Source organism: Lineus longissimus, chromosome 3 (assembly GCF_910592395.1).
Source record: "Lineus longissimus chromosome 3, tnLinLong1.2, whole genome shotgun sequence".
Classification (NCBI taxonomy): Eukaryota; Metazoa; Nemertea; class Pilidiophora; order Heteronemertea; family Lineidae; genus Lineus; species Lineus longissimus.
Window position 1 is genome coordinate 22,425,248 of NC_088310.1, and position 140,637 is coordinate 22,565,884.

A 140,637-nucleotide genomic window follows, 5' to 3' on the forward strand; every position below is an offset into this window, starting at 1 on the left:
AGTATTAATTACGGCGTCGCGCTGCCTTGATGATGAACTGCCGGCTCTATTCGACTCCCAGCAGATTCTTCCGAGTCAAATATAGTCATCTTTCGTCCATTAACTGATTCTCAAGGGCATGCAAGAGGGCAAGAGCCATACATCCCCAGGCATATAAATTCTTACTTTAATATGACTGTAAAGAGTGTAGGCCTATAAAGAAATGGGAGGGCAGGAACTTGGCCGCAATCAGCAGTATGCATATCCAGAGACTCGCCTCCTTCATATAAAAGATGCCCCATATGAAGAAAAAAAGCTGCAGTTATTGTTGGACAATGAAGCTCGACAATACAGAATATTTTATGATAAGAGATATCATTGGCCTGATATATTACTTGTCACCATTGGAACAATGTCACCAATGCTATAGTTAACCAAGGGTTTGTTATGAAGAGCTATAAGAGCAACTACTTTCATATTTCATAGTATTGTAATGAAGTAAGTACACGTATATGTACAAATGTCTCATAATAAATGAATGAGAAACGAGTGTGGGAATTGTTAGGTTTCGCAAGTATGGCCACCAGACTACCCGGCAACGCGTAAACAAAATGCCAACCTCGACAGCATGGGTCATGACATGCACATAATAGTTTATAACATAAAGAAACTATACTTTGTGTGCATACAATCTAAGCCCCCATGTCTTCGACACAAAGTGTGCTAACATATTTTGGCTAACTGTTATTGCTCAAGGCATAACAATAATTCGAATGAATGAAACCCTAAATTCCTTCGCTTAAATGATAAGCCTTAGTAACAAAGCCTGACAACTTGCCGAAAATAGCATAGAGTGATATTATTGTGTAGACGAGAGCGGAAATCAAAAATCGAAATCATGGACGAGGGTAAGTGAAACGTCTTTTTTTTCTAAGTGAGTTCCAACAAACGAAGTATCGGCGACCATCCAGCCCGGCGGACCTCTATATTCATAGCTTGGACGTTGATTAGAGTTATATAAAGTTGATAGGCCAGTATAATCAGTTCTTACTGCATTCTGATATGAGATTGAGAAGTCCGGGCGTAACGTAATGGCACCCATGGCTCCAGATGGCAACGACCCGTCTTCAATATCTTTGAAGTCCCACCTGGACCATACTGACAATATCAGACAATTTCACTCGATACATACTTACTCCCTCGGAAACATGCGTAAGGAGAAGTGGTATTGTAGGCCCTGTTTGCAAAAAGATGTACCTGGACTTGCTGTGGTCATATTATCTTGGTTTTAAGTTTATATCAGCTCATTCTAAAGATGAGGAGCCTTGGTGAAAAGGATGGGGTAAGATGATTGGACATTCTCGTCCTGCGTCCTGCTGATCACTAAACCAGAATTCTGTAGTGTTCAAAATTCCTATCATCCCAACACGGACTGTTGAGGACAAAATTTCACTTACGGAATAAGTTCACTTACATATAAAGAATTGGTTGTTCCTTGACTTCTTGATATGAACAGGGCTCGTTGTTCGAATTAGGTCGTGTCACTAACACTGTCATTAACTCATCTTTTAGTTTATGGACTTAATAATAAACAAACGAGATACATTTACATTGTAACGCACGCCACGTTCAACGTCAGTGGTAAAACATGTTCTGAACAACTAAACCTGACACCTCACATAACTCTTTTAAAGATATCAACGCCCAGTCGTCTCCGCGGAAGGGAACACGGAGAAAACACCGACATTCAAAGACGTTTCCAACTAATGAGAGGCAAACTGAAACTTTAAAGTTGGGACCAGTCACAGGGCATAAGGAAGATACACTTGTGCCGTACGACAATGAAGGTTACTCGCCAAGACCGATGGTGAAATGTCCAGAGCAGGCTGTGACGGTTGAACCTCTTTCGGGGATGAGGACTTTGTCTCGCCGAAAATCCATGTTTAGTGGTCCAGACAATGATGACTTTGACACAGAGTTGCGGATGGTCGGAGGAACGGAGGTAAGGGTTTTACATAAGAGTTCATTAGTCCTTGTTCAATGTTTGAAAAACCTCAACTCAATTCAACGAAATCATATATATGTAGAAGTGAACTCTTGAAAAAACACGCTCAGGCCTTTGGTGTTACATTAATGTTGTAATACCTCTTTAAGGATATTTTGAAACTATGGTGGATCTTGACAGACGAACAACCGCAAGATAACGTGGCCTTTACGCTATACGGGGTGTTTTGAAAAAAGTGTCACACTTTTACAGTTGAATACCTTTGTTCAAAATGATTTGATGTCTAAAACTGTTGCTTCTTGCTGCCACTAGTGGACAATAGATTACATAATCCGCACCAATCTGCTCTGTCATGACAAGTACTTCTAATAATTACTTTCAATTCATATAAATGATTTTTATTCCCCAAAAAGTTTTGCAAGTAGGTTTCATTGCAAAACATTTTTGGAAAAATCATTCATTTACCGAAGCTATTCAACTTTAAAACTAGCAATGCTATTGAAAACACCCTATATACAATGATTTTAATCTCGTTACGCCACTTGGAGATTTGAAATATTTGTTTACTTTCCAAAGCAATGATATATGCTTGTCATTTATCGCAAACATGGCTTTACACAGTATATCCTAAAACTTTCTCAGTGTTCTTCTAAATCTGTTGGCGCGAGTTGGTTAAACGAAATGGAGCTTCTCAAAATTCGTGCTAACCGCGTGAACGATACTGTTGAGAAATTTAAACGCAAAAGACGTCATGGTCATCATATCTCTCCTCAGAATGCCACATCCAAGTACATCTCAGAGACATTCGTTCACCGGCGTTGTAAAAAATATGTCGAGGACAAGGATAACAAGTAAGTTTATCATCAGGTCAGCTTTCTTAAAAAAAACTCATAGCCATGTGTAACAGCTTTTAATGTCCTATGATATTGTGTCCCGGAGAGACAAAAGATTAATTTATCACGCGCATTTAATTCCTGGGGTATTGAAGGTCATGGGTCGACCAACTATCATGGGTCAAGGTCTGAGTATTGGCCTACCAGTATATATATATATATATACAGGGCCGTATTTAACTTTTTTGTCCATGGGGGGGGCAGTGGGATAGATCGCCGAAGGCGATCTGCATGCGCCGCAGGCGCATCCGAACGGGGGGGGGGGGTCTGGGGGCCCTCCCCCAGAAAAATTTGAAAATAAAAGGTCTGAAATGGCATTTTCCTGGCATTTGGAAGTGTGAATCAATAGTATTTTTACTCTAAAAAAGGACCACTTTTATGAAGTATTTTACGAAAATACCACATTTGGACAGAAAATGTTAATTTTCATAGATAATATCTGCTATCCATATGCTGCTATCATGCTGGTAAAGCTATGGCTAAGATTAGTTTATCTTTTTATTACTGTCTGAAAATTTTTTTTTCAACATTTATTGCACAGGGGGGGACAGCTGCCCCCCCTGCCCCCTCTAAATACGGCCCTGATATATATATGTATCATAAAACCCTTCTCTCAATCAGATGCAAGTGTGGATATGACAAAGCGGCGCATACGACCAAAGCCAAACGGATGGCCAAAGAGATTGAAGGAGAACGCTGGGCTCCTGAGACACACACCGAGACGATAGCACCCAATACATATGGAGAGATCGACTTTTACGGCTTTGGACGGGAATTGACCATTCCTGCGCCGGTGAGTGGTGATACTGTAGACGACTTATTGCATGGTCCCGAGACAACCTGATGTTTTGAAGAATGCATTGTAGCTAGTTGCTTATGAGTAAGGTAGTTATCATGGTGCTACGTTTGAATACGGACTCGCAACATAAGTTGGGAAAGAGGCAGATTGCGCCGGTAGCTGGCTACAAGACACTGAGAGGACGAGCCCATCATCGCTATGAGCAAACTCTTATAGTCAGTTGATGCCTCCTGTAAGTAAAGGTGGAAATCTTAAAACACGAATGTTTACCTCGCAATAACTTGTGCTATAGGTGCCCCAGTTTAATGTCCCATAGCCGACATCAAATGTCTTCTGTCTGCTACTACCCAGTCATAACAATATGCTGTTCTCCTCCAGTACGTGCGTATTGACCATGAAACAGACAATGAAAGTATCTGGAAGCTGCTAACGGAGTATTGGCATCTCCCCGTGCCCAACCTCATCATCTCAGTCACTGGAGGGAACAAGAACTTCCAGCTCAAGAAGAGGATGCTGGAGAGTGTCAAACGCGGTCTTATCAAAGCTGCTGCAAGCACAGGTACAATTGCCTATTTCATGTACACGTATAATTATTGTAAAGAGTTACAAACCATTTCCAAAATTATGAATTAACCCTTCATGAAGTTCCTTCTTGGTCGTCATGACTCTTCATTTTCAATACGAATATGGATCTCTCAAAGCATTTTCCATCGTCTCCGAATCACAACAATGTCGATTTTAACAAATTTTAACAAAATTAACAATTTAGAACAACTATGTCGATTTTTTCTTCTTTTTATCAAGGTGAAGGAAGAGATCACCTCTATTTGACTCAGTGTGTGCTATGTTACTTCGTCACTGACGAAACTCGCTTCTTATCTAAAGCATTTCTATTACAGGAGCGTGGATCGTAACCACTGGGATGAACTCTGGTGTCGTCAAGTATGTAGGCGAGGCTGTGAAGGATCATGTCATCACGACCAGCACTGCTGAACTCAACATCGTCTGCCTTGGGATATGCCCTTGGGGCTATATCGACAATAAAGAGACGCTCATTAGTAAAAACCCGGTAAGTGGTAATTATCAAATCCTTCATTTGCAGGGGTCCTCTCAGCCACTCCTGGATCCTGATGTCCTTGTCCTTGTTGCGATCTAAGAACCTAAACTGACCAAGGTTTAAGATGGTATTCCTTATATATCTCATTATCTTGAAAAGCGTGCGTTGAAAAAGGCTGGAATATTGATGAGTTATACATGTACGTCGGGTCTGTATTCTGCCTCATTCTCATGCAATGGAAATGATTATGTAGGCCTAAATCCGAGCTAAAATTATTGAAAATTTGCAATTTTAACAGTTACCATTAAGAATTGGTGCATATAATATGGATGAGTCGGAGGGTCAAAACTATATTGGGACAGGTCTGTCAAGTACTTTACAAGTTGAACATGTTAGGTTCCATTTCTCAGGGCCAGGGCATGTCACCGGCAGAATACAACATCAAGGACTGTGTACCCCACGCTAAGATCAATCTAAAAAAGAAGGCCCCTCTTGATCCCAACCATACCCATTTCCTCATGGTTGATAATGGCACCAATGAGGTTTATGGTGTGGAGAAGTATGTCCGGGCAAATCTGGAGCAGTATGTTGCAACGAAGATGGAGACGAATGTTGGAGAAAACCAGAGTAAGTTAATAATGCGATGACTTTATTTATTGTCCTTGTAAAATGCCGATATATTTCGTATGGTCATCTCACAAGGAGTATCTGTATTGATGAGAAATATCTTCGCGCTATTACTCTTTATCATACAAGATCCATCATGGAGAATTATATATATAATAAATTAAAATATTTCTTAATTTTTTTCTGACAAGAATATGAAAAGAGTAATATAATTTGATAAGAATTTCTGCCTATCGTACTAATCCCTGGGTATTGTAATGCGTCGTGTCAGGCTAAAGAGATGTGTACGACAGTCATGACAGTATATCAGCTGCATGTACCCGCAATGGACCTAAGTGTTTATACATCGTAGAATGAATGCATGATATTGTGCTGCAAATTGGCTTTCTTGCACCTTTCATTGAATCATTAATGATTCTTTCTTGTTTATTCGATCACGCAACAGTCAAGAGACGAAGTATATGGAAAGTACAAGGTTTAATATTGACATTGGCGTATGTAAGAATATTCAATCGAAAATCCGAGACATAATGATTTTATCCCAAAGCACTAGGTGTCTATGCATATAGCATAACCCGTTTAACAACATCACCTCTTAAACTTTCAGTCGAGGTTAAGTCAGAACAATCGCATAGTTTCACTTTTCTTACTTGTTCTCCCAGCTATAAATGTCCCCATCGTCCGCTTGGTGTTGGAGGGTGGCCTCAACACACTCGAGTCCACTGCCGAGGCCATCAGGAACAAAATACCTGTGGTGGTGTTCCAGGGGTCCGGTAGATCCGCAGATATAATAGCATATTGTTACAACATCACCAGATCGAAAACAAAGTAAGTCCACGCGGTTGTGTACGGTACCAGTTTTTCACATCGGTTGTTCATTGATTGGTACATTCGTCAGTCAAATCGGCCTAATGGTATACATGAATATGCTAAATCTACATATCTGCCTGTATATGTCCTGATTAATGGAAGTTTCATTATGCCCGGCTTCATAATAAATTTTATAGTTCACTGTTCACTGTTCAATGTACAGAGTTCGGATACCCTGATACATAGAGCTCTATTTTTGCAGTAATAGTTAATGTGCGCGTTGACCTTCCTTTAGCATTTGCCTGCAATTGAATTTTCATGAGCACTACCACTTCTCACTTCCAGCGAGGATTTGACTGTTTACAATGAAAGCATTGAAGAGATTTTAGAAGAAAAAGTGGTGCAATTTCTAGAATTGACAAAAGTAGAACCGACACGTGATAACATAGCCGAAAGTAAGGGATGGGTGAAGAATTGTCTGGAGGATAGACGATTAGTAAGTGTAAAAACGTCAGTGGTCAAATCGTGTCATAGTCAATGGTCAAAGACATGGTAGAAAAAGCAGCTACACGTTCGAAATTTGAAGACAGTCTGAAGCGGATAACTCGGTTGCTCCCTGCAACATCAGAAAGAGACCAGCACTCCGAAAAAACAAGTAAGGGCTGATACACGAAGTCCAAGAAAAATACTCTTATGTAAGGCTTAATGCTTGGGATAATTTCTCTACTGTTGACGCCATTTGATATTTTCTTCTTTCAGCTTTCCGTGTACGAGTTGGGAGATGCCGACCAAGACGAAGCCATTGAGAAAGCGATTCTGAATGCACTACTAAAAGGTACAATATCTGGAGAGGTTTTCATCTTTATTTGGTTTCTTTCATGCGTTATAATATCTCATCAAAGGGTATTTGCCGAGCATATCCATTGCCTAAATAATCTTGTACATGTACCAATCTCACCGCTACTATTTCAGTTAACAAGCATAATGCCAGCACTCAGTTAAGTCTTGCCTTATCCTGGGACAGGTGTGACATTGCAAGGCACGAGATATTTACACCAGAAAAGAGAGAGTTGTGGAAGGTAAGCCATATTTAAAGAACAACGAAAAATAAAGGTAACTAATTGGAGTAATGCATGGAGTAATGGTAAAACTCGGATTTTTTAGATAATGCCAACCCTCCCCAGCATCGACCTGTTCACCAGCGAGTAGTAGAGTCACACAAGTCCTGTGCCGAGTCAGGCCAACTTCAGGCACTTATCACAGATTGAAGTCACTATAGGCATTAAACCAGTAAATATAGACATTGGATGCGGTAACGAACTACGTGAAAGAAACTTGTTCTTACGAATGCTCCTGTTCATGTGATCCTTCTTAATTTTTTCAGGACATTCCGATATCTGACTATTTCTTCATCGCTCTTGTTGAGAATCGTGCAGACTTTGTCCAGTTACTTCTCGATGTTGGCGTGGAGCTGAAGAAGAGTTTGACGGTGCAACGATTACGTGATCTCTACGACAGGGTGCGTAAAGATATCTCGAGAACATGTCACTAAGGGTGTTGTGTATGAATTCGCTGCAAAAGCCAGGAACCTCCCTTTACCTTTACACGATATCGGGTCAGAAGCATTAAACTTCAAAATCTTTTCCTATTATGTCCTCATGACCTGCATGTACAAGTATCAAGTCGTATCAGCAGACATGGACCAGACTTTCTGCTAGCGGGCCTCCGCTCTTTTTTTATGTTTTCATTTTTCATATTCCAGTCTCTCCTAGAGAAGAATAGCAGCACGTATGTGTTGAAGACGCTCCTCAAGAAAGCAGAGGTAAGTACAGTTACTTGTACATATTCCCCTGAATGATACCAAGCCCTTACATGAAATCCAGGATTGTCAACTAAGCATTTAAGTCGCAGATTTCATATAACATGTATAACCAAGAATTAATAAGTCTTATGAATTCTCGTGGGGCTACATATGTAGCAAAGATATATATGGCGAAAGAAAGATTGTTGCTTTACTTCCACAATTCATGGGTTCAATGAGGTATTTTTGCAAAATAACTTTCGACCTCAAATACAGTGCCTGTTTGTGATCGAATGGGTTGCCTCTGATACTTTCCATTCTGTTTCGTTCCAGTCGTCATTGAAAAAGAATGGATGCGGACATGGTAGATGTTACAGTAGCGACGTGAGTCCCGACCAGTTTGATATTTTGTTACCAGCATGTGGAAAGGTCATATCGGACCTGGTTGGATTCCAATGCCCAAATTTCTATGGTGGTAAGTAAAGTTCGACTATTCACTCTGTCCGGCCTCAGCAAAGCCTCAATTATATGATATTCATTTATGGAGCTTGTGGTTTGACTAACTTCTAATGGGCAACCATAGGCTAATCGCAGGATAGAACGTATATCATTATTGCAGCGCAGCAAAATATGTTCTAGAATTGTATGGCGGATCAGGTGACTGTACTGCCTCTCGAAATCGCTCCTTAGAATGAATTTTTTTTTAGAGAACATGGCTGGACAGCTACATATGTATATACAAGCGTATACAAGCGCCATGTAAAATAGGGTAAAGGATAGCATCATCCTGATTTGAAGCTGAGCAATAACCATCTTAATTACAGCTGCTAAATATGAAGTTGAAATGTCCCCTGCCGATGGCATTCTCGATGAAAAGGGTAACACGAAAATGTGTGATTTTACTACATAATTTTGATTCATCCATGATCCTTTAAGTGTTATTCCTTTATTTTTCTCACTGCTTATTGATCGTTGCCTTTTTTTCACCATGTGTATTTCGTATGCACGATTATGATGTGTACATTGCCATAAAGCTTGCCATTCCTTTTGGTATCACAATTGTTCAGAGTGAATTGCTGAATGAGAAATAGGCCTATGACAGAACAAATTAGACACCTGGGCATTGGCGGGTATAGTTTTAAGGTAAAGCAGAGGAAGGCAGATGTGAAGTGATTATACAGTTTCACCATATTATCAATTATTCGGCTGCATTTTTAAAAACACAATTATGAAACCATGATTATATCTCTTGGTTCTCTTTCAGCCTGTGGCGAATACTTTGAGCATCCTGAACGCGAACTGTTCTTGTGGGCAATCATGTTAAACAGAAAAGAACTGGCATCGCTGTTCTGGAGGTCAGGCAAAGATCATATCGGTAGGTAACATGCCTTTGGACCAGCTATTAAAGAGTTCACCCCTCATGCATGTGCGAGGGACAGTGATTCCTTCGGTTGCACGGGACAATGGAAATGCCATGTATAAGTTTCTTTGAAACTTGATATGTTTAAACTAGAGGCAATGCCATCTAAGTATGAAACGACCACGATATGCTTTCAAATGACTGAACCTTATCCATAGTTTACCCATGCTCCTTAATGGACGAGTCTTCGACCTCTCGTGTGTTGCAGCCATGTATTTTGTCAGGTTTACTATTCGCTCATGAGATGTCTCTTGACTCCCGATTCGAAACTGATTTTATCGACCAACGTACAGTGAATAACGTCAAACAATTGTCAATTAATGAAGTTATAGATGTTACCATGACTCAGGTGTGCTGTTAAGATATTATGTGATTCGGAAGTGTGGAAGCAGCCTTTTCCCAAAATCGACATCTTGTCCGTTTCAGGTACCGCTCTGGTGGGGAGTTCCCTCCTCAAGTCCTTGATGAGCGTAGCGCAAAGCGTCGAGGAGATAGACTACTACAACACTCTCAATGAATTGGCAAGGTAAAAAGTTTTTGTTAACACGTTTCCCTATTGGTACCCTTCGACAAATTTGGAGAATAAATACATGAAATTCCGTTCATAATTGGACATTCTATGGGTGAATTGTATGTCTGTTACCTTATTGGGATAAGAAGATAAGACTGCCAGTTCCATCCGTCAAAAGTATGCCACAGACGGACAAAACTCAAATAAATTGTTTTCTCTGCGGAAAAACCGATTTAATGTCGTTACTTCAACCATGCACTCATCTGTCTGCAGAGACTTCGAAGAACGGGCCATTGGTGTGACGACCGAATGCTACAACAAGGACACCAAGATGTCCCAACTTGTCCTGACCCGCCAGCTCTGCGTTTGGGGCAATACCACATCATTGAATGTTGCGGCTGTTGCTGAGCACATGGACTTCATGGCGTGCTCAGCTCCCCAGACACTGCTGAACAAGATATGGAAAGGCAACATGGCGTTGTTCACGCCGTCCTGGTTGGTGAGTTCCTATTCATTATCTTTTAAAAATTAATTTGCCGCATATTATAGCTACATGTTCATTTTCTTTTTTAGTTTCGTCTTACTAAACTGCTCGACTTTGGAGTTGATATTCTCTATTATGTACATTTTAGATCTTCCTTGCGGCATTTATACCCTTGTTCATCCCTCTCATAAAATTCTCCAAGAAGGATGCAGCGATCTCAAAGCTACGGAACATGCAACACAGTGGCTTCAAGGGCCCGAGCAAGGGAACAGAGAAAAACGAAAAGAGGGGACACATCGACGAAAGAAATAATCTCAGCGTGTATAGCATGCATTTGCGTTCCGACCCAGATTCAGATCACGTGAGCTTATGGGAGGCCATCAAGTATTTTTATACCGCCCCTATTACCAAGTTTATCCACACCACTGTGAGTATAACACCTAACACTGATCGTCTTATTTCAAAAAGTCACCAGGAAAAGGAAAAATTTAAGTGTAACAGGATACTAAACGCTTCTTACGGCTTCCCTTTCGGTCCTAGTGGTGCTTCTCTCGGAACCAAGCTTTGTTACTTTCACACCAATTCCTGTGGACTTCTGTCGACACAACATCTGAGACAGTACCTATTGAGCTTCAAGCGATACTAATGAACAGTGTAAAATACGTAGGTCTACACAGCGTTCTTTTATAATGACGATCTTTGTACAGTATTTTAATGAGGAAGAGACGCTACCGCTGACGTATATCTGATATTTTACGAAAATTGGTGCCTTTAGCAACGAAAAAGACTTTCATAATCGGAAGCTAACGCTCATTATCCAAAATTCCTTTTTTAGGTCGCTTACCTTGTATTCTTGGGCTTGTTCAGCTATTACGTGCTGACAGACTTGCACCCTATTGGGACCGCCAACTCACCTAGTATCGTTGAAGCTATCGTGTGGGCCTGGGCTATCATCCTTATGTTGGAAGAGGCTAGGCAGGTAAGACTTGGGCTAACTAATTTCTTTAATGCCATAGTAAGAAAGTACCATCTATGTGAGAAGGGACCATCTATGAATCAGGCTACTACAACTTTTGATAAATTTACAAAGTTTACCTTGCCCAACTTTCCAATTCGTTCTTATTGACGGTCGGCACAATAATCAAGTAGCATACATGTAACTTGAAAATATGATACTCATACTATAGTATATGTAAATTACTTGACTTCTTTCGTTGATGACAGTCGTGCTACAAATACTGAACAAAGATTTCCTTTCCAGGTATTTTCAAATGATACGCGGACGACCACCTACAACATAAAGGACTGGTTCTCCAACACTTGGAATCGTTTCGATCTGATTATGTACATTCTTCTACTGCTGAGTGTGGTCCTCAGATGCAGTTTGATGGTTGACCAGTTCCACCACGCCAGAGGTTGCTATGCCCTGACCCTAGCTATGTTCTATATGAGGTTCATCCAACTGTTTTATGTGCATCCTAAGATTGGGCCAAAGGTTATCATGATAGAGAAAATGGTAAGCTGTTTGGTACATTAGTGCAGGCTACTGATGTCACTTGTGGCAGTCCTGATGACCAAGCCTTCCTGATGGTTGTCTTCACCTCTATCCGTCGTATCCGTCAGCTTGACCTATCCAGTAGAATGCGATCCTGGTACTTTCTGTTCAGCCCATTTATATACTACTTGGTTCCTCTCCTGGACGGGTGGCAGACTGGAGGGCCTACATTCAGTATTTGCAAGTTTCCACCTCACCAACGACTGTGGTATGTTTGTAGATACACGTGTGTTCTAAAGGCAAATGTTATTCGAACCAGGTTAAAGTTGCTGTTGTACACGACCTTGTCTAGTCTTTCGATAAGATAGGACATGACAAGCGGTAGAAACATAAATTTGTCGAAGTATTCAGTCCAGTAACAAACTGATATTTCATTTTAGATCATGGATTTGCTGTTCTTCATAGTGCTAGTGATCGTGTTCATCCTTAGTTATGGCGTGGCCACTCAAGCCCTGCTCTACCCAAATGCCAAAGCGGAATGGATTCTGGTCAAAAACGTCCTTTACGCACCATATTGGCAGATCTTCTCAGACGTAGATTTGGGTCTAGCTGAAGGTAATAATTCTCATTTTTAGAAGTTACACCGTATGAACCTAACCTTATCTAAATTCGAATGCTGAATAATTCTCCAGCACCTGCAGGAATTGATATCCTTCTAATTTGATAGCTTTGATACCTTTGGTTTGATAGTGAGGAAATGGTTGTACTGTAAGCTTATAAATTACCCGTACATCCCATTCTATCAAAATCTTCATAAAGACGAGTTGTGCACTTTCAGGTAATGCTCCGGACAGCGTGACGTGTTCCCATGACAGGTCGATCTGGTACTCTGACCCCAACACCGTGCAATGCCCGGAGACAAACTGGATGGTCCCAATCTTCCTCATCATCTACATCCTGCTCACCAATGTCTTGTTGCTCAACCTACTCATTGCCATGTTCAGGTAAGCAAGTCATCATAATATAAAAAACTCTGATATTCTGGTTTTCCGCGGTGTAATGGAACCTGTCCATAGCTTGCGTTTTCTTGGATTTAAGTTCGCCAAATTCCAGGAGATTTAGTGCAATTTTAATAAAAATGTGGAGGACATGATCATAAGAACTATGGATAGGCAGTTGCTTTGATACTGCAAATTCTGAAAGGACAAGCGTAGACTGTTGATGTATGGTTCTTATGATGGCTGGCAACACCGTCTATCTGCACTTGTCAGTAATTCATTTCTCTCTTCAAAATTTCACTTACATGTATGTCCTAGGTGCTCTAAAATGCTCTAGAGCTATTCTTCCAATTCTTTGGTCATAACGACATACCTTCGGTTTAGACGGGTTGGAAAAAATACACAAGTCACGTAATCAACATTTTCAAATTCCAGGGCTAACATACGAAATGCTTTATTTCTCCGATTTAACGCATTACTTGCCAAACTTCAGTTCATATCTCATCTTCTTTTTCCAGTTACACGTTTCAAATGGTCCAAGAAAACGCCGAGCTGGTGTGGCGCTTTAACCGATTTGCTTTAATTTTTGAATACTACGACAGACCCGAGTTGGCCCCACCATTTAGTTTCGTTTTAGTCATTTATAGGCTGATACGTTACACTGTAAGCAGATTTAATATGTCGGCACCTCCTTCAACAGACTTCAGTGAGTATACATATATATGCGTATAGTTGGTTTAATGAAATCTCCAGTGGTTCCATAATTGTTATCGATGAAGTAGCAAAACGCAATTATCGGACATGGATGTGAATCGGCAGCCTCTATACTTTACCTTTGTGCTGTACATGTACATGTACGTGTTATCCATGCCAAGGAAATTAGAATGACACTAACTGTACTTAAAGTTACATGTCGCACTGTACTTGTTTCGTCATACCTAGATTTCTCCCGTCACTTTGGGTCAGAACCATCATGTCTTATGCAGTGATCAGCTTATACCAAAATAATGGACTTGGAGATACCTGATCGATTATTGAACTGATTTTCAGGAGAAGTTCTCAACGCTGACGAAGATTTGAAAATCACAGCTTTCGTGAAGTACTGCATGGAGCGTTACCTCGTGTCGGAGAAGAAACGGACTTCAGAGCAGCTGGAGTCCAAAGTGACTGACACTGGAGATACGTAAGTTATTGAAGGCAGAAGAGTCTACGAGTCTTACAAGAACCGCATTCTTTTAAATGAGCTATACACTGGGTACCAGTTATACATGTATGTAATTATGAATTAAATATGAGAGTTAGAGTGACTTTATGTCTCATGAACAAGTAATCACTTTTCAGGTAAAGGCTTCATTCCTCAATTGTGTTACAGACAGATTCAAACGGATTAAACTAAGTCTTCCAAAAATTTCCATGTCATACATGACCACAATGTCATTTTTAGTAATAGTTAGTAGTATTCTTATCATCTTTATTTCAGTGTATGTGAAGTAAAGAGGAACATAGAAGAAATCCGCGAACACATGGTTGATGATACTCTAAAAGAAGACACCAATAAACCGTGAGTATCGATGCAAGAGTCTTTTAAGCATTGTCTTGATACCAGAGAGCGGCTACATTTTACTCTCTTGCGACAGCGCCATACGCTACCAAGGTGGGACGGGGGGGAGCATAGCTGTTTAATAAATGAATGAGGTATGGGGTCACAACTCGTATCGCTTCAGGAGCACAGAGTAAAAATCTGAGAGAAGTTAGTGTAATAAAATCAAGAACAGATCACCCTAAACGTTCGGCACTTATGGTGAATTTTTCTTAATTTGATCGGTATATACTAACTTCAGTTCTCACGTTTTCAATCATGATACGTTCCCCTGTGCGTTTATATCACATATCAACCACTGCAATTAACATGATCGCATTGAGCTCAATAACTTGATTACATGTACCATTTTTTCAGTGTTGACCATCAAAATGAACTTGCATTACTCAATGACCAGCTGAAATCCCTCAACGATCACGTGAATCGGAAGTTGATGTTCCAGGAGCTCCAGTTGTCCACCATGATGGATATACTCAAGAAACTGGCCAAGACAGATGAAACAGAAAAGATAACAGCTGTCGATGTTGCAACTTATTACATGCCTTAATACAATGTATGACACAAAATTGTTCTTAAAAAAATATACATGTATGTGCCAATTAAGCCAGACCTAGTTTCAATAGTCAGCTAGATGTGATGTAATGTTCACAACGGCTGTATGATAGCGTAAATCATGGGGCCACTTAAACTTGTTTTCTTTTTGTTGTGCATGTTTGGGTGTGACTGGGCCTGCGTTGTCCGAGTTTATTGGGTTCTTGTGGCTCAGGCGATTAGAAATAACTCATAATTAGTTATTCCGCACACGAATTCGCTGCAACTTGCCATTTATAGAATTTGTTTATCAATGACACAACAGATTTGTTAAAAAGAATCATACATGTACAACCTTTATCGCAGGAAATGAAATTGTTTCATGCAAATAGCTTCCTAACTGTGATAGCGATTAATTCTCATATAACAAAAATCTCTTTATTTCCCTATTATTTCCCTTGTTAGAAGTGAGTGTTTTTATTCAGTTATGACACTAGGTAACTAGTGTATTTTAAAACGGGTGTTTTTGTTATCTTATAGACTGGTATAGTTTTCCATTTCCATTTACGTGTATGTGTATCGAATGTTTTTGATTAACTGAAAGAAGATATCGTATATCTTGTATTCTTTTATTTCTCGGTAGAACACATATATATCGCACAGACAATCAAGTTAATTGGACAAACTAGAAACCAAATATCTGTGATACTGACACGCTAAATTTTTGTACAGTTTTAAAATAAAAAGTCATTATTCTTTTAAACGTGCTTGTTTATCTCCTTTTCAAATCAATTTGCTACTACGACACTATCAGTTTACACACAGAACGTATAGAAGTAGTGTAAATGCCTCCTTGCAGGTTAGAGAGATTTAACAGACGGCTAGAAATTATATCTATACATGTACTGCTTGGTGTTGAGAACAGTTCATTAGATAGATATAGGGATTGGAAAATGTTATGGTAAATCCCAAGAGTATTTGTTATCATCTGTTTTAGAAGAATTTGTTTAATGTGCTCCAGCCGCTTATGGTGAATTTTTCTTAATTTGATCGGTATATACTAACTTCAGTTCTCACGTTTTCAATCATGATACGTTCCCCTGTGCGTTTATATCACATATCAACCACTGCAATTAACATGATCGCATTGAGCTCAATAACTTGATTACATGTACCATTTTTTCAGTGTTGACCATCAAAATGAACTTGCATTACTCAATGACCAGCTGAAATCCCTCAACGATCACGTGAATCGGAAGTTGATGTTCCAGGAGCTCCAGTTGTCCACCATGATGGATATACTCAAGAAACTGGCCAAGACAGATGAAACAGAAAAGATAACAGCTGTTGATGTTGCAACTTATTACATGCCTTAATACAATGTATGACACAAAATTGTTCTTAAAAAAATATACATGTATGTGCCAATTAAGCCAGACCTAGTTTCAATAGTCAGCTAGATGTGATGTAATGTTCACAACGGCTGTATGATAGCGTAAATCATGGGGCCACTTAAACTTGTTTTCTTTTTGTTGTGCATGTTTGGGTGTGACTGGGCCTGCGTTGTCCGAGTTTATTGGGTTCTTGTGGCTCAGGCGATTAGAAATAACTCATAATTAGTTATTCCGCACACGAATTCGCTGCAACTTGCCATTTATAGAATTTGTTTATCAATGACACAACAGATTTGTTAAAAAGAATTATACATGTACAACCTTTATCGCAGGAAATGAAATTGTTTCATGCAAATAGCTTCCTAACTGTGATAGCGATTAATTCTCATATAACAAAAATCTCTTTATTTCCCTATTATTTCCCTTGTTAGAAGTGAGTGTTTTTATTCAGTTATGACACTAGGTAACTAGTGTATTTTAAAACGGGTGTTTTTGTTATCTTATAGACTGGTATAGTTTTCCATTTCCATTTACGTGTATGTGTATCGAATGTTTTTGATTAACTGAAAGAAGATATCGTATATCTTGTATTCTTTTATTTCTCGGTAGAACACATATATATCGCACAGACAATCAAGTTAATTGGACAAACTAGAAACCAAATATCTGTGATACTGACACGCTAAATTTTTGTACAGTTTTAAAATAAAAAGTCATTATTCTTTTAAACGTGCTTGTTTATCTCCTTTTCAAATCAATTTGCTACTACGACACTATCAGTTTACACACAGAACGTATAGAAGTAGTGTAAATGCCTCCTTGCAGGTTAGAGAGATTTAACAGACGGCTAGAAATTATATCTATACATGTACTGCTTGGTGTTGAGAACAGTTCATTAGATAGATATAGGGATTGGAAAATGTTATGGTAAATCCCAAGAGTATTTGTTATCATCTGTTTTAGAAGAATTTGTTTAATGTGCTCCAGCCGTCACACACTCGGAAGGTGGTAACAGGACGCAGTGAAACTTTTATGTAAGGGCTGTGTACACCAACCAAACTATGGTTTGGTAGGGTGCAGTCAAGCATAGAATAGCAGACAGTTTGGATGTGCGATGGCATGCTAACTCTTCTGTGGGACACAATGCCCCAAACCATCTGGTGACTATTCTCGTTGATATCGGCCAATGAAAATGATCGTGTCTGTGCACAGCATATATTTCTGGCCTATATCGTAACAGGCATAGGCCCTATGAACTGTATATCTTTAATCCCTGTCCGAATACGGCACAGAATAACAATCCTTTGCTTCAAGTGAAGGCCTACCTATACTATGCCTTCAATGAAATTTCTGTTCCGATATTCACGTGGTGGCCTGTATTTGATATGGATTATCCCTTGGCTCTTCTGGCTGAGTGGTGAGTATCCCTTCCAAACATCCCATCGAAATTGAAATCTCCAGGATTTGACATGTACCTCCGGTGAGTGGCCCGTCCCGAACGCCTGGAATCCGTGTAGTTCGGAACCACCATAATACAGTATTACAAACCAAACACAAGACTAACAGTTGGCGATATCTCAGTAGTTCTAATAATAAGCACTTTCAACACGGCATGTTTCTTACTGTATTGACTGTCATCTTATAAAAAAGCACTTTGGTATGGTGCTAGTGTCTGGAACTAGGCGATATCCTGGTGAACTCTGAACCAGAGATCGGCCAGGTCAAGACTACTTTAATCCATCCACAATCATCACCCCCACTGACATCCTGGCCTGCGACTTCCCTTGGCTTTCTGCTCAACGACCTCGGCGGTTATCACAGGCCAACCAATAAGCTAAGCAGCGTGCAAAAAGCAAAATTTATTTCTTTTTTTCCAGTGATACACCAACAAAATCCGCAGCAGAACCAAGAGGAGGTCATGTTTGCTGGGGGATTACGTAATCACAGGTAGATCTATATTTCAGTGTTTATCTTGTCATTGCTTTCCAAAAAGTTCAATTTTTGAATAAATGATGAAGAACAAGTAGGCCTAGATGAAATAATTTACTAAATTACTAAAGGCACAATCTGTTATTATCATAGTTATGTGTAACCATGGTTTTTTTTCGATAGATCGTTCTCAGACACGCGAAACCGTGAGAAAGTATTATGAGACTTGGTGGTGGTGGTGGTGCGGTGGGGGGGGGGGGGGGGGTATGCCATATGGTGTGTGTGTGGTGTGGCGAGGGTCAGACCTCCACTTCTAATCATTTTCGAGTAGCTCGAATGAAACAAATTTTGTATTCCAGATGGAAGGACGAGGAAAAAGGATATTTAGATATACCAACTATTTACGTGATCACCCCAACCTATAAAAGGGCACATCAAAAAGCCGAGCTCACTCGGTTAGCACAGACCTTACTTCATATCAGAAAGCTTCATTGGATTATTGTCGAAGACTCGAAATGGAAGACGCAGCTGGTCTCGAGATTCCTGATGATTTCTGGCCTCTCGTACATGCATCTACACATTTCTACCCCGCGAAAGTTCAGGCGAAAAAAAAATTTGTGGCAAACGCCACGTGGTACTGAACAGAGGAACCTGGGGATTCAATGGCTCCGGAAGAATCTGCAAGCAGACGATAGAGGGGTTGTTTACTTTGCAGATGATGACAATACGTACGATATACGTCTCTTTGACGAGGTACTTTACCTTTACAGTCATCAAAGTGTCTCTGGACCAGATATTTAAAATATAAAGATATTTTCTAGAAAAATAATCTAGAATGATGTCACTATTATCAAATATGAAACTGCAGCATTACAGGGGAACAGTAAGAGAAACACGAACAAATGATAAGTACACGTATTGACGACAGAAAACTGAATGAAAACACAACAGGACATTTCCTGCATATGCGCCTATGCCTATAGATGTTTTCCTCTCTTTCTTCAGTTAAGTTAACTCCTGAAAAAGTATCATATTGGTAAAGCACAAGAAGATACCCTTTATTATAAAGCTACGATTTGTTAGAATACAGCATGTAAAGAAAATTTAAGCTCGTATCCTCATTCTTTACTTCCAGATGAGAGACACCAATGGTGTTTCATGCTGGCCAGCAGGCCTTCATGGTAAAATTCTGTATGGAGGACCTATCTGTAGAGATGGCAAAGTAAGAAGCTTGGCCTGCATGTACTTTCGTTTTTGCGGTATAAGTACCTGGCTAAAAAATAAACTATAAATAATCTCAATATAGGTTCTGCATGAGTTATAACCATTATCAATAAAATTCCTTCCTGATGCTCTTCTTTCTTTGAGGTAATCGATTTCCGAGCTCATTGGAGAAGAGATCGTCCATTTCCAATGGATATGTGCTCCTTTGCTGTGAACGTCAAGTTGCTGTTGGAGAGCCCGGAAGCTAAATTCGATATCGAAGCCGAGGGAGGATTTCAAGAATCATCTTTATTGACCAAGATCACCACCGTTGATAAACTGGAACCCAGAGCTGCAAATTGTACTAAGGTACGACTAAACTAATAGATTGCAAGGCAGTTGTAAATTTATTAACGTTATGTTGAGCTTCTGAGCGTCTCGATATTTTGGAATACGTCCTCAATATTCTTCTGGCTCCATAATCATCAGTTCATTTTGAGATGCATCCTAATGATTTCTACTCACGCTTCCGGTGACCTGCGCCTCGTCCACATTTGCTGAATTGTACTATTAGATTACTCTCGTTGAAACTATATCTTCTCAGAAGACGTGTCAACCATCATACATAAGTCACTAGAAATAGATGTAGTGCGAGGCACGGAGCAAGAGCGGTAGCAAATTTCTTCTCACTATTTCATATATGTTGGTTTCAGATACTAGTGTGGCATACAAGAACTGAGTCACCAAGTCTAAAGGATGAGGAAAAGCTGCAGGAAGAGTTGAAACTAAAATATAACAACACTTTGAAAATCCCAGAGGTATGACGATTGCATTTAGAGCCAGATGGACAATAGACTACATGGGCAATATACTGATCGTTTCAAGTATTCTGTCGAGAGGTGCGGCGAATTAAACTGTCATCATCGTCATTAAAAAAAAAATCCGTTCAAACTCTTATGCCACAGATTATCATTGCGGAGTGTTTTGAGACAAAACCTAAGATTTTATTAGTTTCAAGCCATTACGGCTTAAAAACATAAAAACGTAATCGCATTGTGTACCATAATTGAACGTGCATAAATAAATGTCAAATAACACAAAAACATGCTATTGTTCTCCTTTCTTACTAATAACATACCAGGAAACTGAAAATGATAATCGTGGAAGAACATCCTACGGACATACTTAATACGCAGCTTTTCTGATAGTGCCATGATGAAGAAACGTAATATTGTACTGTCTGAATTTCATGTTTGAGTTTACTTTCGATGCTGATCTCATTCTCTGATTACATTTTAAATCCATACACTGCATATTAAATATTTAGTAAGTCTTTTGTAAACATAGTTAAGAGCAAGGGTGATGGACAGAAGTGGCATGAGTGCGACTGATGAGGTGCAGCAAAATGCTTAAAGGCCTACACCATTCGTTAAATATAAGAAATTCGTAATTGAATTCGAAAGGTTCACATTGTGCAAATATGTACGTACTGGATATAGATTCCACAATGTCATTGAAGAGACGGATATACAAAGTCTATATGTACCGCGTCTCAGCCAATTCTTTTGTATTCATTCATTGTGCATCTGCATATCTATTTTCCTGGACCACCAGTACCCTTTTAAACGTTAAACAAACGGCGTGCCCCTTTAAACGGTTTACGTACGATATTTATTGTATCCTTCTCTGATGACAGGTAGAAAATCATTAATGTACTAGTCTCCTACATCTCATTCGACCGGCGTTTGACATGATGCCCATGATTGCTGTTGATTATGAAAGACTGGTTTTTATTACAGCCATCGGATTGCAACATTTCCTGAACCTTTAGGAGCCTCGCAGCAACATTGGTGACGGAATAACAGACAAATAACAACACTCGCCATCAAACCAACCAACAAAACGTTATGATTTTATTTAGATTTGGTCAGGTTGTCCAGATCTGTGTTCTCCTCACATTACATAAAACAACTCTTAAACGACAGGATGCGAGGGTGATGATAGCACAGAGGTATTATCATATTTGGCTAACCCACTTGTCAAGTTCCATCGGCTATGATCCCAACCTCAACACATCTTATTGAGAAAAACATTTTTTTTCCAAAGGCGATATGACAAGTGAGGTCAGTCGTGAGGTTCGTTTTGATATTATGACGGCTGATTTGTGTTGATTGTTTTGAACTTCTGTCAGATCTTCCCCTGGTAACGATATAACTAGTCGGACACGAGTTGTCCAAACACAAGCGTCTCTCTATCGCTAGTCTTTAACGACACCTTTGGTAATGGAAACCAGCCTAATTTTCCAGTCACAGTCATGGAAGTACTTTCTTCGGGGAAACCGCCGTCCGTCTCAGAAATCCGAAATGCTATCAACTCTATACGTCAAATTGGAAGCTTCTTTTTATCATTTAGATGCTACTTCCAATGTTTATCTCATACTTCTCTCGGTCATTGAAATGCTGTTTACCACACTCACATGGTTTGTCCTCCGAATCATAGACTTCAATTCCGCCCTGAATTTTGTCCCAGTGAGACAATATAGGTAGAAGTTGATTCCGCTATTAGTGTAGACTAGCATTTGAGCAATACTATCGGCTAGAAATGCCCTTCCATCTTTTTCTATCATTCGTTTAACTTGGTCAGTCCCGGCGTAAAGGATGACAATGGGTGAAGTTAGTAAGAGAAAAGTCACATTCAAGGTCAAACTTGTTACTATACCACTAGATATACGTTTACGGGATGTGTGCTTCAATCTTGGCATTAGGCTGAGTTTGCAGAATATCAAGGCGGTACTGGTGATCATGATTGACGCAGGGATGAGCGAGAACAGCACAGTGTTCATCCAGGCCATGACTCCTTGATCGGCTACACAACTTTCATTCTCAAATCGGAACCGGTACACAGTTTGAAATGTGTAAAACGCAAGAAGAACGACGTAGATTATCCACAGGAAAATCGTACCTGAACGCGTGGTCAATCTTAGGTTCGACTGTATGGGGCACACGACAGACAGCGTCCTTTCAATAGAAACAGCAACCAATGTCCACGCGCTAAGGTTCGTCAACATTATGAGGCAGAACCACCAAATTTTGCAAGTGTAGGGGGATATGTTCATGAAGTGTTTCCCGGAGGAAATACTTACTGTGCCAGGGATACAGCAAAGGTACAACACGAGCAAGTCCACAATCGAAAGATAGCTAAGGTACACGCCAGTCACTGTCTTTTTCATGGCGGGTCGTCGCATTACTAAAAAGGAGAGAATGTTACCTATCGTTCCTGCAACCAGCAGGATAGCTGTCCACGCAACCGCGACGTAGATGGAAGCGGTGCTGAGATGAGGATATAATCCGGGTGGAACTGATATCCATTCCTTGGGCGGAGTGGTCGGAGTGTAATCCATATTGAGGTTTAGCATCCAACATACTGTTTTAGGCGTTTACCACTCCTCTACTGTCATAAATGCATAATCTCGCTTTATCCAAATAGCTATTTTGTATACCGACACAAACCCACCGTAAATGTCTACTCTCAACTTTATTTCAGTTCAGAACTCGAATTCAGTTAAATTTCTCAGTTCCTTTACCTGCCTGAGCAGTGGTTTATGACCGGTAATGCATCGCTTCCCTGATGTATAAATCCACTATGTGAGATTATGTTACGTTTGTCCCTCTTCGGGACAAACTCAATTATCTATCACTTTGCCGGTGTGCACACTTTCGCCACTGCTGTTGATTCTGGCTGTTGATTGCCATCATTAGCATGTCATTATATCAGCACTTCAGTTGAGACGTCAGTGATCCCGACATTGGTCCACTTCGCTCAATGGAGCACATTGATTTGTTCGATTAATGGCGATGGAAAAAAGGCGTTGATTGCGTGCGAGCTGGGACATAGGTGGCAATACGTATGATACGCAGTTTTTTACAAAAAATATTAAAAACGAAATGTAGTCTATTCATAGAAAACATGATCAGATAAAGCGTTCAGCAGAGTTTGTTAAAAATAACTGAAAATTAAGACTCAATGTCGGGACCTGAATCCTTGATATAACTTTAAACGCTCACAACCTTTACATGCCGGTGTCAATGATTGAGTGTGATTTCTTAACTGAATTCAGGTTGCGTGACGAACTACTATGTTATCGGTTAGTAGCAATATTCCTCAGTGTACTTCTGGTCAGCACCAGCATATATAGATGCTGCATGATATCTTGGTGACTATCTCGATAATGGCGGCACGACGCATCGCATCGATCAGATCAATGTTTCAATACAGTCTGTCATGTTGAGATCATCGGAGGTGCGACCATCCACCCAACGTTTAATTGTTAATGTGATCTTCAGAAGGGAGTAAGGTTTTACAGTCTAAAGTGGATGCATCGATCGGATGAACTGTTTTGCGTTGTCAGTTCGATGTAAATGATTTGTTATACATGTTGCTTTGAATTTCGATATCATGTGGCCGATCGAAGGATGTGTTGGTGTGACATGTAACTAGTAGGCTAAGTGGTGAAAGATGAACCTACTCATCGAATACTCGTGTCACAGATCACATATTGTTGTCGTCGATTCTAAAAAAACCAACCTCAACTGCTTGGACGGTCGAAAAAGTAACGTGCTACAAACAAGTCACGAGCGAGTCATCGACTGAAATAGGCCGGGTTTGGTCACCTTTGGTATAATAATCGATCATTCGAAGATCAAAATCAATGTCTCCTTAGTGTTCCTGGTTGACAAAGATGCTCGTCGAAAATAATCGGTAGAGACAAGTCGGGACACGCCGACTTTCGAAAAAAGCTTTCCCTACACACCACCATTACACACACCAATTAAAATATATTTAGATTGGCCAAGCCGTTTTCCTCCGAAAACCAATACAGGACGAACGGTCGGACGGACGGACAGAGACGGAAATCGCACCCTCTCTCTTCAACATGTACATGTACATATAGCCTATTTGAGCTGAGGGGTAAAAACTTTGTGGTACGGTCATCGTGGTCGATTTAAACAACTTTTGCTCCCCTGCACCAAAAATCCACACAGTCAGATGAGCAATTTTGAAAATGATTAACAAAGAAGTTTTTATTTCGAAAGAAAGTAGTTCTTTCTCGCTCCTCTGTAACCCGTTTCGAAATCATTCAAATGCCTCATGCATGAACATTTGGTGACACGATAAACCATTTCGATGCAAGCACTTTATCGATAGCAAATGGCATTACTATTTATTACAAAATGCGAACAACCTCATGCAAATGTGTTCTGGCTACATCATTCTATCACGACACGAATAATAACCAGCATCATTATTCCAAACAAATAATCCTCTTGTATTTATTTATTGCTGTAATTAACGAGAGGGCTTGATGATTGAAATCAGAGCAGGGCATTGACAGACACGCCTGTGGGGTGCGGTCAGCCCACATGTAACCATCTTGACCCAGCATCCTGATCCACTGTTAAACGTGAACTTTTATTTGGCGAACGTATAAGATGTTAAACAATTTCTGGACAATCTCATGTCGGACCTGCACACTACACTACATTTGATTACATCAAAGGTCAACATGGTTAATCAGCCAGTGTGATACATTAAATTTGACTGTTATAATGCATCTTATATTAGCCTCATAGCTTTTTCCCATCTTCTCGAAATGGAACAATGGCACCTTACAACCTTCTTGCACGAGCCTATTGAAAACGGTAATTCCAGAGGAGGCCTACAGTGCAGATATTGGGATATTATGCGGCCGCCGTGGTAAATCAGAAAACCAGTGCATGAATTGTACACAGTAAGTTGAAGAAGCTTGGTACATTACCGGTGGTACAATTGTCATACGACGACACTGCCTTATGCAGTGAAAATAAAAAAATTGGGTCAGAGAATTCCAATTTCCCGTGATAGACAGTACATACGCATATTCCTTCTTCTTTAACTTTTTATTTGTAATTACATGGATCTCTGATAAGATGGATGTTTAATCATTCCAAATTCGAGCAAAACGTCCTGGCCGCCTCAGTGATAAAAAAATCGATGGTCTGCTCAATTTTGCCGAATGTTATCAGCTGCTACTGTTTCACGTTTTTTCCTAGCTAAAACTGTTTGGCCTGGTCAGTCCTTGAAATACATGTACCCTGTTATTTAGAAGCTAGAATTGTCATCTTATGTGTGAGATTAGTAGACTCCAAAGAAATAGTTAAAATAAAGTATGATTTTCTGAATTATGTTTGTTCCAACCTGCCTACCCTTATCTTTACAATGTTTCGTCATATCCCAAAAGTCTGCAAAGTGTTCATAGACCTTCTTAGTTTTTAGTTTTGTCTCATTATGGAGTGCATCACAAAGGCCACAAAGCGATTCCCCCGTTTTTGTGATGGTGTAATTGATTTTCCACTCAAAATATTTGTTATAGAGATCATCATTTGAATTGAGCATTTTCAGATATGTGGCTAGTTCCTTTGGACTTTTGAAATCGTCCACGTGTATGAAGGACCCCGGTGGTGCCACCTTTATGTAGTCGCCTTTGTTTGCGCCCATGACGACAGGCAATGCTCCGTGAATAAGGGCGTTTTTCCAGAATTTTTCTGTTATATAATCCTTACACAAAGAATTTTCAAAAGCAAGGTAAAATTTGTACCCTAATTTTGTATCGTCGCATTTCCATCTTGGGCAAAGATCCTTCCCACACCTTCCTGATCCACTAATGACGTCTGCCTGAATGTACGTCTGTAACTCTTTGACGTAGTCTAGCCGTCGGCTGTAAACCTCACAGTGCCCTGTCAGCATGAACGCCATCCTGGACTTCCCCTTGGCGTAGTTGATCACTCTCCCATTACCGAGCGGTAAGGTGCGTCTGGTGGCTTTATAGTAGGGAATCACCACGTCCGAATCAGTTCGATATGTTAACGTCCAATTGAAATAACCATCAAGGAAAGAAGCGAGTCTGTCCTCTCTGGTCTCTGGTTCCAGACCAAAGTAAACCCAGATCTGCTTATGCCTGTTTGGATTTCGACGCATGCTGGTTGTCCAGATCCATGGATACATATCCACGTGGTAAAAGACAACTGCGTCAGCTGCGTCTATATCACTAGTTACGGTGCACTTTTTCGCACCAGTGCAATATCTCACGTCAGTGAATTGTGAGGGCCATTGTCTACCGAAGTATGGAGTGCCAAATGCAATAGACTTTACCCCCTTGACTGGTTTTAGCCGCTCGTCATTGCTCGTAAAAGATTTCGTGAAGAGGAGATTTAGGTGGTAGTGTCTGTACGAATGTGTTAATAGAACTATCATGCCAGTGATTAGGAGAAGGAGACAAACACACGCCTTTCGTCGGACTCGTCGACACACAAGATAGCCTGGAAAAGGAAAGAACAATTTAGAATATACGCCAAATACGAAATATAGGGTGCAGCGTGGAACGGGGTAGTGTGGAATCCTGGCATCAACATATTAGAGAGTACTCGGTGCAGAACTGCGGCTGACTGTCATCATGTTGTATGTTCCCGCGGCACTGGGAATATTTTAAGGGGTGGTGTTGGGTTTAGGGCTTTCTTTTCAGGCAGCAGGTAGGCAGCAGTTCCATAAAGCTATATGAACACTATACGGCCACACGGCACTGATAGGATGATTGCTTTTAGATCCTGACTTGAGACTGCCTGAAAAGAAAGCCCTAAACCCCACCCCACCCCTCAAAATATTGCCCCTACAGAGCCTTCGCAGTGCCGCGGGAACATACAACACGATGACAGTCAGCCGCAGTTCTGCACCGAGTACTCTCTAATATGTTGATGCCAGGATTCCACACTACCCCGTTCCACGCTTTCTTTTCAGACAGCAGGTAGGCAGCAGTTCCTGAGCTACATGAACACTATACGGCCATACGGCACTGATAGGATGATTGCTCTTAGATCCTGACTTGAGTGAGCACTTATGGTCGGTATATGGGTCTTGGTCGCCCCCTTGATTCCTCCATCGGGTCGCACCATCCAGAGTGGTTGAATACAGATCTGACGCCGGTCTGTGGGAGGAAACTTGCACTGGCAGGGATTACAACGGTTCCATGCCCGTCCATGCAGCGCAGGCCGAACACCCGAGGGCTACCTAACCTGCCACCGTCGGCACTGACCTTTCTCAGCCTAAACTAGTCGGACCTACCTTTCCAAATCATACTGATGATGGAACGAACGGACAGCATCATCCTCAGGAACACCACCTGCATGATGCACAGATCATCATCAAGCTGTACAGCTCGAGTCGCTATGTGTGTACCGTGTGTGATCAGTGTTTAGAGGCCGTGATGCACTACTAAATGTACTGATAACCCACTGTATAAGACCATTGTAACGGTGCACAATACGGGCTACACATTTCAGACGGCCATAGTTAATATCGATCTGTTGTATCTGGCATACACGGTATTGACGGAATACCAGCCGACAGGCGGTGCAGAACAATCGTCACACGCTGAACAGCGATATTCGGGGCCAAACGCCTACCTGATCTCCTGTCAGCGTTAACCTGCGGAGCGTACAAGTATAGCGTACTAGTGTAGAGTACTCGTATAACATACTCTAGTTTTACCGATCCAAGACTAGTTCTGAATAGATAGTTGGCGAAAATAAATTTCGGCTTTTTTGATTTGCCCTTTACACCGGCAACACCTAAGTTTACCATATACATTGTATGTGTATATACAGTATATATAAGCAAGTATAGATTAGAGAAAAAGTCACAATAGGCAAAATTAGTCAAGTATGTCTCCTAATGTACATGATTTTTGGAATGATTTTGGTGATTTGATTCAGAAATGACTTGTGCTTTTAATGGTAAACTCCAGTTGCTGCGAAAAGGGCAGTTGTCAGTCCATTTCTGATCGTACACAATTGAAAATATTTTATGTAGCACAGTGATGTGATTCGATACGTTCCGGCGAAATCATTGCTAAAGGCAAAGCGCAGTACCATCCATAATATTGCAATAGTTGCAGGTCTTAGGCGATTCGGACATAAAATGTACATTTGTTAACTTTCATATCGTCATTCGGTTGTTTTTCCAGAGATCATGTTCTGCCCGATATCAATAATGCAACACATGCTGTCTGATTTTATCGAAAATCTATTGAAATCACCACAGCGGTATGCACGTGCGTATCGATCTCGGTCCGGGCCAATCATTTGGGTGACATATGACGCTAGACGCAAGGGCCCAACGCGCCGCGTAGCGGCAAAAAAGCGAAGCTGGCGAAACATTTATAACGGGTCACCGTCACTTATTATTGGACTTATAGCGCATTTACGGGGTTGCAACTATTTTGCTTTATAGTGTCACCAGGAAAGAAAAGCATGCGACCTAACGCCGATCTATTTGTATAAAGTGATAATTGGAAGGTATATAGTAGGAAATATCAATAAAATAATCATTCCATTTCGTCTTTTGAGGGCATTTTTGATTGTAAAAAATATATGTGTACGTCACCGTAGTCTCTGCAATGATAATTTTATCAGAGCAGTCTCGCGCAAGTAGAAGTTCTTTACCTATTAGTTCTTCACTTATTAGTCTCAACGTCTGGCGCAAAGCCAGACGTTTTCCATTACGATTTCACTACGATGTTTGACAAGAAGGAGCAGTGCGCGAGATATGCTAATGAGCAGACTTCCCTCGCTTGAGTTTCTGAAGAATGTTCCATATCGCGCTAAGCTCATCACTACTGATTATGACAGGCGTGCAACGGTAGGTATCTGCTCCCCAACTTCCACCCTAATACGGTACAATAAGTTACCATTTGATGGGAATGGGACAATGCCCTCACTGTGTATGGAGTCATAGGGATAAGAAGACATTATTCATTAGTGTTGGTACAAGTGATTTTGCCCAAAAAGCATGCGCATTCAAAAAACAAAATATGCAAGGTATCACGTACATGACCATGACGACGTGCAGAAAGTGCACTGGCCAGTGCATACCCTATGGCTATGTACTAGTAAACATGGTAAACATGAACAACATCATTATTCATCGGCAGTTCATTTTACTCCGAGCTTTTCCTGAAACATATAGCCATGATAATTAGGCCTACCATGTACCATGACCAATATCAGCACTAGATCATGTAGATGTCAACAAGTTCACATGAACCGTATAATCCCATGTGGGGCATGCGTCTAAACCAAAGCCCCAAAATCACTTGTTTTGGTCTATTTCAGTTTCACTTGTGTTTCCCCCGTCTCCCAGTCCATAATACATTTACAGTTTACAATCCCCGATCATGGCCCAACAAAAGGTCATCGGTTGACTAAAGGAACACAACTGTTCAATGTATTTATAGTTGAATGCGATCAAACTACGTCTTTTCAATCGTGGATTGTAAATTTAACCCCATGGGCCTAGGGAAGGCCCTATAACAATACTTTCGACACAGTTATTATCTCCGCTGCCTCCACCATGTTACACACAGTGCTCACTGCTGAATCTAAAATGCGCCACCTAGTCAAAACAGGACATATGTTCTTCTAGGAATAGATCTCTTTCCAATATTTCGTCATTCCACTATCGTCATCACCTCATCATACTTTCATTGACATTACAGGCACACATCCACAGAGCACTCTTCAAATCATCTACACAGTGGTTATCCAACTAGGATTATAAAGGTAATTTCTTAGCCCCGCACAGTGGGTTTCAGTCTTGATAAAGGGGCACTATCCAAGATAAAGTTACAAGAAGTAGTCAATAGGGGTCTCTCACCTCTCACTGTATGTCCACACTATTCACGCTTGTACGAGGAATACATTCAATGCTGAATCTAACAACACCCAGTGCCCTTACTCTGTATATTAGTCACTGGAAGATGGCCCATTTCACTCCTTCCTTCTACTTCACCTATAGTCTCATTGCAAACGCCTCAGTTCTATGATATCACATTCACTTTCAGCTGTCATGCAACGCAACAACTGTGCTATCTGCCATCGCACATCAACGAAGAAGTGCAGCCGCCCACATTCCACCTCACGTCTGTCCGACCAGCTGCAATCCTCGAGGACGCCCCACTGCACCACGATTTCACTACGATGTTTGACAAGAAGGAGCAGTGCGCGAGATAGGCTAATGAGCAGACTTCCTTCGCTTGAGTTTCGGAAGAATGTTCCATATCGCGCTAAGCTGACCACTGCTGACCATGACAGGCGTGCATTGGACTGGTACAGGTTGGAACTGAACATTGAATATGCTGGTGGTGACGCTTTCTGATGAGAAGTTGGTCGTGACTGATGCAGTATCCTTGGACTTGTCCACAGCATCGTTCAATCATTGCTCTCTGAGCTGCCTTGATTCTGTACTTACCCAAATACTAAGACCAAATGCCTGTTGACTGTGCTTTAAGAGAGACTAGCGCCATGCCTAGAGATATGACTGACCCCTATTGGCCAATGTATGACTTTATCTTGCCTACCTAGCTGCTGCCTATAGTCTCCCTTTAACTGCGGAACACTTCAAAGTCGATAAAATGCCATGTTCCACCTTTTAATGTGTTCAGACCGCCATTTTCAAAATAATCAAGTCAGGACACTGCCTTCTAGTCTCATAATAAATTTTGCTTTCCTCAATAATAACATTTCTTCTTCTTCAATGCTTTCATCATTCCAAACTTCTCCTCCTCTGACTTTTACAGGGGTACAGTCATGGCAATCAAAACCCAAATACTGAGACCAAATGCCTGTTGACTGTGCTTTAAGAGAGACTGGCCCCATGCCTAGTCTCTCTTAAAGCACAGTCAACAGACACCAACCCCCTCAGACTCAGAAACCACAAACGCCCAACCCTTCCTGCTACCTTAATACTTCTGGGTTCTGGGACAACACATTGATCTCATCTGTAGGTATACCGATTGATACGTGAAAATTTACAATGCACTGGGACGGAGACCTACATATATGATATTGTTTAAAACGTGGCACGACGGGACTGTTGGCTCTCTACGACGTGGTGTCTGTGAGGAGTGGTGCTATTTATCGAAAATGCACAACTGAATATTCATGTCCTTGTGATAGGTGGCTAAAGTAAGCAACCAATGGATTACGTGATGGTGTGATAGCGATCAGTGATTTCTCTTCCATTAAATAAATACGTCCTATTTTTGGTGTCCCCAACAGACAATCACCATCTCTACTAGCTGATCACAGTTATCCACTTGCGAAGTACAGTTCATGATGACAGTCAAACCTATACTGATGAATTTGGCCCGTGCACTAACGTGGACACTGTCCTTGTTTCTAATGGTGAATGGTAACTTTGCTTACGGTGTGACCGGAGCAGCGCTGAGTGTTATGGTAGAGGACAACGCCAAGCAATGCTTCTACCAAGATGTCGAGGCTCCTGTGAGGTATAAAGTAGACTGGAGAGTGACGAGGGGTGGTCACAACGATATAGATATCAGCATAGAAAAACCAAATGGAGAAAAAGAACTCGAACTTTTAAAGAGTAACCACGGGACTCATGTTTTCGATGCGATGCCTGGATTATACGTCATGTGTTTTAGTAACGAATTTTCAACATTTGCTCACAAACAAGTATTCTTTAGCTTCCGTCCTGAGAATGTGGAGAGTCTTGCTGAAGAGGCTGGTCAAAAGGTTTTCCCAAAAGCACAAACTGCTCTTGAGATGTCGTTTGAGAATTTGCATAGTCATCTCACTAGTGTCTCCAGTGTTCAGCTAGATTACCGGAACAAGGCTTCCTTAGGTCACAATGTGGCTGACCATTTGAACTTCTGTGTCCAGCTTATGTCCTTGGCTTTAGCTGTTGTCATCTTTGTGGTGGGTGCAGGACAAGTTATGGTGCTTCGATTATTCTTTACGGACACGTATTCCAGTGTGCAAGAGACTTTGAAAAAGGCAGCACATACAGAATTTATTGATCCGATGGGCGCACCAATGTAGGTCATATGTACAAAGCAATGTGGTGAAAAGACGGTGGACAAAATTTCGGAATCTTCGGTTAAGTTTTAGGGCAACAATTTTGATACTACATGTATATATGGTGATGGTCTGAAAAAATACAAGTGGTGTGAACAAAATATATGTTACATAGGTGGATACCCGGACTGGATAGCCAGTAAATGTATGCCATTGTATTGCACTTCGTATTGTAGTTTTTTCTATGCAATTCACTGTACATTGTTGACTTTTTAATATGCATTTAGTGGTATTTTGATGTGATGATGGGGTTAGACATCCATCAAACTGTTGCTGAAAGACGAACTAAGAATGTAAAATACATTTTGTGTGACAAATAAAATAAACTCCGTGAATGGCTAAGTGACTGTCTTCATTAGATTGTGTGACGTCTGCTTCTTAGTTAACATACAAGTGCTCTGGAGTATAATGAAATTGAAAATCCCAACAAAGTACTCCAATTTTGAAGGAACTACATAGTTTAGCCATTTCCCTGGCTTGTCTTTCACCAGATTGTCATTGAATGAAGGCGTCTGGGAAGTCTTGACCAGGTAACGCCAATTCGAAGAAATCCATGGGAGATGCCCCCGGATGACAGCAATCTCGTGATCATTTGATTGGTCTAACAAAAATGCCTTGTCTCCTGTTGCCTCAAGGACCACTTATGTTTATGTTGGCCTACAATCAATTAAATATGGATCAAGATATGATAATTTGAACGTGCTAAAAGTAATCGCCGAATGGGCTCTTATGTCATTACATGCCTTTTATTTGCCTAGATACATGTATCTACATGTTAAGTTTGTGAAAAAAATCCTGCCCGACCAAGAATGGTCACCCTTCGATGTCGGCCAAGTTAATATGCATCAGTCAGTGGTAAATTAGAGTCAATTTCATCATCGAATTATTGAAATACCCAATTGAAATACCCAATATCAATGCATTTATTAATTTCACGTGAGCCTAGTCTATCAATGGAAAGTCCCATACCTAACAACTTCCTGGTCTTTGGAAAATAATAACAGCCCGGTTAAATTCTTAGTGAGATAAAAATTGACCGTGACAGTAGTTCCAAAGGTCGTTGACAAATCATTGATGATATTTTTTGATACCAGTAACATGATTATTTTTCTGAGAATCAAGAACTTAACACGTCATTTCTAATACAGCATTGGACGCTTACTAGAATTGTTCAACCACGTTCTTTGCGTACCGCTGAGCTCATCTGGTGAGTCACGCCATTTTGAGAAAAACCCAGACCCTCCAAAACGTCCCAAAAGGCACCTACTCTTGTGAAATTCGCATTAAAATACATATAACTTTGTCACATCGGTGTCCTGCACACCAGACTTTACCGTGATCCGTGCCGATGAAATGTTACATGTACATGTAGTTTCAGAGGAAATACCTGTACCAAGGACAGATTGCCGCCCGAATCTACTATATTGCATGCAGTGCTCACTGATGTCTTAAACTGGTGACATTGCATGTAAGCACGTATGGAAATTGCCAAAACGTTATTTTTGATACCAATATTAAAAGAGAAGTACATGTAGTCAGTTTGTAAGAAAGGCTTGCTGATTAATATTGAATCAGTAATTCCATCTAAAAATCAAAATTCAATCCTGAGAAATGCTTCCAAAGTGGCATTACCAACATAGTGGTATTCCGAGGAAATCAACGTGGCCTCCTTTACACAGCGGTGCGGATTGAATGGACAGGGCTGGACAAGAGACTGGACTGAGATCGAGTTACTAACTGGGGCAAATGGTATACTGGTATCAAAAACTATCATCTATAACACTTAGTAGACCTTTATCGTCATATCAAAAGAACACTTTGAGTTTGGTTTTTTAATCACTGTACTCATCTTCAGTGGTGACATGAAGTCGAAAGCAACTTGAGATGTGATGGTTCCAAAGTGAGTCTATACAAATATCGCCGACAAGATTCTGGTGTTCCTCAGTTTTGGACCACAAAACATGATGCGAGAAGAAATGCCATTGTTATCATTTTTCGTTCCCGCCGTCACAAGTTCAAATAGCGGAGCGGAAGTTGTAATTACGTAATGGTGTTGATTATTCATTACCACTTGACATGAACCCAGTAAAGACTAAATTACAAAAACTTGGTTTGACCAATTGCACAACATGCGGCTCGTGACTAGTTCATATTAACAGCGATGTGTGGGAATACTACTTTTAGTTTCCGGACATTTTGACCTACACGCATGCAGACCTTTAAAATAATAAATCAGCTCATGACAATCATGTCTTTGCCTTTACTACCTCACTGGCGTTCGACATGGATCACTAGATTGCGATAGTCACATATCGTACAAATCGCATAGACATATAGCAATGTGAGGCTATTGAGGAATCTTCATAAAATCTTCATTGAAGAAGTAGATATATACTTTAGAAATACCATACAGTACGTATCAAAAGATTCAGAATAATCAAGTTCAGTAATTAATCGAACTATTACTTTCTTACAATAAAATCAATGAGTCACTTTGTTTGCATCGAAACATCATTAAATATAACAAGGAAGTTGATTGGCCAAGAATAGCTAGACAGTTTGGTTTGCCCGGGATTCCCATCCAATCACATGATCACGTGATCGCAACCAAACCCTTTATAAACCGCGGTTACCAAGCGTTGAAAACATTTTACACTTTCCTTTTGATTTTGACTTGTGGGCCTTTGGAGCAAGCAGTGTTGAAGAAAGGGAGTTCGTTGGTAAGTTCGAATGGTGTCGCAATTTTCTTAATTTAGATAATCTTTACACAGGTTATGCATACTGTGTATACGCTTTTTAGCCGGTAAAATGACGCCTGTACAACGGCCTCTGTGAAACAGACGCCCCAAAACTGGCTAAATAGCGTCTTCTGACGGTATATTGCGATCGTTATTGCTTGTCACTACCCGGAGTCACTGTTGGTCTAACGGGATATTGTTCGTTCGTTTTACAGGAGACATGGCTGAACCACCATACATGCATCTACCATTTTTGCACATTGTCAATGATGCAAAGATCAGACTTCAAGCCTTAAAGGGTAAGTTTAAGATAAAGGTAATCTAAACTGCCGTGAAGTAAACGCCATCGCAAAGTTGACTATTTTTTCAAATAAAAAAATACATGTACATGTACCAATGTCAAGACCAGGTTAGTAAGAGTCTTTAATCTAATGTATTGTCGATGTCCATATCCATCAAAAAATAAAAATAAAGCACCACTATTAATGTTATCTGCAAATATCTCCATCACTAAATTTATTTTGCCAGAAAAGATCGCTTATCCTAAAATGAAAAATCCATAATTACCATTAAATTCCAGGAGAAAAAATTGATCCAGTTCAGCAGGATGACGTCTACAAGAAGTTTTTCATGAACATCGCTCAGTTCGGACTCGATTATGAGTACAAAAAGATGATCGGGGGGTCGGCCGTACACCACACCAAGACGAAGTACGCGAAGGAAGTCCTCGTGCTTGGTGCAGGAGCGTCGGGCTTGGTGGCGGCCTATGAGTTGGCACAAGCTGGACACAAGGTAGGAACAAGCATCGCTTTAAAATGAAGATGGACTGAGACGCTGCGGCGCACGTATTGTTTTCTAGTGTTTCTGTGTCTGTCTATTTTCGCCTCCTTGAATAGAGAATGCGAGAAATCAAGATTAACATGCATGCTTCTAAAAAAAGGCCATGGCTATCTATTTACGGAAACAGTGAGACATGGGAACATCAGATAACTTTACACGGGAACCCCAATGTGACTCACAGAACACTGGTCAAGCCTCTGAACTAGTGGCTGTTGTCACAGTCCTTGCACATCTCGACGTCATCATGATTGACAGTATTACTATGTAGGACACTCAATCTGGTTTATTAACGATAACATCGTATTTAGAATACCGGGTAAAGGATGGGTTTCAGTGTTCAGAATGACCCAGTTTTTAACGAATGCGTAAAAAAACGACTGAGTTATCTTCAACAAGTTTACGGTGAGTGTCAAGATAAGAATATCGAACGCATTACCCAACTTCTCACAAAGTAGAAACGAATTTTGCGACAGACGACATCTCAGAAGAATGTCCTGACCTTCTGAATTGAAGTCCTCTGTCATAATATATTAGTTTGGACAATTAAAGCCATTAATCTGTATCTATGCATGTATGTGTAATATCACAAAACATTTTGGTCTTTAGCGTGAACTGTTTCTTGTGTGTTGAGCGGAATTTGGATCCTTGTAGTTTTGTCGAAGGCACTTGAAAAAAACTGACTTAATAGAAAACGTATTTTTCACTAAAAAGCCCCACCTATTTGCCACTTGAACTTAGTAAGGTACAATTTTAAGTGATTTTTGTCACTAAGTTTGTAATCAGCATCCGAGAAAATGGGAAATGACCGTTGGTTTCAGTTCGGAAATGCCCAGAAACGGTTAGATTTCACTTGCAAATGTAGTACTATATAAAGTTCGTATCAGTCAGCGACCCTGAAGATGGGTGACGCGTATATTTTCATCTTGAAGTTTTACTCATTTTTCAATTCTTAAAGGTAACACTGATTGAGAGACAGGAGCGACCTGGTGGAAGAATTAAGACAATCAGGACACCCTTTGCCGAAGGCCTTCATGTAGATGGTAAGTCAACTCCGCGTCCACGGTGTGATTTCTCAATAATGGTCTCAAGGCGTTAATTTTGCCCTTGCCGATTTAGGTCTATCGACACCTCTGAAAGTTGTTTCGTGGGGGTAGATGATATCAAGGTTTGCCCTCATAACCCTTTGATAAGCCAGCAGAACAATGGGAGTTTAGTTCGAGGTGCGAGCGGGCCTAGTTTAAGGAACTGTCTATTCTAAAACATCTCAAATTAGATAACGAATAACGTGGTTTTAAATGCATTTGGACTGCTTCCATATTTTGCATCAACCCAATCAGTTATGGTTGCCTAACCATAACCGCTGAATTCAAAACGTGGCACCTTAGGCACATAGTGTATTTACACTGTAGCCTGATGTTTTAGAATTAAATACAATATACCTTGTATTGGGCTAGGCCTGAATTCTTTTAACTGCAGGATGCATGTATTAAGGGGCAAATAACGTTCTGCTTGCTGCATGAATTTGCGATCCAAATTCTCATACTTCAACCTCAAACATGGCGTCATCGACAAATGATTTCAAAAGTGAAGAAGAGGAGTTGATGCGATCATGATGATATCCCGAAATCTCATTACTAGTCCTTATCTGTTTCAGTTGGGGCCATGCGACTTCCTGGGGATGGTTCAGACGCACCTGGCATGCCCAGTCATTGGCTGACCGACTTCTATATAAAACTCTTCAAGATTCCGTGCAAACCTTTCTTCACATCGAACGAGAAATGCTACTTCAACCTTTACGGTCACACGGTCAGAATGGAAGGTGAGTTGGGAATCTGATAAACCTGTCTTATGGAAAAATATGTTCGATAATTTGATGACATATTTTCCCTTTTTCCTCCTTTTAATAACAGCGTACAGCCCACTTTGTGTCTTACCAACCTATTAGCTTTATTCATCAGGCTATATCATCTAAGTCCTTCAGGTCATTTCGTGGGCGATAGACGGACCATTTCTGCCGAAATTAACTTGCTCGGAACCGGACTTATATCATAATTGAGAGACCAAGTTTTTGTGGCAATGCAACTTCCTTAAAAATACTTCAATGATTTGTGTTACGTTTTACAGAATGGAGTAAAGATAAAAACTATTGGTGCACGAAGTTCTGGCCAGGTTGGGACAAGCATCTCACTACTGAGGCAAAAAAAGAAATCAAGGGCCTAGGTAAGTGTTCGGCATACCTTGTTTCTGTGAAAAACTACGACATGTACGCAGTAACTTCTCGAACTATGTGTTGCCACTCACCATGGGGTACCTTCAACTTGGTAAAAAAATGTGTTACCTGGAGATTAGACGAGTGGAATGAAACTCTTTTGTAAAATACAATGTATATCAAAGTTTTCCCTTGTGATTGAATAATGCAAGATACTGCAACCTGAACATTTTTCTCTCTTTCTAGATGAGCTGTTTCAGGAGACGATGAAACCAGTGACGGAGGAACTGATGAATGACCATTCCGAGGAAGGCTGGAAGAGATGGGTGAAGAAATGGAGCGTGATTTCCCTGGCGGAGTTCCTCCGGTCAGACCAATACCCGGAGGTGAATCCCCTAATGCTGCGCCCGTGGCCAGAACCAGCCATCACCGGGTACACTGTGTCTCAGTACGGCAAGCTCCTGAACGCATCGCTGGTGGAAGTCTTGCGTGACTTGATCGGTGATTGGTGGCATGATCCAGAGCATACTCCAGTAGATGGAATGGACACACTTCCGAAAGCATTTGTCAAACCAAATCTTCACGGTTGGAACCATGATGTCCACTTGGATGACAACATCCACTATGGACTTGAGGTCAACACCGTTGACCATTCCGAGAAAAACATTGTAAAGGTTAGGGCCCGTAACACAGCCACGGGACACACTAAAGAATTTTGCGGGGATGCTGTCATTGTTACTTTCCCCCTGACTATCCTCAGACAGATCAAATTCCACCCTAGTCTCACCCTCGACAAACAAAAGGCCATCGCTGATATAACTTATCTGGCGTCCACAAAAATTGCCCTTCAATGTAAAACCAAATTTTGGCAAAATGAAAAGTATGGAATCAAAGGTGGACATTCCATCACCAACCTCCCAGTAGGTCAGGTATTCTATTCTGATTACCCTGGTGCCAAGGATGACCCGAACCACAGGGGCCTCCTGCTCACTTACAACTGGACTCAGGACGGCTTGATCCTTGGGTCACAGCCAGAGAAAGAAGCCGTGGCCAGTGCGGTCGAACAAATAAAAAAGATCCACCCAGAAATTGAGACGGAGTTTGAAGTGGGCATGTCACAATCGTGGTACTCTGATCCCACTGCTCAGGGTTGCTGCGCACAGTTAAAACCAAATGAGTACAACAACAACATGGCAATTCTGTTCAAACCTGAGCATCCGGTTTATTTAGCTGGGGAGGCCATTTCCTGGTCGAATGGTTGGATCCAGGGTGCCCTTGAATCCGGGCACCGAGCTGCCTATCAGTTCTACTCCTACAATGAACTCGAGGCTTTGAGAGAACATGCTGGCGAAGGTCCAGAACCATAAACACCCGCGAATACTTCGGTCATCAAATAAGAGTAACAACGGGTTGGTTACTCTTACACACAGTTATCTCAAATTGCGAAATGGGTACCGAGGCAATGAGGCTCAGAAAGATTGAGGTCCCAAAGACGCTATGTATGCAGTTTGTTAGGCCACTTGTCAACAGACTGCTGATATGATAAAAGTCCCAGTTTTCCTCTAGAGAGATTCTTCATCCACTGACACATACCGTAGTGCTTTTAGTCCGAGGGCGGTGGAAAAACAAGATCCTATAGTACAAGGACACGTGTATGTAAAATACTTCCAATTTAAAGGCGATTTTACCAAGCTAAGTCACTGGACCAGCAGATCTGTGTAAATATATTGGCGTAATTTCCATGTATTTTAAGATTATTTTAACGAAATCAAGGTCAAATACGTCAGTTCCTCTTGGCGAATCAAACTGAATTCGCAATCATCAGCGTTATCTGAAGTAGTTCTGGTTTGGGACAAAGCCAACCTCACAGTAAATTGGTGCTCTACTGTTCTTAATTTTACTACTGCAATAAAATGTTTGATCGCTTCTTCTGTAAAATTTATTCCGCAATGTTGATAATAAATGCATGTTACTAGATAACAATTTTAATTTTATTTTCTTTTTTGCCGATGTGATCTTGCGAATGGAATTTGGTGGCAGACTGGTTAAGACTAGTGTCTTACTCTGACTCTTGGGTTCGCACCCGCCACACCTTCAGGAGGTGGCCCTCTCAACTACTAAGCATGAAATAAGGCCCATCAGTCCGATAGGCCTACCTTCCCCGAGAGAAAATTGAGAAGTTAGGGGCTAAATTTTTCCGGGCTGCAAAAAACAGGCTTTAAAAAAATACTTTGAAGCGGATGACCTCCTCGGCTTTTATGAGGCGGGGGGGGGGAGGGGAGGTGAGGAGGTCCACCATCATTTGACGACAAAAACCACGATAGAAATAAGCCATTCATGAACTAAGGGAGACCAACCCAGATCCTTATCTAAATGATAACTCATTGATACACGCAGGAGCGTGAAATAAAGTCAACACTCGCATCGACTTAAAGAAATGCTCGTATGAACTTGTGCTCTCAGGAGGACAAAAAAGCACAAATTCGCACTAGCATTTATTTGATGCGGGTTTTGACTTAAAGGGCCAACTTGGGCATAATATTTTATTTTGGTTTTATGTACAAAAACGGTTTCCAGCAGGACCACAACATCTCCAAACAGGATTAATGAAAACTCTTTGAACTGCAATAAACAATGCACTAGAAAAAGGTGTAACCTTAGGCCTGTCTGAAATTCGCAAGCCATACCCAAAACGGCCTTCAGACACTGGTGAAAGTCGTTATCAGTGTGATACTAGAAGTGGCGGCGCATGGTGTCAAGTTATCACATTATCCTCCTGGCCAGGTAAATCCCACGCCCAAGTTGTCCCTTCAAACACTACGTTCGACCCACCAAAATATTGTTCATTCACGCTCAGCAGTTCTATTTTTGCGCCACACGCCTGCTGTCGCCATTCAAGCTATACATAGCATAATTTGAATAACAATTGACGAAACGACTGCCATCTACAGTACGTGCCTCGATCTATAACTCATGTATAGGAGTAGAATGTACACTTCGTGTACACAATCAATAATGGTGGAAATGTTGGAAAGCATTTCGTCTTGTCAGGCGTGTTTGTGTCTTCTGTAGCTGGTATTGTCCTCCATTAGGTGAAGCTTGGAGTAGTCAAAGAGTGAATTGAGGTAAGGTTGGTGTTCGGTGTTTTGACCTTTGCAGGTACATGATGACATCTCAAAAGGCCTCATATACAGTGTATTGGGTCGCTGCTGGTATTGCTATTCGTAGTGCGTGGTTGTGTTGTGGGTTGATCTCGTTGAACACTCTTCTCTTGTTACCAGCTGACTGCCCAGATCCGGGTTAGTCATTATGAACCATTATCAACGTGTTGCGAACTTTGAATCCACGTCCGGCTGTGTATATTCTGGACTGCTCACTGGCGCGGTCAACTCCACCTCTAAACCAGGCAAATACCACGGTAGGCATTCTGAACAGGCCAATATTTGAGAAAACCTGCTGCTCACTATGCCAGTTGGAAGAACTGCACTTCTTAGTAGAACCTGCTGATGGACCAATTCTCCATCCTTGATCCCACAAAGATGTTGATACGGTAATCAGGTTAGGAGCCTGCATTGATGTGATTTGATATTCTGTTAGTGATCTTTGCCTCCAATACAGGGTCAGATATGCTTCTCCCCTAGCATACCTTCACGAAGTGGTAATGGTCTTTGGTGGTCAGCGGGTTTGTCAGGTCAAATCTACACTTCATTGTACAATATTTCGTTGTCGTAGCATCTTGGCAGGATTTCTAGAGAGGAGGTTGATTTGCACGTGGGACAGTCGTTTTTAAAAAAGGGACCTTTGCGGTCTTTCGATGTCTCTTCCAGCTTGGAGGAATTACACGTTGATCAAATTCAAATATTTCCTCTGAAAAGGGGATCGTTTGTACCCCCGTCCGTTTCTCTACACATTGTTGGTTTGTGCGGTGAGTAGCACTGTCCCGAAACACATCAGCTCTCATGCGACGGGGTCGGTCTTTTGTTGTGAATACTACCGCAAATACATATTTACAATCCATCTACCATTGCCAGAGAATTAACCTAAATGTAGGCTTAATGCCCAGTCCTGTTAAAAAATACTCGTACAATGATCAGTGAATGTACTTGTGCAGCTGTATATATTACATACAATGCAGACTTTCGCAGGTTCACTTTTTTGTGTCCGATAGTTGAATTGTTCTCGAATACAATTTCACCAGACGTACAATGAATATAAAACTTAGCTTTCAACAGAAAAGACTGGTGCCATTATTTTGATATCACTGCAGTGGCTATCACCAAGGAAATCATATAAGTGCGTCAATAAAGCTGATCTTGGCAGCTTATTATGCTCTCAATAAAATACCTTTTTTCTGAACCGAAATGATATCGTTCACTTCTGATGTGCACTGCATATGGAGCAATATAAATGTCAATGACAGTTATTGCCCACCGCCCCGGGTATTGATGATGTTTCCGCTCAATAAGTACACGGAGCTGTACATCAATACAACTGGCTTGGTCGGGTCGATATCACCATGCCCACTAAGTAGCGATTATGTATATAAAGTGAAGGGCATGTGTGACCCTATCATTTAACAACAATATGCAACTGCATGCTGTATAGGGCTAAAAGCGATGTAATAAATCGCGTTTAAAAGTAATGACGACTGACTTGATATAGATATCATCGAACATACCCCGTAAGTACATCGGAGGTCATTATGCACAAGCGAATACGATCAGTCATGAAATGTGTTTCTAGTTTCAGCAAAGGCTACAGTGATGGCCACGATTTTTGAAGGTGCCTCTTCTACCAGTGAACAAGAACGACGCGTTTATGTTTTTCCTTTCCATTTCGATTTTATCTATAAGGGGATCTCCTATCACGTATATGGATGTGATAATCAAGCCCTCTCTAGACTCTGCAACTGACCTGAGCATGGCCCACCTCCAGTATCGATTGGCGACGAGCACATCATATTGCTAATGGAGTCTTGTTTACTCCGGCGATTCAACATTCGTTCATTGCAGATGCACTCGGTGACTCGGCAGTAACGCCGATATGCACATAAATGCCTGGATTCCAATGCAGATGAAAACTGACGTGCTGAGCGGCAGGATCAAAATCGTTTCACACATTATTGAATATTGGTATTGGTATTCTCGGCAGTAAATGGCAAATATGAATTCAGCAAACACTTAACTGTTTTAGTGAGTGGCCATCACCCTTGCATATGAAGTCAAGGGTTTCGTTTATTTGAATATATGAACTGCAAGAGTACTCTATACTATACTGGTATACGTGATAACTATCAGTTAAAGGTGTGGTTGCGGGTGTTGTTCTTTCAAAGTCTGCCTTGAACCTCCAGTGGTCGGCATCAGACATTTCAAAGAAAGCGGCAATGAACGGTATAGCCACTGTACGTAATTGCCTCATGGAGAGTCAAGTCAAGAAGAAAGACATTCTCTCCATTCAGCCAACAACGCGCGGGCTTATTCTAAAAACGCAAAGGAGCTTCGGAGAAAAAAAAATCTCCAACAATTATCAATGGAAGACTAATGATCGTCATCGGTAAGGTCATACTTCTGTCAGAATATTATAAGACTTCCATTTGCAAAGGCAAATGGATTTTCTTCACAGTGCTTGCTCCACATGTTGTTAGTATTCTTAATCCTACTCTTGTTAATCTATTTTCTCTTCACAGAAACCATACGTACTCAAAAGACTAGTTGTCCTAATCGGCCATAGACCATCATGATGTAGAGTCCATCTGGCCGTTCTCATTATTTACAAAACGCAGGAAGCAAAACCTATCTGTGGATATCTCATGTATCATTGGAAAAATCCAGGGGGGACCTCGTGGAACGTTATCGGTTCGTCTATTAATTGGACAGCAGAAGCATTGGGGGTATTTGTCTATGGCAAGAGAAACATTAAGTAGTTTGTGATGCCATGTCGACCATCTGATATTGAAATAGAATTAGCTACATATTCGGTGTTCATTACTTTGTGCTCAGTGTCGTCTTGGGATCGGAAGTAGAAGAAAGCGAGTGTGTTACTTTTGGGCATTGATTTTTTCGGATATACATGTAACTTCCAGTTGAATTCGGTGTGTTTCCAGAAGAGCAATCGACTTTCACTGTGCCAGAGGAACATTTAAATACTTGACGTGCTCTCAGCTGTTTAGGAATCTCAGTTCAATCGTGACCCAATCGATGTCAGAGTAATCTGTTCCTCTTGATATATCTTTTCTCAGGTCGAGTGCCCGACAACAAGATGGCCAAACGAACATTTTCTCCGTGGTTGTCGTCAGTTGCTTTAATTCTTGCCTGCCTTGTGCAAGAAGCTTTGGGTCAGACAGATAACAACAATACTACCAAAGTGGCCCTTGGAGTCACCTTCGGAATTCTAGCCGTTATCATATTGGTTGTGTTTGGATTCTTTAAAGTGTACGGAGGCATGGTCAGGAGGGCACCGACATTCCTTCACGACCGGCCTGACCCAGAAGGTGTAGAAGGAAACAGCGTGTATCTTCGGTGGGGGGTTAGCCTCAGTAAAACGGAAAGCTACGCAGTTAAAGTGCGCCATTATGTACTGTTCTTCAAGAACGAAGCGCCGGGGGCCCAGTCGGCCCCGTGTACTGTGCTTGTGCCTGGCAAACCTGATGGTAGCGGGGACTATACTCACCAAGGTGTCAAGAAAGGAGACCGTCTTGTGTTCTGGGTACTAGCCATCTATATGTCGAGATTACCACTGTGCATCGGGATGCATGAAGGGAACAGCAGTAAAAAGGTATACTACAAAGGTTGGTATTTCCTTAGTTTAGAACGCACACCAACAAACATCATTAGATCTGGCTTTTCCAATCGTAATATCCTTCACGGAAGTACATGTATGAATTGTTTACAAAACACTGTTGAGTTGACTGGGACGACCAACAAAAAACCCCTGAATTATTGGACCAATGCATCGACCAGTCCCTTTTAGACGACTATTGAAGCTATTACTTGGCAGGTTAGGGCAGATGTCTCGAAATAATTAGAGTTATTGCTGCAGGTATACATTCGAAAAAGTTTACAAATGATGCATCCAAAAACTACCGTTATTACAGTGAGACTTAAATAGAACTTGGTCGGCATCTCTAGGCACTCGGCGTTATGCACTTGGGCATGGTTTGCAAAAAATGAAAGAAAGCAGCCGTTAGATCTTCCGTTTGTTACCCGGACATTCTATCCTAGGACATTTTAAAATTCAACACCAGCCTCCCAGGTTCAAGAGTGAAATGGAAGCTAAGAACCATAATGTCAAGATAAAGATGATAAAATCTTTTCACGTTGTTCATTTCGTTTCTTTAAGGTGTCTCCAAGCATTATGACCCGAACGAAGACGAGGACCTCCCTGATGAAGCCACGTGGCCGATAGACGGTGACACCTCAGAAACTGGTCCACTCACAGCTTAAAATGCCCTTTGTATTATGTTGCTCATAATGGACTATGCATCTTAGGCACTCTGAGCATTGGTACATGTAAAAACTATAAGGATTGACAAGACTACTGCTGTTAGAACTAGTTTGCTGGTTTGGGGAGATCTAAATATCATGAGGAACGATTGCATTCGACTGAACGTGTAGATGTTTAGTATTATGCTGTACCGGTGTGAAGGAACTGGATGCACCTCGTTGTACCGGTTATACTGCATATAAATGTACCTTCATACATTTTTCTTCCATGCATACACTTCCCCAGATTAACCTAAAAAAAATCGAAATGTTCAAAACATTCCATACCTGATAGTCATTCTTTTTACTCGTCAGGGCAGATCATCACGATTGTGTGTACATGTAGCTAGGCCTACATGTATTGATAATGTGAATTGATGTATTCGCGTATGCACGAAAAGCACTATCATTTCAGAATGATGAAATTTGCACGACTGAATCTTAAATCTGAGCTCCTTGTCTCGGCGACCACATAGCGAGACGGCAGGTCAGTTTTAAAATCTAAATTTTAAGTTTTGGCCACATCAGTTGACAGTAGGTAGAGGTGGAGACTAATTAAAAGAGCTGGCGATGCATTCGTTGTTTGGGGGTCGTCCAGTTAGAACATACGCATCCGAGGAGACAAATTATACCAACTGTATATACTGTTCAGCTAAAATGGATGGCGTCTACCACGGAATGTTTACCATATACGACGGGACACTAGGCTGAATATTGTCTTTTATGTACAGTGATCGGTGATTCATTATGACATGAGAGTATATATTTTATTATAAATATGAATAGTTGGTTCTTATGTATATGTGTCGTTAACCTCCTTCGTCTGTTTACAATTACAGTTACAATTTACAACTTGACAGACGAAACATATTTCAGCAGAAATCTCATTTGGGATCAGGACCACTTGATAAACAGTGGGGTGAAAGGCTCGTCATCATGTCCAGCTCATGCTGTACGGAACAAATCCGCTTTAAAACAAACTCCTGCATGAAGAACATAGTGTAGGAAAACTGTGAACAGTACTTTGTGATATTAAACCAGTCTTTGCACTGAAGCTGCTGCATGCTGCCCTTCATGGCACATCAATTTAGTGTTACCACATGTAATATCCATAATGTATAATTTTTTTGACTATATTGGTGTGTTACGAATATAAGAAGGTAAGTCCTGTTTGCAACTACAAGTTCTTTCTTTGTCGATTTTATGTATGCATTCAAAAGACAGTTGATTTTAGAACATTTATTCACCTCGGTTCTAATCTTATCCGGGCGCCTCATATTCGAACACGCCTTCAGGAGCGTACCCTTGATTTGAACGCTTCAACGTGTTATGACATGATGTATCCATAATGTATATATTTGCTGACTATATAACCAACGTTATATCACTCCGATGAGACAACCTTCATGAGAGAGATGGCTTTCGCCATCTGTGGTCATCTCGTGGTACTACTCATTGTCACTGTTGACTGGCTGTCTGGCATTGATCAGTGTCACTCAAGAGGAGAGGCAGAGACGGAGGGGGGGGGGGGGGGGGGGCGGAGAGGAGGGGCATAGTAAGGTGGATTCAGCTCTCTGTAAACGGATCTTTATGAATCTCAGTCTCTGCTATATTTTTACTTGGAGTACTGGAATGGCCAGCTCTGGTTTACTGTTTTAATAAATTGCTTTAATGAATTTACATTCCAACTGTGTTGTGTATGATTTAGTATTCTAGCACTGTACATGTAGGTATGATTAAAATACATATTTATATTAACTTGTATGTCATTTGTTAGTGCTTTACAGTCAGTTGATGTTATGTCTGCCTGCTGTCTCCCTGAGGGAATTCTCCATGTCGACACGCCCGCCGGGAACGATATTTCGACGGAGTGGATTTGGCGATGTGGTCTGTCCTTTAAAAAAAATCACTATCTATTCAAAATGCAGCACAACTGCACTCACCTAATGAATAAATGTTGTTATCCGCATTAATAATCGCATTTGCAAATGAGTTTATTGCTGTTGACAGACGAGCGTATTAGTCAACAAATTGATATGGCTTATATTAATTTTATAATCCCTTTGAAAACCTGACACTAATTATGTTGTCAATAAAAATTCAGAATTACACAGGGTGTCACAAATATCGTACCAGTAAACGATTCCACTTGAGCTTCTCCCGCTGTGGTGACCGCCGCGGCAAAAACTACGTCTGGCTCCAGCGGATATTTGATGATTAAATATTACCCGACGCGGTTGTTGCCGTCCTCCGCTTCCCAGCAACTATACCTATGTATCAAAATTCTTGTTTGAGCCAAATGTAGTTTTGCGGCGGCGGCGACCAGTAGTCAATCTTTTACGATATGTAATTGTAGCACCTCTAATGAAATACAGTTTGATCCCCCAACTACATTGTACTGCGTGGTCATGCTGTTGAATATAATTATATCATGAGCTTTTTAAACACCATTATATCATAAGATTTTTAAACACCATCCATTATATTTTTGACAAGTACAGACATTGTCATAAATTTTTGATTATTAATCTAACACTGTTGTCAGAAACGGTTAGGCTATCACAACTATTACTTGGCTTTCTGATCGCTGGTTTTATTAGAACGAGCTCGAGTTCAATATGGAGAAGTTTCATATGGTCGTAGTTGTTATCATGGTGTCTCCAGCGATCGCAAAAGGTAGGTGACTTAAAGAAACAAGCTTGTGTAATAGAAATCTTCACCTCTAAAGAGAAAGTCCATCTGCTCTCTCAACCTTAGATATATTTGTGTCGGTTAAGTGAGTAGTTTTATGCAAAAACTTGTCACCAGTTTTTATCGAATGGAAGACGACATGTACATTTTATGGCCATGTGACACTGTAAATTTGCTAGCAATAAAAGTCATGACGATCTTGATCACACAATCTGATCTACAAGCTCTCAGACTGGGCAGAATACACCAGGCTCTACATTGCTACGTATAAGAAAGACATGACTTTGCATTACAGGTGTGCCTTTGCCGATTGGTGTCTGGCCGTTAAATGTCGGCACCAGGGGGCTGGACATGTCTTCATCAGGGAACGATGTGACCGAGACGACCCTGACCTTTGCAAAAGGACCTGAAGGAGAAGACGGCACCGCAACTCAATTTGCGAAGGGGCAATTTCTTATCATCGAGAAGCGGGCGAAGACAATAGGAGGAATGAGTTTTAGTTTTATGCTGCAGCTTTACCCAGTGAATGAAGAAACCATTTATTTATTTGATTATCGCCCTGGCGGTAACGGGGAATATGATCACTTTGCCGTTGTTAACGGAGAGGTAGGCATCCGACTAAAACAGTATTTTGTCAATAAGAAGAACCATTTCATAGATGGGCGAATGTGAAATATTTACCTAACGACAATAATCTTGATCCCTTCTCTTTTCACTAAACACGCAGCATTGATAGCACAGGCACATTTGGCCAGTTCCGATTAGTGGATATTCTAAATTCCTTGCGACACATAATTATTGTACCGCTTGGGAGAGACTTGTATCCTTATCAGAGGCGTGTGGGTCATGAAGAGGGAATTTTTTTTATCTTCTTGGCTAGATCGAAGGTAATTGGATACGACCACTCTTTAGCTAAACACTCGCAAAATGATAGACACTGCCATCGGCTATCCTTGGTTAGTTATTAGAAAGAAAAAAATGTCTGTCTCAGTTGATTTGTGACCTTGAACCACACACGCGCACACACACGTGTATCAACGAGCACTTACCTTTTCTCGTCCACAGGTTTACATGAAACTATTTGAAAAAGGCACAGGGTCGTTGATTATTGGTGGTCACTACTCGTCATTACCAAAGCCAACACTGAATCAATGGAGCTTCGTCGCCATCACCTACGACTTCGACACCATGACGTCACTTGCCTGTGTGAATGCGGTCTGCGTAACAAAGGAGGCAAACTCTGGATTTGTGCAGGGAACGGAACATACTCCTGATGGTGATGTCAGGATAGGAACTCATGAAAATATCGGCACGAGAATGGCCTGTATAAGGCTCTACGATGTTGCGCTTGCAAAGGAGGACATCTTGGAACGAATGAAATACTATCGCAAATGCAGTAGTAAGCTAATCTACGTGTTCTACACACTTCCCATCGCTTTATTATTACCTGTTTTGTTTTTGAATGACGTTTATTTATTCTCTTACGATCGACAGTCATTTCTATCTATAATTTACGAATTTGGCTCGATCACCATCACCGATCGCAGGTCTTAACGACTTATGGCTTTGGCTTTTAACCCCCCCCCCCCTTCGCCTTCATCATCAAAGAGATATAACGAAGTCTTGTCATAGTTTGCCAATCGAGGAGAGTTGGTTCCATGGCCAAGCTCGAATATGCATCCGGAATACATCCCATTAAAAAAGGTCGATACTTTCTTTGCATTAGATATTACGTGTACCATGATTTCCAGGATAAAATGACTTCAAAGGTGATTTCCATTTTTTTCGAACTACTAGGAGTATACTGTATAGCTGACCTCTTTTCCTTTCAGTTTCTAACGGACTAGGCTTCAAGTTGTTTCAAGCAGTCCAACCCATGCCACTCGCTGACTCATGGGTTGTGCCGAACGTCTACTTTATTGATGATTGCTATATTTCGTGTCTGAGGAATCTGAAATGCTGTGCCATCAGTAACGCGATCATTGGAACATGCCGGGTAGGAGTCTACAAAAACAACACTATGCTGACATCGGGAAACGAGAATGCCTACGTTGTGAGGTATCTTTAAATGAATATACATGTAGTTTCAGTCAGTGAGTTCCAATTTCACGAACTGGGATACTGACCCGAGATACCTTTTCTTTTAAGATTTTAATTTTCGCTATCGTGGGAAATTGGTAACATTCTATACACATGCATATTACAAAACTAAAAAGAAGAAAGGATTCACTTTCGTGATAAAAGGATTACTCGTATAAAGAGAGATGGAATCGAAATATCAAGACTGCGTGTTGATACAAACAATTCTTTTTCGGAAAAAATCCCAATCACCTCGAAATACAATGAACGTTTAACAAAAAAGTGAGAAAAGTATACACTGTGCTTACACTACAGCTAGTTATAACCACGCTTATGAACCTTTCATGCACTGCGAGATGGAGTTTAGAACTGTTTCTGCTTGTTTATCTATTTTACATGTACTTGTTTGTGAATAATCATGTCTGGTTCAAATGGTCTTTTTGAAGGAGGCTCGGAGTAGGGACCTCCACACGGTCGAAAATACTTTCTTATATTACCATATCTTTATTCCAAACCATCAATCGACTAATACTTCATGTTCATACAGTTTTACGTCAATATGATATCAAGTTGTTTTATTTCAAACAGTGCCAACAATATTAATAAGGCTTTGAGTAGGCCTATACAGCGATTTAAACGATTTCCATTATCATTATGCATGCTTGCCGGTGGGAAAATTGAGTGCAAGCAAAGAATTATCATGAATACGTTCCATCTTTGTCACGCGAATCACCATTGGGATTTATCAGGTCACACAGCATGCTCCCATACTCATGTATTTTTAAAGAATACATATGCACATCAATTTGGAAGCATCATAACGGTAGATGGAAGATTTGTTTGGCACTCACAATCTTGGCGGTATTCGCACCAGCAAAATGGTAAGTTATTTCAGCACAACGGGAATGAAAATTGATTTGATGTTCCCCTTTTATTCTGCAACGGAATACCTGGTTTGAAAAGTTCTGCATGTACATTTACATGTACTTGCCAGCCATATCGAGTTCCCTTGGTTGGTGTTTTTTTGTGATGAATCAAAAACGCTAATATCAACAACGATAGCCTTCGCACATAACCACAAGACTGGAAGTTCCAAGGGCCCGGAGCAAATATGGAGAGCGTTGCTTCTCTTTCTCCGCTGCTGTTCTGTGGAATGCGCTCCCTTTTGAGGTCAGGCAAGCAAGGAGCCTTGCATCATTTCAGACGATGCTAAAGACTCATCTTTTTCGACAATGTTATTAATATTGTAAAAGCGCCTTTGAACGGATAATAACCTGAAAAGGGCGCTTAAATTTAAATATGGTATATACATACATACATACATACCACAAGGCAGCCATATCAATCCTCACCCAAGACACCCTCGCCCTCACCTGAACGAGAGCCTTTAGGTTTTCGTCTTGCAACACCGATATGCACCTCTAGTGGCTTTTCAGGGAAATGAGAAAACTGTTGAGTTTTTTTTTAATTTCTGAAAAGTCACTAGGGGTATATATATATCATTAGTTGGGTTGAAAACCTACCGAGGTTTTATAAAAAAAGCTAAAAACCTTACATGTAATTTTAAGAGTGTAAATTATGCCACTATTCCAGGCGTTGACGGGCGAAGAAATAGCCAATTTAAAGGATATTTTCAAAGAATACGACTTAGATGGCAACGGATGGATAACAGCATCGGAACTGCCTAAACTATTGCAAGCTCTTGGTCAGAATCCTTGTGCCGCTGAACGCATGAGGATAATGAAGAAGTTCGATGAAAATCGTAAGGAAATTTCATTCTCACCGATTTACATACATACCTTTTAGCCGTTTTTTGCCTATTATTGGCCTATCATCTTCGTGATGTACAACTGAGTTTTTTGGATTGCCTTTGGGATGGTGTAGGCTGTCACCGTGATTTGTACCGGTATAGCGGGACTTTGTATTGTATTGCAGGGGACGGTCATCTGGATTTTGGAGAATTCGTCCTGTTTTGGTCAACTTACGAAGGAAAGAAGAAACCCGAAGAAGTGGACGAAGAACTCAAAGCCGCTTTTAATTTTTTTGACAAGGACAACAATGGGACTATTGACAAATTCGAGCTATCGAAGGTGCTGACATCTGTCGGCCGGCCGGAAGACAGAATGAAGCCGGCGGAAGTTGATGAACTGTTCAGAGAAGCTGACACAGATGGAAATGGAAAAATTGAATACAATGGTTGGTTCAATCTTCCACTAAAAATATTCGATTTGTCCTCCACTGTGTTACTTGACAAGCCATTATTTCTATGTCTGTATACATGATATAAGTTATACTAAGAGGAAATTGAAGTATTAGTAATAAATGCATGGATTCAAATTGCCTCTAGCGGTGTGCACGTTTGAAAAGAATCCCTATGAATATAGAAGGCTTAAATCCGTACTTCCTACCTATAGCTTTCCTTTTTTTCCAGAGTTTTTGTATATCTTGTCCGGTAAGCACCTGACGGTATACAAACCATAAATGTTGGCGTCGATGAAGCCGGTCATACAACACATGAGCCAACCTACGTGAGAGTGGCCTAACCACGAAGAAAAATGGAAAACAGCGAAATCCCGTTATGTTACACCAGTTTCGCTTCCTCATTCCTCAAGTCTGTCGGTTATTCTGTATCATCTCTGTCAGAGCTCCCGATTTAACAAATACACGTGAAGCTATAAACTGGGCTGTGGAGGGATTCAAAGATTCATTTAGTTTTTCTCAGGAGTTAATTTATATTTTTAGAATAAAAACGTTCACGATAATGATTATTTCATTCCAATTCATGTACCGGGTAATATGTTGTTGCTTTCATTTTTATGAATTTGCATTAACGGAGCCTCCGAATATGGTACATGCGTTGCGTACTAGCGTATGATAAAGGAATCACGCCATAACCGTGTGTAGCAGAGAAAAGCGACTTACTAGAAACCTCGCATTAATACCTTTTTTGAATATTGATGAAAATGTCATGATGAAAATTTAATTGCGTTGCAGTGTATAAACGGACTTGGACAAACACGGTGGATCTGAACTGAATGTGTTTGCCGACCGAAGATAATCGAAGCAGGCAGTCTGAGGTTTTTATTGATTGCATGATGTTGTCCCATTGAAATATCACGAATATATTAAAGATGCAACTACACTTTAGGCTGGCATGGTCCCGGCAGGTTTGTACTACTAGTATGCATTTGGCATCAACGTACATGAATGTATCAGGCAGTGGTCACTTTTTTCAGCTATTGATGGACGCACACGCTCTGACGTTTTCGTGTTCAACTTGGGTGTGAGATATATTTCCTTGCGACGTTTGTAGGGCAAGTGGTAAATCTTCCTATTTTTTATCACTGTTAAGCACTGTAAGTGCTGTTTTCACTGTTCTCTACATGAAAGGTCGAAAACATAATTTCAGTTACAGCCTGGGTTTCCAGGTGCTTCAATACCGTTTGTGCTGAGTAAACATGAGGGCAAACTTACTTTAACCTGCAAAGTGCAACTTGGCTTCCGCGATGAAAAGATTGCGTGAAGTTGACGAGATGGCTGTACCGAATCGATGATACGATGGACATATCATATTAGATGAGTGGCGGACAGGAGGAACAATTTCTGGACTTGGTGTGGTAGTGTGGAATTCTTGGACATTACCTTGACAACCTCTAAAATGGTAAGTCTGCTTGGTTTTAGGTACCAGTAGTAATTAACTGTAACAGATGGCTTGAAAATTTATCTATACTATTGAGAACAGTTCATGTGTGTTATTCTCTCATACATGTATTTGTAAGGCTTTGACAAAACCAAGATTGAGATATTTCATTGGTAAATCACAAGCGTATTCTTTATCGTTTCTAGTTTAGAAGCACTGGTGTAACTTACTCCTCTAGCCGTCTCACATTTGCTCTGAGATAACACTTTCAAGAAACTACTTGGTATCGATTTAAAATGGTTAAATTGTAGGCCAAAATTGATTTCAGTCGGGTCATGAATAATCAAAAGTTTTTTTTTACAAGTTAACGGCTGTCGCGTTTGTTCCAGTGTCAATGCCGCCATTTGGAGATTGGGGGCAAAACGTCTGGGTTACAGATGCCTGTTGAGTTTTAAAGGACGTAGTGTACGTGTCAATTGATGAATTCCTCTGTAATGTTGGTAGATTTCCATCCAAGACAAAAACTATGCCGATTGCCTTGCTATTGTTCATGTCCAGAATATGGAATCAAGGTCGAAAAGTTTTCTTGGACTTTTGCGCAGATGCACACCTCGTTTTACAATTTTTAAGGAAGTCAACAACGCAAATGCATGACCAATAGACATCACATATATGTTCTCGCTGTTTCTTCTTCAGCCGGAGCTTGACGATTTATCAGAGATTGAAATTGCAGGTACTGGTATGGCTTTTTTAAAGTGATGATTATATACTGTAATTAGCATTTCAGGCGATAGTAATTTTCTGCCCCGCAAAATCCTTATTCAGATCCTTTTTTGAGAGCTGTGAAAATGCTAGGCCGCCACGAAGTATTGTTAAGTACGTGTTACCATATTTCGACAAAATGAAAGAATTTTCATACACCAGATAACATGCTTGTGAGGAATAGTGTTCATATTTGATGATATTTCCCTGACTATTCCTTTCAGTTTGTGATGAATATTTTAGGCGGTTCGACACAGATCACGATGGCCTACTAGATGTAAAAGTGCTCCCCGATCTCATACGATCCCTTGGACAGAATCCGTCTGAAGAAGAAATAAGGATAGTTGTAGAAGAAGCGACATTTGAACGTAGGTTGACCTTGACGAATTGAAAGTTCTCGTGTGACGACTTTCGTTTCACCTTAACTGTTGACCATTTTTTTACTTAACTCTATATATGAACTTCCCGTACAAAAGCTTCGCCTCTTATCAATAACAAAACAATATCCTGATCGACTCACACCCACATATCACCAAACTTTTTAAGCTTCTTGATTCAGGGTAACCGCTAATTTGCCGAGGTTAATTTTCCGCGTATCTCATGTAGACCTGAGTGAAGACCCCTTGGATGAACCGCGGAGATAATATTTTGACTAATCATTAACTTCATGGATGAACCTTATTAGTTGAAATAGCTCGTCGTCAAACTTTAGGCAAGTCAGCATGGACAGTTATTTATTTCTTCCTCAGGCGAAGGAGTTGTTGATTTTGGCGAATTTCTCTACCTCTGGGCCGAGTATAGAAAGAGTAAGGAGGAACAGCAGGAAGAATTGCTTGATGCATTTAGGATGTTTGACAAGGAAAAGAAAGGCTTCGTACCCACGAATACGATGAAGAATATTCTGACTTCCATCGGTGAACCTATGGAAGCGGAAGAAGTCGAAGAGATATTTGAGGAGGTTGGAAATACTGTAGAGGGCAAAATCTCTTATAGAGGTACCTTACTGTCGTCCATTAATTATTCATTTTTAATTCGCATGTACGTTTTTATCTAGGGCGCATTTCATTCCACTCCAACACGGACCGGATGATAAATATGGCCACTCTTTGTTGGGCAAATACCCAAGGTGAAGGCCATGCCACGTGTCGCCTATGCTACATTTCTTTCCGATTTATTTTGAAACCTAATTTCTTAGCTTTTCTATAGCATGTACTGTACATGTACCGCACAATTGTCAGATCTGCGACGACGGGATGAGATAAAACGCACTACAGTTTCAAAACGACCGCAATGTTACAGGGCATGACCGGGACTGTATGCTTGCAAGCGGGGTTGTCTTTGGAGAGAAGGTATAAAGACCTATAAAGAATCAGAAATATTGAAATATCCGACATGCTTAGTGTTTCATGTCACGCATAAAACTGCATTGATTTTCAATTACTTGCAGATATTATTGAGCGGGTGACGGACCGCACTGTTGGGATGGAAACATGGACGATATAGAACACATCCATTAGATGAGGAGGGGTTGGGGTCAATCGTTCCAGTTAATAAGAGTTCGATGTCATCGGATTGATTGAATGATGTGAGGTGGGACATCTGCTGAAAGAAAGAATGTTGATAGATGCAGCTTGTTCTAAATGACCCGGATAAAGTGACCGTTATTCAGATTGGTTGCCTGGCTACGTCAATCAATATGGCGGCTAGGAAATTATCTTTGGAAATGTCAAACCTTATACCGTACAGTTAGAAAGTCCGTAACTTCAATCGACATGCTCGAAGTTTAGATTCAGTTAGAATGAATGTTATTACTAAATTCAACTGCATTGTACAAAGTATCGGTGTAATAGTCATAGATGACAATCATATTTGTTATTCTGTTGGAGAAACTGCAACTTTACTGATATGATTTACACTTTTTTCAACCGCTGCTCGATGATGGAGCTGTTATGCGCTATAGTTCAGTTATGAATATGCACAGAGCTCCACATGACGGGTCTTGTCGGGACTCGCCAGCTAAAACCCACCACATTTTTTGAGAAGCAATTATTTGCTTAAATAAGCGCCAACCGAACTTGACCTTACATTCCTTTGGCTATGGGTGTCACGCTTGAAGTGCACTTTAAAATGCCAGACTATGACAATTAGCTACACCCCTTAGAATTGTCCCGAACTAGATATTGTTGTGGCACTTGGCCTTTTTCTGACCTTGTATCGACCTGTCAACCTTGTCTGTCATGTCTGTTATGATATTAAAATTGTTCAACGTATGCAGCTTTCTCCCGGCAGTCAGCCTTGTCGGATCAGCCAATCAAACTGATCGAATCTGGTTTCCTCAAGGGTGATATCATCGTTAAGTGTTACTCCATGGAGCGTATATGTAATCTTACACATGAAAGTTGTTGTAATAGCGATCATGGCTAATATACTTGGATAATTAGTACATATTCATGTACATAGAATACTTCGCTGATACTATGTGTAGTTTAAAACGCGCCATTGCGCTAATGCGTTTGGCTGGCGTGAAAGCGGATTATTAGTAGGTCCTGGGTAGTAGGTGTAGGAGTCGGCCTCGACTTGGCGTTCACGACGAAGCAGGTGAACGAACCCAATTGAATCGGCACCATGGCAGGATGGGTGAGGCCTCTTGTTCTACTTATTTTCATTTTTCTGGATACTAACGGCAGTCAGCTCGTCGATACAAGTATTGGGAGTATCCAAGGGACTTCAGAGACACTGGATATAAAAACCACTGAAAATGTAGCGGCGAGGACAGCTTATCTGAACATCTATCGTGGGATACCATACGGTAAAGTAACCAAACGGTTCACTGAGCCAGAACCGGCAGATGCCTTCACTACAACATTCCAAGCAAACGACTTCGGCAATATCTGTTGGAATGATGTCGATGTACTTTCGACACAGCGCATTCCTGTTACATTGGATCTTAAGGCAGCTAATCTAACACAAAGTGAGGATTGTTTATTCTTGAATGTTTACGTGCCTCAAAACACGACCGGAGCCTCCTCAACCCCCAAACGAACAGTGGTTGTTTACATCCACGGTGGATACTTCTCATACGGTGCTGGCTCAGATTTCGATGGGAGATATTTGGCGGCCTCTCAAGATGTTATCACTGTGACGTTCAACTACAGGCTCGGAGCCCTTGGATTCCTCAGCACAGGGACTTCAGCATCAAGAGGAAATTATGGTTTACTGGATCAACGTCTCGCGTTGTTATGGGTGCGGAATAACATCGAATATTTCGGTGGTGACAGGGACAGCATCACCTTAATCGGTCACGGGGCAGGGGCCACCTCGGCAGCCTTCCATACACTCTCCCCTCTCAGTAAAGGCCTTTTCAAAAGGGCTATACTGGCAAGTGGATCCGCCATATCTTCCGTACCTTCCTTCAAAATGGCCGACAATGACAATGGTATATTACAATTCAAAGATTTTGCGCGGGACTTGGATTGCGTTGGTGACGACATCTTTTATCTGGATTTAGAGAAAATGGTTGAATGCGTCCGAAATTTGCCAGTGAGCTCACCTCCTGGTAGTACAGGTGTCATGTCTTTGATGAGTAAAAATACACCCTGCTGGTATTGTATATTGGATGGATGGCCAAGATTTAGGCCTGTAGTTGATGGATACTTTCTTCCGGCAAACCCTTCACTCTTGCTTTCGAAGAGAAATAATACCTATGCCTACCTGAGCACGGTCCCGTTCCCAGAAACAGACGTCATGTTCGGACTCAGCAGCAACGAAGGAGGAAGGTTTATGATTGATGTAAAGCTTTATGCTAGTTTTGTGTTCGGAGGCACTTCTCCTGAGTATGGAATCTATCAGAATAAAATAGATTCGTTTCTGAGTTTAGCATTTCCCTACACGCGGTACAAAAAGGATGTCAATGATAAAATCAAAAAGGCAGTCAAGAATGAGTACTTTACCGATGGCAACACACCCATTCAAAACAGGGACGCAGCGTTTGACGTGGTATCTGATATGTCGTTCACTTCCGGAATTGTAGCGAATGCTCGTATCCACGCTGAGGTTACCACAACAGCTAAGACATACATGTACATGTTTGATGGGAAATCCAGTTTGACTGAGGTACGTGTACATGTCTAGTTTAGAAAGGAGACGCTAGAGCTCTTGTATTCGGTCTCTGAAGGATTTTTGAATACCCAGAGAAGGAGGTTTCTGGAGTCGCTATGTCAAATCAGTGCACTTCATCAGAACACTGCCTGAACTGAAAAACACCAGTCAGTCAGTATTGCTTTAAGCATGAGTAGCTTTTTTCGGATGGAAGGCGCCTTATCTAAAGTGTTTCCATTTCGTTGTTGGTGCTACTTACATGCAGTTGAACGCGGGAATGGGACAAGATCCACAACAATACATGTATAAAATACCCACATGGTAGGCCTAACCAATGCTCTTTCACGCTGTCATGCAACTCAAGCCGGTCAGCTGTGACACCGGTGTAATGTTTTTGAGTGTTTCTGTTTTTGAGTGTTTCCTCTCATTGTTTGGGAACGCTCAAAAATAGATTGACGAGTTTTTATGTGTATCCCCCCTATTGAAAAGTCATGGTCTCTCTAGCTGCCTATTGTTTGGAAACACTGAAACATGGGGAACAACCACAGATGTTACACCGGCTGCCCAGGGCAGTGTAACATTACTATTTGCAAGTATAGATTAATACCAATCCATATTTGCTATTTGTGATCAAAGGTCAGCCAAATGCCTTTGGCTATGTCTATCTGACGCTTATCATATACTCACCAGAAAAAGAAACTGTGCATAATGTAAGTTTGCATATTCGATCGGTCAAAACCTTCGATGTAAAGTTTTGTTGATTGTTCAATATCATCTGCAATAATGCTTTAATGACAACAATACTTTAACCCTTTATTTTACTCTGTGGCATCGAAGTTCATTAATCGAATGTGGAAGTCAGAGTTTCTTTATCTGGCTAGTATAGTATTCTTTTCCTTATCATGATGTTAATACCAGAGCTGAAGTTTGATGTATTGGACTTTCAGGATTACTCCTGGAATGAAAGAGGCGCCAATTATGGAGACGACCTTCCTTTTATCTTGGGAACGGCCTTGGTCAGCTCCGAGAACAACACCTATCCGACCTCTGGTCGACCGATAAGACAGGTTCATCGGGACCTGTCTATTGCGATGATGGAGCATTTAGGAAATTTCGCCAAAACTGGGTGAGTAAAATTTCATGATGAAACTCGGGGTATCCGCTGAAGAAATCGACCATGAATGCACTTCTTTCGGTATGCTGTGCACATTATGGCATGTCTTCGAAGCATGACCTTAAGGGTATAAGCCTAGCTTAAAGTATCATTATACATTTTATTACGTAAGAATATACGAGTTGATATATCAGCATGTTGATTTTGTCAACATTTCTTTTTAAGTGATCCATCTAGTACTTCAGCCTGGGATGGGTTCACGATGCAGAGCCAGAAATATCACAAAATCTCGACCGCAACCAATTCTACTACAATGAGGACCACAACCGAAACAAATCTTCGTCAGTCGAATGTAGAATTCTGGCTAAATGATATAATAGAGTTAGCTGGGGATGGCGGAGTATTCGTGGAGGCATCCCTTCCTCCAAACCGGGCCACAATATACTTACAACCTGCATACTCTTTTGAGAATGTAATGGGATTAACCGAAACATTCCATAATGGAAAAGTGCATGTATTTCGTGGTATTCCCTATGCAAAGCCACCAGTCCGATTTGAAGCACCCACAGTAACCAGAGCGTTAGATTTTAACTACAATAGTGCTGAGGAATTCAGCGCTGCTTGTCCACAAACAGTAACTGCTTCACTGACTGATTTAACATCCGACCCCAAGATCCATAACAGGACTGACGAAGACTGTCTCTACTTGAACATTTACGTACCACACAACACGAGCAAAATTGCAGCAAAAGCTGTCATGGTGTACATTCACGGAGGTGGTTTTGAAGCTGGTTCCGGTGCTTCCGTTGATGGACGCCCATTGGCTCTACATGGTGACGTCATAATTGTAACATTCAACTATCGCTTGGGATTGTTTGGCTTTCTGAGTACTGGGGACGATGAAGCAAGGGGAAACTGGGGAATGTTAGATCAACACGCCGCTCTCCAATGGGTCAAAAACTTCGTTGATTTATTCGGAGGTGATAGCAGCAGAGTCACCATATTCGGATCTGATACAGGCGGAGTAAGTGCAGCGCTACATGCCATGTCACCTCTTAGCAATGGACTATTTCAGCGGGTCATATCCCAGAGTGGAGCGGCTATTGACAGTGGTGCACCCTGGCGGATCAGCGTCGGCGCAAAACATGTTTTGGCACCCTTTACAGCTCTCAATCAGTGTTACGGCAATTCAACGATCATATTAAACTGTCTCCGTTCAACAGCAGCTGATACTTTGACAACACAAAGTAAAATTATACTAGCAGTGGGGTATAAACACCTTTTCGACTATGGTTCACTTTTGGCGCCTGTTATTGACAATCGTTTCATCCTTTCTCACCCAGGTGACGAGAGTTTGAAATTTAGTGAAGTTGAGTATATGGTTGGTTTCAACAGTAACGAAGGGACCGCCAAATTCGATATACTCCCAGGGCAATTCGAGTTACAACAATTCAAACATCCATATCCAATGCCGGAATACTATTACAACGACATGCTAGCGGGATTGACACTCCTCATGCCGAACCAAAAGCAAGTTATCCAAGCCCTTAAAGCAAAATATCCATTTGAACCAACTGATGGTATTGCAACAAGAGACAATGTGATGAAGCTGTATGGAGACGGACTATTCGTCGCGCCTGCTTACAACGACGCGTTGAAACATTACACCGACATGCTTCAAACAGCAACAAACACAAGCAAAAGGAAGACTTTCATGTACGAGTTCGACCAGTCACCGAGCTTACTCGTCACAACGCCTTGGTCTGCTGGATACGGTGCAGGTCATGGAGATGAAATTCCCTACGTCTTCGGAATGCCGATCTACAGCAAGGACGTCATAAGCAAGAGAGGCAAGATCGTACGTGACGTAGATGAGCAAATGTCAAGAATCATGATGGCGTACTGGACTAACTTTGCAAAAACAGGGTACGTACTTTGTCAAGCGATATTCATCTCTTTGCTGACCGATACATTTGGCTGTATCTAACACAAATACCAAAGAATCACTTTACTGAAACACATTATTTTCAAATGTTTCCATTAAAGCAGGGAGATATTCTCTCGCCTGGGCCAGATACTGATACTGGTTTATAGCTTCTGTAGGCGCCCTTTCCCTCTTATCCACATGTATCAAACTCTTTGAAAAAACTATTTTTCAGGGATCCATCTGTTGGTGATCTGCCGATTCACACTGCGTGGTCGCCTTTCACAGAAAAGGACCGTGAAGTATTAGTAATAGGCTCCTCAGAGACCAACTCGACAGATGTCCATGTTGAAGTAAAAAAGAACATTCGTTGGGATGACGCTTATTACTGGAATAAGTATGTGCCGTATGTGAAAGAGCAATATTGTACTGAACCAACCACGACGACTGAAGGAACGACTGTGCAGGCCACAACCCTGTCACTGAACACAACTGCAGAAGCGCCTACGACGGTGCCCAGAGTTGCCTTAACCACCTCCGATGCTTTCTCGACTCGAGGACCAACCCTGCCTAATACAGCTGATCCAACAACAACCAACCCAGATCCACTGACTACTGCTGCTCCAGACAGACCGACTTCTACTCCAATATCAAAGCCAGGTCCCACAACCAAACCTCTTAAGTCAACACAGTCACCACCTGTTATGAATTCACCGCCCTCCTGCCCCCCTATTGGTGATCGGCAGCTAGGTAACCTGGCAATAGATGCGAAGACAGGGGAATCAATGATAATAGGACTGGCTGTAGCTTTATGTGTTTTGTTCATCACATCTATTGTCTTTATTGTACTTTACTGCAAGGCAAGGAACGAATTGAACAATGCCCCGAAAGGTCACCCCGTTTATGATAACCCGACTTTTACTCAGTTCTGAATAGTAATTATTGGTGCGATGATGCGCCTATCAAATCGCAATCACAATTGCATTTCATGTATACTGAAAAGTATTGCACACTGACGTTGCGACGTTTTTCGATGGTCGATGTCCATTGTCCATTACATACAAAAGGTTAAGGGCTAGCAAGGATATCCTTACTGCCAGTATCCTTTTTCTTGAACAGCCAGAAACTACGCGCTGAGGTATCAAATTGGTACTCTCTGAGAAATGAAGTGTTGGTAATCATTTTATAGTAGATATCATATCAGAGTCTTTCAAAGACTCTGATCATATCAACGAAACAAATTGAAGAGGTAAGATTTTTAACACTTCAGGTTTTAGATTAAAATTAACGATAGGACTATAACAAATATTGGAATAACTTGGTATTTTTGTAACGCATTTTGTCGTTTATGATGCCCATCATATTGAAATCCGTTTAATAAACTACTTTGCAAATAAATCTATAATTGTAATATTTTATCGCATTCGAAGTCTGTTTCTGGTCATTCACCACATGGTAATTGCAACCCAAGGGCGTGTCCCGCAGTACATAAAATTTGTGAATTGAATAACATGTACATGTATGTACTGACACGGAAAGAAATCCGTCGGTTGTGAAGTTGACGCCTCTCACGTCGTGCGTCAAGATCAAGGCAACTCTTTATGCGGCGTGTGACGCTCATATCAAGATAGGCCTTATACACTCTGACGTCCCAGTTTTTCGCTGCCTTCAGAATGCCGTAATACAATATTATAGTCAATTCGTAGTCAAAATACTTTTATAAACATAGTAATCTCTAGTAAAAACATTGGTGGTTGACAAACCGGGTTGGCCAAATCAAACTTAGGTATTGGTGTGTATTGTTGCAAAAAGTTCTCTGGCCTGCGATATGACGCCTTGAGCACTTGTCCAACCTTTGTAGTAAGCTTTCGCTAGCGCCTCAACAAGTGCAACCCTCCGCCTGAGACTTATTGCAACCTGACCATAGCTAACATTAAGTGTTTGGTTGGTGACAAGGATACCTTGCTAATCAACTTTATTAGCTGACAATACCTTATCGGGTTTACAGTCAATGAACTTATATGGAGCACTGATATCTGATTTACAAGTTAGCAACAGGAATATTCAAATATTAGGCCAGTCAGTGGCTTTGCAGCTGAACAAGTATCGAAGTGATAAGTAGAAGCGTTAACGGAATTCATTATCTTCGTTAGCAACGTGTCATCAAGCGTGTGTAGACAATCTAGGATCTTTCAATTTGACAGTTGATTTTACTGCGGAGACATACTTGGCGACAGAGGATTTTAGCACTGCCTTCGTCACATCGGTAGAGAGATTATGAACAATGCCGCAATAAGGCCCCTGGTATAAGGAAGGTTGTGACAAAATTCAAATCGTTTCCTGTCTAAGACAATTGTTTTGAAATTGTAAATATTGTAATATGACGTCTCCGGGTCCTAAGCTGAGCCTCGCGGCGCTGATGAAACACAATGATCCTTCAAAAAGGAGCCCTGTCGGGTCCGCCCGGCGGAAAGCGGGCGATGGTAAGAGTGAAGCAGGGGAGAGCTCAGGGAGCAAGCCGAATCCTTTCGGTGGCGGTGCTGCAGGGGGCAAGCCAAGCCTGGCTAGCATCCTTATGCTCAAACGGCGCATGTCAAAGTGGAAACAGGACGTCGACGCAAAGAAAAAGGCGGAAACACCAAAATATGAAAACACTTTCAAAATGTCACCGGATGATGGTAAAAAGTTCATGAGCATGCGGGCGGAGCAACTTATGCAGAACAGTCTTGCTAAATTCTTAGACGGGGTGAAATATGACCCTAAACGCTGCGGAAGACTCATCAAAGTCATTGCCGAGGATATCAAGTCAAAGATAAGGGAGATGGACATCCCGCGTTTCAAAGTGATATGCTATGTTGTGATTGGTCAGGCTGGGGGTCAAGGGTTAGAGATTGGATCGCGGGCGGTTTGGGACGACATGCACGATAATCACGCCACAGCGACGTACGACAATCCTTCCATATTTGCCGCAGCAACAGTGTATGCTATATATTACGAGTGAGGTGAAATTAATGAGCTGATTGCATGTGGAGTTTATGATTTATTCAACGAAGTAGCTGTACTCTGTTGCCATACCGCCGGCGACCGGAACTTCAATTGTTTTATGTACATGTTGTCATAATAGGTAACGGATGTGGATATGAAACAGTGATTGATCACAAACATATTGTATAACCTGACCTCGTCGCATGTTCATATAATGTCGGTGGTACAAACATGATTTAGGTGACAAATGCAAGTTTCAAAACTGGACTGACGTTTCAAGACACTCAGAACAGTCAATGTTAACATGCTCACGACTTCATTTCAGCGTTATGTTTTTTAGCCTAGTAATAGATCATTAGATTTCTTAGATTACTGTTTATATCAGGTATATATATGCTATTCCTACTGCCTTCTTCACATCTGCTGGTATCATGTTCGGACAGTAGGAGGAGATGGTCAGAATTCGATGCCACAGCTTGGAGGTTGCACCCCAGCTTCAATTTGAAAAATGTGATGTCACATATAAATTGGCACGTTTCCCTTCTTTCATTTCATACAATTATTTTCATATTTTCATTAAACAAATCTTTTCTTTTATACACCGTTGAGTTTCATATCAATTCTAATGCTTTCAATATAATCAATTTATTTTGTAGTTTCTTTATTTCTTGAATACTGGTATTTCAGAACGACTGAATCTTCAACGCGTTTAACCATTTTTATAATGTGTTAAAATATGATTTTGTAAAAAGAAATCGTGGAGTGTATATGAAGTCAAGGGTCTACAATTTTCGATCTGCGGGTAGATATACACTGCACTCATTTTCATACCAGAGTGTATTATCAACAAACACCAGTACTGGGCCAGTTTTCCCGTGTTCAACAAAAGCAACATTCTTTAAACCCTTTTTGAAAAAGTTTGTTTATCTTATGGTTTAGGCCTTTAGAAGAGTTAATGAACATTTTAGGCAATGCTTGCCCCTAGGAACGATGCGGATCTGTTAACGACAAATGAACGCTTACATAATCGTTTTTACAGTAAAACAGTTTGTTTACATTTAGTCAATTAACAGAAAGGAAAGGAATACATATTATGAACGGCTTTAAGCTTTAGAAATGGAAACTAATATATTCTCTCGATTTTATTTGCTTGTTTAACGGATTTGGTATACACGAGAGAATGAGTCGATTCCTCTTCGAAAATTAAGTAAGAAGTTATGTAAATTTATCATATACAATTCAATTTATTACTCTGCGTGAATATATATAAGCGATTAGCTGCTTTCAGTAGCAAATGAAGTTGCCACCACGCATTTCTCCATCACAATGACATCCAACAAAACTACTTGCTTTGGATGGCTGACAGGAAACATCGCAATAGTTCAGTGGACAGGTCGAAATTGATTCCCCCGCAATCGAAATAGTTGTCAAAGGTAGAATGATCACACGTCTTACACAGGATGTTGATATGTTTACCTCTCGTCCGGATTGTGGGAGATTGCTGTCTAGTGACGCCAAAGCCAAGATGTCTAGAGCTTTTACGAGAAATGACATAAAAAAAGAAGAAGTTTCCTTTAATTAAGATTACATTTCGATGCGAATATATCACAGAAAGGTTTCATAACCTAGGTATATGGAAAGTAGCACATCTGGACTCATAGGAAACAACGTTTAGTCTACATGTACATCAGCCGTATTGGCAAAACATAGCTGGCAAAACAGTCGGAAGTCGTGTTTGGCAAACCCATATTACAAAAGTAAAATACATCAAATCTATTCCCTCTCAGAAAAGGTGGTTCTAAACTTGTGGCCATCAAAGCCATCTCTAAGTTTTGATACCCAACAGCAAAGCCGTTTCTTTGATCAATGAGGCCAATAAGATATACATGTAGATACACCATACGACCAAGAGGCTAGGTATACATTACAATCTCAGATAAGATATAATGTCTTATATATTGTCTTATACTTTAAAGAATACAATTGATGAGGAATACAAATAGAGTAATAGACATCTTTACCACAAAAAGAATAGACTTTCGGCGAAATCTCACCATGTGCTGAATATGCGGTTATAGGAATATATGAAAATATGGTTCAAAATTAACCCTCTATCTGATGTGAATTAACAAATCATCCCAAATTTTGTTGCCATAAGCCAGTAAGTATTCGTATCGTATAAATATTGACCTACATGTAAGCAATCTGACTTCATGCAACACATTACTATATGGAAACATTTGACATGATTTTATCGCCCTTATCATGTATTGCATCCCCTGAGCTGGAATGTAGGAACTCACATTTTAGGGAGATTCCAACATTCAGCAAGCAGGTGAAGATCATTTCAATACAAGTTCTACTCATGTGATCCAATCGAATCCTGTGATCCGGAAATAGGTATAGCCCTCCCCAGCTTTTCTTCGACCTTGACCATTCGTTCGTCCATCTTGCGGTCAAGGTCACCAACAATCCGTTCAAGCCTGTTCATTATTTTGATCATGTCTTTCTGATCTCTAATCGCCTCCCTCTCATCTGTCAATTTTCTCCTTTCTTCCTTCATGACATCTTGCTCTGTCTAAAACCAAAGCAAATATATATCTATAGTACTTATGACAAGCGTACACTCAAACTACGAGTCCAAAATAATACAACGTTTTATCCGTTGGCCTACTCGTTTCATGCTATCTATACACAACTGCGAATAACCAAATGTGTCCCTTCTTTCAAAACAAACAAAGGAACTTTGTACTATAACAGTCCCCCTGCAGTTTGGTGCTACATATATTTCGCATAACGCCTTACCTTCCAAGCCTGTACGGACTTGCACTGCTCAAATATTGAAGATGTTGACAAGACCCAGTTATTCACGAACGGGTTGTTGCTTTTTCTGAGTACGATTTGTTCGTAGTTGTCGCTGTTTGAGCCCTTGCCTGGTTGCTTCTTGAAGCGAAGGCACGCAATTTGCCTCAGTTTAAACCAGAGACGCTCTGTGTCCAGCAGATACGAAACCTGCATGCTAATCGTCCGAGACCTTGATCGCTCTTGGACCTTAGTTGTATCACCAACAGCCAAACCAGTCTGTAAGATGACAAGAGGGCATTTAGCCAATGTCTATGACGGCACGAGTCACAGTCCCTTTTTTCTTAGTCGAATATCAATGTTCCGACTCCGTTACGCCTCTGGACTTAAAATTTTTGATGTCGCAGCTAGAGATGTGATCTTATGACGTATTTCTCCGAATGACTGGTCATAGATATTATATATAATATCAATCACGAAATTTACAGCTATACATCTTGTCGGGACAGAATCTTTCTTTGAAACTGAGTGTCCTACATAATCACCAGGCATGATTTTAAGATTTAGGACCAGCGGACCGCAACTCATCATACCCCTTAAGGCTGACTTACCAGCAAATTCATAACCAAGACAGCCATAACAACCAGAAAGAGAGTGAAGAGTATGTACGTCATCGCTCCATACCATATCTGGGCGTCCCTCCTCCACATGGTGTCGTCTTCATCTCGACGATGGAATATGCCGTCATACTCCATCTCTCCAATCATCATGACTGATGTCTTGTACAGGGAAATCCCCTCATTGCCAAATGGGATCTACGATAATACAAAAAAGCTGTGTTGGTCGATATTGAATAAGAAATTTCATGGATTGCTTCTTTTCTCTCGATCATCTTCTGGAATTTAGGATGAGTTACGAGCCACGATTGTGGTGATGATACATGGATATGGTGCCAGACGTACCATTGAGGCGACGTTTATTCGAACTTCTGTTTGGTCAACTCTTCATTTTCTCTGCTTGTCTAGATCGAGGACGAGCAATCTGTACACTTGGTACAGAAAAAGATGTCCTGGTATGCTCACACGTGTCCTTCATTATTCGTTCTTAAAAACATATAATGTCAGATAGTTTTAGATTTTGCAGACTCACTCCTGTATTCTGAAAGGCTTCTTCTTAGAATCGGTATATTAAAGGCTTGTCACATAATCTTACCTGGTTCCCTAGGAGACAATAGAATGAGAGAGCAAAGGCAACTATGAGAAGGAAGAACACGGGAAAGAACTGGAGGAAGGAAACAAAGACTGTGGCGAACATCACCGCGTATATGCCAAACACGGGCACCTTCCTTATGTACAGTAGCAGATGGATCCAGCCGAAAAACAATGACACAGAACCAAGCTGCCATTGCCAGCCCTGCAAATAAACAATTGCTGCATTTATACTCAATTTCGATTTGATTGATAAATTGAGTGATTAAATTCAGTCACGGCAAAATAATAATAATAATAATAATAATAATATTCAAATGATTTATAGTGCCAGAATCCACTCAGAGTGATCGGTGACACTTTACAAAAGAGAGACATATTAGGAGTGGTAGCGACCAAAGAAATAGGATTTAAGATACGATTTGAAGACCGAGATGCTGGCACCTTCTCTCGCACTTCGTGGAAGTTGATTCCAGAGCCTTGGGGCTGCAGTGGAGAAGGCTCGGTCGCCAAACGTTATCAACCTACTCCTTGGTCGCACCAACAATGGGCCAACAGATGAGGAACGGAGACTGCTAAGCTGTATTACTATCATTGATTTAGAATACCAACTTCTTACTCTTACCAATCTGATCCCAGTTTCTGTTTGGCATGGTTGCTCGACATCAACAACGACCAGGAAGGTCGCTATATGGAAGGTCACGTATATGATGATCTCTATCCAATGAACTGCGCTCGCGAAATAGACCCAACCCGATGCTAGGATTCGTTGGATGGTCTGAAGAAAAATCACCATAGTGGAACTAAATGCTTTTGCCTGGATCGTGTTAACTCTGTTCCCGTAGAGTTTCATATTTGTGACACTCCTTCACTTAATATTTTGCAGCACCCTAGATTAGTATGGATGTGGTACCGTATGATTTTTTCTCCTCCTTCGAAAGCAGTTTACCAGTAAATTAAGGAACTACGGCATTGAATTAGAGTTTTGATGTCAACCTTATACACATATACCTCCATAACCAAACAAGAATAAGTTAGATTCAAAATGCTTGTATCAACATGACCGATTGATTGATTGATTCGTTCATTTCTGAGACGGAGCATCGATATCCTTACCTCTCTTATCACTTGTTCAAAGCATAAGACCATGATCAGATATTTACATATTTTGGCAAGGATTGGTACTTCCACCGGGGTGCCTTTGTCTCTTGCGAACTGCTGTACCTTCTCACAGAAAATGCCTTTATATTTTCCAAGCTCTGTCATGTTCCTGAAATGGAAGTAGTCACAGAGCGATATATGAGGCGTTCATCTTACCCTCTGGAACTTTCATGACAGAAAACCGGCACGATCTGCGAACCAATGGGTGTTAGCACACCCTCGTCCTCGCTTTGGAATCGATATGTTACCATACCGATAATTTAGGAATCCTACTCGAATAATTACAGTTCAATCTACTCAATGTTATCAATGTCAGCTCGGGAACAATTTTGAAGACGTGGGTCTCATGTGTGAGGAGGGCCTAGATGTGCGCAAACCAGAACGTTGTGTCTATTCATTAGACTTAATACATGTAGGAAAATGATCTGCTAATTTATTTTACACCAACTTGGGTACCTGCACATGAAAGCATAAACTTCCACTCACATGAAATGATGAGGCGCCATTGGAGCTACGGACAGAACATACACAGTCAGTACCGTCAGAAAGAGAGCATAGATGGACAGGTTAATGCAGTAGAATGCCTTGCCGAAACGTAGCCACTTGTGTCGTAGGAGGGCAATAACTAGTGGATGGGAGAGGAGATCAAACCTATCATGGTGCATCTGCGTAAAACGAAGGAGAAATCATATACTGAGAACACTGACTGAGTAGGAGAGAAAGCTGTTATTAGTCATGTTATGGAAGCGTGGGGCAATGTGAGCGAATCAAATGTACAGTAAACCTTGCATAATCACTGACTCTACTTCAGGAAATTTTTTGTCAGTTCCATTATACACAACACCAATAGACTCGGAAGTTGGACTTGGGTCTTGGAGTCGGAAGACCGGACCTATCCAATTCATCCCATATAGAGGATCCGGTGTATGCGAGGCTGGTATATGCGAGGTTTACTCTGTTAGTTTGTGCCAGTTAGCATTATCTTAGCCTCTGTGAGGGAAGTATCTCAGCTTCATCGAGTGTGACGAATTTACATACCGGAACTGTACATGAAAAGGGTACTTTCCAGAAAATTGTTAATACATACCAGCTGTGTTTCTCGACATTATTGGACAGTTACATGACCGAAAGCATCACAGTTGGTGACTTTAAGGAAATTTATAACTGCATAGGAAACATTTATGTAATGGCGTTAACACTCATATGCGATGATTTACACCTACCATCAGTCTGAGACAATGGTGTTGATTGGTTACCATTCCATTGATGCCTAAACGATGAATAAGACTCACAGGATTAATATCAACACTCAAATTATGGAATTACATGAATATGAGTGATGGCCTATTTTAAAAGAAGCATGTACAGGTGTCGGCTTGACATGTTTTATGTTAATACTCTCAAAATTTAGAAAATGCAACATTATAGATGTACGTCTCAGTGCAAATCGAACAAATTAAAGCGAAACGATCCGCAGGCACGTAGTACAATGGTGAGGATTACGCCATAATAACAAAAAATATACTTTCAAACGCATGCCACGTGCTCCGAAATTCCTCGTCAAACTTTGAAGGGAAGTGGAATCTCCAGCCAACATGATGTACTCACTTGAGTCGTCTAAGCACTTGTAGTTGAAGGTGTACTCGGCTTCGCCTTCACGCAGATCTCTACTCTTCACTGTGCACTGATACAAGACAGCTTTTGCAACCTCTGTAATCCAAAAGTTTGGCTGAAAATATTTGCTCCGAGATTGTCCAACTAAGAAGTATTAGCGTAAAAACCAATGCTGTCGTGTATTTCAATTTAAAAGACAAAGATAAGTCTTCTTGGCTAGCGATCGTACAGTATTTACTCCGTGGGATTTCCAGGTTCTTGGATCCCGATTACACTGGAACGTACCTGGCATATTGATGATAAGTTTCTTTAGGGGGGCATCCTCTTCCTGGTCTTGACCACTTTGTACACATTCCTCCCAACGATCTGACATGATTAGCGCGAGAGCAGTATCCCTGAAGAAAACAACAGTAAGGATTGTGTATGTTGTTGCGGAGACGATACTATGGTAATGCTATCTAAAATAGCAATACCATTGAAATACGGAATGAAGCAAAGAAAAGAGTTTGGGAGTTAAGTAGATACACTTGGTTCTCAAAATTTGCCCAGAGAGCCAACAACCAAAACAGCTTACAGATGTACCTTTGGTTTTCCTTGATTGCAAGATCGAGGCATGTTTCTCCGTTTTTAGTTTTCTTGTTGATGTCTAGTTGCTTCCTGTCATGGATAAACAACTTAACCACGTTATCCTTTCCTTGTTGGCATGCCAGGTGCAGTGGTGTCCTCTGAAAGAATCGTTACAACTCACGTAATGCAATCTTCTTTTCCAGATGTTCCTCCTGGTAACTTTCCAAAAAGCGTTGCCCAGATGGACACTACTAACGCCAAATAGTCTCGTTATCATATTGTGGCAATTTACTTTTCATCTCGGCTGTGTTCTTAGCCATAGCCTTTGAACATCATCGGTGTTTTTTTGCGTAATGGACATGATTTAATTCATTCTTAAATTCATAGACTCATCATTCTGATATCCTTACCCCTTGATCATCTTCTGCGTTAACTGACGCATCTCTGTATAACAGAAATCCGCACGTCCTCGTCCATCCCTCTCTTGCTGCTATGTGGAGGGCAGTTTGATCGTTCGAATTCCTGTTGATAAAAGGGATGGTTGAACTGCATAAGTGGTGCAATAACTATGAAAGACACCCACCTCCTAAAACAGTTGACAGTTACTGTAAGATGCTTAAAGGCAGGGAGAATAGCTCCCTATAATGTAGTGAAACTTGTCAGTATCGATGTGTAAACCTTCACTCCGCGGTCTCTCCATGGATAAAGGTCGGCAAATAAAGGTAGGGCCTCAGCGAATTTCATTTAGTGTGGTTTAGAATTAATAGTAGTTCTCAATAGACTGAATGGTTTTGATATTTAAGTACCTAGCTTCAATATTTGCTTTCCCCTTATAGATGAGAACCCTGACCACCTGATGCTGTCCTGCTAGAGCTGCGAGATGAAGGGCCGTGTTCCCGTGCTTGTCCTCCATGTTCACCATTGACGGCAAGGCAATAATAAGCTCTCTAACTACCCTAGGATGGCAAAGAATTGCATAAGTCATAATATGTGTTATTCAAAAAACATCACTAGTAAAGAGTTCGTCATGAAAATTGGGGAGAAATCTGCAAGCAATCGCGGTAGACTTTTAAGGTCTTCATGTTTAACTCCGGAAGATATAGTTGAAAGCATAAGAAAGAGCTTAGCAAGCAATCCAACAGAAAGATGGAGCATCGTTGGCAGATCACCGACCTGTCATTGTTTTTGCTCCTCAAAAATCAGACATTTGATAGAAAGAACCTTTGAAAAAAATGTAAAATATCGAACAGAGATGTCTGGCTTGGTTGGTATCTTAAAAAGAAAACATGTCTGAGTAGATTACGATTATCTTGGCGTCACTTACATTTTCCTTCCATTCTGACTGGCAAGGTGAATGGGTGTTTTGTGATCATCGTTTTTCATGGAAAGGTCCGCTTTGTAGCTTATTAGACACTGGAAAATAAATACAGATACTCATCGATATAAATTAGTGCCCAAACTTTCATCTGTTGTCAGTTTTTCGCAGGTTACTACATGTACATCGATGAGCCAGTCTGTCCTTAATAATTCGAGAAATATTCGCTCCTTTACCTGGACTGCTTCAACACTGCCCTTCTCAGCTGCACAGTGTAGTGGAGCATTTCCTTCGAAGTTCTGTGAATCTATCAGTTCATCTTCTTCTATGTAATTTTCTTTGACGCATTGAAGCACGACCTAGAATGAAATGGCGTCTAGACTTGACAAGTAGCGCATTCGATTACTTGCACCGCGGCAAGAGTTTACCCGCGTGACGTCACTAATAGGGGCTGTTGCGCCTGGCCTCAGTTAGCTGAAGTATAAACAGTGTTGCTGAGCAGGTTACTTCGGCTACCAACCCATAGTATTCAGAAAAAATGGCAGACGATGCCTTGTGTGACGGGAGAAAATCAGTTCCACCGTGTCCACTTGCAAAATGTGGCCGACGTGACAAAATGTCTTCCCTTCACGTGACGTATCTAAACCATATTGACAGAATTAGAGTTTAGATTCTCGTGTCCTACCTTGATAACGCCAGGGTGGTTGGTCTCGGCTCCAAGGTGAACGGCGTTCCTCTCATTATTGTCCGTGGCAGTAATATCTGCGTCTCTGTCGAGCAAGGTTGTTATGGTCTTAGGATTCCCGGCATTGGCAGCCACTAGCAAGGGAGTCAAGGCATCAGGTTTGTTCCTTAGCTCAAGGTTGGCACCCCTGTGCGAGACATACACAAATGCATACAGCACAACACTAAGTGCGTCGACGTAAAATATTTCAAGGCATTTACACTAGTCTCGTTGTACATTTGGAAAGGCTTTAAAACCTGCGCTTGGTAGATCTCTGTTACCAATTAAATAATTAAATAAAGATAGTGCTGCTAAAAATGCTATATCAAATGACTCCAGCTCCAATATCCTTCTCATTCGATCACTTGCTTTCAACAAACAACTACCCCTACCCGTACTGTACCTACCAATCTAAAAGCAACGTGCATATTTCATGATTATCTAGCACAGCCGCGAGGTGAAGTGCGGTGGCGTGGTGATCATTCACTTCGTCTACTATGGCTCCCTTCTCGAGCAAAAGTACCACAATTCTTGTATCCCCAGCGACAGCAGCCAGATGGAGTGCAGTGTTTTTTCCTAGTCCCGCGATTGACACGTCAGCACCTGGAATATAAGTCCGCCGGGTGGATCCATATAAAATTATAAACTTTTTTATGAAAAGAACCCCTCTTTGGTGAACCTTTGATTATCTTTTAAAATGAGACACACCGGACTAACTATTTCATCTGGTTTAAGTTAGTTGGGCATCTTTGTATTTCAGTGATGACATTACATCCTGAATATATGGAGGCCCCTGTTCAAATGTTAGTTGCATTATGGGAATTGGTTATTAATTCTTAGGCAAGGACGTAATGCTGACTTCTTGTACTGCTGCTCTATGAAGAGGAACAACCTCCTTAAAAAAAGTCAACTTGCTCCATTTGAACATTAATGGAAAACACGAGTACCATCTACAACCGTCAGATTACTGAACCTCTATATCAAACCTTTGACAATGGATACTACTCCATACTACTCCGATTTGCCTGTTAAATCGGCGAATAGCTAGCGGATACGCGATCACAAACCTTGAGAGGACCTTAAACAAACGATTATCACCCATAACTCTCCTGCTCACCTTTCTCTATACAAAGTCTAGCAACATCAAAATGCCTGTTCCCTAGCGCTACATGGAGTGGCGTCTGTCCGTCGGCGTCCTTTACATTTACAATCTCTTCCAGGGATGTTTCGGAAACCACAAACCTTTCTGCAGTTTTGAGCAAAAGGTCAACCATCTCCAGGTTTCCCCTCAAGCAGGCGAGATGTAAGGGTGAAGACGATGTCTGCTCTTGGTCGTCCACCCGAATCATACCATCAACATCATCTAACGTGTCCATGTTGTCGATGATGACCCTTGCTACTTTGTTTCTGTTTAAAGTGATGGCCAGTTGAAGGGCAGTCAAGCCGTTCTTGTCAGTATCCTGTCAATAAATTATTGATCATCTTATAATGCGCCGATGTGAAGAAGTCTTAGATCCAGGTTAGAAAGTCCAGGGATCGAAACAGTTGGAAGTTTTCGGAATTCCCCCGAAACGACAATCTCCATGAATGTCCTCCTGATAAACATAGTCTCTAAATTTGATAGGCGTTCACGTGGGCGTTTCGGGTGCTTTGCGAAAACTCCGTGAGCTTTCTAGTCAAGGGTCTTGAACAATTCAAAATGATACAAGGGGCTTACACTTATTCTTCTGTCTCACCTTAAGAATCCGCTTGTCTTTTTCAAGAAGGATCGACGCCGCTTCTGGGTTCCCCCACATGGTGGCATAGTGGATCGGACTTTGACTGTCGTCATCCTTCTTGAAAACGTCTGCCCCTTTATTTACTAAATATTCCACGATCTTCGTCTTTGTGTCTATTGGCTGGAATTGAAACGTGTTCATCTTGGCTAATTCAACATCGTAGTTGCTGTTATCACAGTGTGCATTGCATGTCTTTGGCGCCATTGCTGCCACTGGAGTTTGGGAACACTGCATTAGTGTTCTCAGACGCCACTTCTAAGACAAACTTTAATGAACCGACTGCAAACGACAATTATAATTAGGCTTGGACTTCTCCGTTATCACAGTTCCATTTCACATAGCGGCCACTCTGATGCTCGCTAATTCACCAGAGGAGAGGTTGTCACTGATTCCGGTATTGAAATGTTTATAGCAACGGTGGCAAGTTTTCTTAAAATTGTAACACTTACCACCTGCTTCCTGCCACTGATTGCCAAGTGTAGAGGTGTCGCTCCGGATTCACCCTTTCCGTTCAGCAATTGCTTAACATCTGTAACAGCAACCAACATGTTAGGAAGGGGCTAAAGTGCTCCTGAAATCTGTCGAAGATGGTTCTGTTTATAATTTGGCTTCAGCGGAAACGTTTACGGCGGGTCATCGTATTTTGGAGGTTGAGAACAGCGACTTATGAAATATCCTTTTATGTGCGTATACATCGATTTCGAGATTCCTTTAAAGCTATAATTTATTGTTCACCTCCTACTCACTTTCTTTCCCAGTTCCCTCCAGCATTTTAACTAGCACCTCGACGCACTGCAATTGGCCATACTTTGCCGCAACATGTAACGGACTGCCCATTGAAGCATCGGATTCGCGGATGCGGAACACATGGTCAATCAAGTCATGCCGCCTTGCTAATGCTGCTGTCATCTTCTCAGCATCACCATCCCTGGCATACTGAAGGGCAATTGTATGCCTAATTGTACTACTTATGATTCGAAGCTCAGTTTAACAGATCTCAGGAACACAAGATTTGCGTCCCCTAGAGTTTTTTAAGGGAAATGAAAAGATCCGGTGCCTATGTAGGCCTATTGATTTGGTTCTTTTAACAATTGGCAGTGAATAATTCAATAGACACAAAGGATCGGTACCCAACCTACTACGACGTAGTATACTAAATTTGTTAATAACTGCCATCGACTACCATCTCCATACGGAGAAGATGACAAGCTTATACCTGATCTAGTGTGTTCTTCAGCTTCTCCAGCGTATGCTCATACTTTGGGTTGAATTTGGCCCAAGGAGAGCTTGCCAGATCAATCTGAAAATGAGATGAGAATGACTTTGTGTAGTACTTTTTTTCAAATTCCATCAGCAAGCTGTCAATCTGTTTACATTTATCCGCATGGTTGTGATCTACATACAAGGATCCCTGGAACATTTATTTGGTAAGAAAAGCTGCATCTTCACAAGATTCACATCACTGATCAATTTGGAAATATGAAAAGTAACATGTACCAACGAATATAATAAGTTCCAATCTACCAACGAATGACTTAGTGCGATTTATCCAAGGTGGTTGCTGGACCTGCGCCCTCTCCCCTCAAATCAGCGAGCAAGGGCAGTGCGCATTGTGTGATCATGTGAAAAACTGAGCCTTTTTGACACCAGGACAATCAACTATTCTTACATCATCAATCAGTATTTGTATATCACTTTCCTCATCTTGGGGTGTCTCAATCGGTTTTAGAAGTAAAGGATTTTCCCTGCCATCGATCTGTCAAAAAACAAGATATCAGAAGCAGTGAAATACAACAAATCCTGGCGTGATAAAACTAAATCAAGCAAAGAAATGAGCTATCTTTGCTGCTTACAAAGTGCCCATTGCTGGCACTGACGACACGATTGGTAACTGCGAAGAGATACTGTGACTTACATGACTTAGCGCTTATTTGAGTGCTGACAGATAAGCAGTCAAGCTGGTAACGGTTGAATGATAAGAAAATGAGACACTATTTGCCGTTTACTTGAGTGCCGGCAGAGAAGAACTGGTAAACGATTGTTGATTGGAAAAGAGTCTTTACCGAAGCACTGGTCGGGAAACAGCCATTTCTGCAGCTTTGTCAGGCAGTTAGGGCCGACAGGGAAGGACTCATGCTTTTGGTGAACGGGGTTGGCTGGCAGCTTGTCTGAGCACCCAACGCTAGTCTTGTAATATGGACTACTACTTTCTGAGCGCCGACAGCCATGAAACGCTTGATTCGAGTAGCACCTGGTCTTGGCCTATCAGTAATCACTAAGAAAACGAGCGCATGAATTAGTTCAGCACGCCTGGAAATAATTATCATCAACTTACTTGTGGACTTAGTGAAAAATCATCTTCAGTGTCTTCCTCTCGGTCTGGTCGATTTCGCTTCCGTCTTTCCATCCATTTCTTCATCGTGGTGAACTTACAGTAAAATCAACTTAATGATCAACACCTATTATAATATTAATTTCAGAGGTGAGTTGTGTTGCTGGATGGAAGGTCAATCATCAACGGCAGCATGACAACCTAACTCCGACTACAGGTTCCAATTGATCGATAAATCGTCGAACGCCAAATGGTCCCGGATGGGCTGACTAATTTTATAACTATCGTCATCGTTATTTAGGCATGTCAGTCACATACACTACAATGCATCTTTGTTTACACGGACAAAAATAATGTACATATGCAATAATTAAATCCCAGTTGCCCGAAGATATACAGCTATTGCCCTAGATATATAATAAGGCCGATTAGATTTTCTAGGACACCTTTTTCCTAGGGTGTCAAAAGTTTCAAATGTCCATGTACGTACATATACGTACAAACATGAATTAATAGCCAAGAGTTTTCTCGTTGATTATAAATGACGTCATCATTACTTGCCTTTCTCAGATTCTACCGATGGAGGCGTAAAGGGAAATGATGTATGAATAACTTGATATTGATATAATTCAACAGATTCGGATTTGGTCGGCGAGGGGGTTGGGACAAGGTGTGGTCAGTGTTGTTGCCGATAAATGGCTAGGTTTGCTGAAGTTCACTTAATATACATATTGTAAGCATATAGCGATCCTTCGATTTTAAGAGTAGACCCCAGGGCTCCTAGGCAGTTATTCCGCTGCGCGAGAAGTATCCCGCTAACCAAATATGTATGTAAGCACTGGAACACACGATGCAACGCGACCTAATTTGAGGCATTGGATTGCCCATTATGGATCATTACGGAACAAAACAAAAATGTTTTGCTTAGTAATGATCCATAATGTTCTGATCAAGCCTAGCCGAGTCATCAAATCTATTGTCACCATCAAAACCCTCACACTGGGTTTCTGGGGAGATAGAGCCGCTAGATTTGTTGACAAGAACCGTGTTACAAGAGATTGTGTCAAAAATACACGACATTTCTTGCTCGGGCTTTTGAGAAAAAACGCGGTATCACTAACATGACTGAAGAGATTGGCACCGCAACAATCAGTTCTATTTCAGGTCACGATCAGTCGATCGCAGTTGCATTAAAGAACCATCATCGGAAGGGGTACAATGCTGCTATTGAAATTAAATGAAATTACTATTAGATTTATCCTACGTTTATATGCTCCCGATAGATGGCCAATTCGTAGCCGCTATAGGCCAATCACGCGGGCCATTCTCTGAAATGTAATGCAGGAGTGTGGTTGAGTCGCCCCAGAAATCGCGTTTAGTCGATGGAAACCTTCCTTAACTGCTATGCTTAGGTTTCCGCTGAATGCGATTTTGTCTTAATCGCACAGCGCATGCTACATTCAAATCGCAAAGCAAAAGCTTTTGATTCCGTCTGGATGCAGTGAGGCGAATTCCAGCTACTGGGAAGTGGTTAAGTACATTGTACTCTGACCGAATCACCACTAAGTGCCAGTATACAGTCGAAATAAACTTAAACCAAGCAACTCAGCTGTATCTATCTTTCCTTCCTAACTTAACCTTTAAATACCACCGAAAGCCAAAATATCAAACTTTGCAAAATAATGTTACCAAAACCGAAAACATTTAATAATTGATACTTATTTACATAATTTTCTTTGTATCAAAACATCTCCTGATAGTGTTGACGCCAAGGGAAAACATTTTCTAAAGTAAACCACTTCTCGATAGCTCTTTTATCTGAGCTACAGAAGTAAGCCCATGCATCCTGGAAAGACGACAGAAAATGTGAGTATAAAACCAATCGCAAGTTAATTGCTCATCTTCATCGTAGACATGTCCGCATCACCGATACCGTTATCGCTTGTTGTCATTTTGGCATGTTTGGGACTGGGAATCCAGTTCAAAACAGACGACAATTACGGTACGCTGGACAACATATTTAGATAACATTTCACGATTAATCTCCAAATGGCGTTTGACCACCGGACTATAATGCTCAACCAACCGCTCCAGCAAAGTGAAATATGATTTCTGTCAATGGAAGTGAAAAACGATGGATGGCATCTTCGTCAGTGGTTTTCATCTAGTGAAAACTTCCATGTTGAAGAAAGCTTTGACTGATAAAATGACGGTTTTCGAAGTGCCATGCAAGTTCTAGGTATCAAAGGAGAGTTTTTTCTAGGAGTACGCAGCAATGTTCCGAGTAGAAATGTTCAATTGATGAAGAATACAATGTATAAATAAACAATTACATGTATTCACATTTTACGTTACATGTAGGTATTCACGAAAGAAATCTCCGTAACCTAATTTTTCTGGATCACACCCATGGTCTTTAATCACGGAGCTTTTGGGGATTAAACAATCATGTAGGGTTGCGTAGTATCGTGAAATCTGAAGCAAATTTATTCATTTTGACATGTTTTGTATTTCAGTCAGATATACACGTAGTGGCCCGCCACCTGGATACACCATGAGGCCAGGCCGCTGCCTTGGACCCGTCCTCCGGTTCTACCGCCACACGCATCTGAACGGATGTTGTAACCTGTGTAGTAAATCGCGAACGTGTTCTGCGGCCACGGTCAATGTCAAAGGTCACTGTTGGGAAAAAAGGAAATCATGCAAAAAGACATGGAATCCAGCCGCCTTTCCTAAGTTTTTTCTTACGGTTGATAAAATTGGTAAGTCGTCCGTCCAATCACTCCAATTCATTTAGTATTGTAACATACCGCCAATATTGTACATACACACTGTTTCAGTGTTTAGAATATTATATTCGTCACAATGGTACCGGTATTCAGAGTACATTTCTAAGGGGCGAATTCCTCTACAGTTTCCCTTACCCCTCTTTCCCCCGATTTTTTCAATCTCTGGGTGACCAACTGGTCGTTCCGTTCCATCGTTTCTTTCTCGGGTGCGACGGGGCTGTGATGCGCAGAAACGCCCTCATTATCTGCCTTTTTAGACCTGAACCGAAACGTGCCTGCATTTGTCGCAACCCCCTAAACGTGCTCTCATGTTTAAAAAGGCCAAAAGTGTAATCCCACCAGATTTGCTGCCTCTTGTAATAACATAACATGCGTTTCCACTATTCAAATTAGGTCACGTTGCTTTGAGAATTCCAGCTGGAAACTTTTGGAGAACTGTCAAGAAATCCTTGGGCTATTTCAAAATTCAAAAACGGTTTGGGGACAATATCTAAAGTCAGCTTCACTGAACCTGCATGGCCGCTAAATCGACACTACAACACGCAGTTCCCACTCTGATAACGACGGCTTTCTTGGAATATCTTTCAGATCCGTCCATGGCTCCATTCGGCACTTTCATTGAAACAGAAAAAAGGCCGAGAAAGGGAAAGCTCCTCCGCTATCTAGAGACAACGACACTGATTACTTGTGCCCAGGGCTGTCTGACCGCGCCGCGATGCAACTTCTTCATCTTTAGCCACACTATAAGCCGATGCTGGACGTTGGACGTTCTAGAGAACCAGCGGGCTCAGCCAATTCTGGGGAGACTGAAACACAGGCGAGGTGTGATGTACAAACTAGGAGCAGAAGAATTTTAGAATCACGATAAGATGTCTACTATGTCGTCAAACGTGAAAACAGAGAGTTTTGCTTTGTAAATGTCGACAAACATAGATAACAATTTCGGAAAACAAGTCCTTGTCCCGTATAAACCGGACTATAAATTTACTAAATTCCCTCGCGGTAAAGTGAAATCACGATGAAACTGTTATGTAGTAATTGGGAAATATTTGCAATTGACGTGCTCAATAAATAATAGATAAATATATATGTACAAATAAATTCGAAAAATGTGAAACCAGCGATATTCAGGCATAGGCCAATTCAGTCCATTTTGTTAGGTCCACTGCAAGATTGACGACCTTTTTCTGATTTTCGTAGCGTGATATCCCAGCCGAACTCGATTTCTTTAATGATTACGATGATACGTTTCGCATTGTTTCTTACAACAAGCTGGGTCGGCTTGGCACTCGGTAAGTAACGGGAGGCTACCTGTCATTCTAATCATCTCAACAAAAGTCAGTTCCCCCTAAATTATTGGTCTTATTTTCTAAAGTATCCGCAGCAATGCGATGAAAATTTTATGATATAATCACCATATGGTCATATCACTATGGTCAGAGAAGCTGAATTGGTTGCCAAAGAGGCTTACTAGATGTTACGCATGAATGAACGTCAATTGAATGAAAATGGTCTGTTTTCCCCAAAAACAATCTTCCCTTTTTAATTAATTTTATTCCTGGCAATCACAGACAGATTTTGGTTGTTCTCAAACCTTTTTTGTCACGTTTCCTGTGATAATAGCCTGGGAATTTCATTGCATTGCTGTGAATCTACATATCTGTATGCCGTGGAAATATGACAATGACTATTGAAAATCAATATGAAAAATCATTCCCTGCACCGACATGATCAATTCATAAGAACGTACACACACGGTTACTGACGGTTATCTATGTCATGGTTTTCCCCCATTTTCACAATAACTAGTAAAGGGGCCACTCTCGGCAAACAAAAAAGAATTACGGTTACCCATGACATGGTCCTTTTAACAGCACGAAGAAAAGTAATATATACGCTAACTAAGTGTAGACAAGCCCCGACATACGTTTCTCGACATGCGATCATAAGTAGTTTGGTAGTAACATAAGTTACCTTCGGGTGTTTCATCACCATCGTGACTCCAATGATTTGATACCACTTAACATTTTCAGCAGCATAAGAAGTTCAAGCAACCTCAATGTCGTGGGGGTCCACATGGTTTATGATCTCAGACGTCCTTTGCATAGCGTTGTTACAACACTTTCGGTTTGGTCTTGGTCGGGTGATGGTAATAACTTTCGGCGAGTCGTTCTGTTTATTCAAGCAACAGCGAAAAATGGCAGTCATCCGATGGGCGGCAGTCAGTACTACCTCCAGGCGAACCAAGCTGTAAATTATATCACAATATTTCTGTATCTCTGCGTACTCACTGGACATGAGTGCGATCAAGAAGTTTACAATGAGAATTGTTATGACCATTATGAAGGCGAAATGTAGCACGTAGACTAAAACGTTATTTTGCTTAGAGAAGTCGCGCATATCAAGCATGTTTAACATTAGCATGAAGGTCGAGTAGGCGCTTTCGGCAAACCCACTGAATTCGTTGGCTTTGCAATCCAATTTCAAGAAACCGCTGAAGGTCTGTGAAAAGGAGATGAACATCAGTGCAAAGATGAGAGAAAAGTTTAACAAAGTCATAAGCATCCTCTGAAATCCAATCACAAACGTTCCCAGTCCCGGAAATAGCTGTATGAAGTACATCAGCGACCAAAACGTGAGTATTCTTGACATGGCGTAGGACAGGGCACACACTTGGGCCATTATACGTAGGCCACCTCGCGTCCTAAGAAAAAAATTTGGTTCAAGGATTACAGCCGCGATAGTAAAGAACACAATGTAGCTTAGCGTTAGTAGAAAGAATGTAATTCTATGGAAAAGACTGTTGACAACTTTTTTAGCAGAGCCCTTGTTGTATGAAGGTTGTCGTTGACCAGCTTTTCCTGCTAATTTCTTAATAATGTTTTTCATAAAAGATGAGCCAAAGGTAAAGAGATCAAATAAGAAGGATATGCAACACAGTGTTATCATTGTTGCATCCTTTATATCTATAAAAAATCCAACTACCACATTTACAGGGCGCTCTCCACCTGAGTTCTTTTTAATGAGAGCTTTCGAATAGCAATACACAAGGTCCAGTGAAGTGTTGACTGAAGAGTTTCCAAATCTGTGACCAATGCGGGCCATTATTTCTCTATCATCACTTATATTCCTCATTTCAGTAATAGCAGCCAACGACACGTCCTCTGTAAGTATCGCGTAATTCATTTTCAGGAAAAATGTGTCGGACATCGTAGAGGCCGTCATTGCCATTGCTACAATTGCAATGCGGTAGGCCATCCAGACAACGATAGCAACCATGTTTTGGCGGAATTCTGAGTGTATCCACGATCGGATCAGAGGTTCATTCAGAAGTCCGCTGTCCCGGAGAGCAGGTAGGTTGTTCTCCCGAATCCGGACAATATCCCGGAGTGGTGACACATTTCGACGGACACCTATCGTGTTATAATCGGACACGTCGTACGTTATGTGTAGATGCGGTCCGTACTCGGTCATCTTTACTTTATAAACGTGTTCTGTTCCCAGTATTTCCTTTATCAACTTATACTGCTTGAGTTTTGAAGCCAGCTCAAGTGGCCTTAATCCACCAATACTCTGGCAATGAAGGAGTGCTTTCCGTTGGTGACCTCTCCGGTAGAAGGCAAGGACTTTGACATATATCTTTGTAAACACATCTTCAGGTTGCTGTTTAAAGTGACTCCCGAAAACCATTGCATGTATAATGTTATAGTGACCCGTCTCTACCAAAGCCAGTACTTCAAGAGGAAACGTTTGGTAGTAGAATTCGAGAATGCTGCTCACACTGAAAAACGCAGCAAGAAGTGGTCCCTGCTTAAAGTTGGTGTGTTTCAGTAAGACCGATGTATAGTCAGTGTGCTTCGAAGAAAGCATTACGTTATCCTGCTGAAGTTTCACCTCGTAAAACGCCAGCCTGTGTTCCTCGGATAACTTATCGTATATACTCCTCAGCGAACTCACATCATCGTCATAAATGATTTGCAGGAATTTGGACTTTAATCCGTCAGACAGAATTACTTCTTCAGTGGTCTTGTTGATGAAGTCAGCAATGTCATTGATAGTAGGTAACACATCCCACTGAGAATCATCAAAGTTTGAAGTGCCTTGTTCAGGCGACGCGTGGTTTGATTCTTCCTGTATACATGTAAAGCTTGTATCCACTCTCTCTAGATCACAGTTTTCTGAGTTAATGTTTTGAGTGGTCATTGTCTTATCCCATTCTTTGGAAAGACTGTAACACCTAGTTGATTCTTTCTCATGCATTTCAAAGATCGGGTTCACCTGTTTTGACATATCATGAGTTATTCTGTCACCTTTACGAATTTGAAGATGGCGTATTAATCACAAATATAACTGTATAAATTCCTGTCATCCCGTATACACTTACATTATATAATTGTTGAGCAATTGCTCAGAATTCAAGAGCGAAGTGAATTTCCTTCTTCAGTCCATAGAACCCAACGCGCAATGGGCGGCAATGTAATGAAATATCAGCAGACGCATTTCAGACTTCAGTGAAGCCCCACCTCGTTTATCATTGTTCTAAACCTAGACAGCAGTCGTTTGTAAATACATCCAGTAGTCTGGTGGCGATTGACTCTGTCGTAAACACTAATCGGAATAATGTAAAATAAATAATTCCTATATTTGTCAATTGTCTCATGCTGCAATCATGACATTAACAATTTTGTTAAGTGTTCCCAATTCATCCATCATTTCATCCACTGAAGCATTAGCAATGTTTAATAACTGAAATGGATGTTGGGTTGAGACTGAAAATGTGACAACCAAATCAATCTCATACAGATTACATGTAAACGGCATTCATGTACAGTTTGAGTTCGAAGTGACATTGTTTCATTACATCATCATTACGGAACGGAGACCAACTATAGCAATGCATATGTCGTAAGAGGCCACTTTAATATCAAATTATAAAGGCACATGAACCTTAACATCACTTTTCTTTCGCGAAGGAATCGGAGCGTTGTAATATCCCGTGTAGAAGTCCTGTGGGTTTACTGAGAAATCACCAGGTTAGAATCATGCCAAGAAAGTGACTAACATTGTAGCCTGTTTTCAACAACTGGGCCCTTTGTTTAATCCCACTCTTTTGCAAGCTGAATTTAATTATTTGCAGATAACGATGAGACAGAGATGGTTCAATGGATGATGATGAACTTCGTCACCTTCATGAAAGATCAAGAAAAAGATTGAGTAACACATAACAGGAGGAACACTTACATAAAACAATTATCAAAAGAAATAAATTTTGTATAGAAGTATATATTTTTCAATTAAACAAGCAACAAATATGTTGGAATAATCAGCAGTGGTCAAAACCCATTTATTGGTAAAGTGCTGTAAGGTTTCGTCACCGTGGACGGTAGTTCGTGCTCTACGAGTTGAATGTCTAAAATCTCATCCCCCAGTCGCAACGTTTCTTCCATTTTCCCATCTACCCAGCGCCTAAATACAAATGGATAGACGTCCTTTAAGCGTTTACATGTAATGCTATAGACCTTTTGCCCACTTACTTCTTTGGCGTGGGCATATGAATGAGTTTTACAGACATCCGAAACACCGTATATCACCTGTATCATTCGTAATGAAATTTTCGGCGCTTTTATCCACAAACCTTCAAAGGGTCTTAAATGAACAGGGAATGTGTCCGCTTTCCTAAGCTTCTGATGGCTAAAATACTTATTCGTGTCCCAGATATGAGTACTATTTTCGGTGAAGAAACACAAGTCAACGAAAGGCCATTTCCATTTGCAATGACTCCTGGGACAGATGTAGGAATCTGATGAGAATAGTTTTAGTATTGGATCATTGCCTCTGTCATGAACGGTGTATTTTGGCTCCATTTTCTTAAACACCTCTTTGAGTTCTGTAACATGTGTGGTGTTTATTAAGAAATCTATATCATCATCCCAAGGAATAAATCCATGATGGCGGATGGAGCCGATAGTGGTGCCGCCGTACATGAAGTACGTCCAGTTGTGCGCATTAGCAACGGCTATAAAAACTTTAACTAAATCAATCAAAATGTCATGGTCTTTTTTCGAAAGTTCTCGAGTTTTGAATGATAAGACCATTTTATCCGTTATCTTTGACTTAGTTGGTTTTGGCGCTTGTGTTATTACGGTTGTGGATTCAGCAGTAGACACTGTCCTTGTGGATGACACGGTCTTGGCAGTAGTTGTAGGAGTAGCTGTTAAGGCATTTGTAGTCAGCTTGTGGACGGTTGTGACTCTTGCAGTTGTGGCGGAAACAGTTGCAGGCGATCTGCTCGTTGATTGAATTGTCGTTCTAGTTTTCCTGACGGTTGTAGCACTATTAGTTTGAGACGGATTAGCAGAAGTTGACGATTGGTGTACTCTAGTCGGCGTGGACGGTTTTTGGGTACTTGTTGTTGTGAAAGAGGACATAGTCGTCGTTGCCGGAGTTGTCGTGGACGATTGGTGTACTGTAGTTGGCGTGGACGGTTTGTTGGTTTTGGTTGTTTTGGATGAGGTCGTAGTCGTCGTTGCCGTAGTCGTCGTGGACGGGATAGTCGTCGTAGACGAGATTATTGTAGTAAGCAGTGTTGTCGTTGGCGGCGTTGAAGTCGACGATGGCGTCGTAGTGACGTATTTCGGCGTGGTAGTACTTCGTTTCCGAACCATCTTTGGGTATGCTCCACGATGTTTTATGAACTCCTTTTCGACGTGGTAGGTCTCGTTCTGGAAGACAAGTTCGACTATCTTGAAGTCCATAGAGAGGAACGAGCTCATCAGGTACATGGATAGCAAGCATAGGGCGACCGAAGATACAAGGTATCTGGCTTTTCTGTTGGACGTCTTCGGTGGCATTCTCTAGCCCTAGAAATGGAAAATGAAATGAAAATTGAAATATTTACTAGATCACATCATAGGCCGTTTATTAACACGTGTAACGTGATCGTAGTCAGTTGTTGTTGTACAAATTAATAGAATAAATATCATAATATCATTTGAGACATTTTTGTGCCCCTAAACTTCCTCTCAGTCTGTTGTGAGGTTGCATCATATTTAAGTGTGATACTGTTCGTTTTTTTACCAGCACATCGAGAGATATGAAATGGGTCTGTAGTGCGAGAGCAAACTTCAAAGCATACGCAAGTCATTATACAGTGGTGGACAGAATCAACATCTTTCGTACCTCACTCCCTCGTAATGCCAAGTCTCACCAAATCTTACCAAGCATGCCAAGTACATAACAATGCAGACTGTATTTTGCATGTTTCCCCTTTACATATACGATAATGGCATAAATATACCAGATTAATTCTAGCGCCACTAAACATGTTTGGCGGAACCATCTCAAACCAATCCGAGTCCCTTAAAACAAATTGAACATATTATGGGGGCGTGTCTGTCCATGCAACACATAAGACGTTTTCACATGATTCTAACTTCGAAATAATAGCGTTGGCCAAAGGCATAAGCATATTCACTATTCCTTTATCGAACGTAATAAATCATCTTTGACTGATTCCTGGTTTGCGGCGGTCGATTCAGAAGAGATAACAAACCGGTGACTATGGTGACCGAAGACCTTACTCCTTGATCATGCTGATAGCAATTGTTTTGCGTTAATTTACATGTATATCATCGCGCTATCTGATTGCATATGGTGACCTGCACATGAAGCATGAAGCATAAATGACGCCGTGATGACAGCGTGATTCGTTATTCCCTAATGTGACTCTACGTCCACTTCCTCAAACATGCATAAATCAATCGGAACATGCAGTTCGTTCACAATGTAAATATTGCTGTAACACGACCTTTTTCAAAATCAGTGGAATACTTTGCCTCGGAAGATACTCGAGTTCAACCGCTCCATTAATTTGTACGAAATCGACATAAAGGCCAACATGACGTGATGACCATTATTAGACAAATTGGCGTCGCCCATTGTCTCGCCAAATTGAACAGGGTGAATGGCATCTCACAACCAAATAAAGGGTTTGGAGCTTTTGTAGCCCCTTTAAATTTGTTTGGCCTGCACAAAATAATGTACATTGTCGAGTCTTTTTAGCAAAGTGAAAGTGATTCTTAAAACCTTATGGTTTTTCATCTCGCGTAAGAACCTCTACGGGGTGCATACTTGCGTTGGCTGAAAAAACTTTTGAAGGTCTCTGAAGGTTGGGATTCGGCAACCACACCCTTAGAAATAAAGGTCTTAAAACCGAAATTGACTGAAAATTATTTGAAGGTATTTCAAGAGCTCAAAACCCTTTATTAGAGTGCACCTTCCACATTGATGTCACGTGCCACCCGATGGATGGAGTGGAAACTATTTAATAAAGATATACACTTTCGTTTCAATTTGAAAAAAATTGTAAATTGTCTTTTAACTAGTCGATGAAACCTATAATGGCTCATTCAACTCTAAAATATCTGCCACGCTCTATGCACTATGATCAACGAGACGTGCTATGTCGTCCCATTTTGAACTGAAGTCGATACTCTTATTTCGTTTGCTACTAATGCTCATAAATTTTCATAAAAAACTTTTTTTCGGAGAATTTTAGTGAACCACTAGTCGCTTCAAAGTATGCACGCCCATGACACCATCAAACTGTTTTCCCTACACAGAGCCCATGTATAAAAATTTTACATATGATGATGCTTTTGTTGCTTAGCAAATTATATAGGCCGGGTCTATATGGCAAGCCGCTCGCCGAACAGGCATCTTTTTTTGTCCTGTTTGGAGAGCCGCTTGCCAAACAGCACTAAAAAGCCACCATGTTCGGCCAGCCGGGCTTGCCAAACAGGTAAAAAATCTACCCTGTTTGGCGAGCTGGAGACTTTACTTTAATATTAATGAGTTCGGCTCTCCATTCAGGACAAGAAAAAGTCGCTGTTTGGTAAGCCGGGCTTGCCAAGTAGTCACTTCCAATTATATATCGAACTCAACAACTGCTTAGCACTTTAGTAATGAATTGAACAAAGCATTGTCGCACAATGGGTTTTTAATCAACTGTAAATTACGTATTACTATCACGGCTATAGTCCAATTGATTCTGCATTGTTGCGAATTAATTTGAAAAAAACCACTTATACGCAAGCGTGCGCCCGTGGACAAACCCCCACCTATGCAAAAAGACAGTCCGGTGATACTTGTGTACATGTATAATATACTGTGATGCTTAGTTGGCATGTTGTTGGTGTTGACATGCTAACTGGATCTATTGTACCAGTGTTAAAGAAGCCTACTTTGGACCCTAATATACCGGGTAATTACCGTCCTATAACTGTGAGCACTTGCTATTCTAAACTGCTGGAATGTCTCATCAAACCTGACTGTGATAACTGTAGTGAAACTCAATTTGGGTTCAGGCCTGGCCTTGGCACTGATCAGGCATGTGCATTCTTACATGATACTGTAGCTTATTTCAATTCCAATTCAAGCCCTGTTTATGCCTGTAGCTTGGATGCAGAAAAATGCTTTGACAGGATATGGCATGATGGTCTCATGTACAAGTTATTACCCCGTATCCCTCTTAATCACTGGCTCATTTTGTATGAGTGGTATTCCCGCCTGAGGGCACTGGTTGTGTGGAACGGTCAACACAGTGTTAAGTTTAGAGTAACCCGAGGCATACGACAGGGTAGTATACTGTCACCTCTCCTTTTTATAATGTTCACAGATGACTTACTTAATGAACTCTCCAACTCTGGCCTTGGATTGCGTGTATCCCAGTATTTATTTAATAACTTCGCATATGCGGATGATGTTAATCTAATGGCGTTAAGTGCCCCAGGGTTACAGGGTCTAATTGACATTTGCTCAAGATATGCCAATAGGTGGCAGTTCATCTTTGGCTTTAAGAAGACACGTTGTATAATATTTGGTAAAGAAATCTTATCCAAGACTCCAGTTTGGTATTTAGATGACAATGTAATTTCTGTAGATGACGAGGTAGACATCCTTGGTGTTAAGTTCTGTACAAGCCTGATATCACCATCTCATGTAGAGCAGAGGGTCTCTGCTGCTCAGCGTCGAGCTTTCAGTTTATTAAGTGCAGGTTTCAGTTATCCGGGCCTATGTTCAGCTGCCAAAGTGTATTTATGGAAAACCGCTATTTTACCTATTGCAATCTCTGGATGTTCTAGCGTGTATATGAACAAACACGATCTGACTATTTTAAACAGTTTTCAGAGTAATAATTTTAAACGGGTGCTCGGTTTACCGAAGCGATCACACCATGGCAAGCTTCTGAAAGCCATTTCTGTTAATCCTGTCTCCTCTGTGATCCTCAATAGTAAGTTATTACTTTTTAACCGTATTTTTAAACGTCGGTCCCCGGCTAGTGCTAATAACGCTGTTCTTTTGGCTGAATTTTTAACGGGGCGTGGTTGTACTGCTGGTACACTGTTGCACGATGTCTCCCATCACGTGTCGCCTGCTGTTCTTGCTTTTTCAGACCGTCCCCGCTCGCTCTGCCCCGTTGGCGTGGCCTCTGTTGGCGAGGATGGCGTAGTTGACTCTCTTAGGTCTCTCCTCCTCGACGACAGATACTGCTCCCCGGGGTCGCGCGAGAGGGGGCTGGTCAAACTTTTGGTACGAGCTTTTTAATCATGTACTGTTTTATATTTGTTGAACTTTTATGTATCTATTGTACTTGTCATTGTTCTCCTGTTTGGAGGTTTAAATAAATATTAAAATGTCAATGGCACTGTTGGTGTCGTGATGCCGCATAATAAAACAAAAATAAACTTTGTTTCTACTACAATTGAAATTTAATAACTATTGATGAGGCGTTCAACATTTAAAAAAAATCATAACCAGAACGTCTCATCTTTTTCACACTTAGTGAGACTATACGGCGAAGAAACACACCACTACGTAAGCAAGCGTACGCAAAATGGGCCTTAAATTAACAAATGTCCGCCCCACGTTGCGTACGTAGGTTAGTAGAGTCCGATCAACTGATCACAAACCAAATCAAGTGCACAAATAGTGCGAAAAAATTAAATTCGAAAAGTAATAACTAAGATGTGCATACCCTTCGCGGTTTCCTTTCCTATGATTCAGCTGCAATGGTCAAGAATATTCAGTTCGGCTTACTACTGGAAATAATCCTACGCACCTTTATATCTCGATCGGCCCTTATCTGCAGATTCAGTGATGTCTGATACTAGGACGGCCTCATCACACTGGACCACTAGTTTGAATTATATGCAACACTCAAAAACGGTGATATTCGCGCGCAAAGCATTCTTTCATTACTACCGGTATGAACATTATAGCCTTGCAGCCAGTATTCGTTTGATAAGCAGCCAGCAATGGTGCGTACATTGCTGCTATCGTGCCGGGGATACAGCCGCTGTGGAAGGTGAAGCTGGATTGTTGCTGGTCGATACGGGATGGCGTTGTATCATACACGGACTAAGGATGTCGATATGATGGAATATTCGTTATAACTTTGGTAAGCATGCTTGTACGAACCTTGCTGATGTGTAATGTTACTCGTACATGTAAGTGAACGACCTCGATTCGTGTACCAATTCGGATATGGCTGTAAACATATATAGCGGCACAACCAACGCTGATATTGTCACTCGTTGTCACCCTACCTACATTGTATTTGCTGCAATAGGGTGCAACACAGCATACCTGCTGACATTGACAGCGTGTTTACCCTCGAATAATTCAGTGCACTAGTTCAGATTGCTATATCAAACGTACATTCTTACGTGTATATAATGCAGGCATATCACCGCAATTATCAGCGATGGTTACTGAACGATGCAATCATCCTTCATCTCCATCTTCGGGGTGCCTTTAGAGGCATGCACATCGAATCTAAGTATTGTCATAACAGTTGACTATGAACATAATGATCTATTTCCACAGAAGTCATGATTTTTTTATTGTTTGCTAATAATCACAAACAAGCAAACAAACAAAATTTTCGTTGTCTAACTCGGAATTTGTAATCAGATTAGTGATCATCCACATCCTTATGGGAGATTTTCCATCCGTATCGGCGCATATTTGCATTGGCACACTGGGTAGTGGCGTTCCCGTTGCCACCACCCTACGCCATTTCCACATTTTAGAAAAGTGTTTTTTGATGAGGATAATGTAGGCAAATCGAGTGTGGATAAAAAAAATTAACAAACGGTGTGGATTGCTTCACGTTGCTCAGCGCGGCACATGGCCAGACTATCCTGATGTATCAATAGATCATTTTCACATATGTTTTTCAGCCACCATGAACCACGGCTTCGTCTTCGGCAGAACCCACACGCTATACCCCGCTTATCTCTAACAGGAGTATATCATATCACCTTACCGATATGGTAGTTGATAAAGTATGGAATAAGTGAAACCTTGGAAACACTGATAAACCTTGTAATATTCAATGTAAACCATGGAATCACTGTGCAAATAGCGCGGGAAATCGGGTGCGTTCCTTCCACGATTTATACCCTCCCAACTGACAGTCTCGTCCCAGCTGACTTTATTGATAGCAATTTGCCAGTTAGTTCAGAAGCCAACATTTTTAATGTGGAGGATGACGTCATCAATAACAATTGGCAATGCGCTGTGTTCGTTAAAATATTTTATTTCTGTTCAATGGAAGCAAAAATTAGTTTTTATGATTGTTTTGTATTCCATAGACGATAAAGTATTATGCTCGGTACTAGATGCACGAGATCATAGGACAAACACACACGTGAATAAAAAAAACCGCTTAGAACTGGTGACGTCAGAAAGATCTCTGCATCTAGAAGATGTAAGAAATCGCTCACGGCGAAGGAAATTTTCATCCGCAAACTTCGGTAATAAACATACATGACTAGGCTTCTTTTATTCATCGTTTGTTATAAAATATCAGTCAATCATAGACAATTAGGCCTAGACATAGTCGTCAACCTTATCCATGCATAATGCATGACAGGCCCCCAACTTCCCAAGCAACTCGTCTGATCGAAAAGGCCCCGCGTGGTGGTGGCGTATTTATAAGCGGAGCGCTATTGGTCCATATTATGGGTGTGTGGTGGGCGTGTCTTCCCATATTTGGGAGATCAGTACTGTACACTGGAGGCGAGGTACAACTGGGTTGTTTTAAAATATAGACTATTGAATCGGATATGCGACAGATTTCTAAATTACCATAAAATTCCGATCTGATCATGTAAGAATAAGCTCCAAATGTTGATTCGTAACCACGTTAGGTTCGAATGGCATTATTTCATGTTTTTATGCATTTTAAGGAGTGTTTCCAAGGTTTATCAGTGTTTCCAAGGTTTCACTAATTCCATACTTTATCACCTACCATCAGATATAGCCTATTCCTTCATTGGCATCTTTGGTGCCGTGCACCAAGGTTCTGCAATCAAACGGCAATATCAATGGCAATGTAACCTGATTGTTAGTTTAAAGGACTACTTTGCAGACAATGTTCTGAGTAAACGATGATCCTTGACGATCCGCCTGGATTGATCATATGCTTCTTCTGTCGCGATAGGAACAAAGATAAAAGGACATCTGACGACGTTAGGGCCTATGTCTTTTGCCACTAAATTTTCATCTCCTCAGGCCTATTGTAGTCAGAAACTGATTTGTTCATGATTTTAGGTTTTGAACGTGCTAATCAAACGTAGCTTTTGTCGAGCAGTGATCTCTTTACATTGGGATACATTTCATTCGAACTTGGTGAAATCAATTCGCCTAATCCTTTTACAGGTGTAAAAGGAAACGACGTCCTAGAAATGCAGGACCCCATACAAGCTGTGTATTGTCAACGAATGTGGTTAATGGTTTGGTAAAGGTTAGATACATAATCTTCAACAAAGGAACTCGGCGACTTTATTGACTTTAACAAAAGGACCGGACTTAGATTCCGGGGGAACTTGCATTTCTTTTACACCAGGCGCAACGTATGATATCACATGGACACACATGTCCATTACTGTTGAGATGCATGCCATACTCCGGCGCTGTGATAGTAGTCGTGTGATGAGGCGAAATGTCTGCTTAGGAGAATGATTGTATGCAGCATTTCATTGATCAGGCCCGCCCTGATTTAATCATTTTGTGGCATGAATTTAGCCCATGTCCCATTTCAAGCATGCTAATGCTACAGTATACACTGTAGGCCTCTATAGCCCGAGGACTTCCAATGTTCTCCATCCATTCAACAAAAAACACCTTGTTTCAATAGCTGTTTATGCAGGATCCAGAGAATGTAAACAGCATTGGGACTGGTGTGAATAGATACCAGTAGGTTGAGCAGGTCAGCAGGTACAGGCCGTTCCAATCATCCCCCTACACTCAGCTGTTCACCCAACAGGGAGTGCAGGTAACTGATTAAGCCCGTGCATAACTAAACAGTAATGGCTTGGCTTCTGTGCTTGGTAAGGAGAATTGATGGATCAAATTGAAAATTCCTCATTACTGCTGCTGAAGTAAATTTTGAAAAAAATAAACAACATCAGGATAACATGTGCCAAATTTCAAAGCGATACAACGTCCCTTAGTGTCACTTAACTCGTCCCCCTTCCCGGCAGTATTATTATATAGGCCTATAGGAAGTGACTACTTGGCAAGCCCGGCTTACCAAACAGCGACTTTTTCTTGTCCTGAATGGAGAGCCGAACTCATTAATATTAAAGTAAAGTCTCCAGCACGCCAAACAGGGTAGATTTTTTAACCTGTTTGGCAAGCGCGGCTGGCCGAACAGGGTGGCTTTTTAGTGCTGTTTGGCAAGCGGCTCTCCAAACAGGACAAAAAAAGATGCCTGTTCGGCGTGCGGCTTGCCAAATAGATCCGGCCTTATATATAATAGATTAGGCTACCTGGATGGGTCCTGCCGTGCAGCGATTTCCGGGCATGGCGATTTAGCGGATCCTGCGGATTCTGCGGATTCTGCGAAATCTGGTCTGCAGCGGATTGGTATCCGGTCGTTTCGCTCCCTGACGTTTTCGCCCCCACCATTAGGCCCCACGTGGTGGCACTGAAGGTGGCCGCTTATGGCTGCCGTGATGTATGGACATCATCAGTCATCATGTGACTTGAATATCTTATTAATGATGGATCATCAAGGCAATCGTATGTTGCTCGTGCACAATTTTGCGATGTTGTAAAATAAAGAGAGACGTGTCAACCAGGCCAGTGTAGAAGTTTAAAATGTCCCCTGGAAAAAGTGTCCGTCCCTATTGTATTCTGCACGATATTAACAAATTAACGAATGAGCGAAAATGACGTGTGTTGTTCGGGTGCGTAACGACTTACACGATTACGGGCCAACTCGGCCTATTACCAATTCGGCCTGGGTTATAGATCACGGTCAATGGTCTCAATCTCTCATAAGGGAGGGTTTTTTTATTCATGCGCCCCCCCCCCCCCCCCCTCACTGTAGTTCCTAAAATCATTGATTTCTCGGTCCTTACAGTATGTCAGTGTTGATTCAGCAGTTGTTTTGGCAAAGACATGTTTTTTTCGAGTTTCTGAAATCTAGAGCGCTACTCAATAGGCGGCTAACAAGAAACTACAGTACGCATTTATACTGTTTTTGCCGACGTATGTGTACACTGAACTTGGGATGTGCGTCGGCCCCGTGTTGAAATGCCGTCCAGTGCCAGTTGGTGCGTTTTTCGCTGATTTGTGCAAAATTCAACATAGCTCAAAAGTTTAATGTTTGACCCTCGATTTTTTTTGATTTTTTTGTAGCGTAAGCAACTGTCTTTCATGGGAGAATGGTCACTCTAAGAATTATTCAGGAAGAAATGTATAATATTTGAGGGTTTTCGTAATTGTCCGGCCCAATTGGCAATATTGCCATTTGGGATGGTGAACAGAGCTAGGAGCAAATGTGACGCTTATGATTTATTTAAAGAAATAAAATGCCCGATTTAACATCCTGCAGAATCAGGGGAATCGGGCGTTTCCAGTGATATACGACACAAATGGGTTGTCCTCATGCATTCAATTTGGAAACGCATTTTAAAATAGATGTTACGTCCTGTTAATGGAGCACGTCATCATCGCGTACATTTGGGAAAAACTCCCTAACGAGACCAATGTGGAAATCGTCCGATAATAGAATGCAGACATTTTTTTCATGCATGTTGGGGTTTTTCCGAAATGCTTGATAATCTTAGCGGTTTAGACAATTTAACAGTTATGGAATATTACAAATATTTATTATAAGGATAATTTATCATAATATCGATATTCTCGGGCTGTTTTTATGCTGATTCCGCCCAGATTCCGCAGAATCCGCAGGATCCGCTAAATCGCCATGGCCGCGATTTCCTACCTTTAATCATGTACGTCCGATAAATGTCGTTGCTATGCAGGTACTGATGCGTATTGTATTTGATCCATTTTTACTCTATTGGTCGATAACGACTTTTTTCTTCCTATGCAAAAAAATGACAATCGCATAGCTAAAACGACACCAACAGTATCTACGACTTGACCTGCTGAGGAAGGATGATAACTTCTTTAACGGGATATTAATCAATGTTTTATTTCCTCTTTCCAGTGGAAAACCACAGTCACTATGAGGGCCCTCCTAAAACGCTGGTTACTGCTTGCACTTTCAGGGACGACACTGACTTTGATACTCGTAAGCAATCTTCATTCGCCAAGGCACATTTTTAAAAGGGCGCACTGGCGACGCACGTCTGCGATAAGTGATGAAACGTTCCTTATGGATACGACGCTTGCTGCTGACGTCCATTCTGTGAGAATTACAAGACACAGGCCAGACCTGGATCCAACAACTGCGTCGGGAAAAACTGCTAGTTCTCGCAACCCGAATACCGATCTTGCAACCACCGTACCAACTATTTCGTCTTATAGCTCCCCTAGAACAGCTATTCTAAAGATTGTCAAATTCTCGACTTCGTCTTCTTTAAGATTGAAAGACTTTAATTCACCCTTTAAATATTCAACTTTTCAAGCAACGAAACGGAGCAGCACTGCAGCCCAGACTGGAGGACATATTCAGGCCAAAACACCAGGCATAACATCAGCAGATCCTTCAAAAGGAAGTACATTCTCCACGCTGGTGTTGGTTCAAAGGTTGGGTGAGTTGGCGATAAAGCCTGCTAAAACATTGAGAGCAAAGACTACAGCCGTTTGGATGAAGTTTCAAAATCAACAAATTAGGAGAAAGATGACGAAGATCAGCGAACGCTTACTTGGGAAGAGAGATAAACACACATTGTTGACGACTTTAAATGTGTTTTTGGCCGTTTTGAACAAATCCCAGATTGGCTACATGATTTATGGTGGGACGCTCCTAGGTTCCTGGAGACACCATGGATTTATACCTTGGGATGACGATATAGATATACTCATGGACGTCAATGACAAACCAAAGCTTTTAAATGCTTGTAAAGCTATACAAAACTACACTGCAATGAACGCGGGAAGTAGGATCAAGTTCTACTCCGACAACGCTCCAGTGATGACTAATTTTGGGTGGAAATGGCCGTATTTAGATTTGCAGTTCTATACTAGTAATACGACGCATATATGGGACGTTGCTAGTGAATTCTCAAAAACCAAGTATTTAAGAGATTACACATTTCCACTTCATGTAAGACCATTTGAAGGACTAGACGTCCTTGCGCCAGCGAAATCATTAAGGTTTCTTTGGACATATTACGGTCAGACTCAAACCTGCAGCACAGGATGGTATACCCACAGAGAAGAAAGGGCAGCGTCGTCTGTGCACGTTCCGTGCAAGCAGTTCGCCGACCTTTACCCTTTTGTTCATCGGCGTGTGAAAGATGGGTTAATGGAAGAAACTCTTAAGTTTAAAAACCATACGATGAAACAGAGACTAGTCAATGAACCATTAGATTCTATATCGGATCCATATGGTTTGATTTTGTTAGGCAAATCGTAATCAACTGCTGAGGTTTCAAAATGGGCAGGGCAATTTCGAGTAAAAGGTTTTTAAAAAATGTGTTAAACATGTCTACGTTCTATTAAATTAACCAGACCTCAGTCTTCAGTTTTGTTGGTGATACAGTCAGTGAGAGTATGTAGACTAAAGCATGGCCGTGACTGGTATTCACTTTAGACTTCAGGACAAACCATGGCCGTGACTATTTACCTTCGGACTTCAGGACATTAAAGCATGCTAGTGACAAGTCACATTCAGCGATTTGAACTACATCATCAAACATTCGGTACTGAGCGATATGAAAGTGAAGAAAGTGAAGAAATGATATTATATATTGAAAACAATTACACTTACTTGCAACTTCGTACGAGCGATGATCTGCTATCTCATCAGGATAGTTTTAATCTAACGATTTAATCTCATCGATAGCACCAATGATGCATTTTATTCGCCTACCCGATTTTGCCAATATTGGTTTGTATTAGCAATCGAGCGTCTGTTGCTATGCCTACGAAAAAAAGTGTTGTTTGCACAATATCGCCGAATAATTTTATATCCAGGGCAACGTATCTCACTGATATTCACGATATAACTTAATTAGCTTCAAAGGAATTGCGTGCCCAGACAAAGTGGGTTGAAATTATTCACCTTAGCACCGCCAGGGGTACGGGAATCTTAACAACGCTTAAGATGTATTTATAGTAACACGTATAGCTAGACATTAAGATGATAGCATGTATGCGCAACCAACGCCGAACCATTTCAAAACCATCGCATTTTCTGACAAATGTAGAGTCTCTTTACATAGAGTACCAGTACATGAAGGTCATTCACGCAAAACAATTCCGATCACGCAGTCCCATTATCTCTCTTTTGGTACCGCAGTGAAGCAAGTTCTACTTGCTCACTTTCGATGCATGATTAAGACAGAAGATGCACTTTTAACAGCTGAGTAGTTATACGTTACGCGTACAAATTGAAGTTTTATTATTCTGTTGTCAGTTGTATCGACAGAACACTCCCTTCATGCGATAAGGAAAAAAATCACTAATTTCCAAAACTGAGTCGATCATATCTCGGGGTTTTCTCTTGCAACAGTCAAGTCATTTATATTGTAAAATTCCTTGGTTTAATCAGGTTCAAGTGCTTGTTGGTGTGCGGTGTTTCGTTTTCAGATGACATGCTCTTTGAAGTGAAATTTCGTACGGTTACAATAGTGACAGCGATGTAAGTACATGTATGTTCTTTTCACGGTTTATACCTGTCAAATATGCCTACTATTAGAAATCGGAGAAAATGATTCAACTCACCTGTGTCATCGAATTCGAAAGAGAACTTCGTCGAGGTGAATCAGTCCATTATCATTTTCATGCAATTACATATAGGCGCTTTTTCATGTCACGTGTAGACTGCGGCCTATCGCTATGCCTAGTAATATCTATATTGTAAGATTCAGTGTAAGCCTTTTAATTCCCATGCCAACCAAGCTACGCCATAGCTACGATGCCGGAGGGTAAATTTTCTATTCATATTTTGATACACCTACGAAAAGCAAACGCAAAGAATACTTGTACGTGACATGTTTAAAACCAGGTTAAACCAATATACTCGAGACACACCGATCTAAGACCGTTTCTGGATATGCAAGCCAAGCCCCCTAGATGCGCATTGGCATTGGATACCACTGAACATTGTTCAAGCGGGATTGAGAATGGGTGGGCGACACCAATTTTGCCTTTCGCCTTTGCGTTAATTTCATAGTAAGTGTTCATGATGGCAGGTCCTTAAAGATTTAACACTTTATTAACAATGCGATTTCTTTTACTGAAGACTTGTTGTCAATAAACCTAGGCTGATGGAGAGGGAAACTGATGAACCACACTATAACCACTGATAGAAGTATTAGTGGTCAGGTCACAAGTGATCAGTTCATTCCCAATGCAACCACTGTCAATCAAGTTACCACAACCTCAAGACCGACAAGTGTGAGCCAATCAGTATGAAGGGACCGTGGCCTGTTATACGCGTATCATACTTGGGGCGTCATGCCTCAAGTAAATGAACCGGTGTTAGATCGGTGAGTCTAGAGTACCAATCTAGAGGCAATTTCAGTGGTAATCTATACCAATTAAAGCAAATATTGATTTTGAGCAGTTAATGTCAAATTTCTTTAGCGCAGCAAGTGTCGGCTCTGTATAAGCTTCAAATCGTATGTATTCACGCATATTTGTTTTATCCAAAGACAGTACAGATGAGCTCCAATATAACTTTATAATGTATGACTTGCATCCTCAAAGTAATGTGTAATGTATTGTATTGTATTGGCCTTTATGGTCCATACTCACTGGAATCTCAAAAATTTTCCACTGCTCCGTTAATAATGTTCCTTCGAAGTGAAACCCGGTAGTGTTTTGATTGTACTTGTCTATATATAAGGCCTACTGGGCATATATTGTTATGTATTAAACTGCCGATGCAAAATCCAAGGGAGAAGTTGGTCAATCTCTTCGACATTTTCTATCTATCGACCTTTGTCATGACTCATGCGGCACCTCTGATCTGTCACTGTACTACACAGATGGCAGACTTGTTCTGTTCCAAAGCAGACGGTAGCTTGGCGTTCTTGTTCTTTGATAGACGGTCGACTACCTACGTAACAAATAAACAAACGATATATTCACTGCAAATGTCATGCATTATTTTGATAGACACCTTATCTTTCCGACAGCTTCCTACCTGACGCGAATACGACGTTTTGAAGCTAATTCGATAACAAAGACTTGGAGCTTTACGCAACGAATATGGACTCGGAGTCGGGAGTCGTTGGATAACCCTCATGACTTTTAAGGATTGTCTTAACAACAACTCTCTTCCTATCTGAACTGAACTGAGCAAGCCTACCGTTAATACTTCCATGAAATCCAGAGATCCGGTGTCATCTGTATCGAGACTTTTTATGATGTCCTGAACCTGCTTCTTCGTAAACATCATCTTACTGTTGGTCAGGATGGCATCTAGCTCATCAACGTCTATTGACTGGAGCGAAATGAGGAAAATAAAATCAGTCGGGTCCCGGATGTTCCAACTAAGTTAACCATTTGATTAAATTGGTGGGATGCTGATAAAGGAGTTGAAGATGAAGCGAGTTAGCGACATTTGCTTTAAAAAACCCGCCGGGCCCAGGACCCGAAGAAACCATAAAATGTAGCTCTGGCAACCTGCACTGTGCAGTGTGCAGATGGGAACCACGTTGAAATAAACAACAAATCTTTCCCGGCCGAAAAACTGCAGGAAAAAATCAACATGTTCGTGTTTTGGGTGGCCATTTCGCACAAAGCTATAGTCTGAAGAGTATTGCTGAATTCCCAAACCTTTTTTAAATGGAAAGCGACCTTTTGCATAGCATTTCCGAAATACTTACGCCATTGTTGTCTTTGTCAGCAGCGACAAATTTCCGTTCACAACTTAGAAGGAGGGAGATTCTCAGGTCTGGGAAAGAGGCCGAGATTTCCTGAAATATCACATTACATATTACGCAACGAGATTAAGAAGTGGCCACAGGAAAACAGTAAGATGCGTTGTTGTCAGTGCTTGAGCTCTGGTATTCGACTCGAATAGCGGAGCTCAAGCACTTCGGAAATCAACCAGCAAAAGGTTTTTATATCTTTTCACGGCTTATATTTTTTAAATCAAGCGCGGTGGCTCAATAATTGGTATCGTGGTGCGAGCCAGAGTTGTTTGATGACACACCCTGCAAAGCACCTGCACTATAGTGAACAGACACGACCAGATCGCGTTTTGTATGCTTGTGACTATAATTTTATAATGACCTTAATATATACATTGAAACATTCAATATGAGATTTTACTATAACATTCTCAGGCTGTCGCTATCTGCTCATACCGTGTAATATTCATATGTGACCTCTGACAAAGCCTCTTTGCCTGGTATAACGGGATGTCTCAAGAATCCTGTCGATTCGGTGCAATTAGCATTCGATCCAGTGGATTTTCCACTTTTCTTGACTGTTCTTGCTCCCTTTCGTTTCTGCGGGGTAGTTAAGTTGAGGTAAACTAATTATGATTGATAAAAGATTCTTTTTGGTACACGGTGATATGTTTGCATATAAATTCGGCATCGAATGAAAAATGCTTATTGAATGTAGGGAGAAAACTAATTGAGTAAGACGTTCGATGTTGTGACCAGCACCTTTCTTCGACGGAAGAAGCGGCCGGTAATAGGGGATAAATTTTGAATTATAGCCTATATTACTCTTTGAGCATTAATGCTCAAAACGCATTTGCCCTAAATTCCAACAGAGACTATTCTACGTATTAATATCTGAATATATTCATTATAAAGCCGTGTTCTTGGTATTAGCCACCTAATTGTAAATGTTAGTAATGACCGCTTACTGTTTTTGGAGAACCTCGCGAAGGAGAACCTGCACGTAGACTTGTTCTGCTGGTAGAGACCTCGTTCGCTGGCGCATTCAATAGTTTAAAACCCTTGGCAGATTTTAGTTGCTTTATCTGCAAAACAATATGGAAAGGGGCTGTATTTTCTTCCTTATTTCTCCGAGTGCATCATGTTTGTGCCTGTAAAAAAGACGTTATTAAGCTTACCGCACACAGATTATTTTAGATAAATGTTTGTGATACTGCAGTGCGTATTTCTTTTTACTACCCCTTACCTCAGTTTCAAGAAGATCAACTTTCTTCACAAGTTCAAAATTTTTCCCCTGTGCATTCCCATATTCCATCACTTTCTGCTGCAGCGCTTGCTTTAGTTCATCTCGTTCCCTGAGGAAATGAATGTACTCCTGGTTACTACTTGCAATATCTTTTACATCGGAGTCAGGTTGTCCAGATTTTGGCACGTCTGCTACATAACCGACGAAATGCTGGTCAAAACTCTTGACCATGCTTGCACGGCGTCCTGTAGCGTCGAATTCGGGTTCCATTTTCCGGTGAATTCTCAGTCTTTCCAGACAGAGTGCGTCAAAAATCGAGACTTTTAAACAATTTTTAGGATGTAAAATCACGAAGATAATGTAATCCACTTGTTGTTGTCCGACGATTAGGTGAAAATAGTCTTCTGAATCTCACATGTATACCATGTGCATGTACATGTAATACAGGTCATTGGTATTAAACTAGAATAGTATGGTTTTCACAGTTATCTCTTTTTCTATGATATGAACTCGACAAATCATGAACCAACAGAAACAGAGATTCGAAATAGAGATTTCCTAGAGATGCACAGTGAACGTCATGTTAAATGAGGACCTCCGCGTATAGGCGAACTTAAGGCAAAACACCTTTATCCAAATTATTCTTAAATGGAATTAGCTGTTCTTGTCTAGGCCTATGCATTTTGTATGAAGATAGATACGTATGCACGTCGAGCGTCACTAAGTTTTTATTGTGGTCAATTCGATTAGATAACCTCTTTAAAAAAAAAACGTAGGCCTGAACCAAAATTCTACTAATTTTATTTTCATTAAGACGACTAGCCCGAGTGCTTCTTAATTAGGCTTGTAGGTAGGGAGGTTAACCCGTGGATCTAGTGGCTCTAGCAATAGTGAAGTCATAGTTTAATATATCACACATGTGGAGAGAGTTGATGGGGCTTTCGAAACAAAACTACTCGCGGGAACTGAACATTTCAGCGCAGGAGCTTTTTATATAATGTTTATGTACACATTCCTGAAAAATCATATCTATAAACAGAACAACAACTATCTTTTAACAGTCAAATTATTTCGGTTGGTCAATCAGGCTACGTTTTTGTTGTGGCTCACGGGAAACCCGATTCCACAACATTGGTGTCTTCGCCTTCCACTAGTTGTCGGCTGGCGCGAGCGTGGTAAATATCATTCTTGAGATAAGGACGTGTTCCCGGGTTTTGTTTAATTCCATCGGATGCATCAATACCAACTCGCCGCCGACAGCAACAAGAAGGCTGGACGAGACAGATTATGCAGCGATTCCTTGCAAACCTCGAGGAGATTGACGCTAAAGGCACAGTCAATATGCGAGAGAGATGTGACAAATACCTGGCCTCCTAGTTGCCTTATCTCATATGTCATCTATGCGTGCAAACCGCAAATTGCTCATGCTGGAAATACGAAATGGTCTCACCACTGCATTCCGCTGTAACAAAGTGAAGAGATACAGGGACATTATCAAATGTAGATGGCGTACATGTAATCTAATTGTGGTAAAGGTAACAGTTCTTGCTGCGGTCCAATTTTAATGCCATCCGAGGTACGCTGGCTTGGCAATACCAGCCAACGGATAATGACGGTCTGAACAAGTCTTCTTCGAGCGTTCTGTTTGGTGGGCGCCGGGGCATCATATTTGATCTCTCGATGCCAAAGCCCTTGTTAACCACCATTACTGGACTTTACATTCCTCTCATTATTGGAAAAAGTGGTAACATGCAATAAGTACCCGGTGTGCATTTTTAATACTGTTTTGACAGTGCAATGCTTGATATTAACATTGTTAACATGTTAAGGTATTCACTTTAGTAAGCTTGTAAAAACACATTTTTATAATAGCAATAAATTGACCAATAATATTTTCATACTTTATGTAAGTTAGAGGTACGTGTAGGTTCCCACAAGGAACTGTTCTCGAAACCGTTTTTGATTGATCACTTTTGTCTCGGAACGAAATGGAACCAGAAATCTTACGCAAACTGGATTTCTAATGCTGTACATTTAGTGTATTAAAGTGAACAAGCTAATGAAACAGACATTGTCCATGTTGTTACATATCCCAAAATCATCCGTTTAGCCCAAATTATTTCTGATACTTTTCAGATCTTTAGATTTTTTTGCATAACTTTGTCAAATTTATAAACGATTTACAAGGGCTAAGAGCTAATAATCTTGGTGTAATCCAAGCACTGTTTTTTTTCACTCATATTAAGAAAGGTAAAATTGTTTCGAGCAAAGCATATCAAGATACTTACTCCACACATGACCTACCGATCATTTTCTCACCGCGTATTAAGACTTAGCAATGCCGTTGCGTTGGCCGAACGCAACGCTGTGTAGGACTGTTACATAAGGGTCACGAACCTGCTAATGACCTCTCGTGCTTTGGTAAAAATCGAGTGCTAACCATTGAATGTGGAAGTATATAATAATAAATACATAAGATTTGGATATTGAACGGGACGGTCGAAAATCTTAGTACGCGAGTCTTTTTTGCAGTCCGTTATAAAATTAACCACCAAATTTGTTGAAGACATTGCGAGAGTTCTTTTGCATAAGGTTTTAAAAATCTCGTTGCTATAGTTGGGATACATTTTGGCTGCATTGACGTGGTTCCCACGAACGAATCCGTGTAACTTCAATTTTTCTCGAGTGTTTACTATGGAAGGTTAAGAGCTACAGCAGAAAAATGACGGCACCGACAACCACTGTGAATGTCCATGATGACCCAGAGGCTTTCATTGTAAGTACGCCAGATTATTAAGGGATGTTGAAATCAGTGACGACTTCAGTTACAGATCCTTATACGGGATAAAAATACATGTACCGCTGTTTTCAACCTCGCTACTGATACTCCTATTGCATTATGTACCTCTACATTTCATAACCAAAAGTTTTGCATGCAATATACTTGATGTAGTACTTTCTAACAGCTGAAGGTTGAATATCACCATTATTGCTGCTGTGGTTTTGTTAACGTCTTCTTGGCAGCGCTTATGCATAGATAAGGAAGTCACCGCATGACAGTTGTTGGTTTTGTTCGTTCTCTTTCCTTTTCTAATTTGTATATAAAATCAAGACCTGATAAAGACTATTCTTTATCAATTCTTGATGAAATGCATTAAGTTACACTATGTCATGTCGTTGTTCTAACAATATGTTCGACTTCATTCTAGGCTTCTTTATCAGAAGACCAGATTGCAGGTAAGATCGACATGATTTGTTATAAAGGTTTGATATTGGTGGGTTTTTTTTATCGTGATTTGATGTGTGATCAATGTCTGAAGCGCACGAGCCTTTCCTTTAGTTCAGTTTTTCACAGTCTTACTTTACATGTAGCAGCGGATATACTTTTTTTTAAATTCGAGCCAATCTCTTGTTAACCTCCAAATGCACATGCAGGTGTTGAGCTATAGTAATTTAAAGACAACATGCTTTGAGCTAAATTATTGTTAAAAAGTGTGCATAGGCCTCCGTCGGCATGTCTTTGGTAAATATAAACTGGGCTATTGTTTGATTGGCAGTATATAGCATTTCATATCATCTTTATTGTATTTACCATTCTTGTAGGCGAACATGTTTAACAAGTTGTTAAACATTTTTATTGCCAATCAAAGAAATCTTCGATTATACAAGAGTTTTCACGATGTAGGGCCACCTTTATTTATGACCAAAATGTCATATTCTCTCTTACCATAAAGCTTTCAACAGCCCTGCTACTAAAGCGTGTGCCATAATTTGTTTAGCCCTTTATTTATCAAGACCAATGTAATATTATACCATGTGTCGTTATTGCACCTCATAAAAGCTAATATAAAGTGGTTGCACTTTCCTTTGTAGAGATTAACGGATTATCATAAATCCTCCTTTACCTACCATGCCGAACAATGGGAAAAACCTTCGAGAGTGATTCCTACGATACCTTTGATTCCGGGATTTAATTCGACCCCGGCCCACTACAGTATTTCCAAATTACATAACTATAAGAAAAGAGAGGCGTGCCTAAAAATGGCCTGTATCCGATGCTCTTTTTAGAGTTAAGACGATACCTCATTAAGCCAGTGTTTGACAAAATATATAGTGAGTCATAAAAACCGAGCTGATGATGACCGACACGATCTCCATATTGATTCTCAAGTGATCTTGAAAAATCCATTCACTTTCAGAGTTCAGAGAGGCGTTTTCTGTGTTCGACAAGGATGGTGACGGTACGATCACAGCCTCCGAGTTGGGGACAGTCATGGCTTCGTTAGGTCACAATATGTCGGAAGAGGAACTTGCTGTGCTGCTCAAAGAGGCGGATTCTGACGGTAGGTTCATCAGGTGCAGTAACTGAGAGGTCGTTGGTTCGAAACCTATCCTTGGGTCACGATTTCGAAAAGCGGTATATAAAAAGCCAAGGTCTGTAAAAACGTACTCGGTCTCTATCATTGTTTATAGGTACAACTTTGTACGTATTTGTACTGACGTGTGTATTGCAGGTAATGGTAAAATCGAGTTTGAGGAGTTCGTCGTCATGATGGCGAAGAAAATGGATAATGAAGGAAGCGAGGAGGATATCAGAGAAGCATTTAAGGTATTTGACAAGACGGGTTGCGGTTACATCATGGCGGACGACCTGAAACGGATCATGACCTCAATGGGGGACAAGATGACACAGGAAGAGGTAGATGAAATGATATCGGAGGCAGATTTGGATGGAGATGGGCAGATCTTTTACGAAGGTACGCTGAATGAAGTCAATCAACACACTGCAACAGTAGTTTTCAAGCAATCCCAAATTGAAAGAAGAACGAATTACTATTTCTGTCAAAATCCGAAGACTCTACATGCCCTACTCCAATGTTTTCCTTCGGATGGTATGATGTGGATATGTGTGAATATCGTTCTAACTGAAGTCATGCAAAAATGTTTCTAATCTCACGATCAGGATCATTGTAAAATAAAAAAAACGGACATTAAGTTCCAGTACACCTTTTAAATCGTAATAATGTATTTTCAGAGTTTACAAAGATGTTGGCGACGAAGTGAGAGTGCCATTATCGTACGGACGAAGCGTTGCGGAAACGTGTGACGGGTTCCATGTTGCGGATAAGAAAGGCGTTGTTCAAAAAGGAGCGTTGTTTTCTTCAAAGTTGGAATCGTAGGATGCGATCACTGTTTCCCATATCAACTTCAGTCTTAAAATGGACCTAGCGGTGCAGTTGGTAAGAGCTTTACCAAGTTGAACAGTTCACCGACCTTTTTCGGTCTGAAATCATCTTAAAGCTGCATCAACAATTGTGTCGGATGTTCAAATTGGTGATGGAAGCTGCTCATCCAAGGAATGTACATGACTGTAAAAAAAGGTTACTAAACGTGTTTAAAATTCTTAATAGACTCATAGTTTACATGCCCATGATTGTACATTCTTAACAAGAAATCATAAGGTTCTTAGTTGCATCCTAACTAAGAAAGCTTACAATAATCTTGTAAAGAATGAACAATGTAGACGTACATGAAACTAAATGCGATCTAAAAAAAAATTTATCAGGATTGTCTCACCATTTCAGGCCTATCAAGCCGTACTGCTCTTTTCCTGACGCGTGTCCTTAAGGCGCAACATTTATTGTGTATATATTGTGAATAAAATTAATGTGAATGAATTCATCTGGTGTCCCCTTTCCATTTGATGGACTCAGAGTCATTTTGGCAGAATCATCCGATAACTAAACAGTGAGTTTGGAGCAGACTTTACTTTGCACGGAAGTGGTTACATATCTGTGATGTCTGTTTCTTCTTCGAAAAATGCTCTGAAAAAAACCTAGTAACTCTATTCTTTTTTGAAACATCCCACGGGAATGATAAACCATGATTCGTGTCATCACACAAGTGTTTATTCGTATAGAATTGATATACTTGATCATAAATGTAAAAATCTTTGAATAGACCATCTTAACAATGGCATACACTACACTATACTATTATATTAACGATATGACATACATATTGAAGAAATGCAGTTCTATCTCCCTCTTTCTGATATCTGATAGATAGTAGTTTGGTATAGATTTGTGGTCTAGCTTGCTAAACTGCTTTCGATCCTAATTGTTTATTGATTCTCGACCACCGTTACATATAACAACACAATATATTTGATGGTCTTTTGACAAGAAAAAAAGAAAAGAATATAAGCCGCTTGAAAATCTCAAAGATCGCAATTTGCATTTGAGCTCACCTAAAATTTTCCCATGGAATCAAGCATGATCTACGCTAACAGAAGTGAATATTGACAATACGGGTTGTAAATATAGTGTATCGCAAGCGGAGTTTGAATTGCATAAACCAATTGAATATTTTGTATTAACTAGCCATCATCAGTGGACAAAAAGTCAAATCTTTTTGACATCACGTGTCCTTATGGTTATTGCTGAAAGTTAAGAACTCATCGAAGTACATGCACATTGTCACTCAGGTCATACAGGTGTGAGAGTTAGCCACTGCATCTGGTGTTGCTCCTCAGGTATCTGTCTGGCAGATGGATTTGGTGTCAAACATGTATTTTTTTCATTACTGGACATTATACATATCGAACTTTGCTTGTAAAAAATGATATTTTCTTTGATCAAAGTTTGATCAACTTTGATAAAAGCTGAACATTATTTTCATTGAAAAATATTTGATAAATATCTGACGCTTTGCGAGGAGTCAAATGTACTTTTTCATCTACCTGCATCCCTTTTTACATAATACGAAATGTGGCTTAAACTGAAATCACGACACAACAATATGTATGGTAAACAACACTGGGTACAAACCCGGCTAGGTTTTTATCTTTAAAACAAATTATACCATATGCATCCATCAAGTCAACAACGCACAACAATATATAAAATTGATGAAAAAAACAGTCCGTCAGACTGAAATTGCAGAAAACTCAACTTACTAATTCGTCTCTCACTGGTGCTGATAAAGCCTTGGATGCACTGTGAATATACCATATTTCTAGAGCGATCTTTGCAGAAGAGATTTTCCGTTCAAAGACATAAGAATTCTTTGGGTATTAAGAATTATTGATTAAATGATTTCAATATTTCAAAGCTCAGTTATCTATTTCCAATTAAAAATTACTATCGCTACACTTAGATACTGGCACAGCGCTAGATCTGTAACTAGTAATCCGATAATATTTTACAAACATTATATGCGTCGATTAAAAATTGTACTGGGTAACTGGATATGACACTACACTTTCCCTGTGGAAATTATCTGGTTGGGTCTTGACACCAAAAGAAAAACTGGAATGATGGGATACTTATTTCGATCACTTTTAGGAGTGAGAGTTGAAGCTCCGTAATAACCTATATGATCTTCTTTCTAAAAGAAAACGACGCGTTTGAAAGAAATGTTCTTGGTCTACACAGCTAAGTTTATGTAGACTTGCATAATATAGATTAGCTCCACCAATCTTCATACTCCAGTATTTATTAAAACGTACGTTATGAATTAAAGTACACGTACAAGTACTCGATTTCGTGCTTCTTCTAATCGTCTTTTGTCTCATGAACATCATATCTGGCTAATTTGGTCAGAATGTATCAGACGATCGAAATGAGATGCTGCAATTTTTTATCCAACGAAAAATCGGTTTGTGCCGCGACTTTGAGAAATGGACACCCCGAGTAGCGAGACTTGCTGATGACAGTGTGTACAAAAAATAAGCTTCGTATTGTTATTTCATCCATATGCGTAAAAAAATGTGTTTGACAATTGAGTTCGCATCTGTGAGTTTCATTTGAATTCATGAATCCCCATCAGTTCTGAACTCAATGATCATGCGTTGGCCCCAAAAACAACTTGTGAGCTCAGTTTTTGTTTAACACGACAAGAAACCTTCAATTGTCGGGTGCAACCCGACCTCGACGTAATTTTAAATGGTGGAATATACTAATATTTCCCAAATTCTCCAGATAATCTCCACATTGAAATTAAAGAAACAATATCAAAGCATTTTACATTGCTCAATATGCATATACATAACGATTTATATACTCACGATTCAGAAGTTTCATTGTCTAGTTTGTTTCTCAAACCGTCAAACATATAATAATGAGTTACTAAAGGCTGAAACTGGTTGTACATTGTATATATCTAAGGTGTAATGGTACATGTATCAATAAAGTGATAAGTTTTGTGCTTCAAACATTCGAATGATAGTGATAGCCATGCTAGATATCATGAACCAATTATAACTTTACCAACAAAATCTAGAATGGCGCATGCAAAGCCTTTATACATATGAACAATTGGTAAACTTGTAAACTTCAGGCGAATTATGGTTATTGTTTTTATTACCTATAATTGGTCACTGACATAAGGAGGTATCACAAGCTTCATTAATGTGACGAGCCAGTAACCATACAATGTATGGAGCATGCTACTGGATATATATAATTATGCATCCATCGAGTTTTTTAACGGACATCAATGGTCAATATCGAACCCCTCAGCTGAATTTAAAGGATTTCCTAGCAATGGGTGTGTACGCTTTTATTAGCACGCTTCAGTAATATAAAAGGCACGTTGAGATAGTATGCAGTTGAATATACATGGTGGCGCATGATTAGAATGAAACGAAAGAATTAAAGAATGTTCGGAATTGTAAAAATTGATTTAGGTACATGTAGCCAGAAGCACCATGTAGTATTACGTTTATTTACACAGCAACTTGTCTTCCTCCTGATCCTTCCATCAAGATCCTTGCATCACTAGGGAAATTGGTGTGACATCAGCTAGCGTATAAGCTTCGCAAATTCTGCAAAGGAAAAACATTGTTACTTGTCGCTCAGAAAATGATGGGTAAAAGCAAAGCATCGTTTTAGATAACCGTATGTAACAGGTCATGATTTTTTTCTTTGAAGGCGTTGCACTGCTCAGGCATGGTACATGGTTTATGGTAGACATGTTTGCCTTACCATCGCAGTTAATTTCTCCATCCCCATCTTCATCCACCTCCTTGATCATTTGCTTGAGCTCCTCATCAGTAAACTTGATACCCAGTGTCTCCATGGCCTTCTTTAACTCCTCCTTGTCTATTTTACCGTCGTGATTTACGTCAAATGAGTTGAATGTGGCCTCAATGTCCTCTTTTTCGGGCTTCTTCATGTACTTCAGCATCATGGTGATGAATTCTTCAAATTCTATACAACCACTTCCTGAAAGAAACGTGATAGAATAGAATAAATAATCTTGGCTGAAATGGGAGGGTGCTGAAAATTTGCCAGAGCAATTAATTCCCTTTTAAGAAAGCTAAGTCCTTTATGCAGGTCCAATTTAGCTGAAAGCCAAAATACTTCCCTTTTATGCCCAAATTCGGAGAAATTTTGTGGGTCTTTCAAAGTCCGTGATTGGTACTAGTGATTTCTATTTCTATTGAAAAAGTAAATAGTGAAATTGATGTAGCTCACTATGTACGTCCACGGCCATTGAAGTAGATGCTTATTGCAGGAAGTTATTTCCTAAAAGACTACGAAAAAGATCAAGTTGTCATATATACGTGTATACACACATAACCCTTCATTGTTTATTATAAAAAGAATGAGAAAGGTTCTGTTCACACCAATGCTAACTGAGGTTAAGAGCACTTCTATATACCAGTAACCATCATGACCATTGAGTCGCTGCACATCCATACCAACCATTGTAGAAGGCAACATCGAATTCTTTGAAACCCTATTCGTCGAATATATGAAACCAGGCCTGGTTTCTACACGTATACCGGGACACATTACTGAGGTTACGCATTGATTACAATTCAGACTCCGACTTCATCTTCGATATTAAATTACAGGCGTCTAATGACAACTCCGATTCAACTGTACTAACGAACGTTTTTACATTCATAAACAAGGTCTACCTGCAAAATGATATTTTTAATTCTGGATAGTTGGAAATAATGTGGTCGCATTCCAAGTCTTGGTGATGTCCTCCGACTTGGGTAAAGACTTCGTTATATAGGTCTTATCGGGAATTTTAAAAAGTATACTACTATAAAGATGTAGGTGGAATATCAATATGAAAACGTTCTTTAAAAGAATCCAATATACCACTAGATAGCAGTAATTCAACCTCTGAGATGAAGTCGGAGTGGAGTCGGCGTCGGAAGGGTGCGCAACCTCTCTATTGAAACAACATCCTCCTTCACCAGGATAGAGTTATGGCCAAGGGAAACATTATAAGCTGTATAAAATCTTTGTCCTCCAAAAAGGGATAGCATACCCTTGCGGACCAATACATAGAGGGTCTGGTTTTGTGCACGTTTCTACGTTTTGGACATAATGAAAGACTAATCTCAATATCCATTCAGATCCTTGTTCTTTCAACAACCAGTTAATATTTACACTTCATTTTTGTTATTCTCGTAATGTTGCGCCAATTGAAGTCTACGATTTTGTGAAATGGACAGTACCGTAATTGCAATTTGTCGTGTTATGAATGGGGCGTGTAATCTGACCATGTATGACGGGTGGAGCTATTGTGAACCAAATAAAATCACTGCTCGACTGGCATTCATTGTGTTCGCCTGCGTGTGACTATCCAGTGTATATGCCATTCACTCGGACAGCACATACATGTAATGGTGTCTTTTGATCATTTCTGGACTACTGCTTTTATATACACTGTGTTGATGCTATCTTAGCTGCTTTTGCAGGTCTGTTTCACAAAAGTCTATTGCACATTGGATAGGCCATTTGTACAGGCGCCCTTCCACGGGCAATAGCGTCGACACAGTATCTATTTATTGTGTTTCGCTTGTCACCTTGAGAGACCTGTAGGAGGATTGAGATCAGGGACTTATCACGGATCATGTACGTATTCGGAAAGAAATTAACACAAAATTCGTCCTCTTTCTACAGAGTTTTATCCGCCTTATACGTACACGGATCCTTGATAAGTCGCTGTTCACAATCTCCCTGAGCTACTACATCTCAGCAGCTCCCGGGTTTGGCCTCGCCAGGTGCGATGCATTTTGCCAATATTATTACTCACTGTACCAAGTATTGTAAATTCCGAAATAAAGGGCTTTTTTACAAGTTAATTGTTCCATTGTCAGTTTATTGTTCCATTGTCTATTGTGCACTTTTAAGCCCTAAAAATGCTTATTTAAATGCCTGACAATCTGATACGCCTACACCATTTGAATAATTTAAACTTCAAATACAAAAGCATCCAATCCTCGGCAGCAGTTAAAAAGGCTCCTTTTCTTGATAGTTCCCATTTAATTTTATAATTTTACTAACTCATGGAGTTTTATCCCTTTTCAAATCAAATCAATTCAAGTCGAGAGCTGTGTTCTCTTTCGACCAAACTAGTTTATGGTTGAAATAGTATTTAACATGAAGTAATGAACACAGTATTAGAATTGATATTCAGTTAGTTAGTTGAATGATTAAATATAACGTCAATTTGTATTAAAATAAATGAGGTGCAACTTTATGAATTTTGTACTGTTATAAGAAATACAGAACGTTTCAACCCAAACTGGTGTGTTACTGAACGAATGTATCATGATAAAACCATTAGATTAACATTTCCTCCGCTAAATATTTAACAAAATCTGCAAATTTTCTTGAAATGGAACGTACTAGAGGTATTTGCCAGTCAGAATGACAGCCTACACAGTACCAACAAGAGGCCTTTGTTCGTTATTGGCAACCATTTATTTTTCAGGATGACGCGAATTGTTCAATAGTCATGGTTTCCACACGAGTGCAGAAGCACAAACTATCTCATACATTACACAACATTGAATGCCCAGAAATGTCGCCAGTTGGTCGATTTTGACATGACCTTGCCATTATTGACAAAAGTCATCGATGGAAGACTTGTCATCCAAAGCATTTCGCACGATAGCATTCGCATTAGGATGATACATTTTAAGGAATTCGCCAACTCGACCATGGATCTCTTCTTTGATGCAAGCCTGCGCTGCTCTTGTGTGCTCATTTTCAATTCAAAGACCTGCTTCTATCTATCACCTAATGCTTCCTGCATTTGCTTCTCCGGTAAATAAAATAGCAGATATTATACTAATCTGATTTACACAGCATATCACTTGGGCCATATCATTTTCAAGTCATTCAGCCTTTGGCAAAAAACTCAGAAATTAGACCAATTGTTTAACCTCATTTCACTCACCGTCATCGTCGACATCATTAATGATAGCCGTGAGTACATTATCAGAGGGTCGTTTGCCCAGCTGAGTCATCACATCGGCCAGCTCGGCCTTGGTGATCTTTCCATCTCCATTTTTGTCAAAGATGTCGAAAGCTTCCTTGAATTCTGAAAGACAGAAATGGGAAAATGTGAAGGTTTCAAAGTTGATGAGGAAAATTCTGAATGTACAATGTAATACTGGACGGGAAAATAGCGCTCCTCCTTCATTTTGCAATTTGATTTTTTACGGCGTATTAATTTTTTCTCGGTTTGCTCCACCTAAATAAAGATAGTGGAAGAAGTCTCTGGACGGTAAGACTAAGACCTGTTGATCTGCTTAAAAGAAATACAAATCAGATAGATAAAGAGATAGTTGAGTCAAATGTGTTCATGATAAGCAAAAGGACTTCTTTGGCTGTTGATAAAATGTTCGTTCAGCAGAAGTTGAAATGCAGGACGGCATCTTTATTTGATGATGTTGATGTCGAAGTTTCCCTATACGCCTCAACTTACATGACCACATCGCCAGAGGAGGTATCAGCATTTCCAACGAGTTGGGCATATTAAGCGTATTGTGTTTTTGTCAGAACAAAGTGGAAATAAATATTTTATTGACGTGAAATTGTATGTGCATTGTTTCCAATGGTACAGGATTGTACAGGAGAGATAGTTTTATTGAACCATCACATTCACACACGGTGTTATCCAGTTCCGACAGCACTGTGTATTTCTGCCGTCGAAACCTCATAACACTTATCTTAATTACGTTTTAAGACGAAGGGACAAAGCCATTTCGACGGCAACATCCAAATGGAAATAATAAACTTCAAAGAAAGAGTGGTGTTGCCTGAAAGATATGAAGACACTTTCGAAATTCGATACTACAGAAACATATGAAGTGTTTTGGTATTCTTTGATTCTTTAACAGAGCATCATGTCATTCGTCGGCCTTCGGGTCTGAATTACATGGTGCTTCATTATACAGTTGCATGCATTGTTTATCTTAGTGTAAGGCTATACGAAGCAGCTTCAAGATCATTCAATCTTCTTCAGTGTTTCCCGTTGAGATTCTTGTTAGAATCGTGCTTGTGTGTAGACGTTAGTAACAATCTGGCTGACGAGAAAGTTGCAATCAAAGATTCTCGTTCAGGATCTGGAAAATTTCCTACTGGCCCCCTTATCAAAAATCGTATTGTATTGTTACTTGAAATTAACGAATCAGTAACATATATTGAAAGACATGATGTGATTCTGGTTACACAATCCATCGCTGCTGCCATTGATGTGGCTTCAGGAAGTAGATTCCATCTACTTTCTGAGGGTTAACGCAAGGATTGCTGCTTTTTCCTCTTACCTCCGTCAGCTGCTTGCGGATAACAAAAGGGAGTTATTGTGTTGCTCGTCGTGCCTTCAGGCGAGTGGTGTTTAGAAAGACACAATGCAATGACAATAATACCTGACAATGGATTATGTATGTGGCAAGTAGAATATAAACTGATTTTCACAAAACGCGCCAGGGTAAACATTTTAGACCCATATTTCCATAGTAACCGATTGTGTACGATTTCAGAAATTGTACGACTGCAGAATAGAGAGTTTGATGTTGATCTATGAGAGATGACAAAGCCATGTAAACAAGTTGGAGCGAGATGTTGGAGAATAATTGGATATTAACACGCCTGGTCACATTGCTCAAGAGATTTGTGTAGCTGCATTGTAGAGTAAACAGTAGGTTAGTATGGCATTAATTTAGCAGCACTAATTCCATCAATGAAATTGATCATCTTACCAAGTCTACCAAAAAGACGTCAAGATACATGTAGAAAAATACCAATTCTTTCTCATACCGCAAACAACCAACGATTATACACCAAGTTCAGCTTCTTCCCAAGAACAAACAGGGAATGGAACCTGCTACCGCAAGAGGTTGTCAGCCAGAATACTCCCGAGGGCTTCAGTTCGAACCTTGCAGAGATGATGATGTAAAAGACTGAAGATGATTTAATCCTGCACGCACTCGTTCTAGTTAAACTCTTATCGACAACATCAAATTTCAAGTTCGTCAACTCTACGTTTGTTCAACACTGGTGCCGTTTTTTAACCGAGTTATACACACTCTCAATCCAACAGCAAAGTATTCTCCTTAATGTACTGCTACTGCACCCGGAAGAAGAAAAATAAGAAGACTAGTCACTTAATAGTATTCGATATTTCATTCCTAAGGAGATTTCGGAAGGTTAGCATCAATTAATCATCAATTTTACCACGAAATTGTGGCCAAGTTAGCTTAAAAAACGTATATTCGTACACAATCATGGCAATGACACTCGAGTGGCATGGGGACACTGAGCAATTTATGAATCTAAGCGTTCTCCTACTGCGTATCAGGTTCGTCACTAGGTTTTCTGTAGGGAGTATTCTCCTTTCATCTGTTTAATGTAGTATATATTTTATCAGACATGCCCAGTGGCTTGTTCATCAATATACATGTAAGGGAATGCCAACCTATCAGAAAAACTGTTCATCTGGACGCTCTCACTGTCCTCAATGGCGCAAATAAATACCAACGTGCACAGTTAAAAGCGATAATGATAAGTTCAAATTGAACGAACAACACACTCCAGTGCGATTGAAGCGTCTGGAAACATTCCGAATATCACCAGTTAAGCGAAGCGAGTCTTCTTTTCGCATTTTTCATAACTAAAATTGCCTCTTGACGTCGTCTGTTTGAATTTACCATGTACATTATTTTCATATGCCAAATCTGAGTGTCATCCGAAGGCTGAAACAAAGTATTGACGAGCTGTTTGAACCACCCAACACTTGTCAGTTGCAAAGTACCAATAACAATACTGAACGAATATTGCAACCAGCCCAACGACAAGGTTGTTCTGTGGTATCGACATGAAACTGTCAGGCATTTCTGAACGTTGTTGTGTATAAAAGGTGTACATACATATTTCCATGCAATGTCCCATAATAAGTTACTGTTGGGACGGTTTTTGCCTGAAAGAGTCAATGCAGAATTTTACTGCATGACTTCCGTAAAACAAATCTTCTTAAGACCACATTGTTGCGGACAATATTCAATACAAAATTTTTTCGCCACCCCTCATCCATAACCCGTCTGAGGTCTTCAGTTGGTAGTTTTAAACACAGACATACCAGGTGCAGTAGTACCATTACGATCATGAATACAATCATCGAAACATACCAATTAAACACAATGCTTAAAAATGCACGCAGCTGTACTCCGAGTGTAAAAAAGGGAAGGACGGGAATCGAATTTAATGAAACCAATGAATGTTGGTTTGCTTCTGGCGGAAGCGTTGGTCACCATGATGAACATTGTACACAACATCAGGGTTTCTCGGTTGACAATGGGCATTCTGTTTTTCTACCAATAATGAACATATAGATCTCCAGGCGTAAGGAACACTTCGTATTTATCAACAACAATGTTAGTCTTTCTAGAGAGCTCTATAGAGTATTTGTGTTGCGATTTTGATAAAAAGCACATTATTGCCTTTGACATGTTTGATTGTCACCGACTATTTTGTTTTATTATGGAATATTTGATAGCATAAATTTATTTCAACTAACTGGTAAATGAAGGCCTATTTGCGGTGTTCTATACATGTTTTGTGAATTGTAGCGATGTAGAGGGTTTGAAATATCATCATGATTGATATAGCACCGCTATACAACCACCCTGTGAGAGTAAAAAGCAAGTAATTACCAGTGAAACTCATCGAAGATCGAATCGAAATAATCTTTGATCTGGTAGATTTAAGTGAAAGATTCTTGTGACGGAAGTGACAGTAATGAGGAAGCAGGTCACGTGTGGTCATGTTGGTGATGATTGGCACCAATCAAAGCGTTGGTATTCGGACGAGACTATAGATTTATTGGCACGACTCCTCAGCAAAATAGAGCGATTTCTTTGGGTTGGTCGATTATCTTTATGATCCCCGAGAATGTCTTTGTTCAGTTTGTGAGTGCGAGTGCTTTGTCACTGCATATCCGAGATGAGTAGTCTTGTTTACATGATCATGGGTCTAGCTAGAAGTTTTGTAAATTAGTCGATATTTTGTAAAACCGTCACGGTTTTACATCGATCTTCTTTTCATTATCGAAGTAAAGCTATCTGTACACAGCTGATTGAAATCATACGTGAATGCGATTTCGAGTTCAGAGCTATAGGCATCTTGAAAATATAACGTCGTAACTACTATTGTCTATAAACCTCCTTTTAGCGCTTTTTTCATCTTTATCACACACGCAAATTTATTCCACTATTAAAAAAAAGAAGTTTAATGATGCTTCTTCAGTGTTAGCCTTGACTTGACCTACATAAACTCACTTACTCCAAGTGCGCTTTGCTCACAAAGGTTCGCCACTTCCTCCGGTCCTGGAAAGTTTCTCAATTTGTGTTCAGTCCATACATATCTCCTTTACCTCCTGTTCTTCCGATCACTTCCAAGTGGTCACCGGTCTTCCTGACCGCTAGTTCCTTTGTGGGTTCCCGTACGTGGCTTGTGACGGTCTTCCGCGACCTTCTCTGGCCAGGCCAGTTCCACCCTCCGTAGGACCTGCAGTTCTACCTTCTCCTGATTTCCTCCCTCTTCTCGTGTTCTGACGCGAGCCGTTGATGTAACTCATATTTCAAAGGCACGAGGCACATCACTAATTGCAATCTATCATGACGGCAAAGGTCCAGATCATGATACTTATAACTTAACGTGATTATCATCACCAGCGGAACCATTTGCACCATAATTTCCATCTCAACAACGATTAATGACTTTTATGACGTGAAAAAGACCAGGGATGACAGTTTTGTCCTGTTAATATGATATGTTTTTATATAAACGCTGAGTTTGATTTCATGCTACGGTATGATTGTCACTAAATATGATACATTCATTTTCACCGACGTCAATATTTGCTTTAAATTGCCACCTGCTCCATTGAAGAGACTACACCGAGCAGCATGAGTTCACGTAACGTTAAGTCTAACCGTATTTGTCCTTCATGTAGTTTATAGTATAAGGGTTAATAACGCATTAGTGTTAGCGAAATGATCTCTAAACTACACTATTATCTTCCCCCGTTGAAGAGAATGTAAATGGTCATGTTTACCATTACATTTACCTTACAGCAGACTTTCTATTGTAAATACTTGCAAACACTTAGGTTAACATCCAACCACTTTTTATTTCATTTATTCTCACAACTTCCATGTCATCTACATGTATTATTAGACCTCTAATGGCGCGCGTATGGTATCATCAAAGTCAGTGATCCAATATCAAGGAATGTCTGAGATTTGATGTATGTGCATTTTACAGACAATGAATGTCAAAAGCGTGCTGACGGTACACCACTTCATTATTTTAATGTGGAATCATAATAATTCAAAGAAAAAAGCACTGCTAAATATGAATAGCGGGGTCGATGCCATGTTACCGACCCAAACTATTAAAATATCTGATGATGTGGTCGATATCAACGCGAAACATTAAAAAAAACTATAAAATCGCAAATAATCAATATGACTCCATGTAAGTTGCAGTTTCAACAATGAGGACACTGTTGTTCTGCATCTTGTCTCTTCTCCCGTACAATCAATGTTCTTGAGTTCAGAAACATGTAGTTGTCATCACTGACTTCTTAATATCAGATCATAATGAACTGCTTCGTCGTAATTGAGTTGATCGATAAAGTGGGATGAATGCTTTTTTGACAGGTTCAGGATAAAATTGATTTCAAATAACTTAGACCAGTAATATCATTAGTGAAAGCCATACACGCACTCGTATATGCATACTCATTGGATGCAAACGGGTTATTCTTTCTTAAAACATACCTCATCTATGGAATGATTATACCACACCACTTTGGGTAATGTTATTGTATCATAAGGTTTTCATGTACATAATGAATGACAAAGGCTCAATCACCGAGTTTGCTATCAAACACTCGCACCTCTTCAAAATAAAATATTCTTATTCTTATTTAAAAAATACAGTTATGGACCAATAAATCATTTATTGAAATAGGCCTACACACACTGACTCATCGATTGAACAAACAATGACAAATGGAAATCGTTACAGGTGTCTCGTTCAGTATTCCATAAAACATCAAAGGGAATTCCGTGAGATGACAAAGCATGCTGAAGATACTACATGTATCTTTAAGCATTTGAATGGGGTTCGAAATGATGTATATTGGACTCAACTAAGACAAAACCTTGGGTAGACATGACACATCGTCTAGTGTCGTTACATGCTAGTGTATATTACATGCCGTGTGAGGTGTGGCACCTCCACAGGGCAAGTAAGTCATTGGGCCATGGGGAAGTCTTATTTCTATATGTAATGTATTAAAGTGATTCGTTGTTGACTATCGGAAGTTTACGGTGGCTGGGAAAGGCCATGAAATTAGTTTTTATATTATATTTGTTATAAGTGATCAGCATTTAGTCTCTTGCTACATGAGGAGGCGTATGGAGGCATGGTCACCTAAATCCTACACCCAAGTTTCCCTCTAAATCACAGTGAGCTATACCAACACGATAAACTATCCCAGCCATTCTACTACAGGACAGAAAAGAGGCGAATAGGCACATTATACCACGTGCGAGTTTTAAAATGCCATATTTAAACAAGAAATTGATCATATATGATCCAATGCACGAGGGAATTGCCTCTCTCTCTTTTTAACACGGCAGTATTTTCCCTTGATGTTTAACTATAAATTAATCAATCAAATCATTTATTTGCAACAAGAGACCTATATGTTCTAATGACGTATATAGACCAAGTGGAATCTCCGATTGGAAATTGACAATACTGATCTGACACAATTTTTTTTCAATGGTTGTATTTCAATACCAAGTCCGACTATTGATAAAATATTTTGCTTATCGATAAGTGGAACAGTTAAGTAAGCCAATGCTATCGTGACGCATCAATCAATTGGAAAACACCAGAGGTATCACAAATTCCATTGGGAATCCTCCAAGGGGGCCTTTTGCTGGAAAATACGATATCTGTTATTGGGTATTCCGTAGGCTTACTGCATCACCAAATCAAGATGATAATTCCTCCCACTATTTTGATATTATTAACTGATGACAAAACACTTCGTTAACCCCGATGGGGGGATTCAGTGGTATTATAACAATATAATTATTGGATATTTTCTCACACTTGAAAGAACAATTACCGCTCGTATGGCACTTTGTACATATTGATGAATGTTTTGTGATGTGTATGTAAGGAAGTTGGGCGACAATGACGTAATTTGAAATAAAAGACCATTCTTTACCTTTTTCAAACAGGCAAACACAGCAAAGCTACTAGACCACATCTGCGGTCAAGGGGGAGAAACGTTGAATTCCGTTTCCGGATTGCAATCATGATATACGCTGCCTGTTCTTTTACCGACACACATCTGTACATTAACCTCAAGATTAAGAAACTGCAACTGAAATATATGTTGCTGGTTGGTTTGAAACACCAATGAGTAAAGTAAACTCATTTGATTGCTCTTGCGTTTGTTGCGTGTTGGTCTCAGTGGAATGCCAGAATTTTATGGTATCTTCATTTGTTGATAAAGCTGTGTGGTGAATTCGGCGAATTCCAACTGCACCGAGGAAAAAAAACTCGTGAAAACTGGTAAATACAGCCGGCCCTGCATGGTAGGGCAAATGCGTTATCGATTGGTTATGTACATGAGAAAGGCATGTCGATTGTATTTGACCATGAGAGGGCCACCAATTGCGTGGGAAATAAGATTTTCAACTGATGTTTACCTCTGAAACGCACAGCCGAAATCTGGTGAGACAGCAGTTGTTATTAGTCTTAACGTACTCCGCTATTTTCTCTTTGCATTTGAATATGGTCTTCGGACTGATTTACATGTACATGTATACATAAACACAATGCACGTGTGTTTCACATGGATGATATTTTTCATATCTTACTAAGGTATTAAAATTCGAGAAAATGTGTGTCAGACCTGCCATCTCATAATAACTTCATACTAGATTTTTGTTTACCATGATTATCCACCATATTTTCGAGAAGAGTATACAATGATCATATAACTTGTCAAGCATGGACCATTAAATGCGGTCATTTGATATTAATTCTGGTGAAAAGCATCATTGCTCGACATGGGGCCATCACTTGCGATGAATTATCCATAACAAAAACAACTGGGCGCGGGTAATTCACGAGATTCGAAAGCATTCATCATTATAAATTTAAAAGGACGACACCACTACATTACCAGCATCAACCAGCACTGACCGATTCGAGGGTAAAGCGTTTATCAATGATGAGCCGATTTTAGTGTCATTCATGGCTCCATGGTGTACACTGCTCAGATAAATCAAGGAATAATTTCCCAAGTGTCGTGAAAATATGGGAATTAAAGTGCGTATCATCAATACGAGCAGTGGGCAGAATGAAGCTTTGTGATGGAGACTCGCAATAATATTTTTATACGATATGAGCATTCACTCAATCGTGTCAGGATGAATGACCCCTTGGTCATTAATGGGGACGGCACTCAGGCAAAGATGCCAGAATGGTTAATATGTCATTTTTATGAAATATTGAAGTGTGGATGAAAAGGATGATTGCACGTTTCGTATTTTGATGTTTTTTTGGCAAAATGGTCACCAGGAAATATGCCAGAGTTAAATAGGTTAGGTCAAGGTATACGGTGAGCGCATTACATATTATTAATTGGTTTTCCTGGACGGGTTTTCTTTGATATGTTCACGATTTCATCCTTGTCTTGGGCGACGCCGCCACAATGGCAATCATATCTTGCCGAAAAAGCACCTTGATAAGCGCAAGAGTTTCCCTAAATGGATGGTTCTTAGCCCACACTTGAACTCTGTTGCGTCCGCGCGGTTGTCAGGACTACCAATAGTGCGTCAATCTTATTCAGAGATGACAGTTTGGTTAAGGATCATTAGTTACAGGAGTAACATGATCGGTTACAGTTCACCCTTAGTAGACTTACTCGACTGCGCATGAATAAAAGTTTCATTAAACTTATTTACATCAAACGTAAGCAAGTTAACGTGCAATTGATACGGTAATTTGTTCCAACTAATCCTATTGATTGATAGTATCGTCAAATTATGAAAAAAATGGATCAGACTTCTACTTTACCTGTTGGTTTTCGGGGAGTGACAGAAATTTATGGCAACTTATCGAATTATGTTGAAAAAAAAAATCATGTGATGTCCTTTCCAAGCCACCGTAAACTCTGTTAGACTTACCATCGCGTTCTTTCTGAGTTAGCTGTTTTGCCTGGAAAGAAAAGAATTACTGCTTAGTGCCAGTAAAATCGTACTATGGTCGTCTTTGACGTATAACATGTCCTAGTAAAAAATCAAGCTGTTAACCAAACGTAGCGGTAGGTCCATTGGATGTTGGGGAGGGCTTGACCCGGAAACTGCTATTGACCCGTTCGAGTAAAAGCAATCAATTCTGGTGATGTAAAATAATGATGAGAACAGCCCACTAAAATCTTGGTGATTAACATTCCCCACACGTCTCAGCATCAAGCTCAAGTAAATTCACTGGAAACTTCTGAAGGATTAAAACCAAAATCAATGTCAAGAGTCTTCAAGAACATTTACATCATGTTTTGAACTAGGTGAAGGAATTTTCTTTATATTTTTGACATAATCGAGGACCACAACAGCAATGTGGCTAAGATGCTACTTAAAAACCCGAAGAAGGCAATCAACAACGTTTTCAAGGCGAAAATGGAATACCATTTTGGTACCGCCTAGCACAAAAACTAGTACAACAAGCAATGGACGTCACTGCGTGCGATTACCAGAGTAAAAACCAAAGGAATACGGTAGAATCCGCGACAAAGCCCTGCGGGAGAGATGAGACTGGCTTTCATCTTTTTTCAACTGTGGATTGGTTCCTTAGCAACGGTATATATCACATCTTATGTGATCGAAATCAAAATTACCGATATTGCATCTCTTGAAAACGAGCTGGTAACATTATTGTAAGTAGAAAGATGTGTTTTAGTTATATCCTACAGTCAGAGAGGGGGATTGTGTTCACTGAGGTCAAAACCCTGGATAACATTATGGCGAAAAGAAACCGCCCTTTTGAGGCCTGGAATGTTGCTTTATTACACCGGGAGATACTTTAACCATTTGAAGAGATTGAATGGGGTCATGGTACAGCAGAAAATAAATCATACGGAGCCGTATACACAAACGTATTGCTACTTTGGACGAAACTTTTACCACTTGTAAAGGAACACTGGACAGTTTCGGTTCCAGAAAAGTGAGATTATGTGAACATAAATTATACGAACGTATTCGCTAACGTCTTGCTACTTCGAGCGAAGTTTTAACCACTTGAACATTGCACAGCGTTGGTTGAATGATAGTGGGCTTTAGGCAGATAATTGATACGGACTGTACACACAAAAGTGTCCGTATCGTCTCTTTAACGATTCCGAGTTTACATGTAATATGATGATGCAGGTGTTGGTTGATAAATGGCAACTACGTGCGAAAGCGAAGGCTTGAAGAAACATGCTTCGACCGATTAACCATCAATAACAGGCGAGTTGTTTGTTTCACTTTAGGAGTTGACTTTGATGTACCAAAAGTCATGGATTCGTGGCCTGGACGAATCTATGTGATCATACTTCTGCATGCAGATGAAGCTGGACGCAGCGAACATAATATTGCGTCGACCACCCAACCACACAGAAAGAACTTAGCAGCGCTTATAAAAACAACGTCGAAACTCCTTTTAAAAATACAATCAAATTGGTTACCTATAGGGATGTCAGTATTCTCGTAATCTTGAAAGAAGGCATATGGACACAATTTCTCTCACAAAAAAGCCGACAAACAACGAGTATATATTGAGGTGCAGGAAAAACTATGGCGGAAAACCCCGCCCATCACTTTGCCACTTAAACACATTAAAAACAGCTCCGGCAATAATGTCTAAAAGTATCAACGTGCAACCCGGTGACTTAATGATTTATAAGTTTCCGATATAAAATACCCTATATATATTAAAATCGAAAATAACTTACCATTTTGCTTTGATATATTCCGACAGTGTCCCTGCGTCTGATCCGTTCCCTACGATTTTATTATCTATATGGCTTCACACGTCGCTATGCGAACCAAGTAAGGACCATTGGTTACAGAGGGGAGGCCGCGGCGAAGTAACAACCAATAACCGCGCCACTCAGCGCCACCAAGTACTCTCACTCAACCTCAATTATAAATCAATCGATACAACTCAAAACCACTAGTGTTGTGCCAGGTTTAGCAATTTTGGGTCAATGGGACTTGATACTTCTCGAAGTAGCTGAGTCTGTCTCCCCTTCCTAAGGCAGATTCCATTTGCTGTTTCATGACAATAAAGTAAGGCCTAAGTGCTTTGATATTAGATTAGAAATGTATTGTAACCATACCGACTCATTGAGGAGACGTATTGACAGTATTCAGATCTAGCTGACATATCCGCCAATGCTTGACGATTGTATTTATTTGTTGGTTATTGTTGTGCTCTCTAAACAATTTCGGACCCTAAACAATACGGCAAAATTTAACAATTTATAGCACATCACTCCAGGCTCACTTTAAGTTTAAAAACAGCGCCAGCACCGAAATGAGAGCTACGTACCAATGCACCAAATAGCTCCACACTCACCAGAAAAGCTTTGGAATGAAGCGGACCTGATACTGAAATTGTCAGGTGCCATCAGAGTCTTTCTATAGCCACTCACAACCAAAAAAAATGGGCGCCTAAAATTCAGTTCTCGAACAATCTTCGTAGACCAAAAATGCGTTTTCACTTGTTCCCGTAACTTACATCGCCAATCCGTTGGGATGTGGGCTTGTCTGTTGTAATTTAGTGGAGATAATGACGTCTGATTGTCTTCCTTGCTGTTTCTGTCCCTTGGTCGTGATGGCAACTCCGTATGAAATCCTTATTGGTGTTCCGACATATGTGCCTCTTTCTCTTTCATGTTCCTCTCACTATGACGTTCCATTTTGTGTACATTTCAAGATATGTATCTGAAGAAATGCATCGTGTAGGGGCTAAGAATACCGCTCATCGAGATTGGTTACCATATTTTCGACCGAGGGGTACGCTTACTGAAGTCGTTAGCGACTCGCAATATTTAGCTCGAAACGCTGTTATCTAAAGAAGAAGTCGAATTGAAATGAGAAGGCGGTGTCCACACATGAAACTGTTTCATCATACGTAGCACTGTTTGTTGCTGATATAAATTCAATATTTCCATTTAGGAGCAGGAAGTCGACACGTAAAGACAATCTGGCATGTTCTTCAGGCATGTCAGGTCTAAAATTCGCCCACAAATGACAAGGAAACTAAATGCACTTATCACACTATTGGCATAACCAACGGCAACTTCTGACATTGACAAACATGACATATACCGATTATAAATCAGCCCTTTATTATTTGTGGTGATGAGGCACTTAGGAAAATCCATACATTTCATCTAGTCACTTTCTGTCCGAGTGAATCCAGATATCGAAATAATCAATGGAGGACATGCTAGAGGAAGCTAAAACCACTCCTTTGCTAAATCAAAAAATATTCCAAACATCACGATGTCAAGAGAGAATAAGTTTGCACATGCCTGTACTGAACTACATAATGTTTAATTCTGCCATGTGATTTATTCAAATTGGTATGCATCCCAATTGCTGAGAGGTATCTTTAAAAAAATCTAGTGAAGAAGAACTTGTAATGTCATCCTGACGTTATATGACGTTATATTGAAGGTGAAATGTCACGAAGCATTGCTATTATTAAGTGTAAATTTTAAAAAAACATAGCTTTAACGAGAGCTCCAAGGTGTCGGAAAAGAGAGAATCATCGGCTTCAGAAGGCTTGAGGGTGGGAACTTAGTAACAAGCATACGCCAGAAAGAAGGGTAAGTTTCTACACGTCGAGATCGAAGGCAGCAGTGATTTCATAATATACAATGTATGCCGAGTGTTGGCAATATTCTATTGTTTTTCAATGCAATTTCATCGCACAGTAAAGGAAAGCAATAGCAACGGCAAGTCATTGTGGTTATTTATTTGTAATACGTTGGCTCCGTCCCTCTACAGAATTATGTTGACCTGATATATTGACAGATGCGCATAGTATCGTTATTGATTCGGTGTCCCATATACATTAGGAATTGATTGCACTATCCTTTCTGTAGCCTAGCAAATTATTGACCTTCACCAAATATTTATTTTTGCAATAACAGTCATTCTGATTCAGTGAACAAAGTCAAACAAGTTCGATTTTAGCATGTAGTTAAGAAGTTAAATACTCGACTGGAATAGATTTTCATAGTCAACATTGACCTGCGTATATTGACAGAGAAACGGTAAAGTAATTGCTGAGAACATTGTTAATCTCTATATATTCCATTGGTTAAACTAGGCCTTTCTATTCGAAATGGGTTTAAACGATTGTTCCCTTTAAGCATTACAGTTCACGGATTGTTTTCGACAAGCAGTTAGCATTATGAATCTGTGGTAATCCGATCTCTGCAGCGGAATACATATTGTGCATGCTTTGCATACGGGAATATGTTTATGAGATTTTAAACGGCCAATTTTAGTATATATATCGAGAAAGACGACGCTTCAATGAAAGAAACCATTACTTAGGAATATCAGATCAGAGGGGAAAAGGGCTTATAATCTCTCATTATGGTAAGTATCACTCATGATGCGTGTATCGTCAGTTAGAGGGACTGTGGCGTTGAACCCCAGGTATAGACTGCGAAAGCTTTATAAAAACCTTAATCGCACTCCCGACATCACCGACGAGATAATTTTCTTGTTATTTATCCATGGTGAATGTTGACAAGATCAACCTTGCGATGCAACATCTGTCTGATGCTCTGGGTTCTTTTTATCGAAGCTTTCATAGTCTGAATGAAAGTCACACGAACTCACAGTACACTTGCTTTTCACACTGGAACCTTTCTTTGCTGCTCAATTTGGAACTCGTCGTCACGTTTGTCATAAATAATTGAAACTGAATTGCCATCCATTTTTTACAATGTAGTATGTTGATGCCGCTTTCAACCGTTTTGTTACTTTTCAATTTTCATACGTTCGTAGTACCATCATATTTTGTTATTCCGTTTTTGTGTTTTACTTTCTTTATCGCAAAATAGACGATGTACTTTCAACGAAAGAATGCAAAACAGAAGGAATATGAACTCGATTCGAAGGTAGATGAGTGGTGGCCTTTTGCCGCACTGATTTTTTCCCACCACACTCCATACATTAACTGGACCAACCCAACCCTAAGCAATCAAGAGGACAGTGCTTCTTTTCTCCAGTATTCCCGGTGAAATCAAGCGCTCACGCTTCACATGATATTTCGGCACCTTTCCTATTGACGGACGAAGAGATTCTATGTACATTGTAACAGAGAGATTCTACGATAACTGGCCCGACCTTGCTAGCTCAGAACAGTTGTCATGGAATCATGCCTTTGTATGGGATTTTCGTCGAGAAAATTCCTCTACTCTAACACGACATGTATAGGCGACAGACATTCCTGTAAGAATACTTTCTGCACTCCCCAATGCACAATGAGAGCACGTGTTGTAGTTTGAGTGCGTCGCTTTTGCACTTTTACGAGTTCACGGCAAGTTGATAGAAACGTAATAGATTTACTTAATCAAATGCTCTCTTTCAAACTGAGTTAGACCTTTTTCCGATGGTGCACCAGAATGTTTCAATGACTGATGGAGAAGTAAAGTTATTGCAAGTGCTCGAATAACACATACTTATGTGACTCGCTCTACCAAAACTAGGCGCTTGTCGCATCTGAACTCGACAGGTTGATACGGACTTGTTGTTCATTTCCCTATTGTAGACCTTTTGTGAAATCTATTACAAACTGATTTGGTCACATTTCACAAAAGGTCTACAATAGGGAAATGAACAACAAGTCCGTATCAACCTGTCAAGTTCAGATGCGACAAGCGCCTAGTTTTGGTAGAGCGGGTCACATATTCGTCCTCATATGATATTTGGGCCATATAAAAACACGTTATGTGTTAACATTATGTCCAATAACCTTTAATTCTTATGATGACAATCGCCCAATTATACTGAAAATGTTCATCACGGCAGTAACTGAAGATTTGCATTTGAGAATACGTGTACAATGAGTTCATTGCATCTTCATTCCTTATATGCCAAAATCCTGTTAATATGCCTCTGTTTCCTTGTAAATTCTGATGCATTACTCTTTTTGCATTTCAGGAGCCTGAAAACCTCACAGAAGAACAGATAGCAGGTATAGCACAAATTTGTAGTCGGGTTTCCCATTGTGCATTTTCTGAACTATTTGACACATATTACTCCGGCTGATAATGAGCAACGCGAAGATAATACCAGGTGTTATACAAATATTCTCCGAAGTAAAACCCCATGGTAGTTCTTTTTAATTCAAAATAAACTTTAGCTCTGTGATGAAAAATATGCCTACATCCCAGATGGTAGCAGTCAGCACTCGACTTATGCTTCAGTTATGAAATGATAAACTCAAATTCAAATTTGATTCCTGACACGCAAGATTGATACAGCCAATTGTCCCAATCGCGCGTGGCGTCATTAGGTGAGGCAGTATCATTTGTTACAGTATTGTTACTTTATTTCGAAGCAAATTGTTGCAATTATTGCAACACTACTCCATAATTTCCAACAACGGTCTTAGTCTCTGCGCGGGTGCAACAAAGTCTAAAATGTCAAGTATACCGTCCTAATTATCGGATATGTAAGCCATTTTTCGAAAACATAAGCGGCATGCATAATAAATTAAAAAGAACGGTTCAGTGCACTATGTAATGTTCTATGTATGAGTTTAAAATAGCAACTCATGAAAAGCGCATTGTACCATTTGGAGAGATCCCCAGGCAATTCAGAATAATGAATATTGTCGGCAACAATAGGTTAGGCCTACGCACACTCATTATGCTGCTTAGGAATTTCTCCGGGTAATTTCGCCGGATCCACCGCGATTTGACAATCGCAGGAACGACTGTCACATTCGGATACTCAGCTACTGGTACATGCTTATCCAAGGAGGCGTAATGCATTACAAAAATCCAAACTTGTGACCCGCTCTACCAAAACTAGGCGCTTGTCGCATCTGAACTTGACAGGTTGATACGGACTTGTTGTTCATTTCCCTATTGTAGACCTTTTGTGAAATGTGACCAAATCAGTTTGTAATAGATTTCACAAAAGGTCTACAATAGGGAAATGAACAACAAGTCCGTATCAACCTGTCAAGTTCAGATGCGACAAGCGCCTAGTTTTGGTAGAGCGAGTCACACTTGTGCTAATTATTGTATACTCAAGCGCTCGGCTGCTTTTCAGGCAAACGGATATTCCAGAAAATAAAATAAAAAATGACGTCGTTTTGACCTAAATGTATTAAAGCACAGTTTTTTCAAACTTGGAGTGAGACGAGAAGATCCTTGGCTTTTATATGCGTTTTCCAGTGAGATCATGACAATCCATAGTGTCAGCCTGATGAAAGCAACGGGTTAGATTTTGAAGTGATGACCACCGGAATATTGAGATAATCGGACGACTTTTAGAGAAGTTCTAAATATTTCAAAATTAGTCCTAGTATGGTTTTGTTTGTGTATAGCCTATGTGAAGCAAAAGTGTGAACGATGCCCTTGGTGGTAAGAATTAAAACTGTTTTATCAAATGCTTTCATTATAAAGGCTTACGTCATTGCGTCGCATGAGTTACATGCCATGACATGGAGCTTATACGATAAACCAATCTCACAACTACCGACTGGTTGCCATCTAGTGCGGTTGGGCTAAATTAATAAAATCTCAGCCAATTCGCTGTCGGATTCATCTGATAGTTCTCTTACATTTTCAATATACTGTCCCATTGCGATATTATCACCGTGGAACCTCCCTCAGCAGACCCTTCTGTCCGCAGGACATCTTCCTCTAAGGACTCAAATTTTGACACAAGGTGTTTTCTTTCCATACAATTTTACCTCTGTCAACAGAAAACCGCCTTATTACAATTGTCAGTTCCAAGGGTCTCCTTAAAAATAGAGTGTGCGGCAAATAACAATAACGATTCTTTTTATCACAAAAGAACTGGGTCTTGTCTTTTCAGAATTCAAAGAGGCTTTCTCCATGTTCGACAAGGATGGCGATGAGACTATTACCACTGAAGAGATAGGGGGCATCTTACGCTCTCTTGGGCAAAATCCTACTGAAGCAGAGCTCTGGGATATGGTGAATGAAGTCGATGAAGATGGTAGGTTCTTGGACAACCACTCCCCCCCCCCCCCCCCCCACCCCCGATGTCACATTTATTTCAAGTATTATACGACCGGGTGTGTGTTATGGTTGAAAAATATTACAGGTCTCATTTTCCAGGGAATGGTGAAGTTGACTTTTCTGAGTTCCTCATTATGATGTCTAACAACATGAAGAAATCCGACAGCGATGCCGAGCTCCGAGCAGTCTTCAACGTTTTTGATGTCAACAACAGCGGTTACATCACATCGGAGGAGCTCGGCAATATCATGTCCAGTCTCGGAGAGCGCATGACGGATGAGGATATTGAGGACATGCTGCGGGAGGCTGACCTTGATGGTGATGGCAAGGTCAGCTATGCAGGTAGGTCAAGGTCGTGGCCAAGGTCAGATATCTCGAGGAGGTGAGGAGTATAGGAGAAGAATCCAGAGCATTATTAATCGGTTTATCAACAACCTCAATGCAAGTATGCAAGTATACTTCGGCGTCCAATATGGATCGTAGGTGGGTACCGGGAAGCGACAGCAGATGGCAACAAGGTCTAATATCGACTCTTCGTTTATCCTCATTGTGTGCGGCAAGATCAACGATTTCCACCGTGTACAGTCAAAGACAAAGTGTTCATTCGTAATCGCTCATGCATAATTAATTCCGCCTGTCACATTTGAAGTTAATCTGGCAGATGAAAGGGTGGACGGGTGATTGCATAAAACGTTGACACCCCTGCTTAAACAATTGCATATTATCGTCACGCAAGGGCCTAATCGCGTACGAATGAAAAATTTGTCTCCGATCAGAAATTGTAATTTCGCTCAAACATGTGTACCATAACGATCTGATCTCACTCTTTTACTGTAATATCTCAACCGATATCTAACTTGCTCAGCAATTTCTTAATTCTAGAATTCCGCTTGATGATGACCACAAAAGGCCAGTGATGACCAACAAGACTATGCAAACGTCTCTTAAGGACATGTCGACCCAAAATGGCCCGCTTTGGTTCTTGGATCCAAGTTGATTCTAAGCTTGGATTATGTATTAGGCCAGCTGCAGGACGTCTATTCGGATTTCTCCCAATATTGTTGTGGGCAACTTGGCATCTAATCGCCTGTTTTGCCTATTGTGGATAATGGACGAGCTCATGAGCGAAACTTATTGGCTAATATCTCGCCATGACTAGTCGCATTGCGCGGTTATATCTATAGCATAAACGTTTATGTATTTATTTGATAACCATAAAATGTCACAAATTATTCCGTTTTGTTATCGAGTAGTGAAGCACGATCGTCACATTCATATCATTGTAAATAACATTATGTGGTTCGATATGTGATCTAGGACATTGGGGTAGTGTCAATAGGGCTCTAGCATGAATCGCCTGCGGCCGGCCATCACTACTTTATAATTGTAATGTCTGTGATTGTACATTTTCTAATGCATTCAAGAACTACAGTAACAATCATCCGTAATTCCCGCGATTCCGATTGCTTTTATCACATGTTTACTTTTCCTCACGTTTATGCTAGTGCATGTATACATCTTTTGGCCAGATGTGGTTAGTTCAGAACGATGATAGACCGTGTCCATGCACAAGCCAGTACTACATGAACATGTACATGTATTAGCAAATTACTTCGTTTTGTTGGAAGCGTCGGCAATCAAAAAGCAACCATGCCGTGTAGACTCTACTGATGCATTCATATACAATGAATAAAAATTGTTATTTACAACAATTGTCCATTGGTAGTACTGCCATTGTGAGATCAGAGAGACACTCAGTGGAAATCCCCGCGTCTTATCGCTCAAGCAGTTGAGCTGTGCGACATCCCGTCGTGTGACGTATATAATTTGTTTACAAGTCACTGATCTCACGATAATCACAATGTTTGAGTTAACATCATTTAAGGTTTAACCCTAATTCCTGCAGTGCTGCCATTTAAGGACATTGAGCTCGATCCAACCGACCCCCGGTGATGCTCATGGCTCGTGTTGGAAGTTCAGCAATGGTGGGTGAACAAAAATCGCTCAGTGACTCAAATATCATATTCGGAGAGCTCCGCAAGCCAAGGAAAACAAAACCCACTTTACTTTGTTGTACCAGTAAACAGAAAGAAGAGCTGAGATAATATCTCTGGGCTGAAAATGATTATTATGCTTCGTATATATCAATAAAAACGGAACTCCATATCTAAGTGTTAATATTTCGTACATGTATAATTTTACACTGTTAATCAATCGCCCACTTTGTTTGAGCTTTATTTATTCCGTTTGAATGCTGCCATTTCCGCAGCGCAAAATGTTCGTTTATTTGGTTGCAGTTAATTGAAAATTTCATGCTTTGCTAAGAAAAGGTAATGGCAATCAATACCCGTTAGGTCAGAACTAACGCTACGTTACATGCAGGTAAGCTATAACCAATGGCAATTACAGACTAGGTGAAATGAACTAGCGTGCAGGACAGGAGGAGAATGTCAACAAGAAATCTGCCCTGTCAGCCAACTATCACAGTTACCAATCACGTTGCGGAATTCATTGATATCGAATTATTCTAATGGACACTACCTGCCACTTCGTTTGGAATGTACATTTTGAATTGGTTTGTGTGAATATTCAAAAGGTTTGGCGTTAAAAGCGGATTGGGGTCATCAATCGTGATCTCAGAGGCATAAACGTGAATAATCTGGCCGTAAATAAAATGGGTGGTTATGGCTTGGTTGGCTTTGATTGAAAGGATTACCAAGGGACATCAATGACACTTGGCTTATTGTCCAGAAGACGCTCTGATAGATATTCTTGTGTGTCCGTTTAGGCACGCTTATTAGAATATTCACCACAACTGTGTATCAGTTGTCGAGTCAACAGACGGTCATAGGCCTAGGTTCTCATAGGACAAAATCATGGAGGAAGGGACCACATCGTCCCCGGCTAAGCCGGAGGGTGACGGAGACAAGAAAAAGGATTCTGTGTGGAGTGTAACACCAGCACCGGTAAGTGTGGGCTTCATTAAGTCCTTCATTCGGTCCATTTCTTTACAGTCTTTATATGCCAACCTGCGATGGCAATATATACAATATGAAAAATTGGAGTTGCGATATTGTGTTGATCCAGTGTCTTATAAATCATTTCCATTCTGATCGGTCTAGCCTGGCTCTGTGAAAAATTATAACCGGCATGCACTGTAAAAGAAAAATTTTCATTCCCAGGAGAAATTAAGTGTCAGTATCTCCACTTCTTTGGTGTAATTAATGTGTGAATTCTGACGTGTCAATGTTAAATTATCCAACCAGGAATTGATTGAAATGCTAAAGTCTGTAGTTTGACAAGGCCGTCTCTAAGCAACGTGACGACATTTTTTATGATGTTACAATGTACGTTTTGCAGCGAAATAGGAATTTTCATTCTTCTAACAACGATACACTGTAAGTAAAGGATTGTGAAGTCTCTATCGCTGTAGAGATTTCCAAGTCTGACATGTTACGCCTATTGGGCGAACACAGCTTTTGACACAACATGATAATTGCCATCTATTCATCTTATTTTTAGTCAGACAACCTAACGGAAGAGCAAATCGCAGGTAAGAATGAGAACAGATAGACATGCAACGTTCAACGCCTTCGGATATGCAACTAAGGCTTCTGTGATTATTCTTGTCACGGATATTCACTCCAGCACGTGTAATTTATTGTATCAATATCAACTTGGGGAAATAACGTTCAGTATAGCTACTTTGACAGGCCATGGGGAAACAAATGATCTTTAGAAGCAACTCGACCATTAGAACTGTAGTGATTTACATTGTACTCTCAATAAACTGCTATAACTGACTCTGTGTAGCAACACATAATTGTGTTGCATGTATGGTTTTCTGGAGAAAGGTAACATGTGGTCAGACATTTCGCCAAACAAGCAAATGTTATGAAGTTTTGAGCTATTGCTATGTGTAGGTGTCCGTCGAAGGAGTTCCCCGGACCTCCCCGCCCTCGCTGGCCGACAAAGCGTTAAACAAACTCTGTTTGTGTTTCAGAATATCGCGAAACTTTCGCCTTATTCGATAAAGACCGAGACGGGTACATTCATGTGAATGATATGGCCCCCGCCATCCGATCACTTGGGCAGAATCCGACGGAGACAGAAATCGCAGAGATGAAAGTATCGGCAGATAAAGAACGTAAGCACTGGCGAACGCTCTTGAAGAATCATGATCCCTAGTATCTCTTTGAGTTAAATGTATGTCAGGTCTCTCCCCGTGGTGTCCCGACCACTTAATACCGATGCAATATATAGTTGACCTAGCCCGGTAATCTGATTGTCCTCATACGGCCAATTCGGTTAACAAATCTGTATTTCTCAACACCACAGTTTGTTAGATAAGTCATGCAACAAACACATCAACATCTTTGGTTTGGTAATCGTGAGTTTCCATCACTTGACGTTATACCATGATGCTGGCCGAAACCTATAAATAAGGACGTAGAGCGCGGTACTCTCTAAGCCAATGAGAGAGATGTCGCACAGTGGGATAATATCAAGAAGTTCAAATTCTCACTGCAAAAATATTGTCAGTATATGTACTCCTCATACTTACAATTCTTTTTTTAGATACAAACACTGTAGACTTTCCCGAGTTCCTCAGCTGTATGTCAAAGAGAGCTGGCTTTCAAGACACCGAAGACGATTTAATAGAAGCATTTAGTGTATTTGATCGCGAATGCATTGGGAAGATCAGTGCACCGGAACTTCGACACGCCATGACAACACTGGGGGAGAAGCTGAACGATGAACAAGCGGACCAACTCATACAAGATGCTGACACGGACGGAACGGGACAGATAGACATTAATGGTACATTGTAGCAGAAATTAGCGAGATTTCTATTGGCTTCTTGCTCGGCTTTTGGCTGCGCAGAGATTTGTCGAGAAAGAATCTAGGAAAATCGCTAGTTCTAGTTCATCTTAAGATAAACATTACTTGCATATGCTTATTTTCCTGTGGTAATTTTCATGCAGAAAAAGTTCATTCCTCCTGCTCCACTTTGCTTTATTTATCCGGTTTTAACAGTTCCATTGTCTATTTTCAGCTTTCATCAAACTGATATTGGAGTTAAAGTGATATAGACACCACCGCTGTATACACTGACAATATTGTTATCGAACGATCATGATTGTATGACTCTGTTGTACATGTGTATTGCTGTGTATTGATTCTCCTCTCTGGTCTCGATAAGATACAAAGCGGAAAGGTTGGGCTTCACATTATGGGATATCGTACAACCAAAATTTGGCCGCACGGCACCTTCAGGCAAGGATTCGCGTTATCCAGTCAAGGTCCAAAGGATACGTTTCCGAAAGAGAAACATTAAGTGATTTTGTCAGTCGAATGTCGTCAGTACCTATTAGTGCGATATGCCATCCCACTGACAGTGATTGAGCGAAGAGATGAATGTTCAACACGGTCCATGGAATCATTACATCCCGGATAAAGATTGTGTCCCGACCAAGACGGACTCCCTCTGTTTTGATTTCCACAATATTTCCGCATACATGAGTTACGATGCCACACCATTTGATGCAGTGAGATGAACTATGAACTTTGCCCACTGTTTGTTTGATTTCCGCACTTTTCGTTGTAATACATACCAGTAGTGGATTGGATGGTGTCTTTTTGTTTAGTTGCAAATGGCTGTGCAAGAAAACATGGTTTATTGTTATTTTACCTTTTCAAATATTATACGAGATAATAAAACTTACGTATTTGTGTTTATTTCCTTCTTTTGCCTCAACAGCAAGGTGGAGAAAACCGCATCATGCGGTGCTTGAATTTTAAAGGGATAGACGTCTAGTTTTCACTTCTCGCTAGTCCCCCTTTTACGTAGAAGAAGCTAATACCGACAATGGATGTTACTTTGCTGCCACATTACGATTCCAAGAAGTATAAATGAAAAGATAATACATGTAGTCATAAGTCAGGATACGATCTGCGCCTGGACGTATCATAGCCAAAGTTGACCTATCATATCTCTCGCTTCGCAGCATCGATCAATCTGCTACATATGTTGAAGAATCTTGCGTAAATTGGCAACACTTCCTCTTCATATCGATTTGTCAGTATTTTTTCGGGAACAGATGTGACGCCAGCAATTACAGAAAGGGCTCGAAATCGCCCAGTGCACGAGATATGCAGGCTGATGCGTGTAATTTGAGTCTAGGTGTGTCACCACTTGCGGGAAGCGATCTGCAGGTTTTTATGGAATAAAAAGGTTCGTGGTTTATAGCTGCAGAGCTATGTGGAAGCTCTTCTACAAAGTCCCCGCAGGTTTCTGACTAAAAGGCTCTCAACAGAATATACATGTACATGTAATGCCTAAGTTTAATTACGAAGAAGTCTTCACGGCTTGCTTTAGGGGTGCCATTATCATAAACAAACTTGAATTTGATGCAACTTTAGCCGAAAGACATAATAGTCACTGATGTGAACCCTTCATGATACTCAAAAGCATTGCATGTCAAAAGGTATGTGTAAGCATAACCTGAATGTCTCATGCAAAAACTAAGGAAACCCGTTTGCCAGCTCGTAGTGAACCTGCCAGAATGTGCAAATAGGATAATTGGTTTCCAATTGTTCTGTATGTTTAACCCAGAGCACAATAAGAAGGATAAAACTAATAAGATCTAACTCATCGAATATTGATAAGGCATTGAAGGTAAATCTTATTATTCCGATATTCAATTTATTCGATTATTCTCTGTTAGCAAGAACAGGTTTCCGTTTGCAGTGATCCACACATAAAAGCATCCAATGACTCTAGAATCAGCCATTCTGACAACATTGTTCCTTTTTTCAGAATAAACGACAGGATATGTTGACTGTAACACGATGTCTGACATTGACATTTGCTGTGGGTCTACTTACTATATGCACCATGTTAGTGTACGTCTCAGATATTGACTTTAAATGTTCATTATTCGATGAGAGGAACGGCCGATATGACCTGACGGAGAATGACAAAAGTTTGGAGGTTCGAAGTATCGTCGCTGGTGCTGGTGCATTGCAAGATAAAGTTCATGCGCACATGAGAT

At 40.6% G+C, this 140,637-nt stretch overlaps 18 protein-coding genes and 1 long non-coding RNA gene across 22 annotated transcripts; 14 read left to right on the top strand and 5 right to left on the bottom strand.

The window, feature by feature from the left end:
- The first annotated feature begins 713 nt into the window (after positions 1-713).
- Positions 714-15,731, top strand: LOC135484248 (transient receptor potential cation channel subfamily M member-like 2). Its single transcript, XM_064765555.1, has 26 exons — positions 714-887; positions 1,674-1,981; positions 2,759-2,835; positions 3,499-3,670; positions 4,055-4,235; positions 4,576-4,745; positions 5,144-5,360; positions 6,023-6,188; positions 6,516-6,666; positions 6,930-7,005; positions 7,143-7,249; positions 7,555-7,689; positions 7,933-7,992; positions 8,305-8,446; positions 9,236-9,346; positions 9,818-9,917; positions 10,176-10,401; positions 10,535-10,813; positions 11,222-11,365; positions 11,648-11,902; positions 12,322-12,496; positions 12,720-12,885; positions 13,398-13,585; positions 13,930-14,062; positions 14,360-14,440; positions 14,837-15,731. The coding sequence occupies exons 1-26, from the start codon at positions 878-880 to the stop codon at positions 15,024-15,026; spliced, it is 4,020 nt and encodes a 1,339-aa protein (XP_064621625.1). The 5' UTR covers positions 714-877; the 3' UTR covers positions 15,027-15,731.
- Positions 15,732-17,642: 1,911 nt separating this feature from the next.
- On the top strand, positions 17,643-20,626 carry LOC135485101 (galactosylgalactosylxylosylprotein 3-beta-glucuronosyltransferase 3-like). The gene is made up of 6 exons (XM_064766841.1): positions 17,643-17,821; positions 18,282-18,351; positions 18,693-19,086; positions 19,469-19,555; positions 19,702-19,905; positions 20,250-20,626. Exons 1-6 carry the CDS (start codon positions 17,737-17,739, stop codon positions 20,358-20,360), a joined length of 951 nt encoding a protein of 316 aa, XP_064622911.1. The 5' UTR covers positions 17,643-17,736; the 3' UTR covers positions 20,361-20,626.
- Positions 20,627-24,641: 4,015 nt separating this feature from the next.
- LOC135485102 (glycoprotein 3-alpha-L-fucosyltransferase A-like) lies at positions 24,642-27,936 on the bottom strand. Its single transcript, XM_064766843.1, has 2 exons — positions 27,691-27,936; positions 24,642-26,891 (listed from the first exon to the last, which is right to left on the bottom strand). The coding sequence occupies exons 1-2, from the start codon at positions 27,752-27,754 to the stop codon at positions 25,708-25,710; spliced, it is 1,248 nt and encodes a 415-aa protein (XP_064622913.1). The 5' UTR covers positions 27,755-27,936; the 3' UTR covers positions 24,642-25,707.
- A 3,869-nt stretch (positions 27,937-31,805) lies between these two features.
- LOC135484854 (transmembrane emp24 domain-containing protein 3-like) lies at positions 31,806-32,465 on the top strand. The gene has a single exon (XM_064766547.1). The coding sequence runs from the start codon at positions 31,806-31,808 to the stop codon at positions 32,463-32,465; it is 660 nt and encodes a 219-aa protein (XP_064622617.1).
- A 2,654-nt stretch (positions 32,466-35,119) lies between these two features.
- Positions 35,120-40,271, top strand: LOC135484249 (putative L-amino-acid oxidase YobN). Its single transcript, XM_064765556.1, has 7 exons — positions 35,120-35,221; positions 35,455-35,538; positions 35,820-36,031; positions 37,035-37,119; positions 37,734-37,898; positions 38,204-38,299; positions 38,535-40,271. The coding sequence occupies exons 2-7, from the start codon at positions 35,460-35,462 to the stop codon at positions 39,653-39,655; spliced, it is 1,758 nt and encodes a 585-aa protein (XP_064621626.1). The 5' UTR covers positions 35,120-35,221; positions 35,455-35,459; the 3' UTR covers positions 39,656-40,271.
- A 1,006-nt stretch (positions 40,272-41,277) lies between these two features.
- Positions 41,278-47,527, top strand: LOC135484250 (uncharacterized). 3 transcript variants are annotated; one of them, XM_064765557.1, is made up of 3 exons: positions 41,278-41,413; positions 43,975-45,075; positions 45,627-47,527. In XM_064765557.1, the coding sequence occupies exons 2-3, from the start codon at positions 44,547-44,549 to the stop codon at positions 45,728-45,730; spliced, it is 633 nt and encodes a 210-aa protein (XP_064621627.1). In that variant the 5' UTR covers positions 41,278-41,413; positions 43,975-44,546; the 3' UTR covers positions 45,731-47,527. The 3 variants fall into 3 exon arrangements, with proteins under 3 accessions (XP_064621627.1, XP_064621629.1, XP_064621628.1); XM_064765559.1 differs by having other exon boundaries at positions 44,527-45,075; XM_064765558.1 differs by lacking the exon at positions 41,278-41,413 and adding an exon at positions 41,424-41,706.
- An 847-nt stretch (positions 47,528-48,374) lies between these two features.
- LOC135485285 (uncharacterized) lies at positions 48,375-51,163 on the top strand. The gene is made up of 4 exons (XM_064767141.1): positions 48,375-48,445; positions 48,756-49,066; positions 49,526-49,859; positions 50,293-51,163. Exons 1-4 carry the CDS (start codon positions 48,388-48,390, stop codon positions 50,526-50,528), a joined length of 939 nt encoding a protein of 312 aa, XP_064623211.1. The 5' UTR covers positions 48,375-48,387; the 3' UTR covers positions 50,529-51,163.
- A 117-nt stretch (positions 51,164-51,280) lies between these two features.
- LOC135485709 (uncharacterized) lies at positions 51,281-53,255 on the top strand. Its single transcript, XM_064768103.1, has 4 exons — positions 51,281-51,420; positions 52,133-52,301; positions 52,475-52,735; positions 52,971-53,255. Exons 1-4 carry the CDS (start codon positions 51,367-51,369, stop codon positions 53,018-53,020), a joined length of 534 nt encoding a protein of 177 aa, XP_064624173.1. The 5' UTR covers positions 51,281-51,366; the 3' UTR covers positions 53,021-53,255.
- A 942-nt stretch (positions 53,256-54,197) lies between these two features.
- Positions 54,198-57,457, top strand: LOC135484855 (calmodulin-like). Its single transcript, XM_064766548.1, has 6 exons — positions 54,198-54,220; positions 54,569-54,644; positions 54,876-54,912; positions 55,166-55,309; positions 55,691-55,936; positions 56,389-57,457. The coding sequence occupies exons 1-6, from the start codon at positions 54,198-54,200 to the stop codon at positions 56,442-56,444; spliced, it is 582 nt and encodes a 193-aa protein (XP_064622618.1). The 3' UTR covers positions 56,445-57,457.
- A 78-nt stretch (positions 57,458-57,535) lies between these two features.
- On the top strand, positions 57,536-63,009 carry LOC135484856 (uncharacterized). Its single transcript, XM_064766550.1, has 4 exons — positions 57,536-59,054; positions 59,987-60,165; positions 60,379-62,079; positions 62,313-63,009. Exons 1-4 carry the CDS (start codon positions 57,567-57,569, stop codon positions 63,007-63,009), a joined length of 4,065 nt encoding a protein of 1,354 aa, XP_064622620.1. The 5' UTR covers positions 57,536-57,566.
- A 1,068-nt stretch (positions 63,010-64,077) lies between these two features.
- Positions 64,078-65,652, top strand: LOC135484255 (dynein light chain Tctex-type 5-like). Its single transcript, XM_064765563.1, has one exon. The coding sequence runs from the start codon at positions 64,458-64,460 to the stop codon at positions 65,076-65,078; it is 621 nt and encodes a 206-aa protein (XP_064621633.1). The 5' UTR covers positions 64,078-64,457; the 3' UTR covers positions 65,079-65,652.
- Positions 65,653-66,630: 978 nt separating this feature from the next.
- On the bottom strand, positions 66,631-78,769 carry LOC135484251 (transient receptor potential cation channel subfamily A member 1 homolog). The gene is made up of 24 exons (XM_064765560.1): positions 78,567-78,769; positions 77,901-77,987; positions 77,448-77,531; positions 76,978-77,167; positions 76,681-76,760; positions 76,190-76,351; positions 75,571-75,913; positions 74,861-75,056; positions 74,415-74,601; positions 73,966-74,088; positions 73,739-73,827; positions 73,221-73,370; positions 72,825-72,936; positions 72,430-72,572; positions 72,133-72,242; positions 71,842-71,943; positions 71,457-71,503; positions 70,720-70,898; positions 70,189-70,342; positions 69,698-69,850; positions 69,077-69,277; positions 68,476-68,679; positions 67,868-68,143; positions 66,631-67,640 (listed from the first exon to the last, which is right to left on the bottom strand). The coding sequence occupies exons 1-24, from the start codon at positions 78,648-78,650 to the stop codon at positions 67,422-67,424; spliced, it is 3,675 nt and encodes a 1,224-aa protein (XP_064621630.1). The 5' UTR covers positions 78,651-78,769; the 3' UTR covers positions 66,631-67,421.
- A 7,912-nt stretch (positions 78,770-86,681) lies between these two features.
- LOC135484252 (adhesion G-protein coupled receptor G4-like) lies at positions 86,682-100,630 on the bottom strand. The gene is made up of 2 exons (XM_064765561.1): positions 100,565-100,630; positions 86,682-88,212 (listed from the first exon to the last, which is right to left on the bottom strand). The coding sequence occupies exon 2, from the start codon at positions 88,201-88,203 to the stop codon at positions 86,686-86,688; it is 1,518 nt and encodes a 505-aa protein (XP_064621631.1). The 5' UTR covers positions 88,204-88,212; positions 100,565-100,630; the 3' UTR covers positions 86,682-86,685.
- LOC135484260 (uncharacterized) lies at positions 92,669-99,826 on the top strand. Its single transcript, XR_010446439.1, has 3 exons — positions 92,669-92,810; positions 97,881-97,964; positions 98,302-99,826. It is a non-coding gene; the product is annotated as an uncharacterized LOC135484260 (long non-coding RNA).
- A 1,181-nt stretch (positions 100,631-101,811) lies between the features above and the next one.
- Positions 101,812-104,364, bottom strand: LOC135484253 (uncharacterized). Its single transcript, XM_064765562.1, has 6 exons — positions 103,949-104,364; positions 103,671-103,787; positions 103,159-103,302; positions 102,676-102,765; positions 102,156-102,290; positions 101,812-101,903 (listed from the first exon to the last, which is right to left on the bottom strand). Exons 1-6 carry the CDS (start codon positions 104,216-104,218, stop codon positions 101,817-101,819), a joined length of 843 nt encoding a protein of 280 aa, XP_064621632.1. The 5' UTR covers positions 104,219-104,364; the 3' UTR covers positions 101,812-101,816.
- A 2,293-nt stretch (positions 104,365-106,657) lies between these two features.
- On the top strand, positions 106,658-109,058 carry LOC135484258 (calmodulin-A-like). Its single transcript, XM_064765568.1, has 5 exons — positions 106,658-106,724; positions 107,158-107,185; positions 108,148-108,291; positions 108,463-108,705; positions 108,984-109,058. The coding sequence occupies exons 1-5, from the start codon at positions 106,671-106,673 to the stop codon at positions 109,010-109,012; spliced, it is 498 nt and encodes a 165-aa protein (XP_064621638.1). The 5' UTR covers positions 106,658-106,670; the 3' UTR covers positions 109,013-109,058.
- Positions 109,059-109,841: 783 nt separating this feature from the next.
- On the bottom strand, positions 109,842-127,409 carry LOC135484259 (neo-calmodulin-like). The gene is made up of 5 exons (XM_064765569.1): positions 127,289-127,409; positions 125,484-125,514; positions 116,159-116,302; positions 112,936-113,175; positions 109,842-112,775 (listed from the first exon to the last, which is right to left on the bottom strand). Exons 1-5 carry the CDS (start codon positions 127,289-127,291, stop codon positions 112,753-112,755), a joined length of 441 nt encoding a protein of 146 aa, XP_064621639.1. The 5' UTR covers positions 127,292-127,409; the 3' UTR covers positions 109,842-112,752.
- A 2,253-nt stretch (positions 127,410-129,662) lies between these two features.
- Positions 129,663-135,732, top strand: LOC135484257 (calmodulin-A-like). Of its 2 annotated transcripts, XM_064765565.1 has the most exons (6): positions 129,663-129,953; positions 130,424-130,480; positions 131,526-131,559; positions 133,416-133,559; positions 133,682-133,924; positions 134,465-135,732. In XM_064765565.1, exons 1-6 carry the CDS (start codon positions 129,951-129,953, stop codon positions 134,497-134,499), a joined length of 516 nt encoding a protein of 171 aa, XP_064621635.1. In that variant the 5' UTR covers positions 129,663-129,950; the 3' UTR covers positions 134,500-135,732. The 2 variants fall into 2 exon arrangements, with proteins under 2 accessions (XP_064621635.1, XP_064621637.1); XM_064765567.1 differs by lacking the exon at positions 130,424-130,480.
- Positions 135,733-135,846: 114 nt separating this feature from the next.
- On the top strand, positions 135,847-139,307 carry LOC135484256 (uncharacterized). The gene is made up of 5 exons (XM_064765564.1): positions 135,847-136,548; positions 137,105-137,135; positions 137,586-137,729; positions 138,161-138,403; positions 138,639-139,307. Exons 1-5 carry the CDS (start codon positions 136,459-136,461, stop codon positions 138,668-138,670), a joined length of 540 nt encoding a protein of 179 aa, XP_064621634.1. The 5' UTR covers positions 135,847-136,458; the 3' UTR covers positions 138,671-139,307.
- The last annotated feature ends 1,330 nt before the right edge of the window (positions 139,308-140,637 follow it).

Bases quoted from the DNA above. Each gene is read 5' to 3' on its own strand.
- LOC135484248 (XM_064765555.1), top strand. The intron at 7,006-7,142 runs GTACAATATCTG...CTACTATTTCAG, and splicing joins TCTGAATGCACTACTAAAAG to TTAACAAGCATAATGCCAGC. The intron at 14,063-14,359 runs GTAAGTTATTGA...TCTTTATTTCAG, and splicing joins GTGACTGACACTGGAGATAC to TGTATGTGAAGTAAAGAGGA.
- LOC135485101 (XM_064766841.1), top strand. From the start codon at position 17,737: ATGCCTTCAATGAAATTTCTGTTCCGATATTCACGTGGTGGCCTGTAT. The intron at 19,087-19,468 runs GTACTTTACCTT...CTTTACTTCCAG, and splicing joins ATATACGTCTCTTTGACGAG to ATGAGAGACACCAATGGTGT. The intron at 19,556-19,701 runs GTAAGAAGCTTG...TCTTTCTTTGAG, and splicing joins CTATCTGTAGAGATGGCAAA to GTAATCGATTTCCGAGCTCA.
- LOC135485102 (XM_064766843.1), bottom strand. From the start codon at position 27,754: ATGCAGGTGGTGTTCCTGAGGATGATGCTGTCCGTTCGTTCCATCATC. The intron at 26,892-27,690 runs GTAGGTCCGACT...TTCCTTTTCCAG, and splicing joins CATCAGTATGATTTGGAAAG to GCTATCTTGTGTGTCGACGA.
- LOC135484854 (XM_064766547.1), top strand. From the start codon at position 31,806: ATGGTGAATGGTAACTTTGCTTACGGTGTGACCGGAGCAGCGCTGAGT.
- LOC135484249 (XM_064765556.1), top strand. From the start codon at position 35,460: ATGGCTGAACCACCATACATGCATCTACCATTTTTGCACATTGTCAAT. The intron at 37,899-38,203 runs GTGAGTTGGGAA...TACGTTTTACAG, and splicing joins TCACACGGTCAGAATGGAAG to AATGGAGTAAAGATAAAAAC. The intron at 38,300-38,534 runs GTAAGTGTTCGG...CTCTCTTTCTAG, and splicing joins AAAAGAAATCAAGGGCCTAG to ATGAGCTGTTTCAGGAGACG.
- LOC135484250 (XM_064765557.1), top strand. From the start codon at position 44,547: ATGGCCAAACGAACATTTTCTCCGTGGTTGTCGTCAGTTGCTTTAATT. The intron at 45,076-45,626 runs GTTGGTATTTCC...CGTTTCTTTAAG, and splicing joins TAAAAAGGTATACTACAAAG to GTGTCTCCAAGCATTATGAC.
- LOC135485285 (XM_064767141.1), top strand. From the start codon at position 48,388: ATGGAGAAGTTTCATATGGTCGTAGTTGTTATCATGGTGTCTCCAGCG. The intron at 49,067-49,525 runs GTAGGCATCCGA...TCTCGTCCACAG, and splicing joins TTGCCGTTGTTAACGGAGAG to GTTTACATGAAACTATTTGA. The intron at 49,860-50,292 runs GTAAGCTAATCT...TTTTCCTTTCAG, and splicing joins ATACTATCGCAAATGCAGTA to TTTCTAACGGACTAGGCTTC.
- LOC135485709 (XM_064768103.1), top strand. From the start codon at position 51,367: ATGGAAGATTTGTTTGGCACTCACAATCTTGGCGGTATTCGCACCAGC. The intron at 51,421-52,132 runs GTAAGTTATTTC...CCACTATTCCAG, and splicing joins GTATTCGCACCAGCAAAATG to GCGTTGACGGGCGAAGAAAT. The intron at 52,302-52,474 runs GTAAGGAAATTT...ATTGTATTGCAG, and splicing joins GAAGAAGTTCGATGAAAATC to GGGACGGTCATCTGGATTTT.
- LOC135484855 (XM_064766548.1), top strand. From the start codon at position 54,198: ATGGTAAGTCTGCTTGGTTTTAG. The intron at 54,645-54,875 runs GTACGTGTCAAT...TTTCTTCTTCAG, and splicing joins TGAGTTTTAAAGGACGTAGT to CCGGAGCTTGACGATTTATC. The intron at 54,913-55,165 runs GTACTGGTATGG...TATTCCTTTCAG, and splicing joins ATCAGAGATTGAAATTGCAG to TTTGTGATGAATATTTTAGG.
- LOC135484856 (XM_064766550.1), top strand. From the start codon at position 57,567: ATGGCAGGATGGGTGAGGCCTCTTGTTCTACTTATTTTCATTTTTCTG. The intron at 59,055-59,986 runs GTACGTGTACAT...TTGGACTTTCAG, and splicing joins GGAAATCCAGTTTGACTGAG to GATTACTCCTGGAATGAAAG. The intron at 62,080-62,312 runs GTACGTACTTTG...ACTATTTTTCAG, and splicing joins ACTAACTTTGCAAAAACAGG to GGATCCATCTGTTGGTGATC.
- LOC135484255 (XM_064765563.1), top strand. From the start codon at position 64,458: ATGACGTCTCCGGGTCCTAAGCTGAGCCTCGCGGCGCTGATGAAACAC.
- LOC135484251 (XM_064765560.1), bottom strand. From the start codon at position 78,650: ATGAAGAAATGGATGGAAAGACGGAAGCGAAATCGACCAGACCGAGAG. The intron at 71,504-71,841 runs GTGAGTACATCA...TTCATCGTTTAG, and splicing joins CAAGTGCTTAGACGACTCAA to GCATCAATGGAATGGTAACC. The intron at 70,343-70,719 runs GTGAGTGGAAGT...CTTCCATTTCAG, and splicing joins ATGGCGCCTCATCATTTCAT to GAACATGACAGAGCTTGGAA.
- LOC135484252 (XM_064765561.1), bottom strand. From the start codon at position 88,203: ATGCCACCGAAGACGTCCAACAGAAAAGCCAGATACCTTGTATCTTCG.
- LOC135484253 (XM_064765562.1), bottom strand. From the start codon at position 104,218: ATGGAACCCGAATTCGACGCTACAGGACGCCGTGCAAGCATGGTCAAG. The intron at 103,303-103,670 runs GTAAGCGGTCAT...ACTACCCCGCAG, and splicing joins CGCGAGGTTCTCCAAAAACA to AAACGAAAGGGAGCAAGAAC. The intron at 102,766-103,158 runs GTATGAGCAGAT...GTGATATTTCAG, and splicing joins TCACATATGAATATTACACG to GAAATCTCGGCCTCTTTCCC.
- LOC135484258 (XM_064765568.1), top strand. From the start codon at position 106,671: ATGACGGCACCGACAACCACTGTGAATGTCCATGATGACCCAGAGGCT. The intron at 107,186-108,147 runs GTAAGATCGACA...ATTCACTTTCAG, and splicing joins ATCAGAAGACCAGATTGCAG to AGTTCAGAGAGGCGTTTTCT. The intron at 108,292-108,462 runs GTAGGTTCATCA...TGTGTATTGCAG, and splicing joins CAAAGAGGCGGATTCTGACG to GTAATGGTAAAATCGAGTTT.
- LOC135484259 (XM_064765569.1), bottom strand. The intron at 116,303-125,483 runs GTAAGTCTAACA...TCTGTCTTTCAG, and splicing joins AACTCAGAAAGAACGCGATG to AATTCAAGGAAGCTTTCGAC. The intron at 112,776-112,935 runs GTAAGGCAAACA...TTTCCTTTGCAG, and splicing joins TGGAGAAATTAACTGCGATG to AATTTGCGAAGCTTATACGC.
- LOC135484257 (XM_064765565.1), top strand. The intron at 133,560-133,681 runs GTAGGTTCTTGG...CTCATTTTCCAG, and splicing joins GAATGAAGTCGATGAAGATG to GGAATGGTGAAGTTGACTTT. The intron at 133,925-134,464 runs GTAGGTCAAGGT...TCTTAATTCTAG, and splicing joins TGGCAAGGTCAGCTATGCAG to AATTCCGCTTGATGATGACC.
- LOC135484256 (XM_064765564.1), top strand. From the start codon at position 136,459: ATGGAGGAAGGGACCACATCGTCCCCGGCTAAGCCGGAGGGTGACGGA. The intron at 137,136-137,585 runs GTAAGAATGAGA...TTTGTGTTTCAG, and splicing joins AACGGAAGAGCAAATCGCAG to AATATCGCGAAACTTTCGCC. The intron at 137,730-138,160 runs GTAAGCACTGGC...TTCTTTTTTTAG, and splicing joins AGTATCGGCAGATAAAGAAC to ATACAAACACTGTAGACTTT.